The 138,670-nt window shown below is 41.8% G+C and overlaps 13 protein-coding genes across 18 annotated transcripts; 6 read left to right on the forward strand and 7 right to left on the reverse strand.

The window, feature by feature from the left end:
* Positions 1-2,393: 2,393 nt before the first annotated feature.
* LOC114358683 (U2 snRNP-associated SURP motif-containing protein-like) lies at positions 2,394-6,088 on the forward strand. The gene is made up of 3 exons (XM_028312705.1): positions 2,394-2,458; positions 3,186-3,372; positions 5,675-6,088. Exons 2-3 carry the CDS (start codon positions 3,211-3,213, stop codon positions 6,086-6,088), a joined length of 576 nt encoding a protein of 191 aa, XP_028168506.1. The 5' UTR covers positions 2,394-2,458; positions 3,186-3,210.
* Positions 6,089-6,117: 29 nt separating this feature from the next.
* On the forward strand, positions 6,118-14,876 carry LOC114358676 (U2 snRNP-associated SURP motif-containing protein-like). The gene is made up of 7 exons (XM_028312698.1): positions 6,118-6,229; positions 6,361-6,510; positions 8,138-8,336; positions 11,480-11,633; positions 12,875-12,975; positions 13,875-13,949; positions 14,597-14,876. The coding sequence occupies exons 1-7, from the start codon at positions 6,118-6,120 to the stop codon at positions 14,757-14,759; spliced, it is 954 nt and encodes a 317-aa protein (XP_028168499.1). The 3' UTR covers positions 14,760-14,876.
* A 660-nt stretch (positions 14,877-15,536) lies between these two features.
* Positions 15,537-24,779, forward strand: LOC114358677 (U2 snRNP-associated SURP motif-containing protein-like). The gene is made up of 6 exons (XM_028312699.1): positions 15,537-15,561; positions 16,043-16,154; positions 17,907-18,060; positions 21,499-21,599; positions 22,193-22,267; positions 24,555-24,779. Exons 1-6 carry the CDS (start codon positions 15,537-15,539, stop codon positions 24,715-24,717), a joined length of 630 nt encoding a protein of 209 aa, XP_028168500.1. The 3' UTR covers positions 24,718-24,779.
* A 448-nt stretch (positions 24,780-25,227) lies between these two features.
* Positions 25,228-41,663, reverse strand: LOC114358678 (kinesin-like protein KIF21B). The gene is made up of 8 exons (XM_028312700.1): positions 41,645-41,663; positions 39,269-39,449; positions 38,115-38,249; positions 35,833-35,978; positions 33,084-33,232; positions 29,788-30,002; positions 28,597-28,640; positions 25,228-27,287 (listed from the first exon to the last, which is right to left on the reverse strand). Exons 1-7 carry the CDS (start codon positions 41,661-41,663, stop codon positions 28,601-28,603), a joined length of 885 nt encoding a protein of 294 aa, XP_028168501.1. The 3' UTR covers positions 25,228-27,287; positions 28,597-28,600.
* A 126-nt stretch (positions 41,664-41,789) lies between these two features.
* Hmg-2 (High mobility group protein 2) lies at positions 41,790-43,459 on the forward strand (the record flags this gene model as incomplete). The annotated part of the gene is made up of 5 exons (XM_028312701.1): positions 41,790-41,955; positions 42,180-42,310; positions 42,554-42,682; positions 42,884-43,043; positions 43,262-43,459. Coding segments are annotated over 5 exons (726 nt in total), but the record flags the coding sequence as incomplete, so codon positions are not given.
* A 125-nt stretch (positions 43,460-43,584) lies between these two features.
* Slbp (Stem-loop binding protein) lies at positions 43,585-44,979 on the reverse strand. The gene is made up of 4 exons (XM_028312703.1): positions 44,840-44,979; positions 44,241-44,417; positions 43,965-44,087; positions 43,585-43,852 (listed from the first exon to the last, which is right to left on the reverse strand). The coding sequence occupies exons 2-4, from the start codon at positions 44,405-44,407 to the stop codon at positions 43,705-43,707; spliced, it is 438 nt and encodes a 145-aa protein (XP_028168504.1). The 5' UTR covers positions 44,408-44,417; positions 44,840-44,979; the 3' UTR covers positions 43,585-43,704.
* Positions 44,980-45,193: 214 nt separating this feature from the next.
* ebo (exportin ellipsoid body open) lies at positions 45,194-67,003 on the forward strand. Its single transcript, XM_028312686.1, has 21 exons — positions 45,194-45,375; positions 45,487-45,696; positions 45,776-45,973; positions 46,257-46,428; positions 46,922-47,051; positions 47,133-47,271; positions 48,421-48,587; positions 49,729-49,852; positions 49,925-50,007; positions 50,095-50,203; positions 50,286-50,378; positions 51,346-51,511; positions 52,170-52,302; positions 55,766-55,892; positions 55,973-56,113; positions 56,350-56,577; positions 61,548-61,729; positions 62,206-62,382; positions 65,206-65,398; positions 66,007-66,237; positions 66,741-67,003. The coding sequence occupies exons 1-21, from the start codon at positions 45,373-45,375 to the stop codon at positions 66,843-66,845; spliced, it is 3,111 nt and encodes a 1,036-aa protein (XP_028168487.1). The 5' UTR covers positions 45,194-45,372; the 3' UTR covers positions 66,846-67,003.
* Positions 67,004-81,287: 14,284 nt separating this feature from the next.
* LOC114358670 (ADP-ribose pyrophosphatase, mitochondrial) lies at positions 81,288-82,737 on the reverse strand. Of its 2 annotated transcripts, none has more exons than XM_028312688.1 (4): positions 82,257-82,737; positions 81,951-82,130; positions 81,721-81,869; positions 81,288-81,618 (listed from the first exon to the last, which is right to left on the reverse strand). In XM_028312688.1, the coding sequence occupies exons 2-4, from the start codon at positions 82,118-82,120 to the stop codon at positions 81,305-81,307; spliced, it is 633 nt and encodes a 210-aa protein (XP_028168489.1). In that variant the 5' UTR covers positions 82,121-82,130; positions 82,257-82,737; the 3' UTR covers positions 81,288-81,304. The 2 variants fall into 2 exon arrangements, with proteins under 2 accessions (XP_028168489.1, XP_028168488.1); XM_028312687.1 differs by having other exon boundaries at positions 81,289-81,618; positions 81,951-82,179; positions 82,257-82,734.
* A 287-nt stretch (positions 82,738-83,024) lies between these two features.
* Positions 83,025-93,195, reverse strand: Cap-D2 (CAP-D2 condensin subunit). Its single transcript, XM_028312689.1, has 21 exons — positions 92,989-93,195; positions 92,778-92,891; positions 92,530-92,702; positions 92,255-92,427; positions 92,024-92,165; positions 91,845-91,940; positions 91,588-91,761; positions 90,764-90,925; positions 89,984-90,121; positions 89,464-89,829; positions 89,058-89,387; positions 88,654-88,854; positions 87,563-88,105; positions 86,826-87,008; positions 86,194-86,405; positions 85,518-85,688; positions 85,163-85,435; positions 84,679-84,943; positions 83,848-84,021; positions 83,255-83,357; positions 83,025-83,166 (listed from the first exon to the last, which is right to left on the reverse strand). The coding sequence occupies exons 1-21, from the start codon at positions 93,104-93,106 to the stop codon at positions 83,084-83,086; spliced, it is 4,194 nt and encodes a 1,397-aa protein (XP_028168490.1). The 5' UTR covers positions 93,107-93,195; the 3' UTR covers positions 83,025-83,083.
* A 206-nt stretch (positions 93,196-93,401) lies between these two features.
* On the forward strand, positions 93,402-95,355 carry LOC114358674 (translocon-associated protein subunit gamma). The gene is made up of 5 exons (XM_028312695.1): positions 93,402-93,484; positions 93,519-93,709; positions 93,833-94,052; positions 94,636-94,767; positions 95,151-95,355. The coding sequence occupies exons 2-5, from the start codon at positions 93,577-93,579 to the stop codon at positions 95,215-95,217; spliced, it is 552 nt and encodes a 183-aa protein (XP_028168496.1). The 5' UTR covers positions 93,402-93,484; positions 93,519-93,576; the 3' UTR covers positions 95,218-95,355.
* Positions 95,356-95,384: 29 nt separating this feature from the next.
* Positions 95,385-119,463, reverse strand: LOC114358673 (uncharacterized). Of its 4 annotated transcripts, none has more exons than XM_028312690.1 (4): positions 119,293-119,462; positions 96,433-97,825; positions 96,221-96,364; positions 95,385-96,042 (listed from the first exon to the last, which is right to left on the reverse strand). In XM_028312690.1, the coding sequence occupies exons 2-4, from the start codon at positions 97,760-97,762 to the stop codon at positions 95,924-95,926; spliced, it is 1,593 nt and encodes a 530-aa protein (XP_028168491.1). In that variant the 5' UTR covers positions 97,763-97,825; positions 119,293-119,462; the 3' UTR covers positions 95,385-95,923. The 4 variants fall into 4 exon arrangements, with proteins under 4 accessions (XP_028168491.1, XP_028168492.1, XP_028168493.1 ...); XM_028312691.1 differs by having other exon boundaries at positions 96,221-96,352; positions 119,293-119,461; XM_028312692.1 differs by lacking the exon at positions 96,221-96,364.
* On the reverse strand, positions 100,522-104,182 carry LOC114358675 (uncharacterized). 2 transcript variants are annotated; one of them, XM_028312697.1, is made up of 3 exons: positions 104,106-104,182; positions 102,373-102,457; positions 100,522-101,241 (listed from the first exon to the last, which is right to left on the reverse strand). In XM_028312697.1, the coding sequence occupies exons 2-3, from the start codon at positions 102,374-102,376 to the stop codon at positions 100,769-100,771; spliced, it is 477 nt and encodes a 158-aa protein (XP_028168498.1). In that variant the 5' UTR covers positions 102,377-102,457; positions 104,106-104,182; the 3' UTR covers positions 100,522-100,768. The 2 variants fall into 2 exon arrangements, with proteins under 2 accessions (XP_028168498.1, XP_028168497.1); XM_028312696.1 differs by lacking the exon at positions 104,106-104,182 and having other exon boundaries at positions 102,373-102,503.
* Positions 119,464-126,699: 7,236 nt separating the features above from the next.
* On the reverse strand, positions 126,700-137,115 carry LOC114358681 (CUE domain-containing protein 1). The gene is made up of 5 exons (XM_028312702.1): positions 136,446-137,115; positions 135,448-135,743; positions 128,241-130,246; positions 128,044-128,081; positions 126,700-126,860 (listed from the first exon to the last, which is right to left on the reverse strand). Exons 1-3 carry the CDS (start codon positions 136,724-136,726, stop codon positions 130,089-130,091), a joined length of 735 nt encoding a protein of 244 aa, XP_028168503.1. The 5' UTR covers positions 136,727-137,115; the 3' UTR covers positions 126,700-126,860; positions 128,044-128,081; positions 128,241-130,088.
* Positions 137,116-138,670: the final 1,555 nt, after the last annotated feature.

The raw sequence follows: 138,670 nt of genomic DNA on the forward strand, positions 1-138,670 counted from the left end.
GATGCGCTTGTGCGCCGCCGTCTGCTCGCCGCTTAGGGACTCGGCCAGGCACGCCGCCACCTGCCACCGAAACCTTGTTTTATTTTTCCTTTCTTTTTGATAATATACAGGGTGTCCCAGAATGGGTAAATCAAACTGATAGGGGAGGTAGTTCTACTAATGTACTATCAATAAAAAATATAACAAAAAATAAAGCGCATAAGGACACATTTTTTTTAAGTCATGTTAGCGGTTTTGTTTTATTTATTAAAATTCGTGTTTGGGCGATATTAATGTGTAATAATGGTGGATTATTAACCATTAAGTGTTCGTGAACGTGCATGAGTGTGGGCGAGTGAAGCAAAACAGTGCATCTTGATTCTTCTGATTCTCTCAAGTTGTCCATAGGAGGTATCAGCATCAAGCACCACAACTTTACTGAGACTCAAAGGGTGGGAAGGGGTATCATCTATCATTACTTGATCTCATTTTGTATCTCGTATCACTTATACAGGGTGTCCCGTAATGTAACGTCAAGCCGGAACTGGGTGTTGAGGCAAGTTGTGCTGGTTATCAGAAAAATATTAAAAAAAATACTATGTGGCATATTTTAAAAATAATAGGCATTTAAAAAAAATCTAAAAATTCTACTCCAGGTGACGGTCCTTTTACTCGTATTGCCATAAATCTTCACTTTTTCCAAATTGTTTTTTTGTTATGTAACCCTGAATAATGCTTCTCTAAATTGTTATCAAAATTACAAAACCAGCTGCTCCAGCTTGGATGAAAAAAATACATTATTCCCAAAAAAAAATTCAAAATAAAAATTTTGCCTAGTTTAAACTGACTGTACTGAAAAAAAAAATTACTACGCGAGTGTGGCAAGTGACGTCATAATTTGGCGCATTTAGTAAGGATTCCAAAATGGTAAATTTTTGCTGCAATTGTCGACAATTTTTGGTTTTTTGGAAATAGTCCCGTTTTTAACTTTATCTACCTTGGTTAAAAAATATTATTCTAATGTGCCCAAAATTCAAGTTTCTGTGACTGACTACCGTACAGTCAGTCACAGAAACTTTTGTCACCATGACAGTAATTAGTAGTTGACATACTGTGACAAAAGTCACCCGTGCGCGCCGCCGGCGCCAAGCTCACCAACGCCAGCGCCTTCCGCAGCGCGTGAGTACTTACCTGAGTACCCGCCACCACTCATTACCTGAGTACCCGCCACCACTCACCTCTACCTGCTGTCCGACATCCTGCACAGCGCCGGCGCCAAGCTCACCAACGCCAGCGCCTTCCGCAGCGCGTGAGTACTTACCTGAGTACCCGCCACCACTCATTACCTGAGTACCCGCCACCACTCACCTCTACCTGCTGTCCGACATCCTGCACAGCGCCGGCGCCAAGCTCACCAACGCCAGCGCCTTCCGCAGCGCGTGAGTACTTACCTGAGTACCCGCCACCACTCATTACCTGAGTACCCGCCACCACTCACCTCTACCTGCTGTCCGACATCCTGCACAGCGCCGGCGCCAAGCTCACCAACGCCAGCGCCTTCCGCAGCGCGTGAGTACTTACCTGAGTACCCGCCACCACTCATTACCTGAGTACCCGCCACCACTCACCTCTACCTGCTGTCCGACATCCTGCACAGCGCCGGCGCCAAGCTCACCAACGCCAGCGCCTTCCGCAGCGCGTGAGTACTTACCTGAGTACCCGCCACCACTCATTACCTGAGTACCCGCCACCACTCACCTCTACCTGCTGTCCGACATCCTGCACAGCGCCGGCGCCAAGCTCACCAACGCCAGCGCCTTCCGCAGCGCGTGAGTACTTACCTGAGTACCCGCCACCACTCATTACCTGAGTACCCGCCACCACTCACCTCTACCTGCTGTCCGACATCCTGCACAGCGCCGGCGCCAAGCTCACCAACGCCAGCGCCTTCCGCAGCGCGTGAGTACTTACCTGAGTACCCGCCACCACTCATTACCTGAGTACCCGCCACCACTCACCTCTACCTGCTGTCCGACATCCTGCACAGCGCCGGCGCCAAGCTCACCAACGCCAGCGCCTTCCGCAGCGCGTGAGTACTTACCTGAGTACCCGCCACCACTCATTACCTGAGTACCCGCCACCACTCACCTCTACCTGCTGTCCGACATCCTGCACAGCGCCGGCGCCAAGCTCACCAACGCCAGCGCCTTCCGCAGCGCGTGAGTACTTACCTGAGTACCCGCCACCACTCATTACCTGAGTACCCGCCACCACTCACCTCTACCTGCTGTCCGACATCCTGCACAGCGCCGGCGCCAAGCTCACCAACGCCAGCGCCTTCCGCAGCGCGTGAGTACTTACCTGAGTACCCGCCACCACTCATTACCTGAGTACCCGCCACCACTCACCTCTACCTGCTGTCCGACATCCTGCACAACGCCGGCGCCAAGCTCACCAACGCCAGCGCCTTCCGCAGCGCGTGAGTACTTACCTGAGTACCCGCCACCATTCATTACCTGAGTACCCGCCACCACTCAACTCTACCTGCTGTCCGACATCCTGCACAACGCCTACAACCTAACATAAATAAATAAATAAATAAATAAAAAAAATAAAATGCTGTAAAAAATAAAAAATATAGTTTGAAAAAGCTCGTGAAGCACTTTCAGGATCAGCAACCAGTTTTTCGATATTTTGTATAGTTTACGAATAATCGAGTGAGACATCGTTTTCACCATATAGTTTGACATAATCAGCCATAAGGCGGGTTTCAGAATCGCGCTGACCGCTCGCTGATCGTCGGTGCTGACAGATCAATATGTATGTAATTGAAGGGAACGTTCCTGAGTGACGCTGATCGCTCGGCGCCGACGCTTTAACATTTCGGCTGTCAGCGCTGACGGTCAGCGTGATTCTAAAGCCAGCCTTATAACAAGCATGTCGGCCGTTTGGTGTAGTGGTTCGAAACGGACTACTATTCCGGAGGTTGCGGGTTCGATTCTCGCACAATACAAACATTTGTGTCCATGAACATATTTGTTTGTATTGAACTGGGTGTTTTCTATGTATAATATGTGTACAATTTACAAAAAAAAAAAGTATGTCTATATCCGTTGTCTAGTACCCATAGTACAAGCTTTGCTTATTTTGGGACTAGAAGTGCAGTGTAAAATGTCCAAGGATATTTATTTATTTATTTATGTCAGTTTCCAGCCGCGTCTGGCGGACATAATGCGCGCGTGCCACGCGGCGTGGCAGGCGCTGGGCTCGCGGCTGCAGCGCGAGGGGTTCCGCGCGCGCGTCACGCGCGTGCTGCAGGCGTGGGCCGACTGGGCCGTGTACCCCACCGACTTCCTGCTGCACATCAACGACGTCTTCCTCGGACAGGAGAAGGTGAGCTGGAGAGGATCAGCCCGACCGTTTTAAAAACAAATTATATATTATGACATTTAAAGTTCGGCCAAACCAACGCAATCACACGCGATCAGCCAGTTGTGTAGCGATGGCGATCAATGCAATTAAGTCTGGTCACCATCGCTGCACGCTGGCTGATCGTGTGTGATCGCGTTGGTTTGGCCGAACCTTAAAATACAGTCCGTACAGTAGTGTTGTGTTAGTTTTAAAATCTATGTAATCCTAAATTCTTTAGATATTTCCATCGATGTAAACAAACACATGTGCACACAATTACACTATAATACTCACGTTTTATTAATATCATACACATTATTTCACAAGCTCATGAAACCAACTTTATTCTCATGATGAAACAAATATGAAATCTAACATTGAAAACAAAATATTTTAACAAAATATTTGGATGGTGAAAATTTGTGCTTCATGTTAAAATGTCAAATTGACATTATGACGTTTAAATTTAGGTCCTATCTCTGGAAAATCTGCAAGTCATAGACTATATTCATAAATAATAATCTGTAAATTTTATCGATTTTATTTCAAGTATTCAATTATTTCAATTACCAATTACTTTGATAATATTAATTTAAAATAAAATATAAACGAGGTTATATTCAACAATGTATTTTTTCTTCATTGAATGCAATAACACACTTTGCGAAGAAGTCGTTGAATTCAGCTTTATTATACAGACGAGTGTCACATAAAAAAGGCCTTTCGACCACTTTTCGACTGGTTTACGATTTTATTGTGCACTTTGTCTAGACCCCACAGTATAATTTAAATTATATTTCCTAAACAAATAAAAAAGGTAAAATTAAATTTTCTTTGATTAAGAAGATCCTATTTTGACGATCACATTACTGATCTCAATATCAATCAGAAGAGGGATTGATCTTAATAATTATACAAACAATCTTTAAAAATCTAATAATCGTCTGTTGCAGTCCGTAAATGACATTTACAAAATTGCGATTAACGAGAGATTTTGTCGCATCACTAGTATATCAACTGACATAGATTAAAAATTCGTCAATGTCAGTTGGCCATATTTGTTTACATTTAGGGAAATTTCTAAAGAACTAAGGTATAATTTTCACTAATCGTAAGTTTGTACGAATTTTGATTGATTTTTTGCAGTCAAACAAAAGTGACTACTTTTGACGGGAAAAATTGATTTTTGCAGTCAAAAGTGGTTTTGACTGTAACATATACCTATGGGTGGAATTTTGTAACGCCACCTGGAGGGAAAATACTTCATACTGTAGATAGAAAATTTTACTTAAAGAAACATTCCTTAATTTTTGAAAAGAAATAAAATCGCATCCAAAAATTTGCTTGCCACACCCGGGCATTGAACCAACTAAAATCTGTTAAAAGTTACACCCTGTATACACATACAAACCTTGACCACGGTAATAATATCATACATCATAATTAAAATGGGTACTGTAGGTGGGCAGCCCTATCGCATGTTGTCATACCGTGACATACCGCGCGACTGTTGACGTTTATTTTAAAAATATGGCCGAGTTGGAATACTGTATACAGGGTGGAAACGATAAGTGATCTCACTCGATTATTTCTAAACTATACAAGATATCCAAAAACTGGTTACTGATCCTGAAAGTGATTTACGAGCTCTATCCAACGGTACCAAAAATAGGTTACAAAATAAACTGGATCTATCCGAAAATTAAATGTTTCCAGCTTCCATACATTTAGTAAAACCACATAATATTAAAAAGTATACAAGATATTCAAAAGCTGGTTACTGATCTTGAAAGTGCTTCACGAGCTCTTTCCAACGATACCAATAATAAGTTACAAAATAAACTGGATCTATCCGAAAATTCAATGTTTCCAGTTTCCATACATTTAGTACTGCCATAGTCATGGCACCCATGTCTTGATAATATTATAGCAAGTAAAGCCTAAAATCAATGTTTTCCATGAATAATTTTAAAAGAGAATGCACAACAAGTTTCCTTTAAGAGTTTATTATTTAATAAAAAAAAATTAACACTTCTAATATTGTGCGGCTGGCATACATTTAGTATGAAGGCTGAAAACATTGAATTTTCGGATAGATACAGTTAATTCTGTAACCTATTACTAATACCGTTTGAAAGAGCTCGTGAAGCACTTTCAGGATCAGTAACCAGTTTTTGGATATCTTGTATAGTTTAGAAATAATCGAGTGAGATCACTTATCGTTTCCACCCTGTAGATAGTATTACCGTGCCCTGACCCCCGTTTCTCGCTTGACCCGCCGTAGGAAATAGCCGCCTCGGCCGGCGCCGCGGGAGAGGCGGCGGCGTCGCCGGCACGGTCGTCTTCGTCCGAGGAGTGGGAGGGCGGCGGCGGCGCCGGGCCGCTGGACGGCGCCGCGCTGCGCCGGTTGGCGGCCGGCCGGCGCCTGCCCGCCACGCCCGCGCCGCGCCCAGCTGACCCAGACATCGACGGCGTGCCAGGTCAGTCGCATCGTTGCAGGCCCGGTGTCCGCCGGCCGGTCGTCGTTCTGGGGCCTGACGTTCACAGCACGGATGACACCCTCTGGTGCCGTGCAGCGCTAGCGGTCCTCCTCCTATGCCAGCCGTACGTGAATTCTCGCAGCCGGGCGAAGTTCGCCTCCGAAGAGACGAGATCGGAGTACCAGGCAGATCCGGGTCTCTCGGGTACGATTCCCTGAAGCAGAGCTTGGCGTAGGTCTTCGTACAAATGGCAGGACCACAGGACGTGGTGCCTGTCCTCTTCGCGTTCCCCACATTCGCATTCCGCGGCGCTCCGGAGACGCATATCGCACAGGCGCTTGTTAAAGCACCCATGCCCCGTAAGTATCTGGGAAGTAACATAATCTGGTACAACCCAGCGCACGCTGAGTCTCCCAGCCACGTCGGGGAAGAATTGGAAGAGCTCACGACCCTTCGTCTCCCCCTCCCATCTGGTCTGCCAAGTATCCAGCACCGACTCCAACGTCGTCGGAGGAGTGGGAGGGCGGCGGCGGCGCCGGGCCGCTGGACGGCGCCGCGCTGCGCCGGTTGGCGGCCGGCCGGCGCCTGCCCGCCACGCCCGCGCCGCGCCCAGCTGACCCAGACATCGACGGCGTGCCAGGTCAGTCGCATCGTTGCAGGCCCGGTGTCCGCCGGCCGGTCGTCGTTCTGGGGCCTGACGTTCACAGCACGGATGACACCCTCTGGTGCCGTGCAGCGCTAGCGGTCCTCCTCCTATGCCAGCCGTACGTGAATTCTCGCAGCCGGGCGAAGTTCGCCTCCGAAGAGACGAGATCGGAGTACCAGGCAGATCCGGGTCTCTCGGGTACGATTCCCTGAAGCAGAGCTTGGCGTAGGTCTTCGTACAAATGGCAGGACCACAGGACGTGGTGCCTGTCCTCTTCGCGTTCCCCACATTCGCATTCCGCGGCGCTCCGGAGACGCATATCGCACAGGCGCTTGTTAAAGCACCCATGCCCCGTAAGTATCTGGGAAGTAACATAATCTGGTACAACCCAGCGCACGCTGAGTCTCCCAGCNGATCGATCACAGGTCTTCGACCTTCTTGGCCGGTTCGGGCGTCGAGCTTGTGCTCATGGCCCGTGCAGCATCTCGACTAGCTACTGCCAGTCGGTGGTTTTGTCGTCGCTTCGGCGACGGACTGCCTGGGCTTCTACCTGGCACCACTGTCCCGCCCTCGGCGCGGTACCAGCCCACCGGGTGAGTCGACGTTGGTCGAGGCCCAGTGAACGACCAGCGAGCGGGCGGTTCCTGGATGCCAGGGAGCTTTCAGGCAGTCATATGTTTGCAGTAGGTGTTGGTGCTGTGTTCTCTTGATGCGGGCGTTGGGCCGTCACTATTCTGAAGCGTGGCTTCGGTGCTGTGACGGCTGGTGCGGAGACGGGTCTCGCAGGCGCAGCAGGCTGGGAGGTGTCGGCGTCCTCTGCTTCTGGCAGCAGGAGGTCCCGGGGGAGAGGGCGGTTGCCCGGGGGGCGGGCTGGTGTAGGCGCGGTCATACATGACCCGCGCCAGGCGCCAGGTGCATCGTTGCAGGCCCGGTGTCCGCCGGCCGGTCGTCGTCGTCGGAGGAGTGGGAGGGCGGTGGCGGCGCCGGGCCGCTGGACGGCGCCGCGCTCCGCCGGTTGGCGGCTGACCCAGACATCGACGGCGTGCCAGGTCAGTCGCATTGTTTCAAGCCCGGTGTCCGCCGGCTGGTCGTCTTTATCCGAGGAGTGGGAGGGCGGCGGCGGCGCCGCGCTGCGCCGGTTGGCGGCCACAGAATATTGTAAGTACAGTGACTGATGAAGAGATTTGTACGAAACTCCCCGCACCCCGCGCTTCCCTCGCTCAAAAAGTGGCGGGGCGTGTCTTCGTGGATGAAACGATCTATAATCTACACTCTACAACAGTGTTTTTCAACCTTTTTCAGGACACGACCCCCCCTAATATGAAAAAATATTTGGCGACCCCCCGACCACAACCCCAACCTTTCGCTTTTTTTTATGCATTTTTATAATGTTACAACGATGTTGTAGGGACCGAATACTTAAATCCATACAACATACACGCATTTGCATAATTAGATTTCGGACAAATCTATCTTAAAACTTCACTGTTTTTTTTTACTGAGGTAGTTTTTCGACCTCTCGCGACCCCCCTATAGAGGCTTCGCGACCCTCTGGGGGGTCCCACAGGTTGAGAAACACTGCTCTACAGCATAGAAGTTAATGATTGACTTTCGACCGCAGTGGACGAGGACATAGACGGCGTGCCGCTGGACGGCGGCTCGGGCGGGTCGGGCGGCGGCTCGCCGGCGGGCGCGTTCGTGCCGTCCCGCTGGGAGAGCGTGGAGCCCGCCGCCTGGCGCCGCTCGCCGCCGCGCGCGCCCACGCCGCCCGCGCCGCCGCCGCCGCCGCCGCCCGCCATCTCCGCCGCGCAGACAGACAGGTAACACATTCGGATCAAAACGACCGCGACGAGAGACCACCATCCGAGACCGCGACAGGCAACCGGTCGCAGGTCGCGGGGCGACAGCTACTTACGAATCTTCGCGACACGAGTCGTGCGACCCATACGAAACTTACTAATTCTATTAAAATTTCGTCTTCGTGCGAAGAAAACGCGGCCATTTTGCATCTGTCGCGTCACGGCACTGCCTTGTGAGCGACCGAGTCGCGCGACGCAAGTAGCCGGCAGGCCACGCCCACACGTCGCGCGTGCTCGGTTGCTTGCATCCGTCAGCACTTCGTCATGATCCGAATGCTACCTTTAAGGTTTCCACCAAGGCGGAGCGGAGTGTAGAAATATTTTATAACCAATGAGGGTTTTATACTGTACCAAATATAAGGAAAGGCTAAAACATCACACGAACCAACTTGCTAGAGAAATTATGGAACAAACCCACAAGACCACCACAAGACTGAAAAGATGGCAAATATTACAGTTGGACCAAAGATGCTGGTGGCTTGGACTGAATATTGGAAGGCTGGACTAGATTGCTACGTGAATTAGTAAAAACCGAGGGAGAGAATTTACTGGAATACCCCTCCTCATGAACACAAACAAAAAAGCAAGACAGAACATCTGATTATGACCTAAGTCGATTGCAGATATAAAAAGGGTTTTTAAAAAACCAATGAGGGCTCGTTTTTATACTTAAGGCCTCAGCCTCGAGTTTAGCGGGCAGCGGGGCGGGAGCGGCGGCGGCGCGGGAGCCCACGCCGTCCGCGCCGCCGCCGCCGCCGCCCGCCATCTCCGCCGCGCAGACAGACAGGTAACATGTTAAGTTTTCCACCGAGGCGGAGCGTAGAAATGTTTTATAACCAACTAGCTTTCCGCCCGCGGCTTCGCCCGCGTGGAATTTTGTCTGTCACAGAAAAACTTTATCGCGCGCGTCCCTGTTTCAAAAACCGGGATAAAAACTATCCTATGTTCTTTCCCGGGACTCAAACTATCTCTATGCCAAATTTCATCAAAATCGGTTGCGAAGTTTAAGCGGGAAAGCGTAACAAACAGACAGACAGACAGACAGAGTTACTTTCGCATTTATAATATTAGTTGGGATTGGAGTAGTTGGGATTAGTTGGGATGGGATGAGGACTATCGTTTTTAACAACACAACCCCGAACACAACATTTCGCCGTTCGCCGCCGCGCGAGCCCATGCCGCCCGCCATCTCCGCCGCGCAGACAGACAGGTAACAAATTCGGATCAAAACGACCGCGACGAGAGACCACCATCCGAGACCGCGACAGGCAACCGGTCGCAGGTCGCGGGGCGACAGCTACTTACGAATCTTCGCGACACGAGTCGTGCGACCCATACGAAACTTACTAATTCTATTAAAATTTCGTCTTCGTGCGAAGAAAACGCGGCCATTTTGCATCTGTCGCGTCACGGCACTGCCTTGTGAGCGACCGAGTCGCGCGACGCAAGTAGCCGGCAGGCCACGCCCACACGTCGCGCGACTCGGTTGCTTGCATCCGTCAGCACTTCGTCATGATCCGAATGCTACCTTTAAGGTTTCCTCAAGGCGGAGCGGAGCGTAGAAATGTTTCATAACCAATGAGGGTTTTATACTGTACCAAATATAAGGAAAGGCTAAAACATCACACGAACCAACATGCTAGAGAAATTATGGAACAAACCCACAAGACCACCACAAGACTGAAAAGATGGCAAATATTACAGTTGGACCAAAGATGCTAGTGGCTTGGACTGAATATTGGCTGGACTAGATTGCTACGTGAATTAGTAAAAACCGAGGGAGAGAATTTACTGGAATACCCCTCCTCATGAACACAAACAAAAAAGCAAGACAAAACATCTGATTATGACCTAAGTCGATTGCAGATATAAAAAGGGTTTTTAAAAAACCAATGAGGGCTCGTTTTTATACTTAAGGCCTCAGCCTCGAGTTTAGCGGGCAGCGGGGCGGGAGCGGCGGCGGCGCGGGAGCCCACGCCGCCTGCCATCTCCGCCGCGCAGCCCGACAGGTAACACATCTTAAAGCTTCGCCCGACCAAACGCGGGGCAGTAGCAGCGCAGTTTGAATGCGGGACCGCGCAAGTTGTAATACAAGAAACTCTTTGAAGTGTGTCACACCAAATTTGAACGCGGGCCCGCGCTCCAACCGCGCCGCACTGCAACTGCCGAACGACAAACCAGGCGGCGCGAGAGCGGGACAGAAGCGGCGAGAGCGTGGGCCCGCGCTGTTGTATTACTATGGCGGCCATATTAGCATGACTCACCGGAGGCAGGGCGGTAGCAGCGCGTTGAAAGCGGTTTTCGAATATTGAATTTTTTGACAACCGCCCGCGTTGCAACTGCTTTAATACTGCGCTGCCTTCAGTGTGCATACTACTGCGCTGAAACTGACCCGCACTGCTTCTGACCCGCGTTTGGTCTGTGGAAGCCTTTAAGCCAACGATACCGACTGAAGTCCGGTCGCCGAGCAGATACAATTTTGTACAATAACCCTAGACTACCCATCCTTATCACTCGCGTGTGATTATATTGCGGTCGCAATGTGCGAACGTGACGGAGATATCGGGTCAGCGCAATAATTACGTCTCGGGAAATAAGTGCTTGAGAAGTGAGTTCTTTTATTGTGATTGATCTCTGTTTACAAGCTTTTATTTTACTTACTTGTTTCGTCTGGCATCAATTTAATTTAATATTTAATAGTCTAAAATTCCAGGTACGTACATCCCGTCGTTATAAGAACTCGCTTCTCGTGTGCGCTGTTTATTCCCGAGACGTAATTTATCGAGACGGTATTGTTGATCGAAGCTTCGCAGACGTATGTTCCCGACGAGTCGCACCGTTACTCAGTCGGAAAAAAATTCCCATCCAGTCACATCCTTACTCGTTAACTTGTATTTTCTTGCTGTGAGCTTTAACATTACTTAATTACTATGGTTTTTATTTTAATGTATTTTGTGCGTTGTTTCTGAAATGTTTTGAATAACCAAACAGATCTCGGTCTGTCAATTTCATTCAATCTGATTTGCGACGGTGAATAGACGGCGTAGTCCCCATTCACACCTATCTCTGGCTCGATATAAGCAACTCGGAAACTTGGTTCGCAGCGAGGAGCAGTCGCTGAAGCGAGAGACGCTGCGCGAGATCGAAGTGCGCGTGCTGAAGTACGCCGACGAGCTGGAGGCCGGTGCCCGCCCGCGCCGCGCCGGCCTGGCCGCGACCCAGCAGGTGCAGCACTACCGCCGCAAGCTCATCAAGAAGGTGGGTCCCAGGACCCAGCGGGCCCCATTAGGCCCCATTAGGCCCCTGAGGGTGCTACTAGACCCCAGCGAGCCCAACTAGACCCCAGCGGGGCCCACTAGACTCTTGGCGGGTCCCAATAGACTCCCGGCGAGTCCCACTAGATCCCAACGGTCCCCACTAGGCCCCAGCGAGCTCCACTAGACCCCAGCGGGTCCCACTAGACTCCAGCGGGTTTTATTAGAACCTACTGGACCCTAGCGGGTCCCACTAGACTCCCAGCGGGCCCACTAGAACCTACTGGACCCTAGCGGGCCCCACTAGACTCCCAAAGGGTCCCACTGTGATGAGGTATAAAGTACGCCGACGAGCTGGAGGCCGGTGCTCGCCCGCGCCGCGCCGGCCTGGCCGCGACGCAGCAAGTGCAGCACTACCGCCGCAAGCTCATCAAGAAGGTGGGTCCCACTAGGCCCCAGAGGGCCCCATTAGGCCCCAGAGGGTTTTACTAGACTCCTGAGGGTCCCACTAGATTCCAGCGAGCCCCACTAGACACCAGCGGGTCCCACTAGACTCCTAGCGGGTCATACTAGACTCCAGCGGGTCCCACTAGCCTCCCAACGGGTCCCACTAGGCCCCAGCGGGTCCCACTAGACCCCAGCGGGCCCCACTAGGCTCCAGCGGGTCCCACTGTGATGAGGTATGAAGTACGCCGACGAGCTGGAGGCCGGCGCCCGCCCGCGCCGCGCCGGCCTGGACGCGACCCAGCAGGTGCAGCACTACCGCCGCAAGCTCATCAAGAAGGTGGGTCCCACTAGGCCCCAGAGGATCCCAGCGGGCCCCACTAGACCCCAGAGGGTTTTACTAGACTTCAGAGGGTCCCACTAGATTCCAGCGGGTCCCACTAGACTCCCAGCGGGTCCCACTAGAACCTACTGGACCCTAGCGGGCCCCACTAGGCCCCAGCGGGTCCCACTAGACTCCCAGCGGGTCCCACTAGAACCTACTGAACCCTAGCGGGTCTCAATAGGCCCCAACGGGTCACACTAGGCCCCAGCGGGCCCCACAGGGTTCCACTTGATTTGATTCCGTTTTTAACGAATACTTCTGATTTTTCTTAGTTTATGATCTGTGGAAGAGGGCGCTGATCTTCTGAGATACAGGTATTCTATACCTAGTTCGGAAATCAGAGTTCTTTTAAAGTATCTGTATTATGTTATGATTAATAAAGAAATTTATTATTATTATTACTGTGACGTCGGCAGGCGGCGCGTGAGGCGAAGGATGCGGCGGCGGCGGCGGCGGCGGCGGAGGCGCGCGACTCGCCGGAACCGCGCCGGCGCTCGCCGGACGACGACGCCTACTCGTAAGTGATATACAAACCTTATGTTGCCGGCATTCGAACCTTATTTACTTACTTCTTCAGCCTTGTGTGTTCAGTACTGCCTTGCCTGCCTCTCGGACTAGTGTCACGCGGACCGTCCGGTGCGGACCCGCTCCGCACGGCCAATCTGTATGAACTTCTAGGGAGCGCTTTAGAGTAATGCGGTCCGGAGGAACCGCTCCGAACAGATCGGCTGTGCGGATCGATCCGCACTGACAGTCCGCGTGGCACTAAAACCAGGCCGGTTCATCTTCGCGAGTTTACATCGAAAACAAAACACGCACGATGGCCCACCTACAGGATACTATTCGACAAGGCCTCACATACGAGCGAACATTGACTCACGCACGCGTGTACATGTGTATGATGGAAGAAAATAAAGAAAATGGTGTACTTACTGTGCAGTATTTAACTGCCTAAATAATAATAAAAACACAAAATGTACTTTTTTAATTTGCCTCAAGACACTGAGAGGTAAATAAGTAGTTAATATTATTCATGATAATTCATGCTAAATCATGTATTTCCTCCGCCATTTTCCGCAGTTTGGCACTTCACGTCACACCATTTTACCGAAGTCAGCCCTATAGCTTCGGCGCAGTGCCGATCACTGACGTTTGTCAACAAAATGGTGCTTGTCTCTTGAGACAGGCTAAATTACACCATATTGTTAATGACATTGAGCATACATTTTTTTTAAATACCTTCGCGAAGTAAAACTTCTGTACGTAGTACTTATTATTATTCTGTGCTAAAACCAGCCTAAATGATCGATCTGAGGGCTGACTGTGAGTTTACATCAAACGTCGTCACTAGTGAGCGCGTTTAAAAAATCTATGAAGCTACATGACATACCTACATTGTTCTATTATTTTTTGCAGAACATCATCAAAAAAATCAAAGAAATCTCGGGAGCCCTCATTATCGCCACCACGAGAAAAGAGATCTCGATATAGGTAAGTTTGTTAATGTTTCATTCCTTTTTAGAATATTTATCTATGTTACAATATACCTATCTTACTTTATTTCTTAATTTGATTTGCACTACCGTTGATTTTTCGTCGGCCGATAGTTTAGTTGGGCAGTTGATCAGTATGGGCAATGGGCATGTATGGGAGTGCACACACTACGCCGATTCTTCATACAATTTAAAATCGGGCACAACTATCGGCCAGCTAAAAATCAACGGTGTGCGCCTACTCTTATACTCCACGAAAAGGCCGTATACAGAAAGAAAGCTGGAAACTGCCGCCTGGCGCCTACTCTAAACAATCTCGTTATTCAATAGCAACAAGAGTTGTAAGAAACTCGAGTATTTTGTCTTCATTTCGAAACTCGATTCTATTTTCAAGACTAGGGCTCGTTAGTCACATGAGGCTGAGTCCTTTCGAGTCTTCTGAGTGTTTTAAGTTCTTTAAGCTGAGTCATAATTTGAGTAGGGAAATTATATAAATAATAGGTAAAAATGGGTGTTTTTATTTATATCGTCATCCATATGTATTTATTGTTTTATGGATTTAGAGGATTCAGTCATGAGTTTTTTAAAAAGATTCAGTCCTTGAGTTATACTTGGCAGGACTCGTAATATTACAACTGATTTCAGTGAAAGAAAATCGCGGTCTCGCTCGAGGTCACGGGAGAGGGAGCGTTCGCGGGAGCGGGAGCGGGAGAGGTCGCGGGAGCGGGAGCGACGGCGCCGCTCGCCCGCCACGCCGCCCGCCCACCACCACCGCAAACATCCCAAGCACGCCAAGTACAAGTACTGAGCCCGCCCGAGACACGCGACGTTGAGCCAGCGTTCACTGTAAATATATTATGTCGACTGATACGATGTCTTTTAATTTGCTACTTCGCTTCTGACTCCTCCTTTATTGACGGCCAGTAGAAGTGAGAGTTGGGCCGAGTTGCACCATCTTACTTTAACTTTGACAAATGTCAAAAATCTACTAAGCTCCATACGAAAAGCACCGGTTATTGTTAATTTTACGGTTAAAATAAGGTAGTGCAACTTAGCCTTAGTCTCGACACCTAAAACTGAGTGAATGAATAAATAAAACGACTCGTAAGTTTTTAATTAAAATGTATTTAAGTTATATCATCATCAGTGTAAAAAAGATACTATTGATACCTAATTAAAAAATAAAATTTGATACTACGTAAAATAAACGACACTCAAAACGATAATAATTAATCTCAAACGTTTCACAATAATTTCATTTGCTCCAAATATTATGATAAAAATTCAATGATTGCATTTTTAAACATATTTTCATATTGATCAATGGAAACAACTATAGTATAATAAATTTGAATAAAAGTTACAAACAGTGGTCACACACGCAATCCCAATAATATTGACTAGGCGTACGAACTCTAAATTAAACGCTGAAGTAAAAACACGTCTCTTCCATTTATAATTCGTTATCGTTAACTAGATTCAAGCTTATTATTATTTTGAGACAAAATTAACAACGATAAAATCTTTGTTTATTAATAAAGCTACCAGCATCATCATAGCCTGACGATCGGGAACGAGAGCACCGATGTCAATAGAACAGCGCAATTCACGTATTGTTACCTCTAAATCTAAAAAGTTGTCCAGTGATTGGACTTTAACTTAACCGAGCCGTACCTAATATGACATCAGTGCTAAAGTTACCGCGTTATTCTCCTACAAACTATTTGAAGGTATGCGTGTTAATACTGAAGTGATACACAATAATACTAAGAATAATAAAAACAGAAAGGACAAAACAAATATAAAATATTTTCACTAAAATTCGTAGATTAATAATAATGTTATACTTAAAACTAAGTTAATATTTGGACATTAGTGTTGGAAAGTTAGAAACTTTTTGGTTAAACGCAAGCATATTTGAATATTTGAATTTGGCACTCCGCTGTCAATGTAAGGTTTCCAGACTTCTGGATCAGTCACNTAATTTATTGGAATACCCCTCCTCATGAACACACAAAAAAGCAAGACAAAACATCTGATTATGACCTAAGTCGATTGCAGATATAAAAAGGGTTTTTAAAAACCAATGAGGGCTCGTTTTTATACTTAAGGCCTCAGCCTCGAGTTTAGCGGGCAGCGGGGCGGGAGCGGCGGCGGCGCGGGAGCCCACGCCGTCCGCCATCTCCGCCGCGCAGACAGACAGGTAACACATCTTAAAGCTTCGCCCAACCAAACGCGGGGCAGTAGCAGCGCAGTTTGAATGCGGGCCCGCGCAAGTTGTAATACAAGAAACTCTTTGAAGTGTGTCACACCAAATGGCAATGCCAGATTTTGTATGGAAGGTGGCGTCTTTTTTTTTTCGCACGGCCATCGACTAAACTTTGTTTTTTGATTACAAAATAGTGTTATAAACCAAACTTAGTATGGCATGTATACCTCTAAACTCAGTCTGAACTGAGTTACGAGCATTAGAAATTTGATGATTTTAAATACTAGATTTGCATTTTGCACGCAAGTTTTGTAAGAAATTGCAAAAAAATATTGCGCTAATTCTACTCCATACTGATGTCTGGAGCCTTTAATGGATGGTATTGTTTGTTTACACATACAATGCCAATATTTTGTATAATGCCAATATTTGGTAAGGTTTGGTCAATGGCCGCGCGAAAAAAAAAGACGCCAATTTCCGGCATTGTCTTTTGAACGCGAGCCCGCGTTCCAACCGCTCCGCGCCGCGCCGCACTGCAACTGCCGAACGACAAACCAGGCGGCGCGGGAGCGGGACAGAAGCGGCGAGAGCGCGGGCCCGCGCTGTTGTATTACTATGGCGGCCATATTAGCATGACACCCCGGACGCAGGGCGGTAGCAGCGCGTTGAAAGCGGTTTTCGAATATTTAATTTTTTGACAACCGCCCGCGTTGCAACTGCTTTGATACTGCGCTGCCTTCAGTGTGCCTACTGCTGCGCTGAAACTGACCCGCACTGCTTCAGGTATGACCCGCGTTTGGTCTGTGGAAGCCTTTAAGCCCCGCCTTTGATCAACGATACCGACTGAAGTACCGAGCAAATACAATTTTGTACAATAACCCTAGGCTACCTTCCTTATCTCTCGTGTGTGTGTTATATTGCGGTCGCGAATGTGCGAACGTGACGGAAAGGGTGAGCGCAAAAATTACGTCTCGGGAAAAAAGTGCTTGAGAAGTGAGTTCTTTTATTGTGATTGATCTCTATTTACAAGCTTTTATTTTACTTACTTGTTTCGTCTGGCATCAATTTAATTTAATATTTAATAGTCTAAAATTCCAGGTACGCACATCCCGTCGTTATAAGAACTCGCTTCTCGTGTGCGCTGTTTATTCCCGAGACGTAATTTATCTAGACGGTATTGTTGATCGAAGCTTCGCAGACGTATGTTCCCGACGAGTCGCACCGTCACTCAGTCGGAAAAACATTCTGTTACTTCGATAGTGAGTGTAGTGGAAGTTTATAAATGAAAAGAGTGGACTGTATGAAATTAATTATCTATTCGGTATAAGTTTACAATGTTATCGAGACCGTTTTGTGCAAAGTCGTTGAAGAGAGTGCGTCAGGATCGTCTTCTTAGATGTTCGCTCGCGAACCGAACATTGCTTGTTCGTTCGCCGAACGCTCGCCGCTCCTTCCGGTCACGCCGCCCGCGGGCAATGTCCGTGAGTAGACACATTCCCATCCAGTCACACCCTTACTCGTTAACCTGTATTTTCTTGCTGTGAGCTTTACATTACTTAATTACTTTGGTTTTTATTTTAATGTATTTTGTGCGTTGTTTCTGAAATGTTTTGAATAACCAAACAGATCTCGGTCTGTCAATTTCATTCAATCTGATTTGCGACGGTGAATAGACGGCGCGCGTAGTCCCCAATCACACCGCGATACTCTGGCTCGATATAAGCAACTCGGAAACTTGGTTCGCAGCGAGGAGCAGTCGCTGAAGCGGGAGACACTGCGCGAGATAGAAGTGCGCGTGCTAAAGTACGCCGACGAGCTGGAGGCCGGTGCTCGCCCGCGCCGCGCCGGCCTGGCCGCGACCCAGCAAGTGCAACACTACCGCCGCAAACTCATCAAGAAGGTGGGTCCCACTAGGCCCCAGAGGATCCCAGCGGGCCCCACTAGGCCCCAGAGGGTTTTACTAGACTCCAGCGGGTTTCATTAGACCCCAGCGGGTTTCATTAGACCCCAGCGGGTCCCACTAGACTCCTGGCGGGTCCCACTAGACTCCCGGTGAGTCCCACTAGATCCCAGAGGGTCCCACTAGAACCCAGCGGGCCCCACTAGGCCCCAGCGAGCTCCACTAGACCCCAGCGGGTCCCACTAGACTCCAGCGAGTCCCACTAGAACCTATTGGACCCTAGCGGGCCCCAGTAGGCCCCAGCGGGTCCCACTGTGATGAGGTATGAAGTACGCCGACGAGCTGGAGGCCGGAGCCNAAATCCTTGGTTAAGGCCTTTGTCTAGCAGTGAACCTGACTGCAAAATCTATACTTATAATAAATCTGTAGAGGTCAATTCTGTACATGAAATATATTTTCAAAATAACTTTGTTCCGCCTTAATGGCAATAAATAAGCAGACTTTTTTTAAAATTTCGAACGGGATAAAAAGTATCCTTTGTCCTTCTCCTGGCTCTAAACTACCTCCCTGACAATTTTCAGCTAAATCGGTTCAGCCGTTCTTGAGTTATAAGTGGAGTAACTAACAGGACTTCCTTTTATATATATAGATCTAAACGGCTTAAGTTAGTCGCTTGAAATTTGGCATGTAGGTACCTTAGTAAACTTAAAGCTTAGTTACAACAGGATATTGCAAAGCTCCCACGGGAACGGGAGTTAGCGGGAAAATCCTTTTGTATGAAAAATCTAAACCGCTTAAGTTAGACGCTTGAAATTTGGCATGTAGGTACCTTAGTAAACTTAAAGCTTAGTTACAACAGGATATTGCAAAATTCCTACGGGAACGGAAGTTAGCGGGAATAAACATTTGTATGAAAAAATCTAAACCGCGTAAGATAGATGAAGGGATTAAAACGGGAGCCACGCGTACAAAGTCGCGGGCGGCCGCTAGTATTAAAATAAAATCAGCAGTCTTTTTGTACATATTCCGATAAGTCAAAGATGACTCGAGAAACGTTAAAACTAAAATCCAGTGAGTAAAACGTAGGCATTTGGAGGTAGAAAGCCATAGTTCCTCTGTAGTTGAAGTTCCCTTCCACCTTCAGCCTAATCATCAGTTTCCACCAGGTGTGATGAAGGGAAAGAGCTTCCTCGTTGAGAATAAAAACATGTTCTGTCCAGTTGTTGTCTCTAAATCTNGCGGGTTTCATTAGACCCCAGCGGGTTTCATTAGACCCCAGCGGGTCCCACTAGACTCCTGGCGGGTCCCACTAGACTCCCGGTGAGTCCCACTAGATCCCAGAGGGTCCCACTAGAACCCAGCGGGCCCCACTAGGCCCCAGCGAGCTCCACTAGACCCCAGCGGGTCCCACTAGACTCCAGCGAGTCCCACTAGAACCTATTGGACCCTAGCGGGCCCCAGTAGGCCCCAGCGGGTCCCACTGTGATGAGGTATGAAGTACGCCGACGAGCTGGAGGCCGGAGCCCGCCCGCGCCGCGCCGGCCTGGCCGCGACCCAGCAGGTGCAACACTACCGCCGCAAGCTCATCAAGAAGGTGGGTCCCACTAGGCCCCAGAGGATCCCAGCGGGCCCCACTAGGCCCCAGAGGGTTCTACTAGACCCCAGCGGGTCCCACGAGGCCCCAGCGGGCCCAACTAGACCCCAGCTGGTCCCACTAGACTCCTGGCGGGTCCTACTAGACTCCAGCGTGTCCCACTAGAACCTACTGGACCCCAGCGGGTCCCATTAGACTCCAGCGTGTCCCACTAGACTTCTGGCGGGTCCCACTAGACTCCCGGCGAGTCCCACTAGAACCCAGTGGGCCCTACTAGGCCCCAGAGGGGTTTTACTAGACTTCAGAGGGTCCCATTAGATTCCAGCGAGCCACACTAGACGTACGCCGTATGAAGTACCTGGAAGACGAGCTGGAGGCCGGTGCTCGCCCGCGCCGCGCCGGCCTGGCCGCGACCCAGCAAGTACAACACTACCGCCGCAAGCTCATCAAAAAGGTGGGTCCCAGGACCCTAGCGGGCCCCACTAGGCCCCAGAGGGTTTTACTAGACTTCAGAGGGTCCCACTAGATTCCAGCGGGTCCCACTAGAACCTATTGGACCCTAGCGGGCCCCACTAGGCCCCAGCGGGTCCCACTGTGATGAGGTATGAAGTACGCCGACGAGCTGGAGGCCGGCGCCCGCCCGCGCCGCGCCGGCCTGGCCGCGACCCAGCAAGTGCAACACTACCGCCGCAAGCTCATCAAAAAGGTGGGTCCCAGGACCCCAGCGAGTCCCACTAGGCCCCAAAGGATCCCAGCGGGTCCCACTAGACCCCAGCGGGTCCCACTAGACTCCTGGCGGGTCCTACTAGACTCCAGCGGGTTTCATTAGTCCCCAGCGGGTCCCACTAGACTCCTGGCGGGTCCTACTAGACTCCAGCGGGTTTCATTAGACCCCAGCGGGTCCCACTAGACTCCAGCGGGTTTCATTAGACCCCAGCGGGTTTCATTAGACCCCAGCGGGTTTCATTAGACCCCAGCGGGTCCCACTAGACTCCTGGCGGGTCCCACTAGACCTCCGGCGAGTCCCACTAGATACCAGAGGATCCCACTAGAACCCAGCGGGCCCCACTAGGCCCCAGAGGGTTTTACTAGACTTCAGAGGGTCCCAATAGATTCCAGCGAGCCCCACTAGACCCTAGCGGGTCCCACTAAGCCCCAGAGGATCCCAGCGGGCCCCACTAGGCCCCAGAGGGTTTTACTAGACTCCAGAGGGTCCCACTAGATTCCAGCGAGCCCCACTAGACCCCAGCGGGTCCCACTAGACCCCAGCGGGTCCCACTAGACTCCTGGCGGCTCCTACTAGACTCCAGCGTGTCCCACTAGAACCTATTGGATCCTAGCGGGCCGCACTAGGCCCCAGCGGGTCCCACTGTGATGAGGTATGAAGTACGCCGACGAGCTGGAGGCCGGCGCCCGCCCGCGCCGCGCCGGCCTGGCCGCGACCCAGCAAGTGCAACACTACCGCCGCAAGCTCATCAAAAAGGTGGGTCCCAGGACCCCAGCGAGTCCCACTAGAACCTACTGGACCCTAGCGGGCCCCACTAGGCCCCGGCGGGCCCAACTAGACTCCAGCGGGTCCCACTAGGCCCCAGCGAGCCCCACTAGACCCCAGAGGGTCCCACTAGATCCCAGAGGGTCCCACTAGATCCCAGAGGGTCCCACTAGATCCCAGCTGGCCCCACTAGGCCCCAGCGGGTCTCACTAGATTTTGTACTCCATTTGTACGCCACTCATAGATCTCTACTCACTTTTATGTACTACCTATACCATGTGTACCTATGTTTTACAAATAAATTATTTGATTTGATTCCGTTTTTACGAGTACTCTACTCTGATGTCGGCAGGCGGCGCGTGAGGCGAAGGATGCGGCGGCGGCGGCGGCGGCGGCGGAGGCGCGCGACTCGCCGGAACCGCGCCGGCGCTCGCCGGACGACGACGCCTACTCGTAAGTGTTATACAAACCTTATGTTGCTGGCATTCGAACCTTATTTACTTACTTCTGCCTTGTTTGTTCAGTACTGCCTTGCCTGCCTCTCGGATTATGGCTGGTTTTAGTGTCACGCAGACCGGCCGGTGAGGACCCGCTCTGCACGGCCAATCTGTATGAACTTCTAGGGAGCGTTTTAGAGTAATGCGGTCCGGAGGAACCGCTTCGCTCCCTAGCAGTTCATACAGATCGGCTGTGCAAATCGATCCGCACTGACAGTCCGCGTGAGAGCGCTTGTAGACGTCCGTTTTTTTCACCGGATAACGGACCGTGTTTTTTGCCGGATTCGCGGTGGCGTATGGTTTATAATGAACGTGTGCACATGCATCGGACATGGGTCCGGCGAGAAAATTGACAGCAAACAAAGGATATCGTTTTTTGACGGTCCGTTATCCGGTGAAAAAAACGGACGTCTACAAGCGCTCTAAATGATCGATCTGAGGGCTGCATAGTGTGAGTTTACATCAAAGTACGTCGTCACTAGTGAGCGCGTTAAAAAAATCTATGAAGCTACATGACATACCTCCATTGTTCTATATTATTTTTTACAGAACATCATCAAAAAAATCAAAGAAATCTCGGGAGCCCTCATTATCGCCACCACGAGAAAAGAGATCTCGATATAGGTAAGTTTGTTAATGTTTCTTTCTTTTTTAGAATATTTATCTATGTTACAATATACCTATCTTACTTTATTTCTAAAGGACAATGGGCAAAATGGTACCCGGCTCCAATAGATATGTGTCTAGTATCGTTTGAAAGGTCTTACCAAGATGAACAACTTTTACTATGGCCACCAGCCTCAGATCTGGTTGTGTACGAAGATATACATACTTTTTTGCAGAATGGTACCCGGCTCCAATAGTTATGTTTGTAGTGTCATTTGGAAGGTCTTTCCAAGACGAACAACTTTTACTATGGCCACCAGCCTCAGATCTGGTTGAGTTCGAAGATAAAGATACTTTTTGTATACCTTGAGTTCGAAGATAAAGATACTTTTTGTATACCTAAGTATCATACAGTATGAAGGGGGACGCGCTCGGGGCAGGGTCGGACGCGGTGAGGAAGACGGTGGGCGGGAGTTTGCATCGTGCGGTCCACACAGCTTATGACCGCAGTCTGTGGAGGAACACTATCTGTGGTCGCGATCCTCATCAGTGAGGGACCGAGGAAGAAGAAGAAGAAGTATCATACGTGTCCATCGTATGGTACTTAGGTTATGCGAGGCAGGAAGGGTTTACTGCTCCAGCATCCTTCCTTAACTCTATAATTATTGATGGGGATAATTGTGAAATAAATATTTTTATTTAAAGAAGTACTACCCCCTTATTAATAAAAAGTTACACCTAGGAAGAACCTTGGATTAAAATGACATTTCCATACCAAATGACAATTTAAGCCAGAGTTCAACTAGGGTGTAACTTTTATTAATAAAGGGGTTAAAGTTTTATTACTTCTTAAGGGTTTTATTATGGGTTGCTAAAGCGAATAAACCCACAAGACCCAATAAGTCCACCCACAAGATGGACCGACGACCTCATAAAGGTAGCGGGAAGGCGCTGGATGCAGGCCGCCACCAACCGGCCATTGTGGAAATCATTGGGGGAGGCCTATGTTCAACTGGACGTCCTATGGCTAAAATGATCATGATGATGATGATGAAAGCGAATAAAGGGCTAATAGCTTGGGTAGTTCATCGTAGGTATAATCCTTTCCTTTTCAATGCTTCTTTTAGTTATATGAATAGATTGTAGTCATAATACATACTCGTAAACATGGATGATTATGTTATACTTTCATTATAATACTTAGTGGAATTACTGCTTTCAAAACGTGAATTAGAACTGGCCCCATAGCAGACATTTTCCTACATCTAAAGGCCTTTTAAAATATATATTGGTTATGGCTATTGGAGCGGGTACCACTTTCCATACATTTGTGCCCATCATCCTTTGATTTGCACTACCGTTGATTTTTCGTCGGCCGATAGTTTAGTCGGGCAGTTGATCAGTATGGGCATGTGCCCGATTTCTACTTCTAATTTGGCCGATTCTTCATACAATTTAAAATCGGGCACAACTATCGGCCAACTAAAAATCAACGGTGTGCGCCTACTCTAAACAATCTCGTTATTCAATAGCAGCAAGAGTTGTAAGAAACTCGAGTCTTTTGTCTTCATTTCGAAACTTGATTCTATTTTCAAGACTAGGGCTCGTTAGTCACATGAGGCTGAGTCCTTTCGAGTCTTCTCAGTCTTTTAAGTTCTTTAAGCTGAGTCATACTTTGAGTAGGGATATAAATAATAGGTAAAAATGGGTGATTTTATGTATATCGTCATCCATATGTATTTACTGATTTATGGATTTAGAGGACTTAGTCATGAGTTTTTTTAAAAAGATTCAGTCCTTGAGTTATACTTGGCAGGACTCGAGTCTTTTACAAAAGACAAAAAATTCTAAAGGACTTAAGCTCTTAAGTTTTATTTAAAATTTAAAAGACTGAGTCTTCAAAAAAAATCTCAAGTTATTAATAAGACTAAGATGAGTTTGAGATGAGCATTCCCGCTTTCACATTAGGGAGTGAGAAGCGCGACAGCAGCGTTTTTATAATTAAAAGGCAGGTATCCACTGTCATATAGTATGAAATTATTGGCAGCGTGTCTGTTACGCCTTTGTCGCACTGCTAAAGTCGCCTAAGAGTAGGCCCACACCGTTGATTTTTAGTTGGCCGATAGTTGTGCCAGATTTCAAATTGTATGAAGAATCGGCCAAATCGAATCGGCGTAGTGTGCGCACTCCCATACATGCCCATACTGATCATCAACTGCCCGACTATACTGTCGGCCGACGAAAAATCAACGGTGTGCGCATACTCTTAATGTGAAAGCGCTCTAATATTACAATTGGATTTCAGTGAAAGAAAATCGCGGTCTCGCTCGAGGTCACGGGAAAGGGAGCGTTCGCGGGAGCGGGAGCGGGAGAGGTCGCGGGAGCGGGAGCGCCGGCGCCGCTCGCCCGCCACGCCGCCCGCCCACCACCACCGCAAACATCCCAAGCACGCCAAGTACAAGTACTGAGCCCGCCCGAGAGAAACGACGTTGAGCCAGCGTTCACTGTAAATATATTATGTCGACTGATACGATGTCTTTTAATTTGCTACTTCGCTTCTGACTCCTCCTTTATTGACGGCCAGTAGAAGTGAGAGTTGGGCTGAGTTGCACCATCTTACTTAACTTTGACAAACGTCAAAAATCTGCCAAACTCCATACAAAAAGCACCGGTGCGGTAATTTTACGGTTAAAATAAGGTAGTGCAACTTACCCTTAGTCTCGACACCTAAAACTGAGTGAATGAATAAATAAAACGAGTCGTAAAATTTTAATTAAAATGTATTTAAGTTATATCATCATCAGTGTAAAAACGATACTATTGATACCTAATTAAAAAATAAAATTTGATACTACGTAAAATAAACGACACTCAAAACGATAATAATTAATCTCAAACGTTTCACAATAATTTCATTTGCTCCAAATATTATAATAAAAATTCAATGATTGCATTTTTAATTTTTAATATTTTCATATTGATAAATGGAAACAATATAGTATAATTTTAATAAAAGTTACAAACAGTGGTCACACACGCAATCCCAATAATATTGACTAGGCGTACGAACTCTAAATTAAACGCTGAAGTAAAAACACGTCTCTTCCATTTATAATTCGTTATCGTTAACTAGATTCAAGCTTATTATTATTTTGAGACAAAATTAACAACGATAAAATCTTTGTTTATTAATAAAGCTACCAGCATCATCATAGCCTGACGATCGGGAACGAGAGCACTGATGTCAATAGAACAGCGCAATTCACGTATTGTTACCTCTAAATCTAAAAAGTTGTCTAGTGATTGGACTTTAACTTAACCGAGCCGTACCTAATATGACATCAGTGCTAAAGTTACCGCGTTATTCTCCTACAAACTATTTGAAGGTATGCGTGTTAATACTGAAGTGATACACATAATACTAAGAATAAAAACAGAAAGGACAAAACAAATATAAAATATTTTCACTAAAATTCGTAGATTAATAATAATGTTATACTTAAAACTAAAAGTTAATATTTGGACATTAGTTGATTTAGAATTCAATTTAATTAATACCGCGACCGATATAACTCTACAAGGTATTAAACATACACAAGGTAGCTGTTGGCAAAAACTTGACAAGATATTACAGTGCTTTATTAAACCTGTTTATTTATTGATTAACAAATAATAACAAAGTCTGGAACACCAGAAGACCAAAAATATTGAGAAGTGAAAAAAGAAGAAATTGAAAAAAACAACATAATGGGCAGCGATCAGACTATATTGTTCAAATTTTTGCCATCATATCCTATGTCCTGTATAGCTAAATGTGAATGTATGATTCTGGCGTCTACCCGTAGCACAGGAATGTACAAAAATATATAAAAATCACAGTATCTTCTAATTGCTTCTGTTCGAGTAAGTCTTTTTTTACATTAACTACTGGGTGCTAATAATACCTATGTTCAAAAACTACCAAATTGCAACATTTCATACATCATTCACACTGCAGTTTACTGTGGCTATTCATCTGTTTTCTAAATGTTGTATAGTCCTAATGTAAACTGACATATAATACTTTTTTTTTGTGGTACGGGACATCCAGTATTATCAGCACAAAATAGTAGTAAGTTATACTAATTCAGACAAGTAACGAAATAAATGTGTCTTTTACAAATTGTTGTCTTACATGGTCCACTAGTGAGGAGCTGATAAAGACAGTAATTGTGCGCATGATTAAAATTTGGCAATAAGGCATTGGCTCTCTATCGTTCTACTAGGTATTCTCAAATAATCACAGGAACTAAAGCCGCTAAGCTAATATTCAGACTTAACATCGTCTAATTTGTATACATAGAATATATTATGTTCTTACCTAATGATAGCTCGGTCGAATATAACATCTTATTATCTGTATGAAGGCCTTTGTTGCGAATCTAGCAGTATACGTGAACTCGGCTACATTTTAAAATGAGTGAGTTTCGATCTACAAGTACGATTCACCTTAACTAACATTCGTCGGAGACGAATTAACTCGCTACGTCACACTTAGGCCCTAAACTATCTAATGAGATACTTCACCTGCCGCTCGTTAATTTGAGGTGACATTCAATACTATAGTGGTCGCGAACGCATCGATTAACGAATCATAGCTCGCGAGCATGCGTCGATTGAGCAATTTTGTGAGATCCGGGCGGGTCACGCGAACAGCAGTGGCGGATTTACAGTTTTGCCGCCCGTAGGCTAGGGTGGGGTTGGATCTTTATTTAACTTTTATCTTCTGAAATCGAGTAAGCGTCATCTGAAATCTGCCGCCCCTAGGCCGCGGCCTATACGGCCTATTGACAGATCCAGTCGGGGCAATCCGAACAGTGATAAAGGGGATTCGCAGGACGAGGTTCATGTGGGGTTTCGGTAGTGTGGCCTGTGGTCCGTCGTGGTGGTCGGGCCCCGCGGTCACCGCCAAGCACGGCGCGGGCCGCGCGGGCTGGCGGGCGCGGGCGCGGCCGGTCACCGCGGCAGGCGCATGCGCCACGCACGGACGCGCCCGTCGCTGCAACAAATCGCACGTCAGTGACTTCCACGCCTCCTGATGACTTCAAACTGCTACTGCTATAAAGTGATTGATCCGAGAGCAGAGGTGGAATTGTGTAAAGCAATCGTAATCATTTGACAGTTCATAACGTACGATAAAGTCAGTTAAACAAAGCGTTTGACAGAATAATTCGTATGTTATGAACTGTCAAATGATAACTATTGTTTTACACAATTCCACCTCTGATCTCCTCGATGAAGACCTCGCTGTACTTTTTGATGAATGATTGAATTATGGCACAGAAAAAGCTGTTAAATATTAAAACACGAGGACACCGTTATAGTGCCCGTGAGTTAGTCACTACGCTACAAACGACAACGAAAGCTCAATGTGTGGGATCGACGAGAACTACATGGAAAGCTCGGTTAGTTCATGTTACAAGGTTAGTTTGGTTGGACATCTACGATGATAATCATATGAGTGNCATGAGTGGAACATAAAAGCACACAGGAAAAACATTTGAAAATATAGTGTCCACGTGACCTGCAGATGGAAGTTCTGAAATGCCCTTGTGAGAATTTTTTGATATGTAAATACATATTACTCCGCTTAAATTACTTTTTGTATTTCTTTAAAACTAAGTCATCTGCAAGCCATAGACACCACGAGCAATAAACGCTAGACGAAGCGTTTTGCCCGCTGCGGCTCGGTGAAGCGGCGGCGACGCGTGCTGCAAGCGAATGTCAGTCAAATACGGGATAATTGCTTGGTTACAATCTCGCAACGTTTAGTACCATTCTAGAATGAAAATACGTGGATTTTGCATGTCAAACAGTTTGCAACTTTGGAAGCTAAGATCAGGCGAGTTCGTCGGCTTAGTGACAAGGATAGAGGCGTGTTCGAACAGGGCACTAGTTGATTACGAATAGAAAGTTAGACGAGCCTCATTGTTAAAATGTAGGGAGCACAATTTCCATTACCACGAAGATTATTACAACGAAGTGAACAGCGGAATGCTTTCTCTATAAGTGGTAGCGGGAGTGTGAAAATTAGACGGCACTGACGTGCAGCAGGGTTATAAGAGTGGGTAACAGAGGCTCGCCTAAAGCCTGGTCCGTGAGCACGTAGAATTTCATCCAATGACCCCAAGCTACCCATCCTTATCGCTCGCGCGTAATTATATTGCTGTCGCGACTGTGCGACGGGCCCCCGCAGTGTGTGCGAGCGCGCAACATAAATACGCGCGAGCGATAAGGATGGGTAGCTTGGGGTCATTGGACAAAATTCTATGTGCTCACGGACCAGGCTTTAGCGTCGGAGACACAACCTGCTCACTCGGCGCTCAGCCGCCACGCGCGCACCTCGCCGCCGCTGCAACACATCACACATTAACCCACGGTACAAATACAATTCTTGAACAAAATAAGGCAGTTTAAAAGATAACATGTATTTTTTAATACATGTCATTGTCCATAAGTTTTAATAATACGTCACAGCACTCAACCATATTCGTCTGTGTTTCTGTATAATTCGGTCCAGTCTTTCGGCTAACTAAAATATTAAGACACGGGACTTAACGCGACGTTTATTAATAAAACAAAATGTAACTCATTAATAAACGTCGCGTTACGACGACTCGTTATATCCGGCTCGAAGGACCACAACAATATACAGTGTCCCAAAAAGCTCGGACCGTGGTTGTAAAATAAAACTGAGCCAAGTTTAAAGAGTACGTAAAGTGAAGTATATTGAACCTTAATGTTTTAACTTAAATACCCAGGAAAAAATCAAATGATATCGCGATTTAACGAAGCACATCGCCATCTAGCTACGCAATTTCAGAACCTATGACTTTTGACATTTTCCATTACTATTTTCTAAACTATGATAGACGCAATCTCAAACATACCTATTCCCTCTTATTACAAATTCCTCTCATTTGAACCCTGGTTTAAATTAACATTTAGCATGGAAATGTCATTTTAAACCAGAGTTCGTCCTTAAATTTTTCGTAATAAGGCCCATTTGTCGGTACTTTAGTCGGCCGTTTGGTGTAGTGGTTCAGAACGGACTACTATGCCGAGAGGTCCCGGGTTCGATTCCCGGCCGGGCAGAAATTGAAATGATGAATTTTAATTTCTGTGACGGGTCTGGGTGTGACTATGTATAATATTTATGTATTTTAAAAAAAAAGTATACAGGGTGTCCCGTAATGCAACGTCAAGCCGGAACTGGGTGTTAAGGCAAGTTATGTTGGTTATCAGAAAAATATAAAAAAAATCTATGTGGCATTTTGTAAAAATAATATTATTTTTAAAATATGCCACATAGATTTTTTTTAATATTTTTCTGATAACCAGCACAACTTGCCTCAACACCCAGTTCCGGCTTGACGTTACATTACGGGACACCCTGTATATTGGGTATTTGATCCTTTGCCAACATTTTTTTTATCTTTTCTCGTCATTGTCTTTGTACTTTTTTTAGTTGCATTTGTATTTACCCTGCCTATACTCACTTGCCGGCGGTGTAGAGCGTCCTAGTCCTCGGGTCGGGATGCGGCCGCAGCGCGTGCGGCGCATCCGGCAGCGGCGCGGGCGGCGCGGCAGCACGCAGGCCCGGGCTCCACAGCCGGAGCGCCGCGTCCCGCCCGCACGACACCAGCGCTTCGCCGTCACCCGCGCCCAGCAGGCACACGCCCGTCACCCAGCCCTTGTGCGCGTTCATCACGCTCTGCAACGATCGTGACGTTAGTGGATGAATGTCTTAAGAGCGCGAATGATATATCGTTCTCGTTACAGTATGATACGATCACCAGATCGTTTTTTTTGTATGAACAAAACACCGACGCTACGGTTGTATGTAAGCACTCCTGCACTCGATGCCGCCGCCGCGCCGCCCCCGCGCCTTTGCATTGTTTATACGCGCCGCGTGAAGCCGCCAGCGAATTTATGCTGTGATGGCGCGGTGACGGCGCGGCGGCGGGCTATACGCGGCGCGTATGATCAGTGTAGGGGCGCGGCGTCGGCGTCGTGTGCAGGAGCGCTAAGGAATGCGATCACGAAAGTTATTCATGTTCAGCCGGACTAGAATGCGCGCCGTGAAAAAAACTTATCGATTATTTTAGACGACAAATGTTATTCTTACGTTATATAAATGTTAACTTACGCGTAAAATAAGTAAATGGCTCACTGCGTAAAATCGATAAAATGGCGTGATAAACTATTATCGCGGAGCGCATCTTAGGCCTACTGGTCACTGGTTATACCAGCGCCGAGTGCACATGCTCACGTGCGCTTTATCGAAAAGTCGACGCGATGCTAACGCTTGAGGCTGGAGTCGCGCAAGGCGTTTTACGAAAGTTACTTTTTAGCAATGGTCAGATATCACAAATTCAATCAGTCAATATTCGCACAGAGATGCGGCGCCGCTGCGATACTCACGTGCGTGAGGGTCAGGTCGGCGAGCATCCAGCGCTTTAGGCTGGAGTCGCGCAAGGTTTTTTACAAAAGTTCGTTTGTTTCAGCCGCAAGACGACCACTGCTGGACAAAGGCCTCCCCCAAGGATTTTCACAAAGACTGGTCCTGCGCCACTCGCATCCACGCACCTCCCGCTAACTTCACCAGATCGTCGGTCCACCAAGTGGGAGGCCTACCCACGCTACGTCTTCAATCAGTCAATAAGTGCACTTCCGCACATTGATGCGCCGCTACGGTACTCACGTGCGTGAGAGTCAGGTCGGCGAGCGTCCATCGCTTGAGGCTGGATCGCGTGAGGCGTTTTACGAAAGTTACTTTTTAGCAATGCTCAGATGTCACAAATTCAATCAGTCAATAAGTGCAGTTTAAGCACCGAGTGGCGGCGCTGCAGGGCGGTACTTACGTGCGTGAGGGTCAGGTCGTTTTGTCAAGGTCAAGGTGTTTTACGAAAGTTACTTTTAGCAATGCTCAGATATCATAAATTCAATCAGTCAATAAGTGCAGCTTCCGCACAGTACTCACGTGCGTGAGGGTCAGGTCGGCGAGCGTCCATCGCTTGAGGCTGGAGTCTCGCGAGGCGCTGTAGAGCACGTCTCCTCGCAGCGCGAGCGCTTGCACGCCGTCGTAGTGCGGCGGCTCGAGCAGGCGCCGGTTGCTTGCCTCCCACGCGCCTGCCGGTAAGAAAGGGTTAACGACATCTTAACTCAAATAGCTTTTATACAGGGTGGAATTTTGAAATGCCTGCTCTTAATAATGTGGATAGATACTCAAAGAAAACACACCTTTATTTTTTAAAAGAAAGAGAACTGCATTCAAAAGTTTCCGACTGCGAAAATTCACCACCACACCATGTTTTTTTTAAAAATAATTTAAGATTTCGCGGTTTACCTTTCATTTGATTTATCAAGTTTGTTAGAGAAATTTCTTCCCTATACTACTACTTACCCTAACGACCCACAGTGATCAATAATCAGAATTTAGGATGACAAAAATATTTTAATCTGAAATTACAATTATCTACTAATGTTATTGAAAATATCATTAAGTAAATAAGTATTTCTTTATTAAAATAATGTATTTGAGACTACAATCTTAAAAAACCGACCAAGTGCGAGTCGGACTCGCGCACCGAGGGTTCCGTACAAACCTGTAGGTATATAACTTTGATTTTGTTACAGCTTAAAGGCACTATGGACCTGATTATATGATATGAATTTCAATTTAATACCTCTACGCGTTCATGAGGAAAGCAGTAACTTTAAAATTCTCATTTTATCACTTTGGAAGAATCTCTCGCGCAAACTATTCAGTTTAGAAAAAAATGATATTAGAAACCTCAATATCATTTTTGAAGACCTATCCAGAGATACACCACACGTATGGGTTTGATTAAAAAAATATTTTTGAGTTTCAGTTCTAAGTATACCCCCCTGATGCCCTTAGTTCAATATATTAAAGACTAGTTAATTTCGATTGGGTAAAAAGTGCTAGCTAGTGCCTATTTTGTCGAATACGAAATATCATTCTGTAGACTGCCTCGTGACTTAACAGTAAATTCAGGAGATGGTGATGAAATGTTATGAAGTGCTGAGGCAGCCCTACGTTTTCCGACTGAATGAAGTTTCATCCTGGCTGCTAAGCACAACTATTCTTCACTTCTGGATGATACTTCGTCTTTTAATCTACTACGCTTAGTTCTGTCACCTAAATCGATTAAAGCCTTTTTCGGGCGTCCTCTACCTACAGACCCTGAAGTTGAAGGCTGTTCAATAATGATCTCCAGATGTTATTATGCATTTACACAACTAATTCTCATATTTTTTTCTAATTGAGAGATAAATCTTTGCCGATTTTAATCAATTTCTGGATGCTGACAAACAAAAGCTATTTTTTGAATTTCATAGCTCATTTCGCTCTTGTGTTATCAAATATGATACTCTAATGACCTCATAGACATAGTTTAATAATATATCTTTAGTTTGCTTAGTTTCAGGTTTAATTGGAGGAAGTTCTTTGAGGTTTTNGACCGTCCAGCGCTTGAGGCTGGAGTAGCGCGAGGCGTTTTACGAAAGTTACTTTTAGCAATGCTTAGATATCACAAATTCAATCAGTCAATAAGTGCACTTCCGCACAGAGATGCGTCACTGCGGGGCGGTATTCTCGTGAGTGAGAGTGAGGTCAGCGAGCGTCCAGTGCTTGGGGCAGGATTGCGTGAGGTGTTTTACGAAAGTTACTTTTTAGCAATGCTCAAATATCACAAATTCAATCAGTCAATAACTGCAGCTTCCGCTCAGAGATGCAGCGCTGCTGCTGCGATGTGGCCGTGGTACTCACGTGCGTGAGGGTCAGGTCGGCGAGCGTCCAGCGCTTGAGGCTGGAGTCTCGCGAGGCGCTGTAGAGCACGTCTCCTCGCAGCGCGAGCGCTTGCACGCCGTCGTAGTGCGGCGGCTCGAGCAGGCGCCGGTTGCTGGCCTCCCACGCGCCTGCCGGTAAGAAAGGGTTAACCACCACTTAACACGTTTTTATACAATATAGGGTGGAAACGAGAGGAGATCTCACTCGATTATTTATAAACTATACAAGACTAGCTTTTACCCGCGGCTTCACCCGCGTGAAATTTTGTGTCACAGATCGGTCTAAATTATTGCCTATTGTGTAACAATAAGACTGTAAAGTTTCAACAAAATCCGTTCAGTAGTTTTTGCGTGAAAGAGTAACAAACATGTTGACATTCAGACATCCACACAAACTTTCGCATTTATAATATTAGTAGGATATCAAAAAACTGGATACTGATCCAGCAGCTTTGGTAGGCACCGCTCATACCACAACGAATTAGGGACCTCTTTTACCACTTTTCGATCGTCTGCTGTAGTAGAAGGATTATTCCACTTGGTTTGCCTGGGTGATAAAGTATCCACTAAATATACCCATTTAGTGTCGACATATCACCTCGGAACCATTTCACCCAGGTAAATTGATTCGACTAAAGCAGTCGCCTCAATTCACTCAGGTTTTCGCATCTGTTTACCTACGCTACGTACACAGAGTGGAATTTTGTAATGCCACCTGAAGGGAATGTACTCTTAATAATGTAGATAGAAAATTTTTCTCAAAGAAAACATTCCTTTATTTTTGAAAAGAAAGAGAACTGCATTCAAATATTTCCAAAAATTTTGCGAAAATTCATCACCATACCATTTTTATTGTAAATAATTAAATAATTTAAGATGTCGCGGTTTTCCTTTCATTTGATTTATCAAGTTTGTTAGATTTCTTCCCTATACTACTACTACTTATCCTAACGACCGAAGCAATTAAAATACAGTGTGTAATTTTGAACAGATTTCATTTGGTTCGATTCCCAGGCGAGGCAAGCAATTTTTTGGATATCTTTGAATGCAGTTCTGTAAACGTACGATTAGGGACTTGGCCGACCCAAGACCTCAAAATGCGCATGCCACCTCGGGTCGGCAGCCCGTGGCATTTTGCCAGCCCTACCTATAGTTACGCCACTGACAGCTGGTGTCTAGTCACATACCGGTGTCGGCGGGCTGCATGTCGAGCGTGCGTACGTAGTGGTCCTTGAAGCCGGTGGCGACCGTTTAGGCGTGATTGGTCCAATTCGCAATTGGGCCAATCGTGACAAATTCACAAATTCGCGATTAGTCCAATTCGCGATTGGTCCAATTCGCTATTGGACCAATTCGCTTTTTTCTGCAATAGTAGTAAAAGTTGAATAACCTCCTTATTTCTTTAATTTTAGATATCCTTTTATTTTGGACCAATTACGAATTGGACCATTAGCGAATTGGACCAATCGTGAATTGGACTAATCGCGAATTTGTGAATTTTTCACGATTGGACCAATTGCGAATTGGACCAATCGCGCCTAAACGGGTGGCGACGCGCTCGCCCGCCGCGCCGCGGCCCAGCTGGTGTGACGTCACATACCGGTGTCGGCGGGCTGCATGTCGAGCGTGCGTACGTAGTGGTCCTTCGAGCCGGTGGCGCCGCGGCCCAGCTGGTGTGACGTCACATACCGGTGTCGGCGGGCTGCATGTCGAGGGTGCGCACGTAGTGGTCCTTGGAGCCGGTGGCGCCGCGGCCCAGCTGGTGTGACGTCACATACCGGTGTCGGCGGGCTGCATGTCGAGCGTGCGCACGTAGTGGTCCTTGGAGCCGGTGGCGCCGCGGCCCAGCTGGTGTGACGTCACATANGAGGACAGTACCACAGAACGTGGTGCCTGTCCTCCTCACTCTCGCCGCACACTTTTCAACCGCTAAGGTTGTTCATGTTCAGCCGGGCTAGGATGCACGCCGTCATAAAATCTTTTCAATGATGTTAGACGGCAAAATGTTGGGCTAACGGCGTAAAATCGATAAAATGTCGTGATAAACTATTATCGCGGCGCGCATCTTAGGCCTACTGGTCACTGGTTATAAGGGTTGAGCACCAGCGCCGAGTGCACATGCTCACGTGCGTGAGCGCTTTATCGAAAAGTCGACGCGATGCTAGCGCTTGAGGCTGGAGTCGCGCGAGGTATTTTACGAAAGTTACTTTTTAGCAATGCTCAGATATCACAAATTCAATCAGTCAATAAGTGCACTTCCGCACAGAGATGCGGCGCCGCTGCGGTACTNCATTATTGATCACCGTGCGACCGAAGCAATTAAAATACAGGGTGTAATTTTGAACAGATTTAAGTTGGTTCGAATTTCAGGCGTGGCAAACATTTTTTTGGAAATCTTTGACCGACCCAAGACCTCAAAATGCGCATGTCCCCTCGGGTCGGCAGCCCGTGGCATTTTTCCAGCCCTGCCTATAGTTACGCCACCGCGCCCCAGCTGGTGTGACGTCACATACCGGTGTCGGCGGGCTGCATGTCGAGCGTGCGCACGTAGTGGTCCTTGGAGCCGGTGGCGCCGCGGCCCAGCTGGTGTGACGTCACATACCGGTGTCGGCGGGCCCCAGCTGGTGTGACGTCACATACCGGTGTCGGCGGGCTGCATGTCGAGCGTGCGCACGTAGTGGTCCTTCGAGCCGGTGGCGCCGCGGCCCAGCTGGTGTGACGTCACATACCGGTGTCGGCGGGCTGCATGTCGAGGGTGCGCACGTAGTGGTCCTTGGAGCCGGTGGCGACGCGCTCGCCCGCCGCGCCGCGCCCGAGTGCCACACACATCACGGCCGCCGCGTGCCCCGACCACACCTTGCACACGCACTCCATCCTGGGCCACAAGATATTTCACACTTAGCAAATACAAATGAGTAGGTCATCTTCATAGAAACGCACCGAGCGCGGTTTGTATGTGAACGCACACACTGACAAAAGACAATGCCGGAAATTGGCGTCTTTTTTTTTTCGCGCGGCCATCGACCAAACTTTGTTTTTTGATTACAAAATAGTGTAATAAACCAAACTTACTATGACATATATACCTCTAAACTCAGTCTGAACTGAGTTACGAGCATTAGAAGTTTGATGATTTTCATACTAGATTTGCTTTTTGCGCCCAAATTTTTATAAGAAATTGCGAATTTTGTCAGTTTGTGCGTGCGCGCCGCATACGTATTGGCGTGCTCACATACAAACCGCGCTCGGTGCGTTTCTATGAAGATGACCTACTCATTTGTATTTACTCTGCTTTTAGGCTCGAAACTACGTCAAGCGGACACTCGCGCGGTTTCATACGAAAGTCCCAATGGCGGGTGCATTCCGTCGGACGGAACACTTGTTTGAAAACGCGCAGGCGTCCGCTTAAAGCAGTTTCAATCATTAGTATTGGAGTCGCAAGCAATGTTTGTATACCCGCCAAAAAAGTTTTATTTGACAAGTACTTGTCAAGAACTGTCAAAACATAAAAAAATATGTTTGTCTATGGGTTTCATCGCAGTTTGTTCAGAAATCAATTTTAAAAAAAACCTTCAAAATGTCATAAGATCGGAGTGTAGCAATTCTGCGACAATACACATTTGAGAGTTAAGGCTGAATCAGCACTACGTTTTCCCGCAAGCGGTAAACCGCCAAACCGCGAAACCACCCATACACACTGCGATTAAAAACTGCGAATATGGCCAAAATTTTCACAGTTGCGAGAAAAAACCGCAGTGCGGCCGCTTGCATTAGTTTTACTTGGTTATAAAATCATATGGTTAAACACACTCGGCTTAAGAAAATAAAAAACTAGTGACGTCATAATAAAGTGAAGAACTCGTAAAAACAAGATGGGGCTGGATGCAGGATTGCAGGCCACTGCCAGCCGGGCGATGTGAAAATCATTGGGGGAGGCAAATAGGCCTAATAAGGAGGTTCAGCAGTAGACGTCCTGTGGCTGAAATGATGATGATGATGATGACGTCATAATACTCATGATTACACAGTCGCGTCTTTGACAACTCATAAAAATACACTTCATTCAGTCAGCGATGGTATGCGCAATTTAACACAGTCAATAGATACTTTGCGAGTCAAATGCAACTGAAGAAATCGCGAAAATCGATAATTTACAGCTGTTATTTTTATACAAAGGCTAGACCACACCGCTCGACCTGAAGTCGATCAGGCCACGGGCGTGACGTCGGCTAGAGCTCGGAGGCACTCACATGCGCAGGTCCCACAGGCGCAGCTTGTCGGCGGCGGCGGTGTAGAGGCGGTGCGCGTGCGCCAGCGCCAGCGCGGTCACCGCCACCTCGCTCGTACCGTTCGACCTAAGGCCCGTCAGGCTACGAGTGTGACGTCGCTAGAGCTCGGAGGCACTCACATGCGCAGGTCCCACAGGCGCAGCTTGTCGGCGGCGGCGGTGTAGAGGCGGTGCGCGTGCACCAACGCCGTCACCGCCACCTCGCTCGTACCACTCGACCTAAGGCCCGTCAGGCCACGGGCGTGACTAGAGCTCGGAGGCACTCACATGCGCAGGTCCCACAGGCGCAGCTTGTCAGCGGCGGCGGTGTAGAGGCGGTGCGCGTGCGCCAGCGCCAAAACCTTCACCGACACCTCGCTCGTACCGGTCGACCTAAGGCCCGTCAGGCCACGAGTGTGACGTCGGCTAGAGCTCGGAAGCACTCACATGCGCAGGTCCCACAGGCGCAGCTTGTCGGCGGCGGCGGTGTAGAGGCGGTGCGCGTGCGCCAGCGCGGTAACCGCCACCTCGCCCACGCCGCTCGACCTAAGGCCCGTCAGGCTACGAGTGTGACGTCGCTAGAGCTCGGAGGCACTCACATGCGCAGGTCCCACAGGCGCAGCTTGTCGGCGGCGGCGGTGTATGCACGTGCGCCAGCGCCTTCACCGCCACCTCACCCGCACCGCTCGACTTAAGGCCCGTCAGGCCACGAGTGTGACGTCGCTAGAGCTCGGAGGTACTCACATGCGCAGGTCCCACAGGCGCAGCTTGTCGGCGGCGGCGGTGTAGAGGCGGTGCGCGTGCGCCAGCGCCAGCGCGGTCACCGCTACCTCGCCCACGCCGCGGTTCGACGGGCACGCGCCGCTCACGCCGCTCGACCTGAGGCCCGTCAGACACCAGTCTTATGTACTTGTGATAGGTGCTATTTGTAAAAAGTTATGTACTTGTGTTGTGATAGGTGCTATTTGTAAAAAAATCATAGCCTATGTGTGTCGATTGTACAGTCAGCGTCAAATAGTTCGTGACACCCAAGACAAATGAAATAGTGAATGCTTTGTGAAATTCGCTAACCATGAATTTTAGCATTCATGAAAATACGCACATTCAATTAATCTTTTAATTATCATTAATCTTACTTTTCTATGTATCTCTGTTGGTTTCTATAAATATGTATGTAAATAAATTTAATTATTGTCAATTCATGTATTATTAAAGTCCGGTTGCCGAGCAGATAGAATTTCGTCCAATGACCCCAATCCCACCCATCCTTATCGCTCGCGCGTAATTATATTGATGTCGCGACTGTGTGACGGGACAGTGAATGTGCGAGCACGAAAGCAATATAATTACGCACGAGCGATAAGGATAGGTAGCTTGGGGTCATTGAACGAAATTCTATGTTCTCGGCGACCGGACTAGTAGTTACAGAGTAAATACAAATGAGTAGGTCATCTTCATAGAAACGCACCGAGCGCGGTTTGTATGTGAGCGCGCGCCAATACGTATGCGGTGTGCACGCACACACTGACAAACTTCGGGGCAACTCACCGATAATCCACTCTAAATTTTGTCAGTGCTTGCGCGCCGCATACGTATTGGCGCGCTCACATACAAACCGCGCTCGGTGCGTTTCTATGAAGATGAGCTACTCATTTGTATTTACTCTGGTAAAGCCTGGTCCGTGAGCACGTAGAATCCCGTCCAATGACCCCAAGCTGCCCATCCTTGTCGCTCGCACGTAATTATGTTGCTGTCGCGCTCGCACACTCACTGCGGGCGCCGTCGCACAGTCGCGACAGCAATATAATTACGCGCGGCCGATAAGGATAGGTAGCTTGGGGTCATTGGACAAAATTCTACGTGCAACGCGACTAGAATTTAGTAGTTATGCTACTGACCACAAGGTAGAGACAGGCGTGCGGCTGCGCGTGTCGTACAATCGCACGGCGGCGCCGGCGGCGGCCAGCACGAGGCGCGCGTCGCCGCCCTCGCCGGCCGCCAGCGCGCTTACCGCGCCACCGCACCAGCCGCGCCACGCCTCGGTGCCGGCGGACAAGTCCCAGCCGCGGACCGAGCGGTCTGCAAGCCGTTACAATCACTATAAAATAAAACCGGCCAAGTGCGTGTCGGATTCACGCACAAAGGGTTCCGTACCATTGATTTATGATTTTTTTTTAATTTAAGTTATTTGTATGAAAGATTACGCGGTAATAAGCGGTTTACGATTTACGAGGTATTAAAAAAACTACTTACTAGATCTCGTTCAAAACAATTTTCGTTGGTAGTTTTTATAGTAATGTACATCAAATGTTTTTTTTTTAGATTTTTCATTTTCTTATTTTAGAAGTTAGAGGGGGGGACCAACTTTTTTCCACTTTAAAATACCTCAATGCCTGAAGACTAGAGTGTATAACCAATGTGTGTTACCAGTGATAACTTATGGCTCGGAAACGTGGCCTCTCACTATAGGCCGTATACAGAAGCTCAGTTGCACAGCGTGCTATGGAGAGGGCTATACTTGGTGTTTCTTTGCGAGATCGAATCAGAAATGAGGAGATCCGTTAACGAACCAAAGTCGCTGACATAGCCCAACGGATTAGCAAGCTGAAGTGGCAATGGGCAGGGCACATGGTACGCAGAACTGATGGCCGATGGGACAGAATGGTTCTGGAATGGAGGCCGCGTACCGGAAAACGTAGCGTGGGACTTCCACCTACAAGGTGGACCGACGACATCGTAAAGGTAGCAGGGAAGCGCTGGACGCAGGCCGCTTCCAATCGATCAACATGGAAAGCATTGGGGGAGGCCTATGTTCAGCAGTGGACGTCCTATGGCTGAAATGGTGGTGGTGGTGGTGGTACATATACTGAAAATGTATCATTAGAAATCAACCACGGGGGCTAAGGAGATAAAAGAAGGGTTGGAAGTTTATATTATGAAAGTCCTATGTGTTTAAAGTAAGAGATTTGAAATTTAAAATGTATGCGCTATAGATGCTAAGAGCGGATTTTACGAAACTCCACCCCTAATGGAGTAAAACGAGGTCCACGCGTACGAAGTCGCGGGCGGCCGCTAGTATCAAATAAAAAAAAACCTGTTGAAGTCACGCGAGAAAAAGAATTGATGCAGTTTTTAGGTCAAATTTCGGAAAAATCTGAAAAAAGTATAAAAATTGACATATCTCCTAAACTATAAAACTTTAGTCATAGAAAGTAAGGTTCAATAATTAGCAAATGACCTCCTCTATACGCGTATTAGCTATGACGGGTTCAGTTCCAGTCACCCTGTATATTATAATGTCGAAAATTCGAAATATTGCCAAATAAAATAGGCGATCTTTTTTTTCACTGATGGTCTGATGACATACAGGGTGACTTTGAAATCGTTGGCATCCTTTTAATATAGACTACTCATGATACATGGTGCATTCCCCAAATATGAGACAACTCCAATGAGATTTTTTGTCATTATTTTAACTATGTTTTTGTATTAGTGTGCTCTTAAAAAGAGTTTAAAACTATTGTACAGTCAACAGCACATCATCCTATACATTTTGTTGTAAAATAACACTTAATAGATTGAAATAAGATGCCACAATATGAAGATTGATGTGCTGTCGTCTGTACAAGATTTCAAATATTGAAATTTTAATTCTTTTGATATGACTCATATTTGGGGAATCATGAGTAGTCTTATTTTAAAAAGAATGTCAACGATTTCAAAGTCACCCTGTATAATGCAGTTCATTCAGATTACGCAGCAAGTAAACTAATTGAATTTTCGCTATTCAATCACATACTCACGATGGCAACCGAAATCGCCCGAATTGATCTGCCCCTTAGACGAGTGGCAAAATCTGACATTCTATTCGAACGATTTCGATTTTCGAAAAGTGTGACTTTTTGTCTAGTCTACTAGACCTACTGATCGCGTTCGAAGCACCTGTGCAGCGCTAAACTCGTTACGACATGCAACATAACAGTGGGACAACTATCCGGCCGCCGGATATCCGGCTATCCGGCCTAGCAGCTCGCCGGATATCCGGTATCCGGTATCCGGCCAAACAACTATCCGTTTCATCTCTAGTTATTATTCTCTTCCTCCTGTTTTAATAAAACTATTATTGAATCAATGCCTTTGTCAAAATCAAATATTATTTTTGGTGTTCATATTCATATTTAATTTGAATCACTTTTCAAGAGGTCAGCACATCTACTTCCTTTTTTTAAATATAGAATTACACTTATTAGAATGAAAGGAATTTTTATCACTACTAAGTTTTTTTGATGACATCGTAAAGGTAGCAGGGACGCGCTGGACGCAGGCCGCTACCAATCGGTCAACGTGGAAGGCATTAGGGGAGGCCTATGTTCAGCAGTGGACGTTCTATGGCTGAAATGATGATGATGATGATGAATAGTTTTTTTTTGTAATGTTATTAGGTACTTCAAAGAATGGGCTGCATATAAAAAGACAGATGCCTATAAAGAATTTAGAAAACAACAAATAGAACAAAAGGGAGGTGGCGGTCCAACAAAAAAATTGAAACAAAATACTGCATCAGAACAGTCTACTCCTAAACCTGGTGAGTAATCAAATATTTATTGTCTAAACATCTTATCTAGCTTTGAACCTGATAACATGTATTTTAGAATTTCAGAACTCACTACTTTTGTGTATATGGTCAGTTATTAGGTATTTTACCAGTCACACATTGCTTTTACCAGTTGTTATAAAATGTTCTCTGCCGTCTAATACCCTAACCTGCCCTTAGGATGTATTAAATTTTTTATTAATTATCTGTTGTAGTTGTTGCTGCTCCTCCAGCTGAGCAAGCCCCTGCCCCTGTTAACGGCGGCAGTGCACCTGCGGCGGCTCCGGTCGCTACTTCTCGGCAACAGACCCCGCCCCGGCCCAGACCGTGCATTACACCTGCCTCCGTAAGATTAAAGATCAAGAAAATACATCTTCCTTGAATTTTCTTACGAGTTCTCTTTGATTTACATATTGGTGTGTGGGATGTGCAGAACCTAAACTGTCATTAATGCAAATTCATCTAATCTGATAAAGGCTGACGGCTGATCGCAGATAGAATTAAAAAAAAAAAAACATATTGGTGTTACATTCTGAGGGCACAATAATGTAATATTTTCTAGATATTTTAAAGGCTGTTTTTTTAACAGGGGGAAGAGCACACTAGTGGAGGAGACACTGAAATACCTATATTCACAGACCAATTTCTTCAACACAATAAGCTGAGAGAAACAGAACTGAGACAGTTGAGAAAAGCCAATTCAGATTATGAGCAACAGGTAAATTTTGTCTGCATGCAACTCTCAAATCAAGTACAACACATACTGCAGTGGATGATATTGTGGGAATCCATAGGATTCCAGATTTCTTTTTCATTCCTGTCACGTGGTTGACTGCCAACGCGAATTTGATTTGAATCACATACAACTTGTTCTGTGCGCCAAAATTTGCAGAAGTGACACTACTATTTCCTTTACTAGAATGCCATACTGCAACGACATGCTGAAGAAGTAAGCGGCGCCACCTCCCGGCTCAGGGCCGAAACAGCTGCCGCGGCTGAGAGGACGGCGGCGTTGCTGGCTCACAAGCGAGCCCTGGTTGCTGCTCTAGTACAAGCCTTGGAAACATTGGCCATTCCAGGTATGTATTTGAAAATGATATTTTATATTATGAATTTCCAATAATAAATCATCCTCTTGCGAAGACAGTGTGACATCTCCTATGTTAATCTCATTGAAGAGTCACACTGTCGTCGTAAATGTACGAAATACTGTTTTGCATAAAATTAGATATTTTTAATCAAAGAATACAGTCAGACAAATGTATTATTCTTTTAACTGTAATTTATTACATTGCAGGAGGACCTCCTGGAGCAACTGAAGCAAATATTGAGGAATACATGGAGAAACTGCAAAGCTTGGCAGTTGATAACAAACCAAATCCAGTTTTGAAACAAGCTCGAGATATTCTTAATAGGATTGAGCTTCCATTAAATTAAAAATTATATCATTATAAGCCATCTACAGTATTCAATAAAATCATTAAAAATCAGAAAAGGACTATTTTTTATAATCCTGTTGATTTTATTAAAGGGTGTTGGAATATTTTATGAGAAGGCAAGATGGATTTTAGGGATGCTTTCTGCAAAATCCCAGAGGAGTCATGATGATATACAAACTGGTTACTTAAAATGTTTTTGTATTAATTGTCCAAATCATCTATACATTATAATTATTACAATAGCAAAGAATACAACTAAGTACAAGTAAATATTATTGTATGTATAACAATACTAATCCTCTCAGTCTGATTCTCCACCATCAGGCACTTTTGTTGTGTCGTATTCATGCAGTTTTTTCCTCCACATTTTGATCAGAGTATCCCATGATCTTCGACTATATTTTGTGTATTTATCAGGTGTTTTTGGATGCTCCTTTGTACGCTGGTTTCTAAAATGGAAAGGTACCAATAAAATATAACATTGTTAACAATATTATAATTTTATAACCAATGAAACGAAAAAGTTATCTTGAATAATTTAGGCATGTTTCTAATACTTACATAGGCACTTGCTCTGTGTAATTGTGGTATCCAACAGTATTTTTACCATAATCAATTTGCTTCTGTCTTCTTTGAAGAATATCTGGGTCAGTTTCCAACTCTAAAGGTTTTCTTGGAGGTCGGCTGGAAACAACATATAGGTTAGAAATTATTGTATTTTCTTGGATAAAGAAAATAATAGTTGATAAACTTAAATTCAATTGAACCATTATGAGCAAATAAAAATAGTCATTAACACGATGTTCCTTTATAAGTTAAAGATTATAGTATAGTTACTTTGTTTTGCCATCATCTGATTCACTTTTGCTGTTGTATTTCACTCTTTTTCTACTGCTGGAATTATCTCTATCTTCTTTAATTTTTTCTTTGGTAGCTTTTCGAACTTCAGTGCTGTCATTTTCATCAACATCTTCACACCAACTTATAGGTTTGTCATCAGTCATATTATTAGCCCTATAAAGCCAAATAATTATTGTTCAATGGGTGATCCAATGTTTATTGCAACAAACAAGATGTTTTAACTTATAACACTTCACACTAGTAAAATATTGTTTTATAAAGAATCGGTTGCATGATAGGTAATTCGTCAAGGTGGTCATGTTCTAAAGTTTGAGTCGCAAGGATAGATAATATTATGAGACCGAGGTGTCTTCTGCAAAACAAGTTTCGTTATTATTTTATAATTACTGCACTTGTACTAGCGTTACCCCTCTTCTGTGCGTAGATGTCTCGTAGACAATGGATGTGAAAGACTATTAAAAACAATAGGATAGGACGCCAGTCAAAGATTGGGAGAGCACAGTTGCATTGCAGTGCACAGTCTAGTAGCACATTTCGTATACATTTATTCCAGAAAATTTTGCGTGAATACTGACCCTTTGGCTTTTTTAGTTAACTGTGAAGTAAAAACAATGTAGTGTATCCTAATAATCACGAATTGATTAAAACGAATAGATAGTAAACAGAAGAGACAGCCGCGCGCGAAAACGCCGAAAATTTCGTTGACATTTTTGACGGTTAACTTTTTTTTATATAGAGGCTTTACAGCCTTGGACAGGGGTTTACACGGCTTTGGAACAAACCCGAATTTTGTAATGTACTCGAATAACATCGTATCATCGTATTAGTTACGTGCAGGCTGGCTGACAGAAATAATCCGAAGCTAATAATTAAATTTAAAAAAAAGGTGTCAATGGTCAGCCATGCTGTCAATGCTGTCATCACTGTCATATTTATCTTGAATGGATGCATTGGAAATTGAAATTAAATTTTCCCATTAACTGGTCTTTTATTTACAGGAAAAATAACAACATGTAAAGTCTCAGAAATTAGTAATTTATTGCATTAGAAAGTGTTAGAACTGTGATGTATGATACTTGAGTAAAAATCTAATATATACAAATTCGAAATGGTAAGTGTCTGAACAGCTGATAACATTTTATTTAAAAAATAAAATAATTGTATTAAAATCTAACATCTCTAGATGTGGTGTATTTAATTGTTATATCTAAAATATTTACAGACTGAAATGGAAATACAAGAGGCATTGGCCTCCTTGGAGATGTTGCTGTCTGAGTTTTTTGCGCCGACAACTAATAATTTCAGAAAAAGAGAAATTGAAAATATTCTGGAGAATTTCTCTAACCGTCAAGACTCGTGGAAGCATTGTTTACTCTTTCTCCAAAAGTCTCAAAACCAATATGTTCTAATGTTTTCTCTTACAACATTGGAGGTATGTTTTTAAGAAAGCATGATGCCTATGGCATAGCATACACATCTTCTAAGTTAATACACTATAATATTTATTTCAGAACATCATTAATAAGCTTTGGATAAGTCTCTCTGACATGGAAAAAACAGAAATAAGATTGACACTATGGAATGAATTAATTTCAAAACATGAAGTAATGCTGTATTTTATCAGAAATAAACTTGCAGCTTTGATGGTGTCTATTGCACGCTATGATTGGCCTCATCTGTATCCTGATTTCTTCACTAACATTGTTGAGGTACATTTAATTAGGCAGACATATTAATAAATTTTATTGTATATTGCATAAAGTTAATCCACTTGTAGTAAAAGAAATCTAATGACTTATGTGTATGCAGTACTTTTAACTATGTTGCTAATTCACAATATTTCATCTGATTCAAAACTTAAATAATTAAAATTCTTGAGAAAATTAGTATAGAAACTAATTTTCTATTAAATTCATAAGTTAAGGATAAGGACAGTTTAAGTTTCATTTCTTGTATTTTACCAATATCTAATATTTTCTTTTTTTCCTTCAGTTGATAAAATGTGACGGACACCGCTGTCTGCTGGGACTTATACTAGCACAAGCGGCCAGTGAGGAGCTGGGGGCGGCGCGGGACACGGGCGTACTGCTGCCGTCGGCGCGCCGCACGCAGCTGGAGCGGCTCATGCTCAAGGGCATGCCGCAGATGCTCGCCGCGCTCAGTGGTACGTGTCCCGCTGCGGCGGGACGAGTCGCTCACAGGGACAGGAGCCGGGGCCGCGCGGGACACGGGCGTGCTGCTGCCGTCGGCGCGCCGCACGCAGCTGGAGCGGCTCATGCTCAAGGGCATGCCGCAGATGCTCGCCGCGCTCAGTGGTACGTGTCCCGCTGCGGCGGGACGAGTCGCTCACAGGGACAGGAGCCGGGGCCGCGCGGGACACGGGCGTGCTGCTGCCGTCGGCGCGCCGCACGCAGCTGGAGCGGCTCATGCTCAAGGGCATGCCGCAGATGCTCGCCGCGCTCAGTGGTACGTGTCCCGCTGCGGCGGGACGAGTCGCTCACAGGGACAGGAGCCGGGGGCCGCGCGGGACATCTGCTGGCTGTTAAGAGAAGAGACTTTTCTATGCAGCAGACACAAGCAAAGCAGCTGACGCCTTGACGTGTGGATAAAATAATTTGAAAACGACATATTTTTATTAGTTTTCTTTTATTTTCTAGGAATTCTGGAAAAGAATGCCCAGAAAGAAGGACAATCAAATCCTCCGCCGTCGCCGACGAGCGGTATTCCACAGACTTCGGCGCTACCTGACTTATTAGCAAATGCGCATGATGTCCATAATGTCGACAAGTATGTGTATTTTATAATAAAACATGAATTCGCTAGCTTTTCTTTAGAGGAATGTTCATTAATTGATTGTTTTTATTACAGGGCACTGAATATGGAGATAGTTGTAAAATGTCTCGCAACCCTTCAGCATTTATTTTCATGGCTGCCATTATCGTCCCATGTTCCACCTTCTCTCGTTACCACGGTGTTCTATTGGGGAAGCATAGCAACACAATCACAGGTAAATTTTTTACCAAGTTTATGTAACAAACTACCATTCGCGTACCGAAGGTGGTTTCCAGGGTATTGTTGTTGCCTCACCTTTCCTTTCCCTAGAAATTCCTTATAGGTATAACTAGTTTGTCCTTAAGTATCTAAGCACGAGAGACGCTGCCCAAAATATATTGACCTTTAACTTTTGTCCTTTTAACCTCCTGGCCAGAATGCTTAAAACGGCGTGTGTTACTGAAAGGTAGAAAAGAAACTTATAAATTCTACCAAAACAACAGAATATATTGTTTTCTTTTGTTTTCAAAAGATTTTATTTCGGAAATCCGGGACAATAAGGTCTAATAATTCCGGGACAATTCCGGATTTCCCGGCCATCTGGCAACCTTAGTTACAGAGCATGGAATCAGCGCTGGGCAGCATAACACCACTGTCTGTGGTTAAAGAAATAAAAATTGGCTAAGTGCGTGTCGTGCCACGCGCAGTGTAGGGTTCCGTAGTTGTCCGTCGTTACCACAATATATTTCAGAAGCAAGCAATTACTTGATCTAATGTCACTCTTCATATTTTCTTCTGAGGAATTTTTAATGGTTAAGAAATTTTATAATACATGAGTAAAATGACTATTACCAGGCCTATTCATCTCCGCGAGTTTACATCGAAAACAAAACACGCACGATGGCCCACCTACAGGATACTATTCGACAAGGCCTCACATACGAGCGAACATTGACTCACGCACGCGTATTCTTGTGTATGATGGAAGAAAATAAAGAAAATTGTGTACTAATAATAATAAAAACACAGAATGTACTTTTTTAAGTTGCCTCAAGACACTGAGAGGTAAATAAGTAGTTAATATTATTCATGATAAATCATGTATTTCCTCCGTCATTTTCCGCAGTTTGGCACCTCACGTCACATCATTTTACCGAATTCAGCCCTATAGCTTCGGCGCAGTGCCGATCACTGACGTTTGTCAACAAATTGGTGCTTGACTCTTGAGACAGGCTAAATTACACCATATTGTTAATGACATTGAGCATACGTGTTTTTAAATACCTTCGCGAAGTAAAACTTCTGTACGTAGTACTTATTATTATTCTGTACTAACTGACGTATCTTAACCGTTATAGTTTTCCTTGATCCCCTTTTGTTTTAGAGCATGGAGGCGGCGCTAGGCGGGCTGGGCGGCGTGTGCGAGCTGCTGTACCGGCGGTACGCGCCGCCGTCGTCGGCCGCCACGGCGCTGCGCCTGCACCACGCCGCGCTGCGCCTGCTGCGGCATCTGACGCACCACCCCGCGCACGCCGCGCACTTGCACCACGAGTGAGTCGCTCATGCCCGTCATCATCATCATCATCATTTCAGCCACAGGACGTCCACTGCTGAACATAGGCCTCCCCCAATGACTTCCACATCGCACGATTGGTAGCGGCCTGCATCCAGCGCCTTCCTGCTACCTTTATCAGGTCGTCGGTCCACCTTGTGGGTGGACGTCCCACGCTGCCACGCTGAAACGTGGCCTCCCACTATAGGCCTTATACAGAAGCTCAAAGTTGCACAGCGTGCTATGGAGAGGGCTATGCTCGGTGTTTCTTTACGAGATCGAATCAGAAAAGAGGAAATCCGTAAACGAACTAAAGTCGCTGAAATAGCCCGACGAATTAGCAAGCTGAAGTGGCAGTGGGCAGGGCATATAGTACGCAGAACTGACGGCCGATGAGGCAATGGGGATGTTGCCTGGGTCAAAAAGCAAGAGTTTTAATTAGTCCGTCAGTTAACTTATCAAAAAATACTCTACACGTATTTTTCACTTTTTCAAACTAATGAAAATTTAAAGAGATAAAGCGCCCCAAAGTTCATAAGAAGAGGCCCGTGACGTCAACGCTTGCTTAAAAATGCCGCACGTTGTGACGTCGTGCGCAACTTCAACGCACCATAACTATGTAATTATTTGTTAGATTGACAAATAAAAATATACGTGTCCAATATTTTTTGATATTAAACATTACGGACTAAAAAAATTTTTTTAGGCAACTAGCCTATTCTGGAATGGAGGCCGCGTACCGGAAAACACAGCTCATGTCCATATTCACCATCAATCCCTAATTTTTAAGTGACCCCTTTGAATTCCAAATTTCTGTTAAGTGTCACCATAGGGTGGAAGCGATAAGTGGTCTTACTCGATTATTTCTAAACCATTCAAGATTTCGGAAAACTGGTTACTTATCCTGAAATTGGTTTTAGGCTTTATTGCTATAATATTATCAAGAAACTTATGCAGATATGTGGCTTTATGGAAGCTGGAAACATTGTGTTTTCGGATAGATCCAGTTTATTCTGTAAACTATTTTTGATACCGTTTGATAGAACTTTGTGAGGCACTTTCAGAATCAGTATTTGATAAATTAAGCTCATAATCACTTACAGTTCGTGCACTTCTAATATTATATTCGTTTTATTTCAGCTATCTCAACAAATTAGCCGAGTTCCTAAAGTTGTTCGTATCATTGCATTTCAAGAGACTTGAGGCAGAACCAGAGTTCAATGCTATAGAATTTCTGTCATATCTATTCCAATACACATTCCAGGTATTATATTAATTAAAAAAATTAATGTTTTATAACTTTGCTACAAATAATATAACAAATATTTTCTTTTAGGTGCCAACATGTGCTATTTTTTTAAATTGCCTAGATATATGGATCCAATTTATTGACATATTGAAGCCTGAAGATACTGCCAAGTAAGTTTCAAAGCCTTAGTATGTACCTACGTTTTTAACTTCCATTACCCATTTAATTTTGATTTGTAATTTTATATCTCTTTACAGGTACTGGGAAGCTTTGCAGGCCTTAGTTGATCGTGTACTTAATAAAATACAGTTCCAACATAACAAGGCACAGCTTCAACATCTAGATAATGAAATTTGTGATGATGATGTAAGTTTCACGAATAATTTTTAATATATTACAAAATCTATCTGATGTGAATCTAAGGTTATGAAATCATTTCGTTTTACAGGGTGAGACTGAGTGGCAAACATTCCTGAAACATTGCATTGAGTGCATCGCGCGGGTGGCTGAATTGGCACCGCTGGATGTTTTCACGAACGTGGTATGTGGATGCATGTTATAATCACAAACAATTTCTACTACCAGTAGAGTAGCGTCTTAGACGGGCCCTGAATCATCTAAAAACGGGAAAATAATGGAACTTGCAGCTGTTGGTATTAAACTTTTTTTGGCCAGATGGGGCCTTGAAAAGTTATTATTTAACTAACATTAAAAAAAAATATCCTTCGCGCAGTGTTTCTACAGTCCAAACCGACGAGGACAGTTAGCTTACTGTGCAACGCCAGCAAAAATGACTCTTAAGAGTTAACAAACGTAAATAATGATAACCTGTTTTGATGGCCATTGATAACTCAAATAGGGTGTCTGTTGATAGCTAAATTCAGTCACCTCACAGACGAAAGGCTTGGTTTATCCGGGTTTGGAGCGCACCGTATCTATTGATACGCGGTAGTACCACAGAATAATAATAAGTACTACGTACAAAACTTTTACTTCGCGAAGGTATTTAAAAAAAAATGCTCAATGTCATTAACAATATGGTGTAATTTAGCCTGTCTCAAGAGTCAAGCACCATTTTGTTGACAAACGTCAGTGATCGGCACTGCGCCGAAGCTAAGGGCTGACTTCGGTAAAATGATGTGACGTGAGGTGCCAAACTGCGGAAAATGGCGGAGGAAATACATGATTTAGCATGAATTATCATGAATAATATTAACTACTTATTTACCTCTCAGTGTCTTGAGGCAACTTAAAAAGTACATTCTGTGTTTTTATTATTATTTAGGCAGTTAAATACTGCACAGTATTTAGTACACCATTTTCTTTATTTTCTTCCATCATACCCAAGAATACGCGTGCGTGAGTCAATGTTCGCTCGTATGTGAGGCCTTGTCGAATAGTGTCCTGTAGGTGGGCCATCGTGCGTGTTTTGTTTTCGATGTAAACTCGCGGAGATGAACAGGCCTGGTAGTACAGGCTTCCTTAAGTTTTTTTAAATATTTGAATAGTTGGAGCGATGGCAGTGCCTAGTGGGCGTGCACGGGCGGGCGGCGACGCGCGTCGGCGGCGGCGGGGCGGCGGCCACGCCTGATGCGGAGCGCTTCCTCGCCGCGCTGCTTGACCTGGCCACGCTGACGAGAGTGTTGGGCCGGCTGGCGCCCGCGTTGCTCACGGGTATGTTAGTTTAACTTCTTAGTGAGCTGCCACACTGCTGCGTGGCCGCTCCGCTTTGAAAACGCTTGTAGTCCGCCAGTGTAGCATGGCCCTTAGGCCTCAGCCTCGAGTTTAGCGGGCAGCGGGGCGGGAGCGGCGGCGGCGCGGGAGCCGCTCGTTGCCCGCTCCCGCGCCGCTGTTTTCGAGAACCGGTCTATTTGATTTTACGCATAAGATCCTGCCGCTACCGCGCCGCCGCCGCTCCCGCCCCGCTGCCCGCTAAACTCGAGGCTGAGGCTTTACAGGGCTAAGATGATCTAATAGAGGCATTTCATGGATTTTCATAAAAAAATATTAAAATAATTACATTTAAGTAGGGTTTTAAAGAGCACTTTTACTCGTCTCATCTCTACCACTGCTTTGTGTCAATATTGTGGGCCAGCGTTGAGACGTAGCAGTACTAGCAGTGCAAAAAAACTCCACCGAGTTGCTACATCTCAGCCCCGCCCGCCCAGTTAACAATAGTCACCACTATTGTCAACGATATAATACCACTATAGAATTTTATCGTTGCGCGCATTCTATTCCAGCTGATAATGACAGCGTCTCACGAGGTTTCAGACTTATGTGTTCCTATTGCCGCAAACTATGTCTAGTTCATCAAGCTATAATGTTTCAGAGCCAGAGAGCGGTCACACAGCAGCGGGCGCAGCGTTAGTGGAGCGTGCTTGCGCCGCGCTGGGCGGGGCCGCACTAACGCGCCCGCACCGCGCGCCGCTCGCGCCTTCACTGGCTCACGCGCATGTCCAAGTGTAAGTAGTATGCACCTGCACGCTTATACACAGCCAGGGCTACTGTTAGTAGGTCTGGTATAGATTCCGGCACTCGGCAGCTGGTTTTACTTTGTTAAAAAAATCACCTAAAGCCTGGTCCGTGAACACGTAGAATTTTGTCCAATGACCCCAAGCTACCCATCCTTATCGCTCGCGCGTAATTATGTTTCTGTCGCGCTCGCACACTCACTGCGGGCGCGCGTCGCACAGTCGCGACAGCAATATAATTACGCGCGAGCGATAAGGATGGGTAGCTTGGGGTCATTGGACAAAATTCTACGTGTTCACGGACCAGNAGCTATTGCTATATACAAGATTTACATAATGTACACAATTCAATTCAATGTGTCCAGTCCAATGTGCCGTCGGTGTAGAGTGCCTACGGTGCACGTTCGTTCAGGGTTCATGGGCCAGTCGGCTAGCATGTTGTAGGTCGCGGTCGATGCTGACGTGCTCGTACAGTATCCTTGTGGGCAAGTGGGATTATAACCAATTCATCTTTTTCTTTGAGGGAAAAAATTTGCCCCCATTACCTTTTACCATTGTCGTTCTTATCGTTAAATCGCACAAAACTACACAGAACTCAACACAACATCTATCAAAATCAATTTTCATTTTCATTTTTGGTGCAACAGTCATCTTGACATTTACTTTTTTTAAGGCAAAGGAAATTACATTATGCACCCAAACCACAGAGTAGGGTAAACCACCCAATCATTGGCACTCAACCAATTTATTGGCATGCTCCAGTTTTTTAAGAAAATTAAGGTTTTTTGTAGCCAAACCTCATATTTTTTTAGTAGAAATTGTACAGTAATATCATTTATTACTCAACTGGCTACACACGTTTTTTATTTTTTCAAACATCGCGGCGCACCAACCATTTCTTTGACAAACCGCGACCAGTGCGAAAAAAACAATCGAAATATTCGTTTTTTACTAAGGTAAGAGCTATCATAATCTTTTGAAAAAATGCAAATCTATTTTGTTGTCCCTATACATAATCATTTTGTCTTATTATTGAATATATTAACTGCCTTTTTCAAACATTATTTTATAATTTAACCGCCAACTTTTAATTATTTGTGGTGTGCCAACATTTGGTATGCGTAAAATCTGTTTATCCATTTTATTGGCACACATGCCAATAAAAGGGTATTTAAAATAATTTGAGTTCATTAAAAATTATACCTTGGTTGTCTCAAAATTGAGTTTAAATTGCATTTAAAATATTTTTTAACGTTTTGGATACACCAATCCAAATGTTGGCCCACTGCCAATTATATAAAATCCATTTATTGGCACGGGTGTCAAACATTGGTTAAAAAGGTGCCAATAAAAAATATTATCTTTTCAGCCACTTTCAAAGCCTTTCAAAGTCTTATTCCACTAATCCCCGTTGACAATCCCCGTCAACGGGGATTAGTGAACTTTTTGTTCATTAATCCCCGTTAACGCCAATGGAGTTTACGATGGGGGTTAATCAACTAAAAAGTTAATTAATCCCCAGTACGTTAAAAATAAAATACTCATGTAAGAATCAGGTACCTTCTATTTATTACTGGATAAGAACTCACTTATTATTTTTATTATCAAATTAAATTAAATTTAAGACTGATTACAATACTTAAAAAAATAACACATCTGATTAACCAAAAGCACTATGGATATTGAATCGTTATTCTCCATTCATCATTTAAAAGAAGATGGAAACGATTACATACAAATTTGGGCCAAGATGTAACAAGATAAAAATGGTGTAAATTAATAGCTTTGTAATCAGGCTTAAATTTAATTTAATTTGATTATAAAAATAATCAATAAGTGAGTTCTTATCCAATAATAAATAGAAGGTACACGATTCTTACATTAGTATTTTATTTTTTAACGTAGTTTTCTGAATAAAATAAACTAAAAAGTTCATTAATCCCAGTTATAAGCTCCATTGGCGTTAGCGGGGATTAATGAATATAAAGTTCACTAATCCCCGGGATTATTGAAATAAGCCTTTGAAAGTGGTAACACGGTCTACTATACAATTCAGATTGAAACATTCTGATCATCGCTCTAAGCCCGGTCCGTTCACAATTTTAAAACTGACGAGGAAGAACAGCTTTTTTTTGACTGGATAAAATAAAAATCAGTAGCAAAAAAGTATTTCCGAAGAGAAAAGAAGATTTGATAAAAGTGTTTATGGAAAGTTTAAAACCATTTTTAAATATAAGCGTTTAAACTGATATGGTATGTTCCTATACAAATAAATGTTACTTTTCTTATAACAAAGGATTTTATTTTGTTTATTTCTATCACGAATCTCTTTAAAACCTCTACATAAGACCTAGCAGCTATTTTTCAGTCTTGCGAGAACAGTGCCAATAATAGGTAATTATCACTGCCAATAAAAGGTTTGGCTATGCCAGGAACTGGTATTTTCAGGTATTTTTTTAAAAGGTACACTATGTTGAATAAATGACTTAATTTATTAATGATAAGTACTTTATAATATTCTGCAAAGATTAAAAGACCAATATAAATGATTTTTTCTTTGATAAAACATATTTTTACATGCAAATTTTATCGGTTTTGTGAAGTAGCTGCTTAAAGTGCCAATAATTGGGTGGTTTACCCTACATAATAGTCCAAATATCTTTTTTGTCTTTAATAATAACCCAAAAATACAAAAAAGACATCAGTTTTGATCAACTAGGTATTTCTAGTGGCCTAAATTAATGACTGAGACGTTTGATGACTTTAATTAGGTTTTTATTTATGGCATACTTAGAATTGCTCTAGGGCCTTTCAGAAAGCTGCAGACATGTACATTCTCAATTATTTTGTTCTGCAGATAATATCCCAATTTTGTTTTATGAAGTTGAAGAAGCAGGTTCGCGATAAAACTAGAATAATTTGTTTATTACATAAAAATAAATTCTGACATTGATATTTTATTCTAAAACCTTTTTTATTATTCAAGTAGGTCAGACTAGTGGTATGTTATGAATAATTCATTTTTAATTGTGTAAAAACTTTTTAACAGATCCTACTTACTATTTATTACATCGATTTTAAAAAACAGAAACGTCACAGTGTCAAATGTCGCGATGATCGCTGATCGCTGCGTGCAGACGCTGCATAGATCGCCGCGACCAATGACAGGACGCGTTGATGTGAACACATCGCTACAAATTCATACACGCTGTCTGGTCGCCATCGCCATCGTCATCGTGCACGCCGGCTGCACGCGTTGGTCTGGTCTAACCTTAAGTTGTCATCGTTTTATCTTTATGTACCGTAGTCCATATAGCATACGCTTTGAAACCTATTATATGAGTGTTTTCGCTTTTGTGATTTCGAAAGGAAGATTTTTATGATAACCTCTAACATTTTTTTTATGCCATATTTAATTATTAGTTAAATATTTAGTCATTGTTTTTTCACACAGGCATGCTGAAATGTTTGCGTGCATGGGCGCGTGGTGTTGCTACGCGAGCGATTGCGGCATTAGCACGCAAACCATGGAGGGACTCTTTGCATCCGCTGTTCCATTCCTAATGCCTCACGAAATACCGGTAAGGAACAATTCATTTAATATTGTTATTTACTACTAAACATTTATGCAAATCTAATTATCTTGCATTTTATTTTACAGGAACCACCTTTACTTTGTCACGCTGCGGCACACCTTTTACTCAGTTTATCCAAAAACGTGAAGGTCACGAGTGATCCAGTTACTTTAGTGGGAGACCTGTACAACCACGCACAACGTTCTCTACACTACTTAGAACCCAAGGTATGTAATTTTAATTACCTTGTAATGTGACAGTAGTAAATTTGGCGATTCTGCGTTTGATTGATATTTTAAAATGTCGCGTGTTAGTGATTAATGATTTGGTGATTCATGATCGCCGCTGTTCAAATACCACTACTCTTATCTGTAAAATTTCACTCAATTAGTTCATTCAATCAATCACGTGCAAAAATTGTTTTGTTTGATACGCCGTTTTTCATTGCGACTTTACTTTGTAGACTGCGAGTGTAGTCCGCGAGGCTCTCCTCTGCTTACTACTAGCACGGGCCGGGCCAGCGACGGGGCCGGCGGCGACCGCGGGGGCCGCGGGGCCGGGAGGGGAGGCGGCGCGGGCGCTGCTTGGCGCGTGGACGGCAGCGCTGACTCATGCCGGGCCCGCTGTGGCGCTGCCGCCGCTGACTACGCTCCTGCACTCCTTTGCCAACGCGAATACCAACTCTAAGAAGGTGGGTTACGGTTGAATTTTAAGCGGGTCGGGGAGTCAAGAAGCGGCGCGAGCGTTGCTTGGCGCGTGGACAGCGGCGCTGAATCATGCCGGGCCCGCAGTGGCCCTGCCGCCGCTGACTACGCTCCTGCACTCCTTTGCCAACGCGAATACCAACTCTAAGAAGGTGGGTGGCGGATGAATATTAAACGCGGGTGGCGGGGAGGCGGCGCGAGTGTTGCTTGGGGCGTGGCCGGCAGCACTGACTCATGCCGGGCCCGCTGTGGCCCTGCCGCCGTTGACTACGCTCCTGCACTCGTTTGCCAACGCGAATACCAACTCTAAGAAGGTAGGTGACGGTTGAATTTTAGATGGGGCGGTGATCGCAGGGGTGGGGAGGCGGCGCGGCGTCTTTCCGTTCTATAAATGGCCAGAACGCACCCATAGGAAACTGCTCGTGTATATTTTGTAGTGCCCGTTTGTAAATCTGTGACTCCAAACTATACACGAATTTTGCGTACTGATCGTGTATAGTTTGGAAGAGCTTAGTAAAAAAAGTCATATCCAAACTATACTCGATTAGTTTCTACTACACCACTTACACTTGACTAGAGTGTGTATTTAGTAAAATATGGAATTATATTTAAAATTACATCTATTCGATATTATTACATAAAATATTATTATTTTACTGAATCTATAATAAATCTAGATTTTTAACACTATTGTAAGTGGTTTTTGAAATTAAATTGATTAGGTAGATTTCAAATTAAATAACAATGATTAGTGTAATCATAAATTCATTTAAAACGAGAGAGAGTGAGAGAAGAAAGTTCAACGTACATTATGCGAGACTCTAAATGCTAGGTTTGTATTATCGGCAGTTTGGTGTAGTGGTTCGAAACGGACTACTATTCCGGAGGTAGCGGGTTCGATTCCCGCACAGTACAAACATTTGTGTGCATGAACATATTTGTTTGTATTGGACTGGGTGTTTTCTATGTATAGTATGTATTTACAAAAAAAAAAAGTATTAAAGTATGTATGTTTAATACTTAGTATTATGTACAAGCTTTGCTTAGTTTGGGACTAGAAGCGCAATGTAAAATGTAAGGATATATTTATTATTTATTTTATTTATTAACTTTTATCTCAAGAACAAAATCATTTTAACATATTTCCATACCTACATAATTCTTAATTTAAGAGTTATTCGAGAATTGGTGAAAATTAAATATCAGCCCCAAAACAAATATCTTTTCTATGGCAGAATACGTGTCGAAAGATGATTCAATGTTTATAGTAGACACGCAGATATGAATTAATATGTAATAGAAAGAGAGGTCAATAAGGCAAAATGACTAGCATGCAACTACTCGCGTATAAATTGTAATCACGCACTTATTACAATACATACATGATTAGTCCGTATGCGTACTGGCGATGTATATTTTGGAGTAAGATAATTGACCTAAGTCACTACAAAGTATACGCGAGCAGTAAGCAGCAAATGCGTACTGGTCGTGTATAGTTTCGAGGAGCTTAGTAAAAAAAGTCATCTCCAAACTATACTCGATTAGTTTCACACCCTTGCGTTCTGGCTATGTATAGAACGGAAAGACGCGGCGGCGCGGGCGCTGCTTGGCGCGTGGACGGCGGCGCTGAATCATGCGGGGCCTTTTTTTTTTTTTTTTTCGTCGGGAAATGCTTTGCGCATACCCACTGGTCTATGGGGACGGCCAGTGGGTTATGTGGGACTCTCCCCACCTACCCACTAAAGGCGGGGCCTACCCACTAAAACCCGACGGTTTTCACCAGAGCCCAAAGAAACGGAGCCGCGAGTTATTGTCCTGGTTGGACATTCGTCCGCAGCTCCGCCTCAGGCTAGAGGCTCGCTCACGAGCAAGCCTCTCTGGCTTCGAGTGAACCCCCAGTCCCCTCCTCCAGTTGTTTTTAGGGTTCCGTACCTCAAAAGGAAAAAACGGAACCCTTATAGGATCACTTTGTTGTCCGTCCGTCCGTCTGTCAAGCCCCTTTATCTCAAGAACGCGTGAACGTATCAAGCTGAAATTCACATGAAATACTCAGGTCTATTGTCCCTTTAAGCTGTGAAAATATCAAACTTCTAAGCCAAGCCAATCAAAAGATACAGCCGATTATGTCGATATTTTCAACAAATTTTCGACACTCGCAAAGGAATCAAAACCTACAGGATACTTCCAGTAAACTCAGAATCTTGAAATTTGGCATAAAGCATTGTCATATAATGCAAATATAGGAAAAATTGCGAAAATTACATTTTTTTAGTTATATAATATAATAAAAATATTTTAATAAAATGAAACTTACTACCTTATTTCTCACGAACGAATAAAGGTATCAAATTGAAAGTGAATTAAATTGCTAAAATATTTTTATAGTCGTGAAAGAAAAGTGGTTCACGGTGTGTTAATGTATTTGTCGAAGAGAAATACTAAGGGTTCGGACAATATTTTCATTGAATAATGTTTCCGACAAAGGTTGTCAAATTGACTGACATGTTTATCGTATAGTACAGTCCACTATGAAAATTAGCTGTAGTCTGTACCTCTAGTAGGAAAAACTTTCGAGTTCGTTTCGTTGCGTATTCAAAGTGTCATCGAAAAATTTTGTATGAAAAATTAAACAGCGCCCCCTAGGGCGGCTATAATATAGGGGGCGCTGTTTAATTTTTCATACAAAATTTTTCGATGACACTTTGAATACGCAACGAAACGAACTCGAAAGTTTTTCCTACTAGAGGTACTGTTTCAACTACCCATTTTAAAGATTTTTGTTACTTTCTAAGTTTTGAATTTTATGGAATTGGGAAAGAAGTACCGAGTTTAAAGCGTTCATGAGGAGACATTGCAGTTGAATATTCAAGTCTGAATTTGATTATTGATGAATAATAAAATAAATCCTACTAGCTCGATTGATGGTTTCATTTAATTTATTTAAACCAGGTTACCTTTAATAATATTTTTCGTTCATTTATGAAAATGTCAAATTAGCCCGTAATCCTGAATCCTGATACATAAATTTAGCCTATTAATTTAACACATGTACGACTGTACTCAGTGTTGCACTATCAAATGCAATTGAAGCGCCTCTATGCCAGGGTTTTTATGTTCCTGGTCAGGCTATACAATACTTTTTATTAAAATCGGATTTTATTCCGGAGGTTTTACAATTTCTTACTACTTTCGCAAATCATTACAAATGAAGAAAGGAATTTACGGTGTGGTACCCTCAATGTACAATTAGATTTCGAGCGATACCACTTTTGGGCATTCTCCTTTTAAGTAGTTACTTTCCCCATTGTAATGTTATGAATTTCATTTTGCAATAAAAATACCATAGTTATGACTCGATTGTCGTAATGAACGAACTTTGTAAACCTTGCAGGTTTGTACGGAACCCTCGGTGCGCGAGTCCGACTCGCACTTGGCCGGTTTTTTATAGAGGTTTTCTCTTCGCGGCCCTGGTATAACAGGACCCCCGGCCCGCCGTAGCGGGTTACGGTCTGCTCTATGCCGCTGCTCGGTCAGCTCTGCTGATCAGAGAAGTACCGAGAGCGGCCCTCCAAAGAATGGGCCCGGGCAAACGCCCCGCCAGCCCCCACCTGTGGGGGTTTTTAAAGATGTCCCCTGCATCGTGGCCCGGGTAAATGCCTCGACGGCCCCCGGCCCACTCAATTGTGGGTTACGGGTTGCCCGACAGGCCCGCCGAGTTGACGAGACCTGCCGCGCAGGTGAGAAGTTAGCCGCCCGCGTGAACAGACCACGCGGACGTTGCCCAGGGTGCACCACGAGGAGGTCGCTCACCATCGCACCCCAATCATGCGGGGCCTGCTGTGCCCTGCCGCCGCTGACTACGCTCCTGCACTCCTTTGCCAACGCGAATACCAACTCTAAGAAGGTAGGTGACGGTTGAATTTCAGAGGGGGCGGGGGTCGCTAGGGTGAAAAGGCGGTACCGGTGCTGCTTGGCGCATGGACGGCGGCCCTTACGCATGCCGGGCCCGCAGTGGCCCTGCCGCCGCTGACTACGCTCCTGCACTCCTTTGCCAATGCGAATACCAACTGTAAGAAGGTGGGTGACGGTTGATTTTTAGATTATTATTATTTATTTATTTATTTATTAGATGGGGCGGGGGTAGCGGGGGAAAAAGGCGGCGCGAGCGCTGCTCGGCGCTGATGCACGTGGGACCTGCTGTGGCGCTGCCGCCGCTGACTACGCTATCGCACTCGTTTGCCAACGCGAATACCAACTCTAAGAAGGTAGGTGACGGTTGAATTTTAGACGGGGCCAGGAGGGGAGGCGGCGCGGGCGCTGCTTGGTGCGTGGACGGCGGCGCTGACGCATGCCGTGCCCGCTGTGGCCCTGCCGCCGCTGACTACGCTCCTGCACTCGTTTGCCAACGCGAATACCAACTCTAAGAAGGTGGGTGACGGTTGAATTTTAGATGGGGCGGGGTCGCGGGGTTTAAGACACGGTGCGGGCGCTGCTTGGCGCGTGGACGGCGGCGCTGAATCATGCCGGGCCCGCTGTGGCCCTGCCGCCGTTGACTACGCTCCTACACTCCTTTGCTAACGCGAATACCAACTCTAAGAAGGTAGGTGACGGTTGAATTTCAGAGAAGGCGGGGGTCGCTAGGGTGAAAAGGCGGTACCGGTGCTGCTTGGCGCGTGGACGGCGGCCCTTACGCATGCCGGGCCCGCTGTGGCCCTGCCGCCGCTGACTACGCTCCTACATTCCTTTGCCAACGCAAATACCAACTCTAAGAAGGTAGGTGATGGTTGAATTTTAGAATTTGGGCAAGGGTTGCAGGGGCGGTGGGTGGGTACGCGGCGCGCGCATTACTTAGCTGTTCTTAGCCTGGTTCAGAACTAGGTAGATTGTTTTTACGTTGCTAGATTTTAGTTTCCTCTTGTCAATATCGCTCTCCTATAGATCGTGTTTACTTTCATAGGTGATAGCGGAGAGCATGCAGGGCGCGGCGGAGACGTCTCTCCGCATGCTGTGCGAGCCGGCGTGCGCGGCGGCGGACACGGAGATCACGGAGTTCTTCCTCGCGCTGTTCACGGCGCTGCTGCCCCAGCTGGGCAACTTCGCTTTTACCGCCATTGACGTGTTCCTTGAGGTTGCGCAGAGGTCAGTCATTTTGCTATTGGTTGTATGGATGTATCTTTATAACATATTCGTTTACTTAATTTAAAACAAACCTGCTCAAAATTAAAAAGATTTCTCTTTGAATGACTAGTAGAATGTCAAGATCCGTATCTAATATATCGAACAAAGCACGCCATGCAATATTGTTCAGGGATTTAATAGGTTCAGAACGTCCACCTGTTGTATGGACCGGTGACTTCAAGAAGATAGACGGCAGCAGCTGTATGATTGGTGGATCGTGATTTGAGGCGTTTCATGGCGAAGCTTTTCAGCAGAGTACTGCCGTTGACCGAAATGATAATAACGTGGACATGATTGTGTTCTCAAAACTAGCAAAGTAGCAGCTGCATTATAAAAGCGATGGATACTTTGTAGCGTTTCATGAACAGGCTCTTCAGCAGTGGACTGCTGCTGGCCGAAATGTTGTTGACGTAATTACAATCGTGGTTGTATCGCAGGGGCGGCGGCGACGGCAGCCTGGAGCGGCTGGTGGAGTGCGTGCGGCTGGGCGTGGAGGCGGGCGGCGGCGGCGTCAAGGTGCGCGCCGTGCTCGCGCTGCTGCACCACCACGCCCTGCCGCGCGCGCGCGACGACGCGCCCGACCTCGCGCGCGCCGCGCACCGCCTGCTGGCCAGGTGAGCACACACCGGGCGCGCAGGCGGCGGCGTGCAGGTGCGCGCCGTGCTCGCGCTGCTGCACCACCACGCCCTGCCGCGCGCGCGCGACGACGCGCCCGACCTCGCGCGCGCCGCGCACCGCCTGCTGGCCAGGTGAGCACACACCGGGCGCGCAGGCGGCGGCGTGCAGGTGCGCGCCGTGCTCGCGCTGCTGCACCACCACGCCCTGCCGCGCGCGCGCGACGACGCGCCCGACCTCGCGCGCGCCGCGCACCGCCTGCTGGCCAGGTGAGCACACACCACCACAGGCCACCACAAAAGCCATACGGGGAATAGTATATCGAAACTGGCTACCCGCCAGGTAAGGGACACCGTCCACTCATCCGAAGAATAGATTTTTGAGCCTGTCTACTCGCTAAGCAATGGACCGCCTACTCATCCGGGGAACGACATTTGGAGACTAGTACAGCGACTGAGTAAAGCCAGTAACATCCGCACAACAAATCACATTACAATACGACCACCATCACTCTGCAAGAGTATTGTGACGCGCCCCAGGACGCATCGACAGCCCTAGCACCGAGCGCGGAGATTTTGACAACCCTACGGCTGCGCGGCCGCACGCCGCACGGACCGAGCTAATATATGAGACGGCGGCGACCGCGGGCGCCTAGCATTCGCTCGGGAGCCATTGTAACAGCCAGACGTTCGCGCGCGCGTCTATCATTCCCTCGGCTGCATTGCAAAGAGTCCCTAGCGAATAGCTATCCACATTGTTCCCTACTAACCCTAACTGTTCGACTCTGGCTTGATCCGATACCTCGTCATTAATCCGCGGCTTGCCATAAAGCGTCGTGTCGAGACGTTCTATCGTTGATAGCCAACCGGTTCTCGTCCTTACCGAGTAGTGCATGAGATACTCATCCCGAACCTGCGGTAGCAATCCTGCTGCCACCCTTCCTGAACTTCACACCCCCTCACCTCGTAGGTCCAACGCCTTTCCCTAGTGGTCGTACTCACTATCGAGGCTTCGGCCTCTGGCTTGAGCTAACGAACCACATCCTACCCCCCTAGTTATAAGTATCCAGACTAACACTCGATAAACCTCGCATCGGGCGCCGCCCCTCTCGCGGATACGAAAACTAGCTAACGGGACGCGAACCGGGCGCGTCGTTATTCCTCTTGTTGTAATTAGTAAAGAATCCCGCTATTTTCACTCAAAAAGTACCAAAGTCCCGACTTGGCGAAAAAAAAAACTGGCAACGCTGCCTAGGAGGGAGTTGCGCTATCGTAGGGCTGTCAAAAAATTAAAATAATAATAATTTATTTAGTTTTGTATGGGAAAATATTATTTATTAAATATTACGATATCCACTTTCTGACACCACTATAGTATTTATATGAGTATGTTAACATGGGCTAGTCTCGGCTCATATACCCATTTACCTAACACCCTGTATATAACTTGACACCTGGCGAGCTTAAGGCCGTGGGTTCGATTCCCGCCTTAGGCGGTTCTATATTTTCAAGTGATAAAAAAAAATATATACAGGGGATGTTTAGATAAACTAATATTTTATAATGCGAATAGCTTTCCGCTGAGGCTTCGCCCGCGTGGAATTTTGTTTGTCACAGTTGTTTGTTTTGTATGTCCTTCCCCGGGACTCAATCTCTATGCCAAATTTCATCAAAATGGTTCAGTGGTTTAAGAATGAAAGCAAGACAGATAGAGTTACTTTCGCATTTATAATATTAATATATAAATTATAAAATGTTATTCCAGCTAAATAATACTCGCTGAAGAAACTCTTTTCTTTAAGTGTAGACACTGTATATGTATAAGTCCACTATTGCATGCCGTGGCAACCTATAATTAAGGCAGCACTTAGATTAAGTTAAATACGTTGTAAATATTGATTGTCTTCCAGTGTATGTCTTGTTGGTTGTCCTATTAAATAAATAAATTAAACTGGGGACCAAGTACCGGGTGTTTAAAAGAGCCTTTTCAATTCATAGCGGCAAAGGTGAAATCGTTTTTAGTAATTTGTCGCCTAGTCCAATAATACTTAAGCAAATGTTTTAATAGCTACTTTGTTCAATGCTTTTTGGAGAATGTCCAATATGTCATGTAAATCGAATTGTAAAAGATCCCTCAGCTATGGACACCTACTCTCGATAGAGCTGATATTATGACTAAGCCCGGACTTAGTTCTGATTAGTTAGATAAGCTTTTGTAGNGTAATTGCTCGTAATAATAATAAACTTAGAGTCAGTGAAACTAGAATAAGTAAAACTATTGTGGAACCGGAATTATAAGTGCCATTGTGTTATTGATTGTGCGTTTCCTTGGTCGAATATCCCTGTAGGCATCCTGGATAGGTACACATCCCTCATCGCAGAAGGCGAACTGGGACTTAGTACTAAACAGCGGGGTGTCAGACTGAGCTAGCTTAGACGCCCCGTTGCAGTATTAATACTGTGTGACTGCCACATTTTCAGCTCAATTGAATTCTCTAGAGCAGTGTTTTTCAGTGTGTTAAAAACTATCTCAGTAAAAAATAAAATAATGTAATAATTATAAAAATATATTTATCCGAAAAACATCTTTGTAACATTAGCGAATAGTGGGGGGTCGCAAAACATTTTTTCATACTAGGGGGTCGTGTCATGAAAAAGTTTGAAAAACGCTGGTTTAGAGCACGTAATCATGATTACACGCTTTACGCTCACCAGCTGGCGCTACTGACGAGTGGTTGACGGTCTCATTCAGCTATCCAAATCTTGTTAAAGTTGACAGTGAGCGTTTCCCACATTTGAAAACATTATTTTTCTCCTTCCCAGTGTCCTAATCCACCGCTGGCGGTACTTCTTCACGCCAAAGTGCGAGGGCGAGGAGAGCGCGCGCCGTATGGGCGAGCTGCGTGAAGCGCTAGCGGCGCTTGGACGTGCTCTAATGCAGCCCGATATTGAGTTGCTGCGTATTGCGCTCGCCACGCTCGACGCGCTCAACACCAAGTGGAAGCTCTATCACAAGGTATGGAAACGGGACCAAATCTTATCTTACTTTGGTATAATTAATCGGGATCTAATCAGTAGTAGCATTCAATGAAATAATCCAATAATAATAATAGTCGTCGAGGTAGTCAAGTCATAAACAAAATTCAACGCATAACGTTTCTAAAAGAGTACATTTCTAGCCCAGTAACCCTAATTCGTTTTCAATTTACCTTAGAATATTTAAAGTTTACTAAAACGTGACCCTCGAGTTTTGCGTGATGTGACTCTCAAATTTTGCGTGGTGCGTGTAGGCTCCGTATGTTTTTTTTAACATCTTCGACATCGATTCCTCGTTAGGAAAACATTTTTCTAGTCGAGTTGGTCGTGTTTTAGTTAAGGGTTTTTCTTAGGTTTAATTCCTTAAAGAAATTAGATAACTGGCCAACCTTTGAAAAACTTCCCCATTTGAGGGATGCCAAACCATAAAGTTTAACTGCCAGCAAAATAAATTTTCAGGAGATACGAAAACTGTGCATTATATTTTTCAATTAAAGATATTTTATCTCTTGGGTCCTCCTAATTTTCTGGTTCTTATAATGTTATTAGTTTGGCGCCTTCATTTATAAAGCGTCGTTTGTCGCACAGATGATATTCCGCACTGAATTCCTGAGCGAGTTCATCTCGGTCCTCCTGGCATCGCTAGCCGAGGGCGGCGCGCGCGCGCTGCTCCGCGACGAGGCGCTGGGCGCGCTGCACAGCATGGCGGGCGTGGACTTCGCCGCCTTCCGCGCCGCCTTCCTGCCGCACTTCCTGCGCGCCGTGCCCGGCCTGCATCCAGACCACGCGCGCGCGCTGCACGACTTCCCGCCCGACACGGTACTACCACAGAGTAATAATAATGTACTACGTATAGAAAGTTTTCTTCGCGAAGGTATTTAAAATAATGTCTACTCAATTTCGTCAACGATATGGTGTAATTTTGCTTGTCTCAGGGTCGAGCACCGTCTCGTTCATATAATATGTCAGTAATCGGCACTGTGCCGAAGGTTGTCGATACGATAGGCTAATTGCTACAAGAAGCTACTGTGTCACTCTTTCCATAGCGAATATTTTTTTTACAATGAATGAGTGAAGAATACGCGCGCGAACGTCACTCTACTCGCTCGTGAATCTCTCGAGGATTAGGCTGCGTTTCCACCAGAGATGTGCGAGGATGCGTATCGAGGGTAATTTGCAGAAAGATAATTATAATTTGGGTCTAAAACAAGGAAAAGAGTATTTGGATGTTGTAAGAATGTGAACAATCATTCAATCCCAAAGGCTTGTTCATTTACGTTGTAAAGTTAACGATTTGCTAAGTTTTCTCGCCTTCTTTGCAGGATCTGCCAACATTCACGCAGAACATCCAGCGGTTGATGAACGACGTGAAGTGCTACCGCGCGTACAACGCGCTGGCTCCGGCTGCGGCCGAAATGGCCTCATAGCATGCGACTGCGTCCCACTCCTATTAGGGCAATGGGACATGATAATAAGGGGACATGGGAATAAGAGAATTCCCAAATAAAACCTGCATGATCTTTCCCAGTGAACAGATGGATGTATCACACGTTACAATATCGGTAACATATTGTGCAGCATTTGGGACCATAAAAATAACAGGTGCATTTGTGATGCACATATGGCATTTGATAATTCTGTTTAAAATTGTCTTGAATATTATCTATATCTGTTGTAGTTATTAGTGTAATAGTATAGAATATATTATTATGTGGATAATGTTGATCATGTTTAGTCAATATTTTAAATTAGAATAGTTTTTTATTAGGATAAGAAATCAATAAGTAGTTGCTTTAATTTTTTTGTTTATTTTATTTAAGTTAGCATTTACTTTCGATAAAAAGGAAATTTATAATGAAGCCGCATTTTAAACTGAGAAAACAATCAGCTGGTTGGAAGATTCATATTTTAGTTTTCTTCAGAATTAACAAGAGTTTTTACACTATAGATGTTTCTATAAAATCATAACCTACTTTGAACTGAAGTGTTCAAACTAGTCACTTTCTAAAATATGTAAGAAGTTGTTTGTATACTTGAATTTTATTGGCGATTGAACTTAATTTATAGATTGGTAACTAAAAAAATCTCTCAAACTAGTGATAAAGCATGTAGTAGTACTAATAATAGGGCTGTCACAGCTCATTATACAGGGTGTCCCAAAAACAATGGATAACCCTGTAATCAGCGATAGGCCTCGCCATGATCTCCCTAATGTCCATTTTTGACCCCAGTAAAAATATCACCGATTTCAAGATTTTTAAGTTTTTGTGCATTTTTAGAAAATTGCCATCTGTGATTACTTTTTCTCATGCCATTTCTACAAATGAGGATACTTTTCAATCTAGTTTTTTTCCTTATCACAAGGGATAGTTGGGCTATCAAAAGAAAATATCAAACTTCAACAAACTAGTTTGAAAGTATGAAAATTTTAAGAAATTGCAGAAGAGAAGGAAAAATTAATTCATTGTCTTGCACTTTTGATCAGCCATCGTGTAAAAAAAATGTAGGAAGACCATCGTGCCCATTACCTTAAAAACTTCCTTGGATAATTGAGATTCTGAAAAGGTATCATAAGCCTATGTATCCTGTATTATTTTTATCTTATGGCTACTTGAATAGCAACTAGTATGAAAACTGCAAAAATGAGTTTTTCTCGTAATAGTTAAACTAGGACTGCATAGTGNACACTGCACAACTTAAAATAATTACGTTTTTTGTCGGTAAAAACGTCCTGGTGACGTCACTTAAGCATTTTTCTTATACTGCGTGCGGTCGTTGCGCGTGCGCACAAAGGAATGAGACCGCTCGGACACCGAGCCCGCAGCGTGGTAGGGGTGGGGTTGCCCGCTCTTTTGTTTTTTACTACTACTACGCTGAATATTGTGTGCGGATTGGGTTGTCGTACAGGGGTACTACATGGTAAAATAAATCTCGGAGGCGAAAGCAGGATAATAAATGTGAAAGTTTGGATGTCTGGATGTTTGTTACTCTTTCACGCAAAAACTATTGAACGGATTTTGATGACACTTTATAGTATTATTGTTTTTATAACCCAGATTAACATATACGCTATAATTTATGACTATCTGTGACAATGACAAACTAAATTTCACGCGGGTGAAGCCGAGGGCAAAAGCTAGTTTTATTAATAAACTAAGGTTTTGATGCTAAATTACTGTGATTAAACTAGAGCTAGCTAGTTTCCACGTGCATTTTGAAGCAAAAAACAATATTACTAATTCGCAATAGTTATCTTATATTCTATGTCAACTAATGAAGTATTTTCAAAGAATAGAGATCGAGCGGTAACTAAACGGTAATTTTGAGTAGTTTTCAAAAGTTTGAGTAACTTTTTCATTCACTGAGACCATCCGATTAAGATTAAATTCTTGTGGTTTATTAAGTGTGCATCCACCTTTACTGGATCACGTTCGCGATCGAGCCTTAATGTAGCCATTTTAAACCGAGCCTCATTCCTTGCAGCAAATTGCCGCTCAATCTTCCCATTGTTTGCAACGAAATACCGGGAATTCCCCGCAATAGTTCTTGAGAAATACGAAAATATTTCCTCTTGGTGGGATAAAGAAACAAGACTACTTTCCCGTAAAAAATATAAAGGCGAGAGCACAACAAATTCTCTTTAAAATGTTGGAACCTTAAAGTGAGTGAAATATGACTCGGAATAAAGTCGCGCGGTTAACTGTGGCGGTGTAGGAGACGGTTACAGCACAAAAAGGCCAGACTATTCACTTGATTATTGTTTTGCATCATTGCATTTTTGTGTTCCTGCAGTTAGGCTGGTTTTAGTGTCACGCAGACCGTCCGGTGCGGACCCGCTCCGCACGGCCAATCTGTATGAACTTCTAGGGAGCGTTTTAGAGTAATGCGGCAGTTCATACAGATCGGCTGTGCGGAGCGATCCGCACTGACAGTCCGCGTGACACTAAAACCAGCTTTAGAGGTAAGATAGTCAGTTCTTCAGTGATAGAGGATTCCGGGAAAAATCGCTTCCACTTTTGGCCTGATCATCATTTTCCATCAGGTGAGATGCATTATAATTTTTTTTTATCCGGAACGGGAAAAACATTTTTTTATTATCCCGTTGCGAATAAAAATATCTTATAATTTGAATAATTACAAATTCATCCCTTCAGAAATCAAATTTATAAATAATTTATACTACAATCAACTAGATTATTTATTACACTATTGAGTTACAGAAATCGCCAGTTCAACTACCACTAATATCAAAGCCTCAATTAATTTATGATTATTTTGTGCTTTTAAAGACAAAAGTAAATAAATAACTGTTTACTATGATATCTACAACGAGTCGTTATTAAAATTTCTTGGAGAATAGTCTCTTCTCAAACTAAATTTTAAATAAACAATTTGAAAAAACTTGTCTAAGCTCGGCAAGCGGAAGGTCGTGGGTTCGAGTTCCACCTTAGGTAGTTCGATTTTTTCAAGTTGTTTATTTAAAATCTACAACGAATCAATAATAATTATGGGTATTTTGTACTGGCTGTTCTCTGCAGCTTTTTACATACGAATACCGATACGGTATTGTGGGGGAGTTTGGGAATTGAATTGAGCAATGTTTATGGTGACTTGTTTTGTGTGAAACATGAATGCACTGGTGCGTACACGAAAAGTAATTTGCAAGTTTGCGATGTCTGAGTATCCGTTCTATCTGTAAATAAACACGAAAGTTACTTCGTCTGTCTGTCACCTTTCACTGAACCGATTTTAGGCGAACTTAGGTTCTATACCATAGTAGTTTTACCCAGGGAAAAACATAGGGTTCCGGATTTCCATGGTTGTCCGGATTCTCATGGGTCTTACCACTTCGGCGATCGACAGAGCACCGAGGTTGTTTTGTGTGTCATCTTTCTGATCGAGGGGAGCCCCACATGACACAGGCATGCAATTTCATGCATTTTTTTCCCCCGAAAAAAATGGAAAAACATAGGGTGATTTTTCCTAGCTTTTGAAAGACGCACGATAAAAGTTCTGTGACAGACAAAATTCAACGGACGAAGCTGCGGGCAAAAGCTAGTTCAAAATAAAACTTTCCTCGACTTTTTATATTCAGTTGAAGGTCATAAAGTGTTCACTTCAACGGAGTTTTGTTTAAAGTGCACCACTTGTCTGGTGTTGCCACCATTGTGACTTGTTATTTAGGAGCCATTTGGTTGAGTTTTCTCTATTCTGAGTTTTGTTGAACGTTTCGTATAACGCTTTTGAGGTTCTGTGGTTAGAATAAGAGTTAGACGCAGAAGTTGGGGGTTCAACCCCACGTGGTGTAAAATTACTTACCCTTACTACCTACTATAAGTTACACACATGAGAAAAAGCATCTGTATCACATAAATGCTTGTTCTCGTTACAAAGTACCTATACTTGATAGTATAATTTTGCGTCGAACATTGCCGAAAATTATCTACGCACAAGCATTCAATAGTGTGATCTAAGCCTAAGAAAATTAGGCCAAGGATGAAAATAAGGGTGTGAGATGAAAGTTTTAAAGTGCTTAAAGAAAGCGCTGAGCATTACCTAATCCATTGTTTGGAATTTTGTTTAGTTTCGGTCACGAGCTTATTATAAAGTTTAATAAGATTTGAAAAGCCTTGGCTGACAATGGGTATATTATTCTGTATGTCACATAACTTTAAAAACATTCATGTCGTTGTTCGTCGCCTTGTGAAATGTGACTCATTATAAAGAACGACCAAAGAAAATTTTTGGTAATGGATCAGTGTTCAATAGAAGTTGCAGCATAATTTGAGCCAGCATTAACAAAAAATAGTTTTAGTGTTAACCTGATAAGTTTAAAAATAATATCTTTATAAAGCATATATGTTAAGGCATCAGCTCAAGCGTAACCGTATCTAAAATATCCGTAATTCCGTATATAAAACTCTGTCTTGCGACTTTAGATTCAGTTTATTGTAATAGAAAACATCTCATCTGATTCTGAACTAACTCTTTTCTAAGAACGCTCATATTACCGCAAACTCTTCATGAGATGCAAAGCCAGTTACTAGTTTCTTATCCAGCTCAAACTAGTTCAAACCTGTTACAGTGGCGAACAAACGTATAATCTTCGTTATCAAGCAGGGTTCCGTCACTCGGAGCCTCGGGCGTCCATTCCACTAAGGCCTCTCGCCCACGGCGACTTTTCGTAGCGATGCAGTAGCGATTCTGTCGCGCGTTCGCATCGATACAGTCGCAACGCGGTCACTAGCTGTGTGCCCTCGCCCACATAAACCCGCTTCTGTCACGATGCAAACGCAATACTATCGCGCTTCTGTCGTGATGCAAACGCGATTCAGTAACCCTCCCTCCGTTCTCTCTCCGATGTCGTACTGTCGCGTCATCGAACCAGTCGTGCTGCTGTAGCGAGTTAGTAGCGCGTTGGCATCGCTTCTGTAGTGCGTTGCAAATGCGACTAACGCGCGTTAGTAGCGATGCTGTTGCTCGTTTACGAAACGTGCGACAGCATCACTGCAAAAAGTTGCCGTGGGCGAGGGCCCTAAGTGTACACACAGCACATAAGACTATACACTTTTGTTGCAAACTCGCTCTTATTGCCACTGTATAAGAGTCGGAGTAATCAGCTTGATGTGCTGTCGTCCGTAGCTTGTTACAGACTAGAAGAAACAGTGTTTTAGTGAAGATTATAATGAGCTCGTTGTTATAGGGGAAATGTTTCGGAACTTAGATGGTAGGTTATGTAGTAGAGAACATACAGTACATCGAATTTTAATTATTCGTACGTTGCTGTGCAATATTCCATTAATTTTTTCTTTGATTTATGTATCATCATCATTATTTTAATCAATGGCTGAATAAAATGCACTACAAACAAAAAATGATCATAATTTTTCGTCCAAGACAAAAGACTTAGCATTTTTTCTTCTGCGATCTATCGAGTAGGTGGTGGACTATCGTCCTACACTGTGTTTCAGTTTACTAAAACACCCAAGATATTGGTTCCAGTCAATCTGGAAATTGTTGGGGGAGGCCTGTGTTCAGTACTTAGTGCTCGTATTGTGCCTGAAAATATGATTATGATGATGATAATTGTTTCCAGAATCCGTTTCACTTCAACAAAATTTCCTAAAACTCACAAAACTAATGAATAGGGATATTATTATCATCTCTCTCTACTTACTCCGTATTTTTGAGTTACACCATCAAGGAAGCTCTTTTATTAATGAGTCAACTGCAAGATTTCGTATACTGTAGTGCCGTAGATAGCAAGCCGTAACGTTGGCTAACGCTGCGCGACGATCGACAATTTTTACCGACTTAGAGCTTAGGGTTGATGATGTCACGACCTAGGATGTGGACTAGATAATCAGTGCTAGTATGGTAAAGTGCTCTTAGGCTACGGTTTTGCCTTTTTTCTTGGTCTATTAACCTAGTCAGCCATGTATCTCGCCGCAGTAATGACTCCATAGAGCGTCTCGTAGTGCAGGGAAAAGTTGAGGGCACCAGACCACGTGGTAGATCACCATTGAGATGGACGGACCAGATCAAGGCCGAAACTAAGTGTTCGGTTAACGAAAGTGCCCGGAAAGCTGCAGTCCGCGAGGAATGGCGCCGTATTGCGAGGAACATCACTGATCGTGATTCACAATGATGACCACGACCACTCTGACAAGAGTGTGTACCGACTGAGCAGAAGAAGATTAACCTAGTAGGACCTAGGATCTAGTAGTATTTACTAGGGTACCTATAAATTATCATCTCTACTGGCAGGCGTTTGTGCCTACATCTCGTTGTAACGNTTTCAGCCGTAGGACGTCCACTGCTGAACATAGGCCTGTACCCTAATGATTTTCATAATGACCGCTTGGTAGCGGCCTGTATACAGCACCTTCCTGCTTATCTTTATGAGGTCGTCGATCCACTTTGTAGGTGGACGTCCTACGATGCGCTCTCCGGTACGTAGCCTCCACTTGAACCCTGCTGCCTCAGTTCTGCGAACTACTGTGCCTTGCCCTTTGCCACTTCAGCTTGCTGATCCGTCGGGCTATGTCAGCGACTTTAGTTCGTTTACAGGTCTCCTAATTTCTGATACGGTTTCGTAAAGAATCCCGAGCATAGCCCCTTCCATAGCACGCTGTGCAAAAAATCCACGTTTCCGAGTCATGTATCATCACGGGCATCTGTCTATAGGCACATTTATAAGGTGTAAAACAAAAAATAAGTAATCACAAAAACGCAGAACGGACGGCCAATGGGGCAACAGGGTTCAAGTGGAGGCTACGTACTGGAAAGCGCATCGTAGGACGTCCACCTACAAAGCGGACCGACGACCTCATAAAGGTAAGCAGGAAGGTGCTGGATGCAGGCCGCTACCAAGCGGTCATTATGAAAATCATTGGGGTACAGGCCTATGTTCAGCAGTAGACGTCCTATGGCTGAAATGATGATGATGATGATAAAATGTTGCTTTATTAAAATTCCTACGCTAAAAATTATCCATTTGTTTTTGATGCCACTATGCAGTCCAAGTTTAACTATTACGAGAAAAACTCATTTTTGCAGTTTTCATACTAGTTGCTATTCAAGTATCCATAAGATAAAAATAATACAGAATACATAAGCTTGTGATACCTTTTCAGAATCTCAATTAACCAAGGAAGTTTTTAAGGTAATGGGCACGATGGTCTTCCTACATTTTTTTTACACGATGGCTGATCAAAAGTGCAAGACAATGAATTAATTTTTCCTTCTTCTCTGCAATTTCTTAAAATTTTCATACTTTTAAACTAGTTTGTTGAACTTTAATCTTTTCTGTTGATAGCCAAACTATCCCTTGTGATAAGGAAAAAAACTAGATTGAAAAGTATCCTCATTTGTAGCAATGGCATGAGAAAAAGTAATCGCAGGTGGCAATTTTCTAAAAATGCCCAAAAACTTAAAAATCTTGAAAACGGTGATATTTTTACTGGGGTCAAAATTGGACGTTAGGGAGACCATGGCGAGCCCTATCGATGGTTACAGGGTTATCCATTGTTTTTGGGACACCCTGTATTTATACAGGGCTGCCATTTGTAATGTGATTGTTTTGTAGATATGATTACCTATTTTTTATTTGGGTATGAATGGGTGAAAGTACCTTGATTAGCATCAAATAGTAAGTTATGTTATTTTTCATTTATTTTATTTATAGGTATATGCATTTATCTGCTGAACTTATTTTTTTGTGTAGATTCTTCAGGAGAAGATTTGAATTTCATTCTAGGGTGCAATATAATGTGGCTTGAAAGCTTGGAACCTATTTTTATTTCTTTATATTGTAAAAATCATGTTGCAATTAATATCTTATGTGGTGTCATGTGCTTTTATAATCTTGATGATAGATTTCAAAGCGAAAAGAAATAAAAGTGTGTAACGGTTCTAGTTACTAAAGAAATAAATAAGAGTATTTTTTCAGTTTAACTAATGTTTATTACAATAAATAATCTAATTTAATTAACGCTAAATAAGAGGTCAGCGGAGCTGGGCGAGGGTGTAGTAATATATTCGCTGAATAGCCGAATGCGCAACAAAAACTTAGCCACAGTCACTGGCCTTATCGGTAGCAGGTTGACGGGTACTGGGAGTCCGACGGCCGGTGATGTAAGTGGGCGGTTCTTCAGGGCGATATTCAGGGAGACGGTGCTTCTCGTATGTTCTTCCGGTACCGGAGCGGAGGTCCCTGGAATGCCATAGAAACCAGAGACTTTAGAATCACCCTAATTTTTATTTTGACCGCAACATTCGTGATCCTCGGCCGGAAGCGATGAAGGCGAAATTAATGACTATGGATAGCACGAATAGTGATCAATGATGAGGCTTACAATAATCAACTATTTAAATTTAAAAGGAAAAAGCATTGGTGATTGTAACATTAGGTATAGGTAACTTATTCTAATTATGTAGGTAGGTATTAAATTATAAACCTAACAAGGGCGGTTTTACAGTAAATTCTAGTTTATTTTTATTATAGCTAATCTATGATACTTTTATAATTGTATTAAGGTGTAGCAAGCAAAAATGAGTTTGGTAATGACAATGTATTGATTGCAATAATTTCATCAGTGAGAATCATGCAACGTCATGGACTCGGTAGGAAAATAAAATGAAGACATCAATAGCAAAAGGGAATTAATTATTACCGTGGATAAATAGCTTGAACGTGCGTTTTAATAAAGTAAATTTTGAAAGCATGACGTAGCATAACTGTCATCGACCAATTTTATGATTTAACTACAGCTAAGTTTTTATAATTTATGCAACACTTACCCAATTTCTGGGGATTTCACTTCACTAAATAGCAAGAAAACTGTTTAATAATAATATAGTGATTAGTGACCTTCGGTACTTAGTACTTAGAAATATGTAAGATAGGTTCGTATTCGCAGTATTTAATAGTAGGCGGACAGCCAGTCAGTTCACTGCCGCAGAAGAGAATGGTCAGTTTTCGTTTCTAAGATGGCGGCGGTAGACCCGGTCCGGGAGAACAATAGCGCACGAGCACGGCGCGTGCTACATGTTGCGGCACGAAGTGTAAGATCAGCCATTGCGTATAGTTTCTAACGGGCATTATTTGAAATGTCTGTTATTTTTTTATTTTATTAGATCATTTTTTTTTTTTTATATAGGTAAGTATAGGTAGTTAATTATNTTATTTAGGTTGAATATTTTTATTTGTTATTAGTTTTATGTATAGTCGTAACGGAACCGTTACATACCCCCCTTTTTAGGTTAGGATTTTTCTTATAAAATCCGACTGCTAACACTTTAGGTTAAAAAAAATCTAACTGAAAAATTAAATATAATAATTATGTAGTTTTTGCTATTAGGTTAATTTAAAATCTTTGATATGCCAGGCTCCTAGTTTGTTTCCTGCCATATCTTCAAGATAGTAAACTAGTTTTGATTTCTTTTCAGCAATACGACATTTAATGAATTTTGGTGCAAGTTTTTTTGAAAATTTATTATCTTTGTCACTCTGATAAAAGGTTTTTCTCCAGATTATATCTCCCACGTTAAAATCTATATTCTTTCGACGAAGATTATAATTTGTGCTATTCCTTGAATGTGATTTTATTATTGAAGCTTGGACCTTATCAAAAATATTTCTAAGACAACCGAGATTTTCGGCATAGGCATCTCGAGGAGCGAAGATGATGTTATCTTCAATATCAGGCTATCAGCATCATTGTAATGAGAACCGCAGATCACCATTTCGCGACCAAATACTAAGAATGAAGGAGTGAAACCTGTTACCTCATTTACTGAGCTATTCAAAGCGAATTGAATTTTCGGAATAAATGTATCCCATGTCCTATGGTCATTTTCTATAAAGGTAGAAATAGCTGTAATAATAGTTTTGTTATAACGTTCGACGGAGTTAACTTGTGGTGTGTATAAAGGCGTGTAGAAAATGTTAGGTATGTTATAGGTTGTAAATAAATTTTTCATTGTATTGCTAATAAATTGTCTACCGTTGTCCATTAATATAGTGCTGGGTACGCCATGGATTAAGAAAACGTGTTCTTCTAAAATTTTACTAATTATATCAGCGGTTGCGCGACGGATCGGGAACATTAAACAATATTTTGAAAAACAGCAGTTGATAACTAATAAAAATGTATTTTGTTTTCTAGTCGTAGGTAAGGGTCCTACTAGGTCGATGCTGATCATTTGAAAGGGACGGCAACAATCTTTTGGGCGGCCCATTATACCGAGAGCAGTGTGAGTAGGGTGTTTATAAGACAAACAAGTATCGCAGTTCGTTACAAATTTACTGACGTCAAGATGCATACCTGGCCAAAAATATTTTAAAGACAGACGTTCAAAAGTTTTGAAGATGCCAAAATGTCCGGAAGTAGGTTCCGAATGATTTTGAATAATAATGTCTTGTCGGAATTCAGATGGTATCACTTCCTTCCATTCAAATTCTCTAGTAAGAGGGTTGATGGATCTAATGTATCGAAATAGTTTACCATTGGAGACCCGGTAATTCTCGAATGAAGTAGGGGAACTTGAGCAACCAGCGTACATCTTCAAGAACCACGGATCATCCGTTTTATAAATAGGGTAGTTTTGTAAGTCCGTTTGGTTGTTAATAGTAGCAATAGGGACTGATCGGGATAAACTATCTGGAACGATGTTATCTATGCCCTTGCGGTGCTTGATGTCGAAGTTAAAAGCAGAAAGACGAACGCCCCAGCGAGCCAACCTGCCGGTAGGATTGTTTAGGTTAAGAAACCATTTTAGTGAGGAGTGGTCAGTGAAGACTGTAAATTTGAGACCGTTCTCTAAATAACATCGCCAGTGTTCAATAGCGGACAGTACTGCCAAGGCTTCGCGTTCAGTGGCACTGTAATTTCGTTCTTGCTTACTTAATGATTTGCTCATGTACGCGATCACCTTTTCTTCGTCTTCGAAGGTCTGTGTTAAAACTGCTCCTATTCCATAGTCACTGGCATCAGTATGAACTGCGAAGGCTTTAGTATAGTCGGGACATGCTAAGATAGGTGCAGTAACGAGGTGGTTTTTTAGTTTTTTAAAAGCTTCGTCGGCTTCTTTAGACCATAAAAAGGGTGGGGCATTTTTACCCTGTGAAGTTAATTTATTAAGGGGAGAGGCTATTTGGCTGAAATTTGGAATGAAGCGGCGATACCAGGAAGCCGTGCCAATGAACCGCCTGACCTCTTTAGCATTATTAGGGATAGGGTATTTAGAAATGGAGTCCACTTTTTCAGGATCAGCGTGTAGGCCATTAATATCTACAACGTAACCAAGATATTTGAGTTGATGCCTGAAAAACTGGCTCTTCTCGAAGTTTATTGTAAGGTTGGCAAGCTTTAATTTTTCTAGGACTTTATTTAAAAGTGTGATGTGTTGGCTGAAAGTTTCAGATACGATTATTATGTCATCCACGTACACAAACACTTTGTGTTCGAATTCTGGTCCATAGAACAATAAATCTACCAATCTTTGTTGGGTTGCTGGTGCGTTAGTCAATCCAAAAGGCATAGATTTGAACTGATATGTACCGCGGGATGGAATATAAAAGGCAGTCTTGCACCTGTCCTCATCGCGTATTAATATTTGCCAAAAACTTTTTGACAGGTCGATACTGCTTAGGTATTTGCAATCTCGTAGATTATCAAGTATTTCTGTTATGTATGGTAAGCTGTAGGCGTCTTTTTTTGTAACCGAGTTTAGTTTTCGGCTGTCTAGACAGAATCGTAGTTCACCGTTCTTTTTAGGGGTTAGAAGAACTGGTGACGACCACGGACTCTCACATGGTTCGACAACGTCGTCCTTAAGCATCTCATCTAGTTGGGAAACCAAGATGCGCTGCTTTTCAGGGGACATACGGTAGTAACGTTGGCGAATGGGGGCAGCATCCCCGGTATCAATCGGATGTACGATTAATGAGGTTCGACCTAAACCTCTTTTTTCGTATGACATATCATAGAATTGTGATATTAAGTTGTCTGCAGTACGCTTTTGAATAGCTGATAGTTTATCATACGAATATAAGGCCGGCTCTAAGGAGTTGGTAGTAAATTGGGTAGCAGAGGTAGCAGATTCAGAGTCTTTGAGAAAACTTACGGCATCAAGGTGTTTTGGAAAGAGACCAAACGTCCGCCAGAAGTCCATCCCTAAAATAAGTGGATTTTTAATATCAGGAACAACATATACGTTCAAATAATGAATTTGTCTCTGGAATTGAATAGGTAGGTTAATGACTCCTATTGAATTTAGTTTTTCGCCACCAGCAGACACGAAGTGGGCATTATTAGTCTCCAGAAGTTGGAATCCCAAGCTCAAAAGACTTTCATGAGATCCATTACCTAAAATTGTGACACATGAGCCTGTGTCTAGGAGTCCAGTAAAGGTTTTACCGAGTATTTCTATAGACACATAAGGACGAGTAGTATCTAAGTTCGATTTGTTTTTATCGATTGAAGCGACAGAATTGAAAGCAAAAAATTTTTTTATAAAGTTTAACCACTCCTTCCATTCTTTGTATTGGTCACTCCAACCGACTGTATTTAGTTTTTTGGCTGATCATTTTTATTTTCACGTAAGTGACAGCTCGGGCATTCGGGGTAACGTACACCCTTCTTTCCGCATTTAAAACATATTAAGAAGCGCGGTTGTTTGCAATTAGAAAGTGAGTGAGAATCTGATCTGCATCTAGGACAATAGATGTGTCTATATTGAGTTCGTTGAACAACAGCGACCTCATTTTCGGATGTTTCACAGAGATCTACAGCATTTATTTTATTATTATTGTTGGTAAAACCTTTGTAAGTATTAAATGAGTTTGAGTTAGTTTGTTTGTTTTGATTATAATTATTTCTATATTTATCGTTATTTTTAGCATTATTTGTGTAAGTTGGTTTATAAGCAAATTCAGGGGCAAGTGTATTACTAGTTATGCGAGGAGGTTCCTGAAATTGGGTAAATCTTGATTGAATATTTTCGTAATGACGGCAGACAGTCTTGAGTTCCTCAATAGATCCGATGCTAGGAGAAGCAGCTAAGGTGTTAGCGTAACATGGGCGTATGTTATGCATGAGTATCTCTAATTTATCGTCATCGGACATTGGTTTGCTCAATCGCGAAAACATCCCATGCATGATTGACAAGTAGACTGTGATGTTTTCTTGTTCGCCCTGAGTACGAGAGCGAATTTCATCAGCAAGGCGGTAGTCGTAGTCCTTGCTGCTGAAATCTTCCTTGAGTAGCATACATAGCTCATCCCATAACTTAACCCTATCTTTATTGTATCTATACCAATGAAGTGCGTCATCGACGAAAATTTCATATGAAAGAGACAGTATTTTGTCAAAGGAGATCCCTCTTGATTGAACAAATTCATTGACTTTTTGTATAAAAGAATGAACGCAGGTTTGACCTGAAAATCTAAGTTTATGGATATCATTAGATATGCTGCGGTCGCATGTGATAGATATATTAGAAGGGCCGGCAGTGTTGTCCGTTGCTGTACTAGGAGTACTTTCTTGAGGGGCTAGTTTAAAGCTCGTTAGCTCGTTATATTGAGACTTAAAATTTGATGTGCANCTTTCTTTCTTTCTTTCTTATGGGTGTCATGAACATCCTGTGTTTTAGAGATTCTACTAATACGATGGTAGATATGATGTAAAAGAGTCTCAGTTCTGGTGAATAAGTTTTTGTCAAACTGTCTTTTAAGAGATTCCAAATTATTTTGAGATTTTAAAAGTGACTCTTTTACTTCTTTTAGATCGACAATGGGGTCTAAATGTGACTCGAGTACGTCTTCGGATGATGAAAGTTGTGATAGTTTAAGAATCTGTTTTCTAAGTTCCTGGACTGAGTCACCGCTACCGCCTCGTAGTTCTACTTCGTATTGTAGTTCTGCTTTTTGAAGAGAAAGGTACTTAATTGGATAAGCCATAGTAGAATTTTAGGTATGTGTTGCACAATATAATTTTCCTTTTTACTACAACTACGTTTGATTACAAAGCGTAAATATAAGCTAATGTGTGGCAACAGCACTGTAATACAGTTAAATGAACAACTAATTATAAAAATGTAGAAGATCAATAAATAAGCTTAAAATCAGTCTATTAGCCACACAAAAGTAAGTTAGCATAAATCAATCTTAATCTAAGGAGTTAGGCCAACACCAAAGAAAACTATTAAANCCATTTAGGTTGTATATTTTTATTTGTTATTAGTTTTATGTATAGTCGTAACGGAACCGTTACAAGTGTGATTAATTGCTTACAATCGTTTGTTTCTTTTACCTTACAAATGAAGAAGCACTAAGTAGGTATAAGGTTCTTATGGCTAATAGGATCAAAGTGTAAGAAAACAATTATAAAGATCTCACATGTTTATTTGTAGCTGGTTTAGAAATATGTCTTTTGTACACTTCCCTTATAATGCTGCCGTGGCTTGCATACAACTGGAGATCCGGTGTGATGTCCACCCAGCGGACCCCCACAGCATCATCTCCGGCATGCAGTTTCAACATCCCTACAGTAGTTCCAGGTTCATCATGAAAGTTAAAGGCAACGGTTTCCATCCATGCGTTGTCTGTGTTCCTCCAGTCATCAACATAACCCTTATATACTTCATCTGCTTGACTAAAAAATGTATTGAACCTTTGGAGCACTGCACTTTTTTCATCTGAAACAAAGTAACCATTCGTAAAAAACTTATCATAGAAGAGAATATCAAAGTATTGTAAACTCTGTTATACATATACAGAATATCAATTTATTAGTTTACCATTGGTCATGGCAAAGGAGTTCAAAGCCTCTTCTTGAAATTCTCTGAGAGCAGCAGTAGCCACCTTTTCTCCAGGATCGACCATGCCACCAGGTAAAGCCCACTCTCCGGAATCACGTCTTCTGATTGCAACAAACTGCAGAATCGGCCTGAAATATTTGAAAAAATATTATTATACCTTTCTATAGGAATTTATAGGCACATGGATGCACTTTATTCATTTCACTTACTTATTAGACGAGTCAGTTTCTATATCCCCACTGTCAAGTCTCTTCCATCTTGTTACAATGGGGTCTGCAGCATGGTTGGGGCCCCATCGTCCAAGCACACCTCGGCCTACTATGCCAGTTCTTCCAATCGGGTTTTGTGGATACCCATCGACAATTTTGTATTCACCCATATGGCTTGATCTGTCAACATTACCATCCAGTTTATTCCAAAGGGGTTTAAAATTGGGTCCTAAAATATGACAGCAAAATCTTAAATAAAATCAAACAAAATAAAATTAATACTAGAAGTAGTCAGAGGAGACTTACCAATTTCAGGGTCAGCCCATGGCTTTCCATGTATATCTGGAGAGGTGTAATTCACCGGTCGGTACGCTTCGAACTCTGTAGACCAACTTACTTTATCATCAGGTACTGAAAATCTCTCTACTGAGGAACGTGGATAAATTCTACTGCGACTGTTAATATGCGTAGACATCATGGCACAGTTATTGTTAAAAACGTTTAACAATGCAATACACAGAAAATTTCGCTTCATTGATATTTATTTTGATTTGTAAAAATACCCTCACTTATATTTATTTTGATTGGAAGGAGTGTTGTTGAGGCACCGCACAATCGATTCTGATTTTAATCGATTATCTGACTTATTTAAGTCAGTTGGTTAATCTGTAGTCAAGAGAGCGTTGTTTGTAAGTTTAGTTGGCATGCTATTAAAAGCGTTTCATTTTGCTGATTGCTCCTAATTATGTGCCGTCCAGTGTAACTTTTAACATTTCAAAATACGGTATTAGACTTTTTTATATAAAACGATTTTTCTAGTCGATAATTTGTATCGAATTATAACATCGAGTCAATACTGATTAGAGGAGTCAATACATCCCTTTTTTTCAAGGTTATTTTGGCACACACGTGACAGCTGACAGCAGCAACTTTTTAATTTAAATTATACGGCTCACGCAATTTGTGTTTAGCCACGAGTTGATAGTAAGTTGAGGAAATCGATTACCTGTATTCTCGTTGTCCTCATTGATGGAATGGATCAAAGGTATTTTCAAAACATCAGAAACAGGGATGTATTCTTAAAAGTATGTATTCCATAACTTTGTTCTTAACGCATTTTTTACATTTATAATCTACTTTCTTCTGCGCGTAGTTTTCCTGGCTGGCGGTTTTTTAAAGACTTCATCATCGTCTTTTTCTTGAACGTCGTCATCATCTGCAAGCATCACAAGACATTCATTTAGTATGTGTGTAGTAATAAAATTATTAACATTTTTAAGACTTACAATAACTGAAAAACATACCCGATTCATCAGAATCATTTGCAACAACTTTCTTTGCTCTTGTCACTTTGCGACTTGATTTCCTTACGGACTGCGGTGTGCCGATATTGTTAGGAGGTTCATTCTGTAAAAAATGTTAGATACAATCATCTTATTGTATTCCATGACTCATAGACAAACGCATAATCATAGTGTTGCTATAGGTCAAGCACTTAACTCACTCAGTGCCCGAGGTTTGGGAGCGGTACGGGAGGATAGTAAGCCTAATGTAAAATGCACCGGCATTGATTTCGAGTACTACACAGTTGCTCAAGTTGTTAGAGTAGGCGCACACCGTTGATTTTTAGTTGGCCGATAGTTGTGCCCGATTTTAAATTGTATGAAGAATCGGCCAAATCGAATCGGCGGCGTAGTGTGCGCACTCCCATTCATGCCCATACTGATCAACTGCCCGACTAAACTATCGGACGACGAAAAATCGATGGTCTGCGCATAGGCTTCGACTTTCGCGACATTGCTACATTGGCTTACGCAACAGATAGTAAGCCCTATGTGAAATGGTACAGGCATTGATTTCGAGTACAACACAGTTGCATAAGCAATCGCCGACATACCTCATCAGGACTGGAGTCTGACCGGCGCCGGTTGCGGCGTGGCGCGGGGCGGCGGCGCGGCGTTGGCGGGGGCGCTCCCACCCGCGCGTCCCCGCTGCCGCCGCCCTCGGCGTCTTCCCCGTCGCGGACGGCGAAACACTCCTCTATCTTGTCGCCTAACTCCGTCACTAAGGTCTTTGGGAAACAAAGAGTATCATTAGGAATAATGTCTAGCAGTATGGAAATGCGATATAAACAAGCAGATCCGTATTTAATTTTTAATTCATAAAAGAAAATGTCAAAAAATCTAAATCAAAAATATTTTATTCAATGAGGGTTTTCGCGATTGAAAAATCCGCAAGATGCCAATACGTAGACGCGAGAACCAAATGCTGCGTGATTGGTGGATTTTGACATACCTGTCAATGTCATGTCAAAAATAACCAATCATGCAGCATTTGGACCTCGCGTCTACGTATTGCCATCTGGCGGATTTTTCAATCGCGAAAACCCTCATTTAGACCACTAGTGTCACTTATGAAAAAAATGGTAGCCCATATGGAGAACTTTACATGTCTCCTTATCTTTTGGGCCCTACCAGCGCTTCGAGACAAACATTTATGGCAATTGCTGAGAAGAAACGCCGGAACAAACTCAGTCACAACTGCCGTCAGCCTGTCATACTGTTCTTACATTGGTCAAAATGTAGTCCTAAAGGCCATCTTTTACCTGATATCTACAGTTACAAATGAACTTGAATTAAAAGCTGAACTAAAGAAATGTAATAAATAAGCAACGAAAGATTGAAATGAAAGTTCATCATCAAGCAAACGACGCTTTGAAGTTAATAACCTTGATTTCATTCCGAGCCATCTTGGAAGTGTTGTTCATGAGCGCAGTAAAAGAGTCCATGACTCCCGAGCAGTGCAGCTTGTCCTTGTAGCAGTCTAAGTTCTCAATGAGCTTGCGTAACGACCGCTCGTTGTAGCTGAACAAAGATAGACAGTAGGCGAGGTCCCGCCACTGCCGCTCTTCCGTGGATAGCTTGAATCTCTGACACAGTTTTTCAACTAGTGCTTCCATTTGACGATCTTTTTGAATTAGGGATGTAATGTATCTGGAGAAAAAAGTATTTTTATTATAACACACACTTCAAAAGATTTGATGAAGTTGGCTTTAGATTAAGAAAAATATTAGAAAATGTGAGTTAAAATGGGTAAGAACCCAGAAGTGGTTCATGTAATAGAAAGAAAGAACTAAATACCCACTTGCAAAAGAAATTATTATTTGAAAACTTCCCTAAATATAATTTTAAGGTATGAAAATAAATTCTCACTTCATAATAACCCTGTATTGTTCTTCAGGCACGTTCAGCTCGGGATCGCTCAACCTCGATATAATATCGGGCATGACGTTATACAGAGCATTGCCCTTTTGCGACAGTTGTTTGAAGAACAGCTTCGTCATGCTAGCTACTCGAGGATCTTTGTCTGCGCAGCAGAGCGCCATGTCTGCGATCTGACCTTTCACGCGGACCATTTCGTGGAGTACCAGGAAAGAGAGCATCTTCACTGCGCACTGGCGGACTTCTAATTCTTCGTCGCTCAAACTGAGGAAGAATGAATGTTGATGATACTATAGCAGGACTGAATAATTATCAAAACAATAGAAACAAAGTTTAAATTACTCACATGTGATAAATGTGGTGTGTCCAAGGTTGAGTAAGATTGGGGAAACGCAAGGTGAGATCGGCGAAGGCAATAGTAAGGTTGGTTCTGAGCGAAACATTCTTGGATCGCTTCAGCACGGTCACCATCAGCTGCAATCCTTCTTCGCACATTGAGCTTGAGACCAGCATGAACCTGAGTAAACAGTGTTTGTTTTTTAATTTTACTAGGATTATATTTTTTTAAACCTTATTTTATTTGAAAAAACAGCAGTGATATGATGAAAAAAATTCGAGGAAACTAAGATTTGACAAATTATGATACCAACGAGCTACGAACCTCACTTCTGCAGGTTACGTCATACGTTTTCTTTATACCACAGTAGTCAAACTCTGAGCCATGTGGTTCAGCCTAAGTAGAATAAGACCACCCCCAATCTTCCTGTGGATGTCCTGAGAAGCGAGGAAGGTAGGAAGGAAGGATAGGGAGGTGATGAGTCGTTCGTAAACTCTTGCCTCCCAGTGACGTACTATACTCGTAGCAAGTTCAAATTTATTTATAGTTGTTTTTGGACCTTAAGACCAGCTCGACAAGGACAACTTAATAGAGGAAGTCCACACCTAATTTGTAACCCTAAGATTGCAGCGAATAAATGTTTTATTTATTTATTTATTATTTCTTTCTTTATATTCCCGCTTACCTGGTGTACGTGAGAGCAGCTGCGGCCTGCAGCGCGGGCGGACAGCGCGCCGGGTTGGCCAGCAACCAGCGGAGCAGCGGCGCGTATCTTGCCAATGCCGTGCCTGTACCCACGATGTCTCGCTCGCACACGCCGCGCACGTATTCCGCGTCGGCGTCGTCCGCTACTGCGCCTTCTAGGCCCGTCTCTTCTTCCGTCATTGTCGTGTTGGCCTTTGAAATAAATACAAGTTCCGCATCATGAAGAAGTAATACAATTATACAAATATGAGTTTCCTACATGATATTCTCGCTATACAGAGGACTGGTGGGGCGGCGATGGGGCAGTGACGCAACGGTGACGAGACGACGACGCAACGTGGATTTATCATATTGGTGGCGTGGCAGCCGGCATCTGCGTCGCACCCCATATCGACGTGCGCTTGTTTATTAGCGGGAAGGCACGGCGGCGCTATTTAAAAAAAAATAGTTTCATTTCAACTCCTCACGTAGTGCCAACAACGTTGCCTTGTCGTCCCGCCGCTTTGTGGTGAAAGCTAAACAATAAAAAGATGTACAAATTCCAAACGACTCTTTGAAGATAAATTAGGATGAGATTGAAAATGATGGAATGGAATACACAGTAAAACTCACCGAAGGTCCTTTGTTTGATGCGACACTGTTAGTCCGTTGACCGCGAGAAGAAGCGCTGGCGTTGCTAACGTTCATGAGCGTTTGTCGCCGCAGGTCGTCGATCCTCCCGCGCCGAGCCGGAGTAGCGAATGCCGCCCCATTCTTCTTTTTACGTTTTTCTTCCACTTTGCGCTCTTCACGAACCTGTGTTTAACGATCTATTAGAGTTGTTTCAAATAGGTACGAGATTATAAATAATAAATAAATATCCTTAGACATTTTACACTGCGCTTCTAGTCCTAAACTAAGCAAAGCTTGTACTATGGGTACTAGACAACGGATATAAACATACCTACTTAAATACTTTTTTTTTGTAAATAGGTAGGTACATACTTATTATAGGCGGTTATCACACTGCGCCGCGCTCTGCCGCGGAGCGCGTGATTTTCATATAAAAAATCACGCGCGCGGACGCGTTGTCAGTGTGAAGTGCCGCGCGTGTTTTCTATACAAACTGAGGTACTTGCATACAATGATTAAATCTGTCGCCCCGCGCTCCGTGGAGCGCGGCGCAGTGTGATAACCGCCATACATAGAAAACACCCAGTCCAATACAAACAAATAAATGTTCATGCACACAACTGTTTGTACTGTGCGGGAATCGAACCCGCTACCTCCGGAATAGTAGTCCGTTTCGAACCACTACACCAAACAGCCGACAAAAATGATTAATGATTTACTTTATTAAAATGACATACCTGATTACGCCTGCGAAGTTCGCTATACACATTGATGTCAAGATAAATCAGTTGCTGCAACGCGACGTGTCCCAAAACAAACACGAATCGCGTAACCAGCTCTGTGGGGAAAGTAGCTTCCTCCTCGTTTTCTGCATCTTTCACCATATTCTCCTCTATCCTCTTGTACATTTCGGCCAGTATCTTGGCGCATATTATTTCAGGGGTGTCGCAGACAGCGTATATCAGGTCGATGGTGTTAGCGGCGAAAGCGACGAATTTGTTCAGCTTCGAAAATGTTTCTAATAGGCTGTCAAATATGGATGTGAACATGGAGTGATCGGCGGGGTATCTCTGGTTCTTCTTTGCTAGAGACATAAGTAACTGTGCGCTCAAGTTCCGCGAATTGTAGTCGGCGGTGAGCCCGTGGGACTGTATCACTTCGAGGTTGGCGAGTGCGACGGACGGCTTCGCCTTGGCTATCATCACGAGGATCGATAGCGCGGCGTAGCTGTCCATGTCGGTTGTCCCGTCAATCTTCTTCAGAAACATTTCCCAGAACACCTAAAAAGTTACCACAAAAATGTTTTACACATTTTTTTCTTCATAAAAATAGGTGGATGTGACTTTTAATCAAGTATGAAAAGCTATGGCCTCTTTGATCTCTATTAAAGGTAGCTTTAAATAAAAGGTACATAAGTTAGGGATCTCCGAGTGGCGACCACTGGCCGGAAGAAGATCTGGTGAAGGTCGCGAGAAGTACCTGGATGCGGACCGGTCGTTAAAATTGTGGAAATCCTTGGGGGAGGACTTGGTCCAGCAGTGGACGTCATTGGACTGAAACGAACGAAGTTACGGATGCAAAATCAAACATTTAGCTTGAAACGTAGCTCAAATAAAACACATCGCAGCATCGTCGTAAAGGAAAGTGAAACTTTCTTTCTTTTCTCATGGCGCTCATTATAGCTACATCACATCATATATAGAATCCATTATTGGCTGTAAGAACAAAAATACCTGTTTGTATTATTATTATTATAAAGTCTAAAGAGCTGTGGTTTTCTGAATAAAGAAAAATAAAAAATAAATAAAATAAATAAATCACCAGTTACCTGTATAATGGCGGGCGTGATGTCTCCCCGTTCTACCCACTGGCCCACAAGATGGTCGAGTGCCAGAGCGCTGCCGCGGTCGACGTGCTCGGCGAGCGCGACCAGCTTCTTGGCGATGGCGAATGCTCGCGCTCGCTCCGCCTTGTGCTCGCTTTCGAGATACATCTCGCGGTACGCGCGTTCTACTGCTTCTCGTTTGTCCTAATAATGAACATGATTTTGGTAAAAGATTATCTGCGATATTTACAGGTAATACATATTAATTTGAGTTTTTCAGCCTATATTTAAATTATTGTTATTTTTCATGAGTCAAGAAAGTTTTGCAGATATGAGTTAAATGTTGGAAATAAATGATGGACATTTCTTGCTTGAATATTCAACTGCAGTAAAAGTTATGTACTTACTTGATCAGGTGACCACACAAGCAGCAACATATTGGCCACGCCCACTTTCGCAGACTCAATATTGAAGTGATGCGCGGTCGTAAAGAAGTCTATGGCCTCACTGACGTCACCAGCTTGCTTCGACATCAACAAGGAGTTAATAAGAGGTACCGCCTCAGAGACCATTCGACTGAAGTGGACAGACTCTTGTAAAAATGCCACTATGCTCTCTTTCTCTTCAAATCGCTTAAATAAGGCGAGTTCGTTCTCACATTGCTGTGTGAGGGATATTGATTGCCTCCTATCTGGTATTATGAAGATATTTTTGAGTAATCCAACAAAATATTCCACCTGAAAAGAAGTGCTTATTAAGGTTAGTTGTACATACAAAAAAAATATTACATATTTTGTGTAAAAATCAAATTACCTGGTCACTTTTTTCCATATCACATCTCAAGAGTCTGGCATCTGGATATTGCCTTTCAGTGTGTTTCACAATCAAGTATGCTTTGAAATAGTCCTTCTCCCGCAAATGCCTTCTGATTGCCTCGTACAGATTATCTAAAGACGCCTGCGAAAGTTCTGGTTCATCTTGCGTCAGTACATCCATATTCTTATTGATTGAGTCAACAACATCTTTTTCTATTTTCTCCCATTTCTTTACTAACTCTGGGTCCGGCCCAGGATTCAATTTCTTATGTAAGTCATCCAGTATTTTTTGTTCAGTTGCCAATTGTTCTTCGAGCAGCTCTAGTTTTAGTTGCGCGGAAAATGGATTCGATTCAAGGAACACCTAGAATCCATAAAAAAAATATAGTGAAATAATTACATGCAGTTATTAAGCCACATAAAAAACACAGCTGAGGGTTTCTTTAACTGATTAATGGTTAAAAAAAAAGTTTTTCAGTGTACTGAGCTTTATTTTATCAATGCAACTCCATCTTTACCTTTAGCAGTTGAATGGCAGCTTTCCTGACAAGTGCTGCCTTGTCCCGTAGGCGGCCGATAGCGCGCTCCAGCACTATGCGTTGCCTGGTCACCGGGACACAGTTTTCTCTCTGCAGCCTCGACCAGAATTGGAGGACCTGTTTATTATTGGCAGTTTATTTATTATTAATGTTGTTTGAGGTGTTAAAGACATAATATGTATAAACAAAATGCGACTCATTTAAGGCCGCCTTGCCTAGTGGATTGCGAACAAGATACTATGCCAGAGCTCATGGGTCGTTGGATTGGATGCGGGCAGCTTAGTATTGGTCAATGTGGAAATAGCAGTGGACGTATTTTATTACATATAAAACGAACTAACGCCGAATATTAAATCTCTTGTGTGACCCATAGTACAATCTTCACTTATGTACAAAAATACAAAAATCTTTATTGTAAACTAGCTTTCCGCCCGCGGCTTCGCCCGTGTGGAATTTTGTCTGTCATAGAAAAACTTTATCGCGCGCATCCCTGTTTCAAAAACCGGGATATAAACTATCCTATGTCCTTTCCCGGGACTCAAACTATCTCTATGCCAAATTTCATCAAAATCAGTTTAGTGGTTTAGGCGTGAAAGAGAGACAGACAGACAGAGTTACTTTCGAATTTATAATATTAGTATAGAAGTATAGATCATAGGTGAAATGGTGACTTGTTCACTATTCCGCTCAAAGAGCATACAATTTGTAATACTAGATGGCGCTGTACAAAATCTACATCACACTAGTGCAGTACCGTACCTTGTGGCGCACGTAGGCGGACAGGTCGTGCATATGCTCGTAGAGGTCGTCGAGGAAGTCGTCCCGCTGCGCGCGCAGCTCGTCCGCCAGTCCCTCGCCGCGAAGCTCCACGCTCAGAGCCTCGCACATCATGCCGAGTACACTGATGCGCAGCGTGTACGACTGGAACATAAACAACAGGCTTAGAGTGAAGACTGATGATGATGAAAAAAACTAAGCCTAAGCGCTCCTGCACACGACGCCGCCACCGCGACACCGCGCCGTCGCCGTGCCCCTACACTGTTCATAATACGCGCCGCGTAAAGCCCGCCGTCGCGCCGCCACCGCGCCGTCAAAGCATGCAAGCAGCGTCGGGTGCAGGAGCGCTAAACGGCCTACGCTAAAACTTGCGAACCTATTAATGCACGAAAAAGCATGCCTGCAGCGTACGCTAGCCCACCATTCCACTTATGGAAACTTGTCACACGCATGCGCTGCTCATACTACTTTTCGATACAGACACGCGTTTGGGCGCCCGTGCAAGCATTAAAAGCTACGGGTTTTTTAAGCACCGTCACGTAACTATACCGTCCGAGGCCCAGGGCCAATTCTGTACATGGGGTTCTTGGCGTATCTAAGGTTATTTTTAATGGGGGTCCCGGGGGGCTTCGCGAGGGGGAGGGGTGCGATTAGGGTCTTGGGTTGGGGCACTTCAATACTCAATGCAAGTGTAGAATGCTCATGCAATACTCCACCTGTGGTAATAGGAATTCTTTTACTACACTAAGCTGAAATGATGATTTATTAATTCAATAAAATTAATGTTGACTAGGAATAAAACTGACCTCATCACTTTCTAAATAAGGTTGAATAGTGGCAATAGCTCCAGTCATTTCCTTAGGTAGCTCTTTCGTGAGTTCCACCAGAAAGGTACCACAGTTCCTTGCAGCTCCCTGCTCTGTGCCAGCCCCTGCATTCTCATCTCCAGAGGATGCTAAAGCTTCTGCTATTTCTCGGACCTAAGACAATAAATAATAATGTTTAATAGTGGTAAATATTGTAAAGATATTTTATGAAGGGTTTATTATTACAGGATATTCACCATTTGTGGTCCAAAGGTACCAAGACCAAATTCTTTGTGGAGTTGAACTACTCCAGCACATATGGGTAGCACTGCATGCTCCATCATTTGTAGAACCTAAAATAAAATATAACAAATATAATCTTTACATTTTGGATGAAATCTTAAACTTTTCATTCATACTGATTACTGATACATACCTGAGCCAATTTTATAAGGCAAGAGGTACCATGGTTGTATTTCTTGATCAAAACACCAAGTACTTGGAATACTGTTTCTCTTATGGCTTTGTTTTTTATTATTTGCTCTTCTAGTGCTTTGTAACAGGGTTCAGCCACCATGCTGAAATGAAATTATTAGTAAGTCAAAAGGAAATTCTGTAACATAATTTGTAACTCACTTACATAACTTGATGTGACTTCAATACTTACGAAACAAAATTGTCTTCAGCTAGAGGGGGATCCCAGAGTCGTGACAGGGGTTGCTGAAGTACCAAGTGCAATGTGACCAGTGCAGCTTGCTTGTCAGATTCAGTCCAACCACAGAATTCCTCATCATCAGTAGCTTTCTTACCTTTCTTCCCTAGTGTGAGTTTTGTAGAGTTCTGGAATTTAAAAATAAGTTATTTATTGTGCCCGGCCAGTTAGATTAGAATTAGAAAATACTTTCAAGTTCTCAAGACCAGTCTTAAGTTCAGATTACTTACATCTGCCGCTAACTTTATATCTTTGGTCTTCATTATTTGACTAAAAAGGTACATAATCATTTTGACAATATTCAGATTCTTCACACGGACTTCTGGATCAATTTCTTGATCTTGAAATATAAGTTCCAGGTGGTTACAGAGATTCTTGGCGGCTCTCACAATGTGATCAAACCCTTTAAAATTATAATGATTGATTAGTAATGGATTATTGTAAATGTAATGGTTTATTCATAATTATTTCTATATACCTTTATTTATAACGTTCCATTCAAGTTTATTTCCATGAACAATTATGGAGAAGTATGTATCAAAATGCTCCAGAATATACTCCACACCCTCGGTGTTATATGCTCTGGCAGCATCTGGAATTTTTGGACACATTTTAATATTTGGAATCAAGTTAGTGAAACTGTTGTAGTTGAAGGTTTATATGTAATGAATTGTTATTCAAATGGTTACCTTGCAGTTTGGATAGTAGAACCCTTGGTTGAACTACATCTTCAACATGATACTGCCCAGCATGAGATTCCAACAATTCATCCTTTTGTAAAGGTATGGCAAATTCAAAGTGACTCATGATGGAGTAATCATCTAAACTTATTCAAGGTTTAATTATGTATTTGTTTATTTTTCAAACAAACTAAAACACCAAAAATCAAGCAAGCGCAATTTCAAAACAAAACGATTTTTTGAAATTTCAAATTTGACATTTGCTTTTTTAATTGTCTATGGCTTTTGAATTACAGATTTGGATAATTACTTTTGGCCATTATTTAAAAACCGGTAATGCGATCGATCGGTAAAATATGAACCGTACTTTTTTGCTGTAGCGAAAAAAGTATGGAATATTTTTTATTCTGGCAACATTTTAGCCAATTTTTGACACGTTGCTTACATGTCATTTGACGTTTTGCTTTTACTTTGCCAGCGGAACAATTTTGCTCGTTCTATCTTGGTCTCAGTTTTCCTATGTATTACTTTTCTCTATGGTCTCAGTGTCCGTGATAAGTTTATCTGACTACATACCTGTTAAGTCTAAATAAAAGAATGTCTGGCAAAGCGAACAAGGCTTTTACAAAGGAGGAGGAGTTGCTGCTACAGGATTTCAGCAGAAATGTTTCAACTAAGTCTTCGGCACTTTTCTATGGAAATGCTTTCATCGTTTCCTCTATTCCCATATGTAAGTACTGCAGACAGTCCTCATAAGCCCAAAAAGTGATATGTTGTGACGTTTAAAACGATGTTTAATACATGATTTTGTGTTGTGGCAATTAGGTAACTGTTCTTTGGTTTATCTCTTCAGGGTTGTTCTGGCGGGTGCATGCCTTGGAGATGAGCTCGTCCCTAGCGTGGTTTGCGCTCGTGACGACAGTTAGCACCTGGTTGCTGGCTCTCGCGTACCGCAATACCAAGTTCCAGCTGAAGCACCGCGTCGCAGTGAGGAGAGAGGACGCCGTAGCGCGCGAGATGTCCAGGAAACTCGCCGACGACAAGAAGATGAGCAGGAAAGAGAAAGACGAAAGGTGTGTAATGGCTTCTAATTAATTTCTCAGTAGATAGGTATGTTATAATCCTTTCAAAGTAAGAGTTATAAATGTAATGGAATTGGAAAGTTTAAAATTGACATTGGTAGAAACTTACACCATGTTGGAACTATATTGACTACTAGCTTTCCGCCCGCGGCTTCGCACGTGTGAAATTTCGTTTGTCACAGATTGTCATAAATTATAGCCTATATGTTATTCTGGATTATGAACAATAATACTGTAAAGTTTCATCAAAATCCGTTCAGTGGTTTTTGAGCCTTTTCATTACAAACATACAAAAATAAGTACAAATCTTTCCTCTTTATAATATTAGTATAGATGAATGAACCTTGTATAAATTATACATAACAATTTAAAGTACTTAGTAATCTTATGCTATAATCCTCCCTATTCCTACAGGAATGGCATTGTTATATCATTTATCACATTATCAAATCATTCAAATTTTTGTGGAACTGTAATACAGAATACTTGTGTGCCCATTCACTATCCCTATCCATAAATAAATAACTGTCTGTACTTTCAATTGTAGTTAATATTTTATGAATTTTATTTTCAGGATTTTGTGGAAGAAGAATGAAGTGGCTGACTACGAGGCCACCACATACTCCATCTTCTACAACAACGCTCTGTTCCTGACGATCGTGATCCTTAGCAGCTTCTACCTTCTGCGCTCATTCACACCCACTGTGTATCCTTTTCAAAAAATACTCATCAAGAGGTGAAAGTGTCCAAACTCAACTGTTGATGTTATCAATAAACAACTTTCAACTTGTAACTATATTTCTTATGACAACTTCATTACAGCTAATTAGTAATTACCAGTAATGAAATAATTGTAGTTGCTTTATTTGGCAATTATTTGGCAACAGTGTCACTTACAGCTGTTCATATCAAAATGTTTTATTACTTCATTAAGAAGAAATTTGAAGAAGAAAGGAAGTAATCAATCCTTATAAATAAGATACTTTTATGTAATTTTAATTGCACGAATTTAAACTAGTTCACATTTAATAATTATGTATTTACTTTACAGCTCAAATAATTTCCTTAATGAATATGATGATAATACAGAAACTACATTATTTCCCTGACGGCTGCCTCGGGACTCCTGGCGCTGCTGTCCACCGGCACCAAGTGAAGCCTGCCAAGTGACTGAGTGGTGTGTGCATGTGTTTATGAAGTCTGTTATGCTTCGTAATAAGAGAACATTCGATATAATTTGTTGTTAGACTAATTTTATAACATAATTTAATAAATAAAACAATATTTTACAACAGTCTTTAGTTTTATTTACAATCTTGCAGTAAGAATTTTTAAACTTACAATTATTATGGTCCTTATCTTACATCTAGATCAAGGTCGTAATCCTCATAGCTGTTCAAATGTTTAGGGTGGGTTCAGTTTAATGTTTAATCACACACAGCTTTCAATTCATTTCACTTTTCTGTAAAAAAATTCATCTGCTGCTGTATAAAGTATTATTTATTACATAAGACAATAAAAATATTTTTATGGTGCACTAGTTAATTTCGCAAGACACATACCACTTTTCAAATCATAATAAAACATTGACAATGACTAGAAAGTAGATTCAAGAAATATAAAAGTAATTTATTATAACTAAGACGAGTAGTTTGCGTAATTGACTTTATGCGGCAGCAGGGAACAATTATATTTTCGATACAGCGTAACGTCTTGTCTCTAAATTTGTCCGTTTCACACAATAAACTTAACGCGACGCGTTTGTCGTAGTCGCAGGCGCTAGCCGCTTGTGACGTGAGCGGTGGCGCCGTGTGCGCTGCCAAATCCCACTGTTCGCTGTGGAACGCTGGTTTGTCAGGGGCTCAGTACATCATGCCGACGTGCAGCGGCTCCGTGCGCTGGAAGTACACGTTGGGGTTGCTGCTGAAGGTGGGCTCCGCGCTCGCGTACACGCTGCCCTCCTCCGGCCGCACCAGCACGCCTGCGCACGCATTGCACATGAGTATGCACCACAATGACTCTTCAATCGGCTTATTTACATTGAGGAAACAGTTACGAGTATTTGTTCAGTTAAAGTTAGGAGTAGTAATTACATTAACACTGAGGGCAGGATATTAATCAAACTATTGGTGCATTTGGTTTTGCCAATAAATATTTACCTGGTGGCAGCAGGTACTGAAAAGGTGGATAGTTGTAGTAGTGCATTAGAGGGTGCAGAGTGTAGTGCGGCGGAGAGCAAAGAGGGCGTGAGTGCAGGTGCGGTGAGCTCGCGAACATCGCTCTATACGGATCTGCGAACAGAACTGTTATTAAATCGAGGTGCTGGAAGCGCTAGTTCTCACTATTAGCGCATTTTAGATACTTAACTAACCGGCTGGCTGAGCGGGCGGCTCCTTGCGGTCTAGCGCGGGCGGCGGGGCCGGCGCGGGCGCCGCGGCCGTCACCATGCCGTACTTCACCGGCTTGAAGTGGAAGAACGACGGCGAGTAGCCCGAGCCGCCGGCGCCCAGCGAACTGAGTCCCTCGTCGCGGTCCGCGTCCCAGCGGCCCTCGCGGCCCAGCGCCGCCAGCCGCCGGCCCTTGGGCGCGAACATGAGCGCGAACACCACGGCGCACGTGGCCAGCAGCCCGGCCGCCACGCACGCGTCGCGGTGCCGCTCGGGCGCGCCCAGCGCCGCCGCCACCCAGCACACCCACACGGCGGCCGCGGCGCCGCCCGCGCCCGCGATGTGCGTCGCCTCGCGGTAGTTGTCGCGGATGCCGCGCGAGCGCAGCGCCACCCCGCACACCACCGCGATCAGGAACGCGGCGTAACACAGGGACAGCAGCAAGTCCGACAGGGCGGCGTCGCATCGACCTCCCCCTATCAGAACTCTCGGTGGGGAGCCTCCGAGCCATTGTGCGCCGATAGCCACTTGAATCATGACGGCAAAAAATAGAAGAAGACCCTGGTATGCCGCGGGAAGGTAGACTCCCCCGTTTAAACTCAGGAGAAAAACACATTTGACGAGAAGCGATGCGAAAACGATCACGTAAGATACGCCCGTCCCGAATCTTACGGCTCCGCATGTGAACACCGTTGGGGTCGTAGCGAATAACGCGGCAGTGGCGGCGCACGTGAACAGTCCGAATAGGAGACATTGGCCCAGGAGTAAATGACGATGGCTCGGAGCTTTCCGTCTTGCACCCCAAACGATGAAAGCCTCGAATCCTCCGAGTGTGGCCATCGTCACACAAGCGAGTGCCAAAATCGGCACAGCCCATGATTCTTGTCGAAGAGTCCCGGGCGTGGGCGGGGCCACTGTAATAAAGGTCGTGTTAGATTGCTGCGGGGGCTGGGACGACGTCGAGGGCCGCGAGGGCGCCGGCGGCGGCGGGGTGGAGGACGTGCGCTCCGGTATCAGGTAGTACTCGGTGCTCATCTCGAGGCGGTGGGCCTCGGTGCGGGCCGGGCGGCGCGGAGGGGGCTCCGTTTCGGGTAACGCTTCGTCCTCCTCGACGGCCAAGTTTTGGTCTTCATAATCCTGTTCGTACGTCTCGTCGTACTCGGACTCGGCGTAGTGGTGTACTGACGGGGCGTTGCGCGGCGCGTACGCGGCGGGCACGCGCGGTGCGAGGCGGTCGCCGAAGCGCGCCGCGTGGGCGGTGGCAGCGGCCAGGGCGGCCACCGCGAGCAGCGCGCGCGCCGCTACCGCCGCCATCAGGCCGCGCGGGCCCTCAGCTGCCCGGGCCTCGCAGACACATCAGCGCCCGATTGCCTGGCTCTGAAAAAGAAAAAACAATTCGCTTCAAGAATGCGAAATTTTAGCTTCGGGTTGGGCTGAGACTCGCGACGTCTCGACTTGGAAACAAAGAATCCCCCAGTCAAACCGGTTTGACGTTTACCTTGCACCTTCTAGGCATCCTAAGTTAACCGATTTGGTATTCTTTGTTGTTTTATTTAGGTACGTTTCTGAGGATAAAATAATCGAGAAATCGACGTAGGAACGTACAGGCCTGAGGCATAATATGCTCTGCCCACTAGAGTTTGCAAAAGTGATGTCGATCAGTGAATTATATGGACCTTATTTTTAGTGCCCATAATAGTTTGTATTTAACCCTTCTAATATTATAAATTAGTATTAGGTAATTGGTATTACACTACTAAACGTTCCTTCCTACCGAAGAAGGCATTTGGATTATTTTGCTATTCCATCAAGTTCATCTTTTTCTACTGAATGTTGATATTTAAACTGAAAAAGTAATTTCAAGAGCAATCGTATTCAGTAGTCAGTAGACTCAGTAGTGCGTTCACTGATCAAATAAAACTGTCGTAGTTAGTCTCGCGGGCGCATGCCACATTGCATCGTTGCATACCGATAACGAGATTCCCGCAGGCTAAAATAGATATGTAGTGTTTATTAAATGCGACGGGCGGCTCGGGTGTCGGTAGAGTTGCCCTGTCCCGATTTGCGCAAAATATTATGTCCCTATTTCAGGGGTTTAGGGGCGTTCCTAAGTTTTTTTTCACTCTGTCTGGAACGTTAACATGTTGCGACTTTGGAAAATTTTAATCCCAACTAATATTATAAATGCGAAAGTAACTCTGTCTGTCTGTCTGTCTGTCTGTCTGTCTGACTGTCTGTTACGCTTTCCCGCTTAAACCTCGCAACCGATTTTGATGAAATTTGGCATAGAGATAGTTTGAGTCCCGGGAAAGAACATAGGATAGTTTTTATCCCGATTTTTGAAACAGGGACGCGCGCGATAAAGTTTTTCTGTGACAGACAAAATTCCACGCGGGCGAAGCCGCGGGCGGAAAGCTAGTTAAGTATAACCACAGAATAATAATAAGTACTACGTGTATAACTACGATTGCAAATATTTTAGTAGAGCTTCGGTGAATTTACGTAGTTAGTCCTGTAGTACATTGAGTTTGGAGTATTCAAAAGTTTTTCAGTTTGCGTTGAATTTACAGTTTGTATGTACCTATTAGAAATTAGATAGAGCGTGATTGTGATTATATTCATGTGTCCCTGTTTCAGAACTAAATGCCCTTAAACTGAGTCCCGGTTTTAGCACGGGGTGTTAGGCTACACTAGGTGTCGGTGTCACGGGACGGGCCCGGGGCAACGAACGTATAATCCGTACCCGTCTCGCCCGGGACGCGTGAGTTACCTGCGCCTGCGCGGAGACACTCGATATAGCGACAATGACAGGGTCACGTTTCATATTATACGAACCGGTCATAGGACTATTTTACTTTAGGATCGCTCCGCGATTAACTCGAGAAAACTTTACGGCCTCAATTAAGGTTTTATTAACAACCTTGGTGTATGACTGCATGAGCCGCCATAGACATCTGAAAAAGCTCTATCGTTGGACGCACGCAATGGGTCAACCTGCCCAAATAGAGATATAATGTTTTTGTACAATGCGATTGATTAAAGCCTGCTATACCTATAATAATCGAATTGGGAACTGATTACATACAGATATCCAGATTTTTTTCGGTTTTCTTTTGAAACACAAGAAGGTCAGTATCAGTAGAATTCCTGTAAATGCCTTTTTTATAGATGCTCGCATGTGGATATGTTTCTCTCGAGTTTGTAGCACTTTTTGTAACATCATTATTCACTTTCTTGCAATTGCAATAGATATACGAGTAGGCTATGTTCCTAATTTTTTACCTTGTAGAGAAAACGCTTCCAAGACATTTATTAAATTGACAGCGTTACCAGGCCTGTTCATCTCCGCGAGTTTACATCGAAAACAAAACACGCACGATGGCCCCCTACAGGATAGTATTCGACAAGGCCTCACATACGAGCGAACATTGACTCACGCACGCGTATTCTTGTGTATGATGGAAGAAAAAAAAANTTGTATATAGGTAAGTATAGGTAGTTAATTATATAGTTTAATAATAAATAGATTATTTAGGTTGTATATTTTTATTTGTTATTAGTTTTATGTATAGTCGTAACGGAACCGTTACAGCGTAACTTTAAAATTGTAGGTAAAATTTTTCTGTGACAGACAAAATTCGCGGGCGAAGCCGCGGGCGGATAGCTAGTAGTTAATATGCCACAGTGTATTTAAATAAATTGATTTGCGATTATTTGAGAAAAATCTAAAATATAAATTATAAAAGTGAAAATTAATTATTACAAAACAGCGACTATAGCCGAGCGCTGAAGGTGTCGGGTGACCTCGTGATCCGAGGAACGCGGGTTCGAATCCCGCCGCCCCTCGACTACTGTGGTGAGTCCACTCGTAGTAACACAAGCATATTTAGCTTAAAATACGAGGGGCTACAAATGCTTCTTTTTTTCCGGAGAAAACTTTAATAACAAGAATTACTTTTAATGTAATCGTTACATTCGTTGCAAATGGTCTTTAAGAAGCGATTTCTTCGAAGAATGGATTATTTTGGAACATTTTGGAATTAAAAGTTGAAGAAATGTGACATACTCGTATAAAATAAATATAATTTTCATACAAAAGTTCATGTGAACATAACAGCTCTACTTATAGCTAGTTAGATTTTTTTTTCTTTTTCTTATGCTCGGGCCACACCACACTAAGTCGTAATAATTAACGCGATAATGGACATTGACGTTAGCCGTTAGTGTGGCCCCAGCATTCGATGCACTAATAAGTTAAATAATAAGATCTTACCTATTGTGCTTATTCCTATTTTTAAAATTAAATCACCAATGCAGGTTTTATTTCGAATTCTCCACTTGCGCTTGCGCCGATTCTTTAATAATTTCATCCAATTTACTGCGGGTAGTATACAAATTCTTCTTTAGTTTATGGACGATCCTGTCAGCAACCTCTGGCGTCACATCCGGGAACTCTCTGATCATGTTCCGCTTTATTTCCGCGAACTGTTCGTCGTTTGTCTTGTCTATGGGCTCTTCATTGTTTACACCTTCCATTGTTTCTTTTAGATCTTTGGCGAAATTCTTTAAGAAATCTTCTAGAGTTGCCTTCACTTTTTCGATTTCGTTGATCGATAAATTGCTGTATTGAGATTTGACGTAATCCGCCATGACTTGCTTGAAGTTTTGGATGTATGAGATCAGGTTTACTTGCCGTTGTATGGATGATATTTCAGATGAATCGTAGGTCGGCGTTGTGTCGATCGGATGACCGATGCTGGAGCATACCACTGACAGTAGCAGCACTGGAAACCCTGGAACATAAGTTGATGTATTACGGGACTATTCCCACCTCTCGTTCCCACCGCTGCAACTCCTGTGTAGCCAGGATCTACAGCTTGACCGCCAATAACCCAACCAGTGAAGGTCAAGTTTGTCAGGGGAAAGATTTGTGTAAGTTGATATATTGTGGAATAGAACCACCCCCGCTCTTCCAGTGAATGTCGTAAGGGACAAATATGCGAACATCAGGCCTCCACAACCCGTCACATTTATCACAATGGGATATCACAGAATTAAACAAAAGCACATAAATATCAAACAAACATCAACTTGTTGCTCTGTAATATGTTTACACACATTTTTATGTAAAAAAATATCTTTATCTTTAACAACAAACGCGCACGTAGGTACCTATCTACTTTTGTCATAGAATGAGTGATTTAGACAATATCAACCCAAACGGCAGTAAACCGAAAATTCCCCCCTAGGGATGAAGATTTGGTATTTACAATGTTAACGGCATGAAAACTCATAAAAAACTCATTTTTTAATTCCTTTTTACTTTTACACGTCCCAGTATTAACCCTACCACTGCTTCGGGACAATAAATGGGCCAGTGCAGAAGCAGCGCATGAAACTCGGTCACTATTGTCAGCCAGGTGCCAGATAATTTTAAAACTGTTACGAACTGCACTTTATTTAAGGGGTACCTATGCTGTTTACACTACAAAGAACTACACATGATGCGCGTGTTGACTCAATCTACAGACTTTAATATCGGCCGACAGTTGATTCTAATTTGTATGACGAATCAGCCGATACCAAATCTGTGTAAATGTGCACACTTTCATACTAGTTCACACTGATTAACAGCCTAATAAAACTCTTTATTTTTGCAAGTACGCTTTTAAAAAGCACTTTTACACGTCCCAGTATTAACCCTACCACTGCTTCGGGACAAAAATGGGCCAGTGCTAAGAAGAAGCGCAAGAAACTCAGCCACTATTGTCAGCCTCTTTTTCAAGGGTTTACAGTCTTTAAAATATACAGAAGTTAAATAAATATTGATGCGAGCTAGGAAAATTACCTTAATAAAAAGTCTCTTCGAAATTGTTTACAACTTGTCACTTCTATTTTAAAAACAAATAAACAAAATAACTTACTCATTGTTGACTTTTGTGCTCTGCCTCTGCTCGCTCAATAATGCGTCGTGCCAATCTCAGGGGACGGCGTTATGCAACAAGTAACCTATAACATAAATTAGCTATTCTTGTGGTGCACAATTTGAGGGCTTAGTGAGTTTACATAAAACGTCGTCACTAGTGAGCGCGTAAAAGTGACATTAAATGTATGACGGATTGTACAGCGCCCCTAGCGGAAACTTTCAACAACTATTTTCATACTACATAATATTATAAAGCTGAAGTGTTTGTTTGTTTGTTTACTTAAACGCGCTAATCTCAGGAACTACCGGTCCGATTTGAAAAATTCTTTCAGTGTTAGATAGCCCATTTATCGAGTAAGGCTATATATAGGCTATATACCATCACGCTACGTGACGTTATCCCAATTATAAAGGGGAACGAGAGCGATAGTCATTTATTTATTTATTTTTTATCTTCCTGTTACAAATCGATATTCACGTAAGCAAAACCACTGGCAAAAACTATTACAGCCCCGAGCTAACAGCGCATCTCGCCGCGTCGATGTGACGTCACGGCCGTCAGTTGCGCAGTTAACTCGACCGGGTTTGATACAAAAACAAATTTAGAAACTATATTAATTAAATGGTTTATTTATGCATTGAAAGTTTAGTACATGAGTACCTACCACAAATATGCAGATATCATTAGGAACATGCACATTAGTTGACTCTGTTATCTGTACTTAATTAGGTAAGTAATGAGTCAGGAAACTTATCTCGCAAAAGCAGTTACTAAGTTATCTATCATTAGATAGACCAAAACGACTGTAGTCCAGTCAATAAAGCATTATAGATATGTAGGTAGAAATCCGTGGAACACAATTTCTAACTTCGGGACTTTATTTAGACTAGTTAGGAGGTGAACATAGCAAAAGTCCCCGCCCTTAGCCCTTGAGCCGGCGGGGAGAAGGAAGTTTAAAGGTACCACTTTTTGGTTTTTCGCTTAATCCTCGGAAACTATGCGTCCTAGTGACATGACTACTATGAACCAAAAAAATATTATTCAATTTGCTATAGGTGAGATAGTCAAGTTTACCTATCTATATCTTGTAAAGTTTTCGCGGCATCTGCTCTAGAAGGTCTGTAATATTGGAAAATTTATTTTTGTCTTACATATTCCCATAGGATGCATAGTTTCGGTAGAGGAAACGAAAACGTGGTCGCCCCAAGCAAACTTGGCAGCGCACTGTGCTGTGGCAGACGAGGCGAAGAAGATCGGCAAGACTTGGAGCGAGATCAAACGAACTCAAGACCGAACGCGATGGAGGACTGTTGTGGACGCCCTCTGCCACATTTAGGGGACCGAAGTCAATTATTAAATTCAACACACAGCTCAAACCACTGACCAAAGGCATGTAGATAGTTATTAATAACTTAAACATTCTCTAAGAAAGGATTTTTCCAAAATTCACCCCCTTAAGGGTTGGAATGAGGGCCAAAGTTCAAAGCAAGCGAAGCGCTGGAAAAAGCTACGAGACTATTCCCACCTCTCGTTCCCACCGCTGCAACTCCTGTGTAGCCAGGATCTACAGCTTGACCGCCAATAACCCAACCAGTGAAGGTCAAGTTTGTCCCGGGGGAAAGTAAACTGTCATTGGACCCGCAACGAAATTAATCAGAAGAAGGAGGAGTTCGAAGTTAAGGGTTTTTGAGAAAAGCTAAGTAGTAATAATAAATGTGTTCTTTTGTTACCTTAAATAAAATAAACTAATATTTTAAATACCACAACACACTGCACTGAGACCAATTAAAACATTCAACAGTATAAAATTGTAATTTATTTGTTAGTTTCAAATGTTATTAACAAAGTGTTAACCTTGGTAAGTAAGTTAGCACGAAACTGCGATATTATAAGGAAACTATATCAGTATTATTAATGACCATTATGTTTGATTATAAACATTAAACACACATGCATGTACGTACAGGCATGACTTTGAAATCGTTGGCATACTTTTAAAATAATACTACAATGAACATCATGGTACATTCCCCAAATATGAGACAAATTTTTAAATGTAAACTGGAGGAGTATGCCACATGACATTCAGTTCTTCTTTTGTACCTAGAGATGGGTAGTGGGTAAAAACCCATTTCACCCGATTGGGTTAAAACCGGGTGATTTGGGTAAAAACCCGGTTTTTACCCATTACCATCCATTCTGGTGGGTGAAAACAAAAATAGTGTTTTTTTTAAAGTGAGAAGTGGTATTTGTTGCTAAGGGGGCGTTCTAGTGTTACGTAATGCAATCTGGGGGGAGAGGAGGTCTTGAAACACGTTACAATGCGTTACAGTGGCGGAAGGGCGGTTCGATTTCAAGTTTTTAAGCAGAAGTACTTTGTAGTTGGTGTTGTTATTTGTAAGTTTTTGTAACTTTATACCGTAATGTCATCAAAGAGAGAGTTTGGCATCTTTGGCATCCTGTCATGTCCTTGCCATGATCACAAATTATTGTGTTCCTACTAAATTTCTTCTAAATCGGTTCAACGATTCTTGAAATAACACCATTTTATAAAATAATTNCTCCGCCATTTTCCGCAGTTTGGCACCTCACGTCACATCATTTTTACCGAAGTCAGCCGTATAGCTTCGGCGCAGTGCCGATCACTGACGTTTGTCAACAAAATGGTGCTTGACTCTTGAGACAGGCTAAATTATATAGATGACCCACGTTGAACTGTCCCACCAAACTCAATGACAGGGGGGCGCTACCATCGTTCAACTATATGGTTTCCAACATGGCAAAAATCGGAACCAGCGATCCGGTATTGACGGTGGCGCCCCGCTGTCAATGTCATGGATAGGACAGTTCAGTATTTTGGAACTATACCATATTGTTAATGACATTGAGCGTACATTTTTTTAAATACCTTCGCGAAGTAAAACTTCTGTACGTAGTAGGTACTTATTATTATTCTGTGGCGTTACTTAATAAGTAAACGAAGAAAGTTCAAATATTAGTATGAGAAAAAATTCTATGTAATTAGTAATTTATCATTATGACAGGTTTTTTAAATCACAATTAAAATGCCTTCAAATAATGGCTTTTACCTTTCTCTACAAAACAAAGAAACGAGATGCATAAGCAAAAGCAATGGTTAGAATTCGCGTGCCTTTTCAGAACAAGAACAACTTATCTAACATCAGTTTGTTTTGTGTTTATAAACAAATAGTGCCCGGCTCGCTGCCTTCCGCGTGCTGTAACTGAAAGCATTAACGTCCAAGTAAAGCACTCAGGCTGAATAAGCTCCTATCGCACCCACATCATAACAAAATAAATCACCGCGGGGTGCAATCTGTCTTGGCGATATCTACAGCGATAGCTCCAATATAAATATGCATCTGCTCCGTATAAGGGAGCCTCTAATTCAGCGGCGAGATTACGTAGACAGGTTCACGGAACCGGATCGTGACTTTAAACTTATTATCCGAATCACAGTACTGCAAAGAACGTATTGTAGGCAGATTTGGTGCTAAAGTAACGGTGTGGACTTGAGCACCACGGGCGATCCGACAATCTCGCAGGCAACGATCTGCAACGGTACACGGTAATGCTATCTCGGATCGTTTCCCAAATCTCGTTGCGCCCGCGCCTGTTGCTGATCGGCTCCCCTTTAATCTCGCGTTTGTTTGCGTTTCGATGATTCGACTAACTTGTTTGCCAAATGGTAATGTTGAAAAACAAACCTCAAGTTTAGTTATGTTGAAGCTTCTTCTTTTTAAATGAGCTCGTCATCTACATAATATAGGTACTTAGGTATTCTCGTTACATATTAACTAATTCGAGCAAATAACAGTAACACCGTAACTATATTAATATGCTTATTAGTAATCTATGTGGATCGTAAATATCTGAAACTAGCTTTCCGCCCGCGGCTTCGCCCGCGTGGTTTGTTATTCCAAGTCTGATTCTTTTTTGTTATACCACGTTTTATAGTGACTGACGTTTCATGTCAAGTCACACGGGATTTCACGGGAATGCTGTCGAAAGGGATAAAAAGTATCCTATGTCCTTCTCCTGGCTCTAAACTACCTCCCTGACAATTTTCAGCTAAATCGGTTCAGCCGTTCTTGAGTTATAAGTGGAGTAACTAACACGACTTTCTTTTATATATATAGATATGATGCCCTAAAAATGATCCTTTCAGTTGATGAGAAAATATTAGTGGTTTGGTGCTATTGCTACTTTAGCTACCATATTCGGGTCGTTGGCTGTCTATTAGACTTCGTAATTTCCACAATATAGCCTAACATAGAGACAGCGCATTCGCCATCGTCCTTTACTCCTCCTTGTAAAACGTGTATTCTTCTGTCATTGCGATAGATTTAAAATAATGATGCATTTGAATTTTATAAGCCTGCTCTCGCTGAAACGTGACCGCGTACCTGGTCGGTAAAGTTTGTCTCAATTGTTAGGTCGTGGGTTCAAATCAAAGCGAGCGCAGCCATGTACAGCGAGATTAGTCTTAGTCTTTTGTAAGTTGTTGCTCGATCGGAGTGAAGGAAACTGTCGTGGGTGACTCTAGACTCTGGGTAATTCGATATTTAGCCCAGAAACCTATTTTAACTATTTGGTACATGCACCTAGGATATTTATGACTTTAAGCAGTAATTTATTATAAAGGCGTAACTTCCATGTAACAACTTAACAGATTTAGACAAGCTTTGGAGCTTTATTATCCTGAGTACCTAAGCAGTTGGCTACTTACTCAAGATAATAAAAACCTCCTGAAAAGTAATAAGAATACTACTAAATATTACTATTATACATTAATAAAATTTATAAATTTTTCCTTCAATTATTTAAAACAGTTACTACAACTACTACAACAACCAATTTTATTAGAGTAATTAAAGTCAATTAGATATAATTATCTGTAATGTATTGATGTGAATAATAATAAGCATATTATAATTTTGTGAACAACATACTCCAGTAAATCAGATTACATGAACTGCTTAGACGGTTACAAAACTGTAACTATTGGTATATATTATGTAGGTAACAATGACAGAAAATAATTATACACACGTGCAAGTACGTAACGTTAGTGTAATACAAAAATAATTATAACAATGAGCGTCAAACAAAGGAGACAGAATCCCTGCGCTCTGGCGGTGCAGCTAATAAGCGCCCTTATTGAAATTCAGGTGCTGTAGAAGGCACCGCGGCGCGATCAGATCGTGCGCACTCTTTGACGGTGATTCCGAGGAAAGCGGCGCGCATAATGCATAAGAATAACGTTAATGTTTCAACTCATGAGACATAATAGTGTGCGGCGACAAATGCACTCTCAAAGGTGACAAAGACGAATGGAAAGTCAAAGTTTTCCTCTAACAGCGTATCATAGACAATTATTATTGTGACTTAGGGAAACAGAGCGTTGTTCGTGTGCGGCCGCGCGCGTAAAAGTAACAGCACGAATACTCCGGGAGAAACTCGGCTGAACTGATTGCGAGCCTCGCTCGTCTGCATCAGCCGGGCGCGGTGCCACGTCACATTCCTACGTTGCAAACAATTATTTAACGCGCCTTCACTATCAGGTGGTCGGTTTCACGCGACTGTTCCAAGTCCAACCAATCTGCTGGGGGCGGTCACTCGCCGGTGCCTTACAAACAGTACGAAATGGAGTTATCGAACCGAAAACAACAATTATGCAATTTAAACAAGCAACAAATATTGCCCGCATAAGGCTCTACAATGTTCTCATTGTTTCCATTATCACATTTTATAGCACTGCCTACAACGTCTTGCGCCATGTCTGTCTTATTATTAAACTTATTCTAAGTTACTGAGCAGCGGACTACTTGCCTACATACATAATCAAATTTATGCGGGCTCGCTCTGTGTTAATGTTCTGGTATAACCACCGAAGACATGATATTTCTTGGTAGTGGCCACAGGATAATAATGATAATAATGATTTTGAGTAGGTAGTTCATATTTACTTAATTTTAATAAAGCCAACACGATACATGCCATTGAAATTGAAAATGTTGTAGTGAAAGTTTTGTTCACCAATTTAATTGAACTCTTTGCTATTGCTCACCGTCCGAGGTTCGTGACAGCTTGGAATCAATTTGCGCTTAGTTTGCGATTATGTGTGATTAAAAATAATTATCACAATAAGAACTTATGAGTTGCGTTGGCAGTAAGACTTGTCTTTAAAACATGAGATGCCACAGAAAATGCAGGAGAAGAAATCATAAGTAGGTAAATACATTATAGGTGCTAATTGAGTGAGTGTGATGACCTCTAGAAATGCTATTCACAAAGGTTCTTCTATTCGAATCTATGCATAAAGATACACTTATCCAGTGGTTACGAAACAGACCGTGAATGTGGCGGCAGACGAGGCATGCCCGCGTAGAATTGTTTCACTTATTGTTTTTATATCAAAACAATACATTGACATTAAGATACTTTAGGAGTTAACTTTCAAGTAGGTAGGTTTTAAGTGTTTGTAGTCGTTATGTGTTTAACACTATTCATCAATGATCAATCCATCCTATTATTATACTAACCGATCCGTTATTTAATTACAATATACACCACTAAATTTTTATCACCGAAAAAAAAAATTCTGGGTAATGAGTTATTGATACTGATCCCATTTGTGCAAAAAAAAAGATAAATAAAATGACTCAAAATTTCCTCCTAAAATTGGTAATTTATGGACACACGCGTCGCTAGCACTATTTACGTACGATACTGTAACACTTATTAGAATTCAAAATGGTCTAAGTTAGTTAAGTATGTAATAATAACACTGGAAGCGTGGTCGAGGCGTGAGCGAGACAGACAGATCGATGCAACCATGAAGCTACAGATAAAAATGGAGGCCAGACTCCCAATACCTACTTGAAGCACAAACTAAGTATCAGTATCTCGCTCTCTGTGGGCAGACTTGCTCTTTCTAAATAAACAAAAAATATAAAATTGCTCAAATTCAATGAAACCAATGTAAAATCTTTATTTCTTGACATAGGTATCATTAAAAATGATAAGTGTAATTACTGGTAAAACGTTTTAGGAAGAAATTACTGTAAAAAATGTGAAAAATGTTTACAATGATCCAATGTCGGAAATCACGAAATAAACACTTACGCGTGGAATCTTATGTCACTTCCAGGACAGCACGTACTACCGCAACCACGCACTACAAAATTTTGCACCAATTCTTGTGATAAAACAATGATTATTTCCTGTAAACAATCTCAAACGAAATTAACTGCTTAATAAACAAAATAGTAAACAACCGCCATGATGGGCCGGATTGGGCCGATGTTGCCACATGGTACCGATTACCCAGGAATTGGGATTGTAATTCCCTGATTCGCCAACACATTAAGCCTAAATGGCCGACAATTTTGTGATTTTTTATTTAACTAGGTAATCTTAGTTTCAAATATTAATTATTTATTTGTTTAACTTCTGATTTGGTTAGTGTATTGGCTATTTCGAAGAATTTACAAGGAGATTTAAATCAGAAGATAGCAATACTACAGTTCACACTAAAAAGAGAGGTAGGGCCGCAGAGAGCGAGATAGATATAAGTAGGTATTTGACTCAAGTTTTGTTCCAAACTCTGCCCTCCATTTTTATCTGTAGCTTCATGGATGCAACGTGCGAGCGCGTACGACTACTCTAGCGAGCAGCGGAGTGACAAAGCTGTGACGCGTAAAATACGGACTAAAGAAAATTTAATAAAAAAATTAACTTTATGAAAAACATTTCTTTTTCTTTTGCTTTAAATTTTTCACACGTTTCTACATAACCTGTTAAATTTTTTTAGGTGATAAAAATTTAGTGGTGTATAATCAGGCAATGGATTATCTTGCCTTTGAATTAATTTCACGGGTTGGTACTCTAAATCTTTCAAGTGCTGGCGAGTATTAGTTAATTTACGCGAATCGTGACATTGTTACGTTCGCTAATTACATAGGTATCATGATCAGTTTTTACACGATATTTAGGAGTAGAGCGATGCCGCATTTCTACACGCAGTTAAACTAAACTTTTCAAGGCATGCACCTAGCTAGAGTAGAAACGAGTTGCTCTGCTGAAATAAATCTTGGAAGACTAAAAATATGTTGTTGTAAAGTTTTAACACTTTTTATTTACATAGATAGCTATCTATCCATAAATATACCTCGATATGGTGTCTGAGTCTTTCAGTGTGCGTTTTATTACTATACTAATTTCTAAGCAGACATACGAAAGTATTTGATCTCTTTCACTGTTGGCTGCGTCAATACTACATGCTGTACATACCTACGTAGTAATTTAATTATTCAGATTGATGAAACAACGAGTCATATAAAAATTGAACTTGGAACTAAAAGATTAATTTTAATTTGATTTATTTATTTGCACAGCCAACAAGACAAACACGCAAGGAAATAACTTATTAGAACTAAATATAGGTAGGCTAGGTACTCAGTGTGTTAATTAAAGGCTGCAAAGGCATGCATATATAGTAATTAGCAATATTAGTAACTTTAACAGCCATTTTGAAAGTTGTATATTTCTCACATTAGTCCATACGCTTTATTGTTTGGGTGTTTCCCATAATAAAAGTATATGGGCAAGAAATATGAGCATTTTGTATTTTTTAATAAATTATTCCAGGATGGATAAAGTTTCGTAGTAATAATGATGCCTATAGTAAGTATTATAAATAATTAATACGCTGTACATAAACAAAAGAAGCGAACTATAGTCTTTTTCACCTAAGATGATCCCTATGACGTTTGGAGTTTGAAAGATTTAGAGATGTAACATAACTAAACCATAGCGATTTATCTATCGATTTTTTTCGAAGAGTTAGTAAAACCTACTTTTAGAGAATTATTTTGTTTAGGTGTTAATTTAACAAAAAACATGTTTTTTTTAATTACAAATATTATTGTAACAATTTTTTATTGATAATATTCAAATTTCATGGTTCGTGTTCAAAAAAACGATTCCTAAAAAGTACTGGTTCTGTTTCTTTAAATTAAAAACTATTAATTTATTTTCAATGCGTTTATTACAGTCAATAATCGAAAAATATAGTTGATTTTTGTGATGTTTTTAATAACTAAGTATTCACTGCAATCGATTAATGAACCGCGGAAATAATCGATTGTATTATACAAGAAATACCCCAGCACTAAATCTATTCCGTTTCACACATTGCGTACATTAAATAAAAAATATTTTTACATCGTATTTAATTAAAATATAATCAATAGACTCAGATTTTACTATATATTTCAAGACAAGTAGTTAATTTTTTTTTATTATAGTGCTAATAAAATACAAATATTTTTTAAAAAATATTCTGCATTATGTAGTATGCGTAATATGGATAACCTTGAAGTGTCATACGGATCATCTTACGTGAAAAAGACTATAAATGCAATGTTACGGTCAGATTCATGTTTCACCAAAAAAGCTTGTTTAAAATAAAAATGGGTACCTACCTACTTACCTAATAAAAACTTTTATTTATAATTCATATATTTTAACATAATAATATGGCGGAACCAGTTTATTGGAACGAACGATATTGTTAGGAAAATGAGTTTTTTGAAGTTAATTTATTCGTCAAATATATTCCCTAATTAGGTAAATTGATTGAAATGTGTATTGTACGTATTGTACAATAACAATACACATTTCAACTAATTTATTAACGATCTCAATATCTCTCATAAAAGTTATTTTACGGTTCGCGTGTAAAATAGTTTGCGTAAGTTAATATTCATCGTTTTTACTCGGAAGTTTTTAGAACTGCTGGAGGCTAAAAGCATTTTATGGATTTAATCACCCGACCACTTCCAACATTGTTGAAATAAACGAACCTCAAACTGGATAACGGCAGTTGAACTAATTCATAACTATTGCAAATCCGCGACACCGTATTAAATATTTATAGGCAATACATCATCCATGTTTAAATATTTGTATTGTTTTCAATTTTATTATTCCGTTTAAATTTCAGTCATTGCTGGAGTGGTAATTTGCTTTAAATTACAATGATTTACGGGGAAGGTGTTATTTTTGTTATTACGGACAGACGCACGCGTCCGCGTGGGGCGCCTGCTGCGCCCGCGCCGCGTCGTAAAACGCTTGATTTATTGGCAGGCTATTGCGGCAAATGCACCATTTCAGATTGCATTGTCGTTGGTTTGCATCTGATGGCGATTTTACAGACTCGGAGAATATTGAAGGCATTTATATGTTGTAGATGGAAATGATTTGAAATAGTTTTTTGATAGGTAGTTACTTAAATGTAGCTTTTTAACATTCTCTAGATTAACACTGTATTTACTTATATTATAACTTACAAACAAAACAAAATGAAAAAAAGATCAGCATCTTTATCTCTTTAAGTATTCCGTTAGCTCTGAAATGTAGAGCATTTGTTGTTACCGTTGTTTACTTATTTATTTTATGACTTTTTTATGGTAAAGATAAGGATATTTAATTAAATAAACATGTGTGAAAATGGTGACTGCATTATACAAGATTTTACATAAAAACAAATAGCAAACGCGTCGCGCTTTCCAGTTGGCATACACAAACACAATTTATCAACTTTTGCGCGGCGTCTGCACAATATTTTCAGTTGTCAAGATTATCGGTTCATGGGAGGGAACACTATATTCCTACTTAAATAGGTTACTGGGCGTTTGAAGACATTATTTGTAATTTAGTGTTCTTGCATTATTTTCTCAATATCACTCGAGTGTTTATTAATGAGGTTTAATAAATATAACAAAAAATAGGCTGCTCTGTTGCACATCAGATAGAGTAGCTGCTGAAAGAAACAATGTGACAGATTTTGTGTTGATAACGTTTAAAGAAAAGTCTCGATTTTGAGCTTTCAGTCACTAATAGCTTGTAAATAGAATCTTAGATACAATAATACAACAAGGCAGCCAGAAAGTGGCGCTCTTATGGTAAGTGGTTTAAAACGTCTTTGATGGAATAATTTTTAACAGGTTGATGTGATTCGATGTGAATGGTAGATGTGACAAAAACCTTTTTCGGATATGCTCTATAAAGCTTTAAAAGCGTACTCTTTATAAATCACACCACATGATTTAAGTATTACCAGTACTAAAGCTACATTAGTTAAGCTTTCTGTTGTGTGGTACTCGAAGCGTTAAAACCCGTCCCTTGCATATGCTCACGCACGGGACACGAAACTTCCAGAGTCCAGACTGAATATTTTATCTTGACAGATTTTTAACATACGAGTATGGTATCTAACGGTAAATTAATAACCGCGGTCGCTCATTTACTTCAGGTTTGCTGTTATTTAAATATTAAAAAATTCTAGTACATAAGATATGCATAAAAATTACACGTCGGTGCAGATTTACATCCTTAATTACATCGATTACTTATATTTGAATAATCAGTACCCATTAGCAGGATGTCAAGAAATAAATTGAAGTTACCTACACGGCATAATAATTCTTTATCACATCTACTGAAACAATCATAATGATTTGCAGGACAACGGCCTCTTTATTATTTATCTTTTACCAATCTACTTTTTGACTCAGCTACGAGTATTATCTCATCGCCTCTTAGAGCATCATCACAAATTCATACATATTTTATTGGCTATTTGAATTACAAAAACTTATAAAACTAAATAATACCTAATATCTTTTTATAGGTAAAAAATGATATATTCTATAGATACAGAACAATTCACGGTAAAACTCATCGAGGCAATTAAAAATCGATACAAAACTCATAAAAAAGAATGAGATGAGCAAAAAAATGCGCGTTGATGTCTTTTGTATGAGGTGTGTGGAAGCAATTTTTAAAGTTAGTAACATTACCAATTATGTAATTCTTTACAGTTATTTATTTCGTTATAATATTATAGTTTACTTGTGTTTCGCTTTTAATTAAAACAGTTATAATTCAGAAATGTAAAGTATTTTTTATCTCAATTAGATTTTTATATGGAATGGAAACGACGCGACGTAATCAATGCACGTTTGCCGATAAAAAGTAAATTCATTAAGTTTCACAAACTTTTATTTTTCTCTTGCTCAGCTGGAAGCTATATCCATACAAAGGGCTTTTAATGAGAACGTTGTCAGTGGTTGGGCGGCCACTTCGTATAATTTCGTAATTATTTTTTGCTCCCTATATTCGATTATGCTATCTAGAAAAGACACGTTATTTTAATTACCATGGGTTCTCTGTAGGTACGGACCTGAAGTAGATATTTCTAGGGACCTATAACATTGGAGATGGTTGTACAAGCGTTATACCTTTGATTTAGGGGAGACCCCGTTTCTGATGATGTACATCATCATCAGAAACGGGGTCACATGTAGGTAGGCATCATACTCGACGGTACGTCATTGACAAAATGCACAAAAAAACGAATTTATTTCGCTAAAAATAAGTGCGACTTAAAAGTCAGCGTGTAACGTGACGTAATTTGTTAAATGTAACTTATAATAATTTACCAGTAAATGTAAATTATATTGAAACGAAATAGGTATGTGTATGGTAGCTAATACATTCATAAAATTATTATTTTTTATTTTCAAATAACATATAATGAATATTTATTTAAAAATATAATGATCTTTGAGTATATTTAATTTAATTTCACTTTTGTTGTTTGATATTAATAAAATTAATATTTGAAATTTGATTTTTTGCGCTCATTTTAATTTGTTTTACTGTTTAGTAGTGTGGTTTAAGTACATAATTAATGATTAGGTAATGTCACGTTTTGTAATGTTTTCATGACAGACTGTAATAATAATTATACAAATTAATATACTACTTATTTAATTATTTATAAACAAATACATAATGTATTGTTCGTATTTTTCAATATTACTTGCTAGGTATGTTGTATGTCTTTCAGTCTATTTTAATAACACAATGTGGTGTAGTAAACAAAGTTAAACATCTTACATGTGGATTTTTCCTTGAACATGTTTGTAGAGGTAGCGCATTTTCTTACATAACTTTTCAATTCCTATCATTGGAGGTCCGAAAATATTTCTCATACAATTTGATACCATAATGATCATTCTTCATAAAAAATTTAAAACCTACATATTTAAAAACATAATCATTGATATTCATAATATCACTAATCATACACTTAGTTTTTACTAATATTTGTTTTCATATATTTTTCTATACTAATGATCGAAACTCATAATCATTCGAATAAATAACTATAATATTCATAAATGTGATGTATCCTAATATTTGTTTTCATAAATTTATTACTCAATAAAATTATTATTTTTTATTTTCAAATAACATATAATGAATATTTATTTAAAAATATAATGATCTTTGAGTATATTTAATTTAATTTCACTTTTGTTGTTTGATATTAATAAAATTAATATTTGAAATTTGATTTTTTGCGCTCATTTTAATTTGTTTTACTGTTTAGTAGTGTGGTTTAAGTACATAATTAATGATTAGGTAATGTCACGTTTTGTAATGTTTTCATGACAGACTGTAATAATAATTATACAAATTAATATACTACTTATTTAATTATTTATAAACAAATACATAATGTATTGTTCGTATTTTTCAATATTACTTGCTAGGTATGTTGTATGTCTTTCAGTCTATTTTAATAACACAATGTGGTGTAGTAAACAAAGTTAAACATCTTACATGTGGATTTTTCCTTGAACATGTTTGTAGAGGTAGCGCATTTTCTTACATAACTTTTCAATTCCTATCATTGGAGGTCCGAAAATATTTCTCATACAATTTGATACCATAATGATCATTCTTCATAAAAAATTTAAAACTACATATTTAAAAACATAATCATTGATATTCATAATATCACTAATCATACACTTAGTTTTTACTAATATTTGTTTTCATATATTTTTCTATACTAATGATCGAAACTCATAATCATTCGAATAAATAACTATAATATTCATAAATGTGATGTATCCTAATATTTGTTTTCATAAATTTATTACTCACTAGCTTTCCGCCCGCGGCTTCGCCCGCGTGGATTTTTGTCTGTCACAGAAAAACTTTATCGCGCGCGTCCCTGTTTCAAAAACCGGGATAAAAACTATCCTATGTTCTTTCCCGGGACTCAAACTATCTCTATGCCAAATTTCATCAAAATCGGTTGCGAGGTTTAAGCGGGAAAGCGTAACAGACAGACAGACAGACAGACAGACAGACAGACAGACAGACAGACAGACAGAGTTACTTTCGCATTTATAATATTAGTTGGGATAAGTGTATTTATCCAAATTATTGAAAATCATGATGTCTATATTCGTATTAAATCGTATTTTAACATTAAATTAATTAGAAATGGTCCAAAACAGGCATAATTTTGTGCCACAAAACTAACGTGACAGAAAAGAATCGCTGCAAAACCGACTCCACGTAGTCTTGTCTGCCCTACCCCTAGAGTGTAATTTAAAAGCCGGAGGCGCGGAGGGAGGGCAGCCCTCGCCCGCTGTAACGAGGCTCAGGCGCCCGGGTGAGCTGGAGCGGCTGAGGCTGGTCGCCGAGGCGCCGAAGGCGCCGATGGCGATCCAAAAAGCCGAAGCTGCGGAAGCAAGCGTGGGTGCCTGAGCCTCGTTACGCAAGGGCGGAAGGGCTGCACATCCCGCAGCGCCGGAGACGAGGAGATACCAATGCATGCTGCATGCTTGCTTTCATGCTGCATGCTCTGCATGTTTATCTACTCTATTAGATTATATTATGATTTTATTAAAGATACGAGTATGTCCGTTATAAAGTAAATTATTCTGAACAACAACATTATGAGTTGAAGTATGTTCTTAGTAACAACATTATTAATTAAAACAATATGATCAATGAATGTTATGAAGAAAAAACATCTGAAAATAAAAATTATGTATTTTAAATGGTTCTTGGTAGTAACAGTATTGATAAAAAAAATATGATTACTAACTGTTATGAGCTCCGATGGTAGTAAAAAAATGTATGAATAAAAAAAAGTATGAAAAATAAAATTATGAAGAGAGATTATTATGAACACAAATCGGTAGTAAGACAAAGAATAGGATTTAGAATTGTATGTGAGCCAATATAGAACCGTTTGTAGATCCTCAATTTCTCAACATTGTGGTGGAAATGTAATCTAAGGTTACCGTATCTGAAGGGCAGTACCTCTAGCATGAACAACTTTCGTCTTCAAATCGTTTGCGTATTTGACAAAACTCGATACTCGGCCTTCGAATTAAACGATAACGTGACAATTTTGATGCTCAAAATAAGTTCCGTGCATCCATTTCTCATACTAAGTTCACTTTACGACACATTCACAAGGGTGCAGTTGTAGTTTTCGTACTAAATCTTTTGATGGCGATTCGAATACGCATACGATTTGAACTCGAAAGTTTTTCGTGCTAGCAGTACGGTTCGTATAAGATTAGCTTTTATCAAACGAACTTCGAAATTATAATACGCAATATGATTACAAGTATGTATGTATATTATGAGTGAGCATATTCTTTTGTTGACTAATACTAATCCATGTCCTTCCTTTGGGTGCTGCTAATAAGATCATATGATATTCACTGGCAGATGACACCCGATGTGAATTTCTACTATTGCACAGGCGCTATGACTAAACGGAGAATTCAAATCTCTTAGGCATTGTAAGACAAAACGGTTAAGGGCGACTTATGTAAATGAAACCTAAGCCGGGCTACCTGTGATACGCCGCGCAGCGACGGCGATTATTTCCCTGCTTAATGGCTCAACATCCTTCGCTGTCTTGAATACATTAATGCTCATTATAATTCAGAAAGGATGCTGTTTATGGTTTACAGAAAAATAAACCTACAGGAAAGTTTTAGTTCTCAGGCCCTTTTTGCTGCAGCTTTTCTAAATGGCCGCTGAAAAAGTTTAATAAAACAGGTTTGGTAAATCTATAAAATGATTGTATATAATTATTTTGATACTCTATCGTTATGCTCCAAAAATAATTAAAAACTTATTGAGATTTAGATATTTGCATTTTTGTTTGTCAGTATGGTTGATGGGTAATTTTCACTACTCTATTTCGCTAATAGTTTGATATGCTCGCGTAACTCTATTCTATTACAATAACTGTAACTACATGATGTGTAACAAAATGTAGAATAGTTCAATTAAAAAGTACCAATCTATTTAATGATGACTAAACATGCTGTGATGAATTTAAACAGAAATTGCATCTCGCGAAATTTAGGTTTTCATAGACAAAAAAATAGGTAAATCTTTTAATTTATTTTCGAATGTTTAATTCATTTAAATTGGTATGTGATGTAAATTACTTTTATCCTCGGAACATTAACGGTTCCCGATGTTATGCGTGACAGCGTGATAGTCTTCTCCAGTAACAAACTGCGAAGTCTATTAGTACGGAGCTGGTACATGCTAGTTACCATAAGTAATTTGGTTTCCACTGACCAATGAATTTGTAATGATAACGGCTCTCTGTAACCCCTGCCTTGCAATGCAATCTCGAGTTACCTCGTATCTTTTTTGATTAGATACAACCAAGCATGATTTACGGTGGTCAATGATGAGTTTTGCCGCAGGAGCCTAGTTCGTGTGTGCGCGATATTTGAAAAACGATCTCAGATAATCTTACCCCGAAGATGAAAAAGAGCAGTCTAGCCAACAAAGAATAAAAATCTGCCAACGAAGATTTCGCACTGAGAAAAAACGTTGAAGATCATCTCAGCAAGGGTTCGTCGATCTTAACGAGCAAGGTGAGCAACAGGTTCGGCAGAGTCCACTCTTATTTAGCCCGAAGGAGAGCTCTGGGCGCCGGTCGCGCCGGCCACGGTCAAAGCCCTAACTATAAAAATCGATACTTACGAAATAATTACTTCAGAGCCGCCTCAGATATATCTGGTTCGGGCGCACTTATGCCGGCCGCGAGACATGTATATCACCAATTATATTTTTCATAGTCACAAAACGCGGGAAAAGTGTGTGGTCTCCGAGCGTGCGAGAGGCACGGAGTCTAGGGACAAACTGAGCACATTGCTGGGTGTCCGCGATGCGTGACGGCTGCACGTGCGCGGTGCGCGGGCGCATCTCGGCAGACGCATCGCCGCGAGCCGCCACTACGCGCATCGATTCCAATTTCGCTGCTTTGCGGGCTTGTTTTGATAAGCTTCTAAGTTGCGTCAGAGATGAGGTAATGGAATAGTGTAACGCGTTATTTCATGAATTAAAGCAAATCATTCCAGTTTTACATAGCGTATATGTGATGTAACGGATAAATGTGTTCTTAATTGCCGGTTTGTCTTATTAATAGACTCATAGCGCACCATTATGAAATGATAAGTCTCTATGTTATTCATTCACCACTTATTTTTCAATTCAGAAGAACTTTAACCCACTTATTATTAATGGAAATTCCTCAAGTACAAAAAAATAAGGAAATTGTCATCTACTGGAGTTTTCAGTAAAGCTTTATGAGCTTTACTGAAACCGATTAACTAATCACCAATTTCAATTAAGTGGAGATATTGGTCAGTTGATCCTAGCCCTGATTGTGTTTCAGAAGGTACTTCGCTCGCTTGAATGAAGGGCGGCTCGCAGATGAAAACGTCAGGGAAAATCGATACGAGGATAACATGTTGTTTTTCACACTGGGCACTCCACTGTCAACGGTCTCCAAGATCATACTCGTATTAAAGCAAACGTAACGTAAGTCACACAAATGAATCGTCTCGTCTCTATTATGTATCTATTTCTCGACAACTAATATCATTAACTCCTGCAATACTTTTCTTTTATAAATCGGCGGAGTTGTAAAAAAAAAATACACAAATCAAGTGGTTATAATGTGCATCTCGAGAATATTACAGATACTTTACTATTGTTATGTGTTAGTATTCGTGATAGAATGTGTGTACACTAGCATAATATCTAACTATGCCATTATTAATTATCTTTGGCTGCTGCATCGAGAGAGCACCGCGATGCAATCTTCTAAGGTGTTTTGCCACATTACAAATTCAGTTCAATAGTAATTAATTTCAAATAAGTTAGTGCAGAGAATTTCCTTAAATGGACAACACGCATAAGTTGTAATATTAAGTTAAATTATGACTTAATTTAAAGTTTAGATCACACACATTACACTAGTTTTTATTTCACCTCAATCCATCCAGTATTACCGAAGATAGAGCCTCGAGAAGTTTACGGACTTTTTAAAATTTTCAAAAATTTCTAATATTCGCGCGTGACGTCACAACATGATTTTGCAGCCCCCGCACGTTAACCCATTTACCACTTTTTGTCTTTTTCCAACTAAAATAAAATTTTACCTAACTGACAACTGTTGTTAGTTGTCATCGTTCAATCACATTTCAAACTAGGCGCTAAAAAAGTAACCATTATTATGCCACCTATTGCCAATTTTGTGCAGTATGAAGCCATTTTTACATTTATGCACTTAAATATAAATTTTCTGGAAAAATAACCAAGTTTGTGTCTCTGTGCTCAATAACGAGTAAATAGTCCAGTTATTTGTTAATTTTACTTGGAAAGTTTTCCGGAATTTTTGAAAATTGGTGAATAAATAGATTTCGCTATGTTCTTTCCGAATTTTGTGACCTCGTTTATAGCCGCGCGCGCGCCCGCCTTATTGAAAAAAATCCGCCTTAAAAAAGGTTTTTGACAACTACTTTTTTCATTTTATAATTTTTGGGACATAGACAAGCTAAGAAGCTTTGATAAATGTGATAAATTTCATGTAATGTAAGTTAAATAGATTTAGAGTTGTGAAACAGTCAAATTAATGTACCTGCTAAATTGCGAGTTCTTTTTTCTTTGATCATGGCAGGACACGCTGCCGGGTGTCCTAAATATGCTGAAGTATAAAAAAATTCGCGTTGCTGAAGTATACATTTTTTTTTTCTTGTTTGTTTCTACATTACATAATTGTATCCTACTAATATTATAAATGCGAAAGTTTGGATGTCTGGAAGTTTAAAATAAAGTAAAGTAATGTTTATTTCTCACCAACATAACAGATAATATTATGATAACAAACAATCAGGAAAAACAAAAAGTAAGAATGTTGGTGGGTTGATACCTGAACTAGGAAGATTCCTGTGTCTCAGGTTTGTTACTCTTTCACGCAAAAAGTACTCAACGGATTTTGTTGAAACTGTACAATATTATTGTTTTGTTTGTAACCCAGATTAACATATAGGCTATAATTTATGCCGATCTGTGACACTAAATTTCACGCGGGTGAAGCCGCAGGCAAAAGCTAGTCGTGAAATAAATAGGAAAGTTTAAGGTTCTGAAACGTGGTCGCTTACTATGGGCCTCATAAGAAGGCTCAAGGTCACCCAAAGGGTGATGGAGCGGGCTATGCTCGGGGTTTCCCTGCGTGATCGAATCAGAAATGAGGAGATCCGCAGGAGAACCAAAGTGACCGACATAGCACGCAGAATTGCTAAAATCAAGTGGCAGTGGGCGGGACACATAGCTCGTAGAGACGATGGCCATTGGGGCAGAAAATTTCTTGAGTGGCGACCACGGGCTGGAAGACGTAGCGTGGGCAGGCCTCCTACTAGGTGGACCGACGATCTGGTAAAGGTCGCGGGAAGAACCTGAATGCGGGCAGCGCAGGACTGTTCATTATGAAAAACCTATGGAAAACCCAAAGGCCTCTCGCCTTTGTCCAGCAGTGAACGTCATTTGGCTGTAACGACGAAATAGGAAAGAATGTAACTATCAAAAATCTTCTCTAAGGCAGCATTTTTCCAATTTCGCAACGAGCGCGGCAATCACACTTAACTAACAGACTAACAGAGAGCATAGCGAAATCTATTTTAATCACCAATTTTCAAAACTCCCGGAACACTTTCCAGGTAACCACGTTAATTTGTACCAAACGACTGGACTATAATTAAATTGATATAAAAATTTGGGTACATCTTCTCAAAAACAAAAGAACTGGTGCTAAAAGGGTTAAGTGACGTTTTGACATTTGTAGAGGGCCTTGTAGAAGGGGAGGCTATGGTGCTGAATGTGGATTAACTCGAGTGTCATAGTAACTTATTAGACTGCTAAGCTTGATGATAAAAAGAAAAATATTTTATTCAATGTACATAGTCTGGTCATAAGTTCTGTCATATGATAATAACTTTTGAATTTTGAATGAAGGTTTCAAAAACATTTTTTACTGAATTAGAATTAAAAAGAAAAAATGTGCGATAGTTCGAATTTTATTGTATGTGTAGTGGACGCATAAAGAAGTCCGAACTGCAGTTGTCACGTTGCATTGCTACGCGCCAAAGCAGATTTTCGTTGTGCTGAAAAAATTTAGTTTATCTTTTCATTAAATGATAGGTATAGGTGTACCAGAATCTCATGGCAAACAAAAATATTGGAAAAGTGTGTCTTTCATATGGCAAATGTCTATGGCTTTATTGTCACCTGTCAAAGTAAATCAAGTGAACTGTCAGTCGCTGCAGAAATTTTGTAATCTCTTCATGCCTATTTGTTATTTTTGTGAAAAAGTCGAAAAAGCTCAAGCAAGTCATATTGTTTTCAATGTGTATTGTAAAATAAGGCATAATTCAAAGTCAATCTTTGATTTTAAAGCGCGTCGTTGAGTTGACAGTAAGTTGGAGTGAAATTGGATACATTTAGTTTATTACCTAACTGCGTCAGAAGGAGGGTTTTTTTTAATATTATTCTTATAATAGCTGCTTTATCGGGGGTTTCAGGTGTACCTCACAAATTGGTGCAGAGGAATGGTGAAAATGTTATGACCATGTAAATAAAATTGAAAAAGATTTCATCAAGTAAGATGTAAGATAGAATAATTGAAATGGTGGAAGAGCAATTTATAATAAATACCTCTTTATCTTGATCATCTATTGAAGAAAAGTGGAATCCTTGGAATCGTTTTCTAGTTCTGAATGAAGTGATTAGTTATAAGTATGATACATAATAAAATTAGTTACATAAAGTAATATACGATTTACTTATTTTTCAAGACATTTTCCTATTATTATTACTGACGGGATTGCTACCATGTACCTTAGTTTTGAGTTTCCAATATTTCGGCACTGTTGCAAGCGCCATGGTCACGGAGTAACTGAAGAAATTAAAACCAGACATCGTTCAGATGTGCGTTCAAAAGACCTGAGATTTAAAAAAATCCCACGTTTTGTTTAAACAGTAAGCGAAAAAAAAGTGACTTGAAAATGGAATACAAAATGATAAGGTATGGTAAATGATAAGTCTTTATCAATGAAGAAGCAGAAGTTCAATTTCATGTGTCCTCCATCTAGGCTAGTTTCCATCGTCACTCAAAGTTTGGCTGCGGTCTCAAATTTGGGCTTAATTGAGGTATTTTTTGGGTGAGAGGCATAAGAACTAATGCCGTTTTATATCAAAAATTCATACTTAGAGGTAATCAACCAGGTACAAAGTATTTCCTTGTATGTTAGTCTGCCACTCTTTAGTAAGTCCCGAAATCCCCGCTTCGGCTCCCCTACTAACCATTCTAACCATTGTACACAGATAATATCTTACATGCAGCTTTTCATGTTACTACGTCACATTTTCAAAATCCGCGCGGAAAATTGCTCCTAGCGGAAGAGCGCACTTTGAGCTTGAATATTTCAGTCATTTTTAAAGATATCAAAAAAGTAAAAATACAGTATTCATTCTAATTTTTTGTAGTTTTTTTTGGCATCTTCAACAAAAATTGTGCGCCATGTCCATTGCTATTGCGTTTCGAGACTCAGAAAATAAGAACGCGAAAGAATTGCGTGTTGGCAAAAGTTGACATTTTGAATAAAGTGTTGGTGAATTCTTGCCCGGAAAACTATTTGCGGAATGTTGATGTGTTACTGCATTTTGACACGACAATGTGTGCGAGTTGTGACACACAAGGTGTTTCTAGCGTCCAGCTACTTTCCCGTTCCCCTCCGCTGAGCTCATTGACGAGCGTTTTCTTTGATGGTCGTGTGGATGCGCCGCGCCCGATTACTCTCATATGTAACCTCATTCATTCAAGCATGATAACCATTTCGTACTGGCAGCATTTTCTATTTGTAAACAACGATTAATACCATAAAAGAAAAAAGTTACATTCATTTTCAAAAAGTCTTTTCTTCCTACTTAGGTAAAAGATGAGCGGGATATGCAATATGCATGCGGATTAGAATACTCGATTATGCTCTTAGGCCAGTAGAATTAAACACAAAAATTGATTAAATCGGAAATAATTCCTACAAAAGATTTTTTTGCTTTAATGGCTTCATTGGTTGCCCATTAAGACTCTCCTAAGTTTTCGACTTCGACGGAGTTGTGCTTAAGTGGTGGGGGCCCCCGAAAGGGGCGTTTTTTCGGTTTTTCGGTTATACCGCGTAAAGGACTTACCCTATCGAAAAGTGGTCTTCATGATGGTTAAAGGGCACTTAATCCTGCATTGAATAAGACCAAATTCATATGTTTTGGACAAACCGTTCTCGCGCTAAAGTTCGGCAAAGTAGAAAATATACGTATAATTAATGACCCTCTCCACGTCCAATGGCTTGTTACCCACATGCTTCCAAGCCTTGTAAAGGGTCGCCTTAACCAGTGTAACCCTAACAAGGCTCACGAGTTTGATTCGCTTATCCTTGTTCGTCCCAGCCGTTCCTTAACTGCGGTTGCTGCACCTCTTCCTGGCACTCTCCTGAACGACTCTGTGTTACCTAATGTGGCTGCCCCTCTTCCTTGTACCCTCCTGTACGATTTCATTGCTTAGCCATATGCCTGGTCCAAGGTTCGACGCCACAAAATCAACTTCGTACGAGTGAAAATAGTTTAAATACTATTTCCCGTGCTTGCAACATTTTTCTTTACTGCTTCGCCTCTATTAGTCGTAGAGTGATTGTATATATCCTATAGCCTTCCTCAATGTATGAGCTATTCAACACAAAAATAATGATTTCAATCAAACTAGTAATTCTTAAGATTAGCGCGTTCAAACAAACAAACAAAAAACTCTTCAGCGTTTTAATATGAACTTGTTGTTGTTGATTTTTGGCGTCGAACCTTAGACCAGGCATACGGCTAGGCAACGTAGTCATGCAGGAGGATACAAGGAAGAGGGGCAGCCACAGTAGGTAACACAGAGTCGTTCAGGTGAGTGCCAGGAAGAGGTGCAGCAACCGCAGTTAAGGAACGGCTGGGACGAACAAGGATAGGCGCATCAAGCTCGTAAGCCTTGATAGGGTTACAAACCACCTGTGGGTAACAAACCATTGGACGTGGAGAGGGTCATTAATTATACGTATATTTTCTACTTTGCCGAACTTTAGCGCGAGAACGGTTTGTCCAAAACATATGAATTTGGTCTTATTCAATGCAGGATTAAGTGCCCTTCAACCGTCATGAAGACCACTTTTTGATAGGGTAAGTCCTTTACGCGGTATAACCGGAAAACCGAAAAAATGCCTCTTTCGGGGGCCCCCACCACTTAAGCACAACTCCGTCGAAGTCGAAAACTTAGGAGAGTCTTAATGGGCAACCAATGAAGCCATTAAAACAATAAAATCTTTTGTAGGAATTATTTCCGATTTAAAAGCTAATTCTACTGGACTATCTAGAGTTTTGGCAGTTTTGAAATTCGTTCGTCATTTTAAGGTAATGTCGGTATTAGTTTTTATTAGTTCGATTGCACTGAAACTGTAAGTAGAGCACAGACAATGAATAAAATGTAATTTCTTCGATGTAAGCAGTCTCGTTGTGAGCGCGTATGATTTCTCAACATCATAATTAATTAGTATTTTCTAACTATTCATCAGATGTCTGGTTAAATAACAGTCTGTGTACACAGAAAAATGCTACAAGAAGTTTTCACACAAAAAGTTATCAAGACGAAAGTTGAAGACGAAAATCTGAAATAAACAGTTGTAGTACCTTCTTATTGATCACAAAACCTACATAAATCCTAACGGAAGTTAATTTTAAAAATTAATAGGTGGTAGTTGATTGGATTAAGGTTCTAAACACACTAATTGAAACAAAATGCTGTCAAACAAAAAACGCTTCGTGATCGTGAGAGTATGGCGTAGACTAGAGTCCTGAATCGCATGACAACATCACGCCACAAGTACAATCAAAACGGAAAAAGATAACTTTGACAGGGGAGAAATAACTAAAAACTATTGTTATTATAAATAATCTTTATTTAAATATTCGCACAAGAAACATCAGCACATATGCAATAATATGCATTTTCTAATCCGATTGTGGTACTTTCACTGTAAGCGTTATTTTACCAAATATGGTCGTTATGAATGTACTTACGTGTACTGGCTACCTAATGTACCATCCACGTGGATCTGCATTGAAACGAGCATAAAATCATAGAAGCAACGACTTCTCACATTGTAATTTACAAGGCAAGTATACAGGGTGTTTCTTGTAAGGTGTCAAGCCGAAGGCAGGTGATAGGTGAGGACTAGACCTATCGATTTCACCCCCATGTATGTTCTACGATTTTTCGTAGTTTAGAAGTTATCGTTAATTTTGTGATTTTTTCAAATTTCATGACCTAGTGGCTTAATTTTTTTTTTATCTTTTTTTTGGGTTGACTTTTCTCAGATTTCTTTTTTTTGACAGATTCCCTATTAGTTGCAGATATTTGAAAAAAATAATCACCTTCCTATCTTTGATGCAAGATACAAAATTTTTGCTAGAAACATAAAAAATATGCTTTTAGCAGAACATTCTAAAATTTTCAATTGAAATGTATAAGAAAAAAAAATCATTTCCATAGGTCCAAAATAATTTTAAAAACTGCGCAGTTTTCTAAACTTTCATAATAACACAAAAAAACATGTACTTAATAGGCCATTATTTTCTGTAATCGCTCCACTAAAGTGGTAAGTCGGAGATTCCGTTACATGTTTTTGACTTTCTTAGGACTAAGTAATATTTGCAATCCCCTAAGTTTACGTTATGTAGAACACATTTAGAGACAATAACTGAAAAGTTTTTTTTATCCACAACGTGGAAGCTCTTGCTCTTCATGTGGTATACAAAAGGGAATATGAAAATTTTGATGATAAACCATATTAGAATGCAAGAAGCTTTTGTAAATTTACGAATAATTGTTTTGCGTCGTTGTCGAATGTGCATCTTTAAATTAAATCATTGCACCCTTTTTTGCTCGCTCTCTCTCTCTCTCAGAAAACTGCGCAGTTTTTAAAATTATTTTGGACCTATGGAAATTCTTTTTTTTTCTCATACATTTCAGTTGAAAATTTTAGAATGTTCTGCTAAAAGCATATTTTTTATGTTTCTAGCAAAAATTTTGTATCTTGCATCAAAGATAGGAAGGTGATTATTTTTTTCAAATATCTGCAACTAATAGGGAATCTGTCAAAAAAAAGAAATCTGAGAAAAGTCAACCCAAAAAAAAGATAAAAAAAAAATTAAGCCACTAGGTCATGAAATTTGAAAAAATCACAAAATTAACGATAACTTCTAAACTACGAAAAATCGTAGAACATACATGGGGGTGAAATCGATAGGTCTAGTCCTCACCTATCACCTGCCTTCGGCTTGACACCTTACAAGAAACACCCTGTATATTTCTATCTTGTTAACGTAATTTCAAAGAATTTGAACGATTTAATGGGTGAGCGCTCTCTGAAAAACATCAATCTTTTAAACTGCGATCTCCAACCCGCCTGCCAAGCGTGGAGATTATGGCAAAACCCTCCACTATAGTGGAGGAGGCTCATAGTCCAGCAGTGGACTGTAAAGGGCTGTTGATGATGAATGGGTGACATTTACAGTATTGAGGTAATGTCTTATTTCGATTAGTTTTGTTTTTATTTTCTACAAAATGTCTGAAAGTCGTATTTAATATGTTTCTGGGTTCTGGCGCTTAAATAATTAATTACAAAATCACACTTAAATGTATTTGGGTTTCAATTATTGCTTTGTTGGTAGGTAGGTAGGTTTCATTAGTAACTATTACATAAAGCTTAAAAGTTAAGTTGTCAAGATTAAAATGAATTAAGTAACAATATTAGTACAATTCATTTGTGTCGGTAATAATTCATTTGACGTGACCATTGTAATTAAAAAGCATAAATTATAAAGTAGATAAATTGACAATAATTTCTTAAAAATAAGTAAAACATTTTTCGAATAGTGTGTGGTTAAATTAAATTACAAAACTACATGTCTTTGGGCTGAGTGCTATTAGTAAAGTCTACGTAAAGAGAATATCTAGCTAGTTAGGTCTATGTCTAATCTACAGTCGTTACAAAAATCGTTTTGGAATTTTCATCTTTATTATTATCAAATTAATCTTCACAACCAACATAGCGTTGTTGGTTAAACCGTAACCATATTATTTGTGATAAACAATGTAATAATAGCCAAACATTTTGGTAGAAATAATGTAAATCAACATACGCGTGTAGATGGTTGCATTGGCAGTTATATTGTATCTAATGATGATGGAAGTAGTAATCTTCTGACGAGCGTGCGGCACACGAAGGGATAATAGCGATATTCTCTAAATTGCGCGCGGGCGACCGCGGGGACCTAACAAGAATCTTAACGGTAACTAAATTCGTAGACTCAACACAAAGCAAACTACTTATCGGTTCATCTAATACAACAGTTATTTACATTATCTAACTACGATGTGGATACTTCATACAAATATTTTTCAGCCTTTCTTTTGAAATCTACCGATACCGATCCACATTTAAAAATCTTTTTGTTTATTTGAAGTATTGAATTTTTATTTCATAAATTGATTTTTATACCAACAATAATTAATTGTATTCATTCTTACCTAACAATCCCAGTCTTATCCGAAACCTTGTAAAACCTTCCTACGTAAAGCCTACAATTAAGGCTCTGCCCTTCCTCAAGGATTCATCACACGATTCAATTTTAAGGTATAGGTACTTAGATTCTTATACATATGACACAAAAATCGACTTGTTTCACTTGCGCTATACTCGTACGAGAGGAGTTGCCGTTCGGTTAACGACAAAGGGAGCAGAACATATCAAAAAGTTGTGCCTATCTGCCTTCGTAACGACTTCTAAACTGTTGGCGAAGCTTCAACTAATTGGCCGTATACTGTAATTTTCTGAGAACTTACCTAAGTATCGGAACACTGAAGTATTCCAAGTTAGCCTTCGTTCGCATCCGACAAATTAAAAACCAGTCTGACGACTCCTTAACGCCTGCGTTCAAATTACTACGGGCGATTTAGTTTTTGTAAAAATACGCAAGCCGGCGCGTTCTGGGTATTTCAGAGATTTATTTGGGAGGTAGTTGCTGCTGGTTTGTTGTATTTTAAACCTATCTTTTCATTTTAGAATTGCAGCACTTATTAGAGCTGTCCAGACTCAAAAACAGATTTTTATTGTGCTTTATCAAGCACGTTATACATAACAATAGAGCAGCATTGCGTCTTCTTTTGACTTCGCCATACTTGAAAAGTATGGCTACCGAAAATTGGAAGAAAACACAAGTCACTTGGCTGATGATAAAAGCCATAGCCGCTCATAGAGTCTCGACATAACCACACATTTTCACATTCAAGATGAAGATATTTCAGCGTTTGATCGCTATCGTTTGTCCGACTTCGAGCGATTAGCGGGCTATATCTTAGGTCGTTGTCGGTCCTCGTCATCGCTGTGCTCTTCTTGGAGGAGCAGGCTGTCGGGCGGCCCGCGAGGGCTCGGGCGCGGCGTGTGCTGACGCCGCAGCCCTCCGCGACTGAACAGCCGCGAAAGTTGCGCGAACTTCTTGCGGGATACTGCAAAGAGAGAGAGAGAGAGTCAGCGTCAAATAGTTCGTTACACCCAAAGTGGAAAAAAATTGATAACACCAGCACCACCTTATTCCAGTTGTAACAAAGACGTTGCGAACTTATTGGCTACTTTGGGTGTCAAGAACTATTTGACGCTGACAAGTTGCAGACTTTTCGCGAATTTCTTGGGACTAATGTGCGGCTACTCAAATACTCAATTTCTGACCATTTTTTAGAAAAAGAATTTTAGCTTTTATGGCCAAGCACCAGTAGGTACTAACACAGTAGCTTTGTTGTCACTACCACTATTGCTCAATATTATACCACTACTGTTGGTCTTTTTTGCAACATAACAGTAAAATTATAGATAACAAGTTCACGATAGATAATGTCCTGAATTTCAGTAAAACATCTCTATTTGGAAGTATCTCATTAATTGCATCTGACATTAAAGGACATTGTCAGAAACCGCCTAAAAACCGCCCAAAAACATTAACCCATCATAATTATTTTCTATTTTTTTTAATACATTAAGCACCCTTTCATTCTAATGGACACTTAAGCATTGAAAAATTAAATAAATAAGTCTTTTAACGTTTATTCTACAGGGTGTTTGGCGCATCGTGTGCCAAAATGATTTGGCGGATAGAATGGGTCATTTCCTATACTTTCAGCCCCCATAATACGTTCCATGTCAGGCGGCTACTTTTATATTATTTTTTAGTAATTTCACCAAAATACCCAAATCGCATCATTTAATTTCAATTTAAAAAAAAACTACTAGGCGTAGCCTCAAAGTAAATATTTTGTGAAGTTTTTACCTGCTTTGAACTTATTGTAAAGTAAAAAAAAAGGTTAAAAATTCAAAATTTGAATATCAGTCCGAGTAGAGTCAATGCACTAATTTAAGGAATTTGTGAAGTTGTTGTTATTATTTAAACATGATTAGTATACCGTTTGAATGGGGATAGACTAGAGAAGTTTTGATAAAATCCGAAGATCGCTATCTCTTTTAATTTTTTTATTATAGCCATGTAAACTTAATTGTTCAGTCCATTTTTAACTTTTCGGAAAACTTCAAAGCTGAATTTAAAAAAAACTAGATGATATTTGCCGGTAAATTTAGATTTGATGCAACCCTACATCAATGCACGTCAAAACAAGATATTTACTTTGAGGCTACGCCTAGTAGTTTTTTTTAAATCGAAATTAAATGATGCGATTTGGGTATTTTGGTGAAATTACTAAAAAAATTCATATAAAAGTAGCCGCCTGGCATGGAACGTGTTATGGGGGCTGAAAATATAGAAAATGACCCATTCTATCCGCCAAATAATTTTGGCACACGATGCGCCAAACACCCTGTATAATACTATTACAACTTCCGGACGTTTTGGTGCGTGGCATGGTCTAAAACCTATCAAGTTCCATAATTTTTGCCGATAAAATCTGTACGAGGCATTACCGTACTTTATTGCTGGGAGTCCATGTATAGTGATGTTCCTGCGGCCATCATAGACAATAAAATATCGATTTTGAAAATAAAATAAATCGATTAAACTGCTTTGAAGACTAGATTTGCGTTAAAAGCTAAAAAGATATTGACAGTTTGACACTATTACAAGAAGATATCTAAAGTGTCCAACTGGTCGAAGGTCGTAAATAAAATAAAAATAATTAGGACCATAAACTGATATTCATGGTATCATAACTGTAAAAGTGTCAGAATCCGATGTTGAATCCAATGCCAGTTGAAGTGTGAGAAACATATATATTTTTTTTTTATGTGACAGGAGGCAAATGAGCAGACGGATCACCTGATATCAACCTAGTATAGTTGCCAGTCTCTCATAATCTATGCCAATGAGGGTTTTCGCGATTGAAAAATCCGCCAGATGGCAATACGTAGACGTGAGGTCCAAATGCTGCATGATTGGTTATTTTTGACATGACATTGACAGATATCCACCAATCATGCAGCATTTGGACCTCGCGTCTACGTATTGCCATCTCGCGGATTTTTCAATCGCGAAAACCCTCATTCATAGCACATGTATAATAATAGACCAAATGAACTTTTATAGATTGTGAAAGAGAAGATAAAGATTTTATTATTTTATTAAAATCTTGCCACGAGGTAGTTTTTCAGTAGAAACCAGGATTGGATAATCGCTACAGGCAAGTATCAGAACATTTTATAAATATTTTTAATCGATTATATCCATGTGAATCGTTTTAATAAATTGTCATTTTACTTTTTCAATTAAAACTTTTTCAATCCCTAGTCTTGTCAAACTGTCATAATGTCAACAAATTATAAATGTCACGTCAGTTGACTCAATTTCAGTCTTCTGTGCGTTTATTGTATTTTTATTTCAATGAAATAGTGCTAAAGGGTTAGTACTAAAACTGAAAGCCTTTTTTCAGAAAGAAAACCAATGTGGTGCCCTTATTATTCATGCTGTTTGAAAGTTACAAGTCAGTGATACAGAGTTGCCGACATTATAACTCCGTAGTGATACCATACCAAAGAAGAAGTTTTCCTAAACACTTGTGTTGTTTTTATATGTGATCGAATAAAAAGGATTAATTCTACTGCTCAAATGGAATAACTTATCCCAAGAGACCGAATATAAAAAAAACCTCTCCATAGAAATTATCACCATCACGAGGATGTGAATTTTTTTGAGAATTTGATATTGGTCCTGTAAGAAAAGTAGTTGTATTTCAGTAGTAGAATCAACCCTTCTTGTTTCATCAGCAAGAGTAACTATAAAAACGCCCTGTAGGTAGGTATTATTAAGCTGAAGAGTTTGTTTAGTGTCAAAGACTGTCACACAGTGTAACTTAAATTGGCATATTATGATAATGAACATAAAAACTTAAATAAATATTTATGTTAATATTTTTTCTATTTATTTATTTTCCCAAAGCTTCACAGTGACAGCTGAAACAGCAATACTGTTAACAAAACAGTAAAACTAAACTTGGAACAAACTGTTACAAATATGAGGGGTTTAATATTTTACAAATTAAAATAAAACCGCATGTTGCTTTACTTTCTCGTATAGGTAATAAATGTAATTAATGGCTAGATTATTAATGTTACTTTGTTACCCTCAATAGTGAGGAAATCTTATAAAATGGTAACCCTGATTTTTATTGTCATTCAAGTGCTCTTTCTTCGCATAGGCTTCTGTGATTTGGCCAAGGGCCACACACATTGCGATAACATTATGCGACATTGATTTGACAGCAGCGGAGTGAAGTCTTGCGACTATGCAAAATGATACCCTGTAATCGTAGCGCATACAGACATAGACGGGGCGGGGCACATAGCTCGTAGAGCTGATGGCCGCTGGGGCAGGAAAGTTCTTGAGTGGCGACCACGAGCCGAAAGACGTAGCGTGGGCAGGCCTCCCACTAGGTGGACCGACGATCTGGTGAAGGTCGCGGGAGGTGCCTGTATGCGAGCGGTGCAGGATCGGTCTTCGTGGAAATCCTTGGGGGAGGCCTTTGTCCAGCAGTGGACGTCTTTTCGGCTGAAACGAACGAACGAACGATACGTATTACCACTATTTACCAGACATTACTATTTATTGCATACTCGCCGGATTACACGTAGGAGCACGCGCGTAACAGCTTCGGCCTTGCATTATTATAAGATCTTGTTCCGCCCTTTTACGAACTTCCTCCGTGAGGATATCCCCGCCGAATTCTATGATGAACCTATCAAAAGTCATATTCTGCAATGTCAACCCACCACAAGGTGGACCGACGACCTGATAAAGGTAGCGGGAAGGCGCTGGATGCAGGCCGCTACCAACCGTGCGATGTGGAAGTCATTGGGGGAGGCCTATGTTCAGTAGTGGACGTCCTGTGGCTGAAATGATGATGATGATGAAGAAATGAATGAAAATGACAAATCTTCGAACGTGTATAATACCGTGCCAAAGTAATCATATAATTTTGGCACCTTAATAACTATTGCCGTTTTTGTTGTAAAGATCATGCAGCGCTACTTGCGGATATTATTGGAAAGAAAACTATGTGGGCTCTAGATCTGAAGCCGCTTTAACGAACACGAAGTGCTCATACAATGCGGCGTATTTTCTTCCAGTCTTTAGTCAGGACTTTAGTCGAATTAAAACCCCGGTTGAACGTGATATAGCCGCACTAGAATACGATGCTTTTTTGCATAATCGCAAGACTTCGTTCCGGTGTCGACCGAATGTTATCATGATGTATGTGGCCCAGGGGTTACCGTAGCCGCTAAGGTTTGAAACTTCTTGCTTAAAATATTGTAGTCTTTGGCATAGACTACGATGGTAGTCATGGAGATAGGAGTTTGTTATCTCGTGTCAGATGTAAATGGTGAAAAGAAAACTCATGATTCGTGGTATTTTTATGTAATATGTAGGTATTTTATAAAAGTGGAACCCCGAGTGATCTCCAAAACCCATTCTATTATTATATACGATTCGGCTTCGATATCTATAATACAATAGGAGTTTATTTCATGTGTCAGATGACAAGGGTGGAAACAACCTACGATTCATGTTGTTTATTTACGTGCAATATGTGGGCATATTGTAAAAGTGGAATGCCGAGTTGTATTTCTAAAACTTGTTCTATTATTTTATACTATTTGGCTGCGACTCGGCGTGACGACAATACAAAACATTTTTCGCGAATCGGTGTTCATACATTCACACAATACATTAGACGCCATGTTGTCATAAACGACATATTATAAAATCGCTGTGATTTAATATTCTTAATCATTAATTTTATGGCAAGTGTCCATCAGGAATCATTGTTCTTACACACAGAATCGTATTATTTCGCTTTCGGGTAGTAATATGTCAAAATTGTTGGTTCTTTAGGCGAACAATGTATGGAGAACGAACATTGTCCTTTGTCGATATCGTCTTACATTCTTAGCTTTATTTCTTTTGTCGTGCGTGCCAATTGGTTTTCTATTGAGTCTGCTCACACGCATGTCGAAGGATAAATATTTTGTCGTTGTAATTATTTTTAACGTCGTGCAGCGTAGCAGCGTAAAGTTTTTTGCCGTAGTTAGTATCTTTGTAATTTGCTGAAATCCTAGTCTCGAAAATAAAGTTTTTTTTGGGATCCTTCGACTTACTACGTGTCGAGTAAATACTAATAATGAAATAAGCAGCACTGTAAGTAAATAAACTTACTTTTTCCCATATTCTTGAGTCGCTCCTTGAACGCCGCTTCATCCTCTTGAGTTTTGCCCTTTTGTCCTTGCTCGCTGTCGAGGGTGGCCATAAACTCTTGGTTCCACCGCAGTTCTGCCATGAACTCCTCGTTCTGCAGGAAGGTGGCGATGCGATCGTCGTCCATCTCTAGGCTGAGGTCTATCCTTGCGTCCGTGCAAGGCGGGATGCGTAGGAACATCGGTGGTAGAGGCCCCAGCATTCGGGGCACCCATTTACGTCGCACAGCCAAAGGAACCGTGTCATCATCTATGTCTCTGTAATTATTTTTTGTTTTGCTATTAAATTAATATTTTCTATTTGCTATTATATTAAATTAACTAAGATAATGTAACGCCCATAGATATAAGTATTTTATCATTTTTGATTGTTCATTATTTTAGCTTACTTTAAAGTTCATAACTAAGTATAGATTGAGTTTAAACTAACCGTGATGATATCACATTAACACGAACTACATGCTTTCTTTCTAAATGCATAGATGCATCTACACGAAGTTGACATTCACTCTTGCGTTGCCAAACTATATTTGAACACAATGATAGTAATGCATACAATGGCGCTGGCGAGTTTCATTGTATGAATTGGTAGATATAAGTACCATAACAAAAACCTTGCGTAGGCATGAATGATATATATTTCGCTTGTCATGCAGCTAACCTGTTGATTCATTTCATAATCAGAGAATATAAAGTGATATTATATTATTGCCATTAGAGCTAAATTGCAACCACAGTGCAACTAGCACTGTTTAATGTCACAGCTGATGAGACGAAGTGACGACTCTTCTTGAAATTTCATGTCTTGTTATTTACTTTAGCTACTTTACTATTAATAGTTAATTAAAATAGTTACTTACATGTTCATTTTCACAATGAATTTAAGACTCTACAAAGTTCAAACACAATAAAAATCCGCGCAATATCGCTCGGAGGAAAAGATGGGTATTCCCGACTTACACAAGTGCAGTAGTGTCGTTGTCGTCTCCGTTTTCGGCCGGTTTGGTTCCGGGCCGGCGCTCCTTGCGGCGCGGCGTGCTGCTCTCCACGCGCTCGATCTCGAGCCGCAGCCGCTCGTTCTGGTTGTCCGTGCTCATCGCGAGCAACTGGTCGATCGTGGCGTCCACTCCGCCCTGGTTGGCGCGGAGCACCGCCTCGATGACGTCGTCATCCATATCCGGGAACATCGTCTTAAAATCGGTCATCGCCTGCGTGAATTCGAGCTGCATCGTGGACGCCATCGCGCCGGCTGCCGACGGCACGCGATACGCCAGAGCCGTCACGAGCGCGCACCCCTAGCCGGCCGCGAAGTTGATTGACGCAGAAGTGCCGCAGTGCCGAAGTGGACCGCCGGGTGGGCATCGGCCATCCTGCGGCACCGCTCTCGGCCGCCGGTGTCCTCGCTGCCGGTCAGCGGCTCGCTCGAGACACTCGCGATCGGCGCCCTGCACCGAGCGATACCATGATGTGCAATTTTCACTTTCCTCGTTCTGAGGTGTTCGGTGCGCATGCGCGAGGTGCGGTGGGTAGGGGAGTGTGTCGATATAAATAGAGAATGCACGCTGCGGCGCGCGCTCGGAGCGGGCGGCCGCGCGACCCTCGCACTGCGGCCGCGGCCGGCGCCTGCGCGAACCGATTGTTTGTAAATCACGCACAAAGCCGCAGCGTGACCTTTGCAACGCAACGCTGGAAGTGTGATGTCATGTTACTGCACCACAGCTCTACATAACCTACACTACGACGCATATTACTGACTAATAACATTTGGAAATGATAGTCTGATATGGATCGGTTATGAAACCTGATGAACTTGGAGTCATACATATTTATTGCAATCCCATTTAACTCTATGCACTTAGCATTCATATTGTCAGCGTAGGTAGTAAAACAGTACCGAATGGATACCTACCTACGCTTAGATTTTTTGTGTAGACTGTAACCATGGTTAAATGCGTGTGGTGAATGAATTTGGACTGCAAATCAAGTGATTGCGGGTTCGAATTCCGTAATTGAGAGACAGGACCTTATGTATATTCTTGTGAAAGTACATAATGCACTCGGTGTGTAGTTAGACTATTTTATTGGTACTTTGAACATTTCCGCCTGATAATTATATGAAATGACTAAGCAAATTAACAAACTTAACGAAAATTACTAATTAAGGAAAGCTCCTACTTAATGGAGGTGAAATTACAAATGAATGAACGTCTGTGATTGATTGATAGCAAAATTATTTTTTATTAGACTAAGAGCTAGTGAACGCCAGACCTACGTCATTTTATAAAAGCTGAAAGTTTGTCAGCGTATGCTCCCAATATAGGATATAATGTTGGTGAATTATGAAGTTTGGGTCGTGGTGGCTTTGGGAGCTACCCTAAAAAAACTGTCTGGTAAGAAGTTGGAACTGTCAAAACTGTCTGGCTGTTGGGGAAAATACTTCTAATTATTGCCCAAATATTACATAAAAATCAGATTTTATAGTATAACGTAAGTCTAACTTTTACGGTGGCTTTTTCTGTATATTCAAAAGACTGTAATTCTACTAACGTTATACCATTAAATCTGATTTTTATGTTTAATATTTGGACAATAATTAGAAGTATTTTCCCCAACAGCCAGACAGTTTTGACAGTTCCAACTCCTTGAAAGACAGTTTTTTTAGGGTAGCTCCCAAAGCCACCACGACCCAAACTTCATAATTCACCAACATAATATCCTATATTGGGAGCATACGCTGACAAACTTTCAGCTTTTATAAAATGACGTAGGTCTGGCGTTCACTAGCTCTTAGTCTATATGTTCTGTTTGTTATTGGTAACTCCAATCAACTGTAACACAGACTCATGGGTCTTTTCTCGATGTTATCGTAAACTACAGTTTGACATTGTCACACTAACAGTGAAACTCGTATGAACATTAACGAAGAATATATTACTATACAGGCAATAATCTCGTATCTTGACTGGTCTTTACTAGTGGAATACAACCATATTTTTTTCTTGCATTACTGTTACCGTAATTTAGCGATAACTTTTGATTTATGTGCGATTGTTGAAGCGAATAGTTTAACACTGTTGTATTTTTTTAATTAGGTTTACAACTACTGTTACAATATAACTTGCTTAAACTTTTTGTGGACATTAGATATTTGCACGGTAGATTTATATGTAGATAAACGTGCTATA

The sequence above is a fragment of the Ostrinia furnacalis genome, unplaced genomic scaffold, assembly GCF_004193835.3.
Source record: "Ostrinia furnacalis isolate ACB-3 unplaced genomic scaffold, ASM419383v2 OfSCF4088, whole genome shotgun sequence".
Taxonomy (NCBI): domain Eukaryota; kingdom Metazoa; phylum Arthropoda; class Insecta; order Lepidoptera; family Crambidae; genus Ostrinia; species Ostrinia furnacalis.

Excerpts from the sequence above, each read along its gene's own strand:
- LOC114358683 (XM_028312705.1), top strand. The coding sequence starts at position 3,211 with ATGCGCGCGTGCCACGCGGCGTGGCAGGCGCTGGGCTCGCGGCTGCAG. Across the intron at positions 3,373-5,674 it reads TCTTCCTCGGACAGGAGAAG|GAAATAGCCGCCTCGGCCGG; the intron begins GTGAGCTGGAGA and ends GACCCGCCGTAG.
- LOC114358676 (XM_028312698.1), top strand. The coding sequence starts at position 6,118 with ATGGCAGGACCACAGGACGTGGTGCCTGTCCTCTTCGCGTTCCCCACA. Across the intron at positions 6,230-6,360 it reads TGTTAAAGCACCCATGCCCC|CACCGACTCCAACGTCGTCG; the intron begins GTAAGTATCTGG and ends CCAAGTATCCAG. Across the intron at positions 11,634-12,874 it reads GCCGCAAGCTCATCAAGAAG|GCGGCGCGTGAGGCGAAGGA; the intron begins GTGGGTCCCAGG and ends TGACGTCGGCAG.
- LOC114358677 (XM_028312699.1), top strand. The coding sequence starts at position 15,537 with ATGTCAATAGAACAGCGCAATTCAC. Across the intron at positions 21,600-22,192 it reads CCGGACGACGACGCCTACTC|AACATCATCAAAAAAATCAA; the intron begins GTAAGTGTTATA and ends TATTTTTTACAG. Across the intron at positions 22,268-24,554 it reads GAAAAGAGATCTCGATATAG|TGAAAGAAAATCGCGGTCTC; the intron begins GTAAGTTTGTTA and ends ATTGGATTTCAG.
- LOC114358678 (XM_028312700.1), bottom strand. Across the intron at positions 38,250-39,268 it reads ACGCCTGTCTCTACCTTGTG|GTCGAGCGGCGTGAGCGGCG; the intron begins GTCAGTAGCATA and ends GACGGGCCTCAG. Across the intron at positions 30,003-33,083 it reads CCGACCTGACCCTCACGCAC|AGCGTGATGAACGCGCACAA; the intron begins GTGAGTACCACG and ends CGATCGTTGCAG.
- Slbp (XM_028312703.1), bottom strand. The coding sequence starts at position 44,407 with ATGACTGATGACAAACCTATAAGTTGGTGTGAAGATGTTGATGAAAAT. Across the intron at positions 44,088-44,240 it reads TCAGATGATGGCAAAACAAA|CCGACCTCCAAGAAAACCTT; the intron begins GTAACTATACTA and ends TGTTGTTTCCAG. Across the intron at positions 43,853-43,964 it reads TACACAGAGCAAGTGCCTAT|AAACCAGCGTACAAAGGAGC; the intron begins GTAAGTATTAGA and ends TTTCCATTTTAG.
- ebo (XM_028312686.1), top strand. Across the intron at positions 45,697-45,775 it reads TTTCTCTTACAACATTGGAG|AACATCATTAATAAGCTTTG; the intron begins GTATGTTTTTAA and ends TATTTATTTCAG. Across the intron at positions 66,238-66,740 it reads ACGACTTCCCGCCCGACACG|GATCTGCCAACATTCACGCA; the intron begins GTACTACCACAG and ends CCTTCTTTGCAG.
- LOC114358670 (XM_028312687.1), bottom strand. The coding sequence starts at position 82,485 with ATGAAGCGAAATTTTCTGTGTATTGCATTGTTAAACGTTTTTAACAAT. Across the intron at positions 82,180-82,256 it reads ATGGGCTGACCCTGAAATTG|GACCCAATTTTAAACCCCTT; the intron begins GTAAGTCTCCTC and ends GTCATATTTTAG. Across the intron at positions 81,619-81,720 it reads CTCCTTTGCCATGACCAATG|ATGAAAAAAGTGCAGTGCTC; the intron begins GTAAACTAATAA and ends ACTTTGTTTCAG.
- Cap-D2 (XM_028312689.1), bottom strand. The coding sequence starts at position 93,106 with ATGAGTCACTTTGAATTTGCCATACCTTTACAAAAGGATGAATTGTTG. Across the intron at positions 89,830-89,983 it reads CTGCCATTCAACTGCTAAAG|GTGTTCCTTGAATCGAATCC; the intron begins GTAAAGATGGAG and ends TATGGATTCTAG. Across the intron at positions 89,388-89,463 it reads ATATGGAAAAAAGTGACCAG|GTGGAATATTTTGTTGGATT; the intron begins GTAATTTGATTT and ends ACTTCTTTTCAG.
- LOC114358674 (XM_028312695.1), top strand. The coding sequence starts at position 93,577 with ATGTCTGGCAAAGCGAACAAGGCTTTTACAAAGGAGGAGGAGTTGCTG. Across the intron at positions 94,053-94,635 it reads AGGAAAGAGAAAGACGAAAG|GATTTTGTGGAAGAAGAATG; the intron begins GTGTGTAATGGC and ends TTTTATTTTCAG. Across the intron at positions 94,768-95,150 it reads CGCTCATTCACACCCACTGT|AAACTACATTATTTCCCTGA; the intron begins GTATCCTTTTCA and ends ATGATAATACAG.
- LOC114358673 (XM_028312690.1), bottom strand. The coding sequence starts at position 97,762 with ATGGCGGCGGTAGCGGCGCGCGCGCTGCTCGCGGTGGCCGCCCTGGCC. Across the intron at positions 96,365-96,432 it reads GCCGCCCGCTCAGCCAGCCG|TTCTGTTCGCAGATCCGTAT; the intron begins GTTAGTTAAGTA and ends ATTTAATAACAG. Across the intron at positions 96,043-96,220 it reads TCAGTACCTGCTGCCACCAG|GCGTGCTGGTGCGGCCGGAG; the intron begins GTAAATATTTAT and ends ATGCGTGCGCAG.
- LOC114358681 (XM_028312702.1), bottom strand. The coding sequence starts at position 136,726 with ATGGCGTCCACGATGCAGCTCGAATTCACGCAGGCGATGACCGATTTT. Across the intron at positions 135,744-136,445 it reads AACGACACTACTGCACTTGT|AGACATAGATGATGACACGG; the intron begins GTAAGTCGGGAA and ends AAATAATTACAG. Across the intron at positions 130,247-135,447 it reads ACTCAAGAATATGGGAAAAA|TATCCCGCAAGAAGTTCGCG; the intron begins GTAAGTTTATTT and ends CTCTCTTTGCAG.